The following is a 144,179-nucleotide window of genomic DNA, read 5'->3' on the forward strand; positions in this document are numbered from 1 at the left end:
GATAAATGTGAAACTACTTCTCCCTAGGGGCAGGGTGGCAGAACACTAATGTCATGGCAAAGGTGAGTTTTACAGGAATTGCGCCTACTTGCTTATGCATTCATCAACTGTATTTGCTGCTTGTTTTATTCCACTTTTCATCATACTTGCTTTGTTGGCATGTACTTCATAGGCAATCAAATTTAATTCATATTGTTAATCACTTTTTAGTCTCTAGGATCTCCTGTATATGTGACTTAATTTCTCAATAAATATGAGGGTACTTCAAAAAGTTTGTGAAAGTTTAATTTCATTTTTCCATGAACTTTCTGAAATACACTCATATGTTGCTTTGTTGTCTATGTATCAGCAATCAATACCAATATATTTACTTTTTAGCTATAGGATTTATATTTTGTTTTCAGGGTTGGTAGACTATTATTGCATATCCAGAATTTATGATTTTATACATCCATTTCATAGAATCAGTATACTTTGTTTGATGTGCAAAATCATCCTTTTCCCTAAAATCAACTCTGAATTAACTTTCAGTGCCTCTAAATAAAAAACTAACTAAAACTTTTTCCAATGAAATTGGGAGGCAGTTTAGACACCTGCAATATGGTAATAATAATAACAATACTAACTGCCATCATTGCGTACTAAACAATTTCCATCCTTATCTCATTTAATTTTCTCAATGACGTCAGGATTACCCAGCACAGGCTAATCATGTGTCACAGCAGATGGATGAAATCCTATAACAAGGAGTCCAGGAACAGTCAATATTTGGAAATCCAGCTCACCAGGCCGGCAATGGCGTTGGAACACTGAGGTTTGCTCTGTGAAGCAAGCCTGCAGAATAAAACCACTTACCCAGCAGTTTTGGCTTACTACTTCAATTTACTTGTGGCTCCACTAGCAAAAGTATTAGATTATTATAAACATCTTTCCAAAGCAATGTATTAGCTGAAGGCACAGAGAAAAGGAGAGAATGAGGCAATGTGGGCTCACTTGGGCGTAAGTCGTCGTGAGGCTTCCTGACTTGGGTGAGCGATGCGGTGTGTGGTACAGGGCCGAGCAAGTGACTTGGAGATGGCGGGGATGTTTCCAGGCAGAACAAACCTGAAGTGTCTGGAGGTGCCTGGTCCCCGCCGCCCCTGCCTTTTGTACTCAGTCTCTCCTGTGCCCCTGTCTCTTCGTTGCTTCTGGGTTCCTGGAGCCTCCTTGCTTTGGGTGTCACCCCGCCAAGACCTCCTCTGCCCCCTCTCTCTCATCTTCCCACCAGGAGGCCGGCTGTATAATTAAACGCTAACGTATGAAAACCCAAACTGCCGGCTATTGTGCTATTCATCTCAAGAAAATCAGATTTTCTGAAAGAGGTTCTTTCGGATTTCAGTAAGCAAAGGCTGCAGCAGCTCCCGCGGAGGTGGATGGCTTTCTGCTTGCCCGGCCCTCTCGCATCGCGCCCAGGAAACTGCTTCTCCCCGGGGTGTTCACTGGTCTGACCCTCAGGTACGTGGGAACGTTCAGCTGCCCCGGAGCAGAAACAGTCTCACGTTCTGTGCAAGACATGGCGTGTCTCGTGACGTTTATATTCTAGATGGTGTGGAGGTGAGGGAGGAAGAGACAGACAAAAAATGAGAGACATGTCAAGTAATAAATTACGTAGCATGTAATGTGCTGCAGAAAATGAAAAAGTGCTGCAGATAGGGTAGGCGGGGTGGGCAGGCCGGGCGTGCAGCGTGCAGTCCCTTGGAGGTGCAACGCCGCAGATCCTGCTCCAGCTCCCGCTTCTGACGGGGCGGAAGGGCTAGGAAAGGCCGCTCGCCTTTTGAGCTGGTCTTGGTCCATCTGATGCTGGTGGTCTGGGCTGAGATGCTGCTGCGGGCTTTTCTAGGGGGCAGTGTGCAGGGTCGTCCCGGCCCCCTCAGAGAAGGGCAGCACGTCCCCCCACCCCCTGCAGGTGGGGTCCCACCTCCCCCCCACGCCCCCACCCCCCACCTTCCTCTTACCCACATTCTCCTTCCTGCGGAGCTGCGGGAGCCACGGAGACCCTGCTGCCATTCACCAGGCCACGCCCCTTCCCACCTGCTGGCCACGCCTCTCCACCTTCAGAAATCTGTGAGAAACGAGCACCAGTCCCGACGTCCATGAGACCCCAGCGCCCGGCTGTCTCAAGACCCCCCGGCTCCTGCCAGACCCCCGCATGGTGCTCAGCTCTGATCAGTAACTGCACCCCAGAGGGCCGCAGGCTTGAACTCAACAGCGTTCAGCTGGGGAGGAGCTAAACGTGTCCCCTTCCGTCTTTTGGTGACCCCCTTGATCTTGTGAAGAGGAGGAATAAGATTCTAGATACAGCCCTTAACTCTGCCTGCCCCCCACAGTTTGCCTGTGACTAAGGACAAACATCTCCTCCACCCACCTAAATTCCTCTCCCCGTTCAGGCTGGTGATGGCGGGAGGCTGGGCAAGGTGTGCTGGGCTGATGGATGAGGGACCCGCAGGTCCTGCCCCCTCTTGGTTAACCCTAGGGGGAGGCATTGTCATCCCTCTGGAGGTGGCTTTCTCTAGAAGGCACAGAATTTAGTGCCTCTTCCCTGAAACTTTGATCCTTATCACCAGCTTGGGACATGAGAAATGCTACTCAGCATCCTCTTACACTATCTGGTATTAAATCAGAGTGAAGTTTTTAACCATGTGTTAAATGATCAATGTGAAGAACCTCCCTGGGGACAACAGAAAGCCTCCTTCTTTGGTTGTGTCTGGTTCACAGAACAGCATTCTCCACAACAGGGTGGAGATAAACTTCACATCTCCCACTGACCACAGTGACCAAAACAAACGAGAGAAGAAAGATGTAAGAACTGGAGGGTTCAGAATTAGCATAATGGTTGCCAAGGCGACTGTTTGTTCTGCCATCATTTGCATCATCTGGCCTGCTCGGGTTAGTGGTGACCAGACCAGGAACTGTCGCACCAGATTACTATGGTGAAGATGTGCACGAAGTCACCAAGCTGATGGCAGCACTTCTTTGGCAGCTCAGGCTGAATTCAAGTGATTGTTGACTCAAACCTTAAAGGGAAATATCTGATTGCTGTCAGATGTAGGGATGAGAAATGAAAAGGGAAACCTAAAGGAGAAAATTCATTCACATGATACTTCTAATAAGCTTGCATTTCTAAATTAATAGAACAAATTATAAGTAGATTCTTCAGCTTCTAATGATCATAATTGAAAATTTAAAAAAGGAAAAGAAAAATGTTCTTCACTTATAATTTTTTAAAAAATTATAAAACACTTGTTATGCTTACTTTGGATTATTAACTTGGTAAGTGCAGAAGATTTGCAACTTCAGTAATTGTCAGGAAAGTGAAGGAAAATGGTCAGGGCCCCTCAGATGTTCAGAATCTTGCTGAGCATTGGACGTAAATATGCATGTACACCCACGTGTTCCTTGGTTATTGTCTAATGTAATTGTGCATGTGTACCTAGATGTCCTGGGTTGTAGACTTAAGTATAAAGGATGAATGGCCCTGATCCGCAAGGCCCCTCACCCCCAGGATGCCCTCAGGAGGGCCTCAGGGAGGCAGCTACTGTGCTGCTGGAGGCTGTTGCTGCCAGTGCCCCTGAATGTCCCTAGAGGCCACCACTGCTGCTGCAAGCTGCTGCTACTACTGCTTCTGCTAAGGACTGAGCTCGTGTCATCTGCCAGTGGCTCCTGGGATCTTTCCCAATTACCTAGCGTGGACCTGTGTGTGAGGGTTCTGGTGACCCAGTCTGTACAATGGGTTTGAAGGGTCTGAGACCTAGCCCTGACAATACAAATGGAAAATTTAGTGTAACTAAAATAATGAAAACATTTTGGCTTTAGTTATGAATTGCCCTAGCCATACAATTGGTGTATCTGTTGCTGTAACCCAACAGTAATGTTTTTCATTTGTTTTGCTATGAGACATATTATTGTTCACTCTATTTCTCAAACAGCATTTTATTACCATTTTCAAAAGTGGTTTTGATCTTACATCTAAACAAGAGCATCATCAAAGGATGTAGATGGGGCTCTAAGAGTAGTAACTGAATACTTCCCATGTTAAAGCAAAGTAGCCTTTAGAAAATTTCCAATGCAGATAGATCCAGCTTTGGGGAAAGACACATGTCCATACACTCATGAGACAGAGACAAGGAGAGGACTATGTACACCTGCAACTTTCATAAAGGTAAATTCTACAACAATGATACAGTCATACAGATTTATCGCAATGATTCATTTTGACAGGCAGTAACTAAAACCCACCAGAGGCAGGGCCCTGGGCCAGGCAAGGAGTAAGTCACAGCACCTGGGCCTCGCCAGGGGTCACTGAGTAAGACACAAGCGGTACTTGCCATCATTTTTGGAGCCACAGGGGCCATGAGAGTTCAGCATGTGGCTCCTAACCTCTGCTCCTACCGAATCTCCCAGCTCACCCTGCTTTCTACTCCAGCAGAGCCAAACTGCTTACAGTTCACCATGTATGCGCTGCTCTTTCATATCTCTGTACCTCTGCACATTTCCTCTGACTGAGATGCTCAGCCAGTCCAGAGTGGGTATGTGTCAGGTTTTCTAGCTGCTTAGCATTATTTGAAAACCCTGCCTGTGTCCAGGGAATTTCCTAACATGTGAGTGAGCCCTGCCTCTCCAAGACAGAAACCAGAAATCTCACTCTGCCAGAGCAAGGTCCAGGCATGTGACCCAGGCTTCTTTTGTCAGCTGCATCTGCAGGAAGTATCAACTTGGAAATGAGCAATTTGAGGCAGTGGACATGGTGTGAATGTGATTTATCAGGCAAAGCTGGTAAGAAGGTGCCCAGCCTTGGTAGAGCATGTGACTGGAAAAAGGTCCTGAGGTGCTGATAAAATATCAGAGTTTATTTGAGCCAATACGTGTGACTTCAGCCTGAGAAAACACCACCAAGTGGCCTTGGGAAGTGCTTCTCTGAAGGGCCAGCTGGACTTTAGCATTTTTATAACCTCAGAAAAGTGAAGAACTGAGGGGAGAAAAGGGGACAGCCCCTTGATCAGCACATCAGTTTTTCTATTGGTTACAGAGCATTGCAGGTTAGCGATTGGTTCTCGGTTGCATCCTAGGTACAGATGCATGAGTCAGGGTCACAAGATACATTTCCAGCATTCCTAAGTTATACAACTTCTTTAGGTGCAGGTTAAAAGTCGTCTTGTGGTAACAGTTCCAGAATGTATGGACATGGTGTTGCCCCATTGCAGATTCCCCAGAGCTATTAGGAATTTGGCTGACCTCGGTCAGAGCACATATCTGGTTTATCAAGCAGAAGCTATGAGGCTGAGGCTCTGGCACAAAAGGAGGCAGCGGCACAAACCATCACATCCGTAGCCCTGGAGGGGCTGCGGTAATGGCTTCCATGAAGCCACTTCTGCAGTGGGCTTAGGGTTTTGTTTAGGGAAGCTGTTCAGGGTACCCCACCTCCACATCCAGCCATCATAAGAGTCACCCAGTGTCTTTGAAATCAACTGCTTTTGTGCTCCATTAGGAAGAGTTAGCTTCTGATTTTTGCAGCTCAGAACCCTGAGTGATACATCAACCAGTGTTCAACCTGCCAACGAAGAGCCACTTGTCTTGCAGAACCCACCGTGTCTAGAGGTCTCCTGCGGGCCTCCCTGGAGACCCTCTTTTTTCATCCTTTATTCACACCATTCTCGGATGCCGCCCTACCCACATCCCTCTTGCTGCATGCTCCCTGGAATTATAATTACTTGTTTCTTCCTCTTCTACTTAGACTGAGATTTCTTTGAGGCTGGCTGTTGCTTCTTTCACTTTTGTATTTCCAGCACTTTGTTTGGGTTGACACAGTGTCCAGCACTTGACTGGTGCTAAAGGGAAGTTTCCCATTGATAGCAAGGAGTGCTCTGATTTAGGAGAAACAGGGATCAGGAAAAGTTGTTATGAGGTGACTCTGTCTAACATAGATATCGGGGAATAGTGGGGATTTCAACGGGCAGCATTGGTTGGGATCATCCTTTTACTGACATGTAATCTGCTTTTTTAAATTAGTATATCCCTGAGCGTTTTCTCATATCCTTAATACATTATAGCAGACATTCTTGGTTGCCTAACAGACCCTCCTTTTATCTCCCCCTCCGAGTTTGGGTGGCGATGTCGCAGGGAAGGTGGGTGGGCCTCTCCCACAGTCCCATGGGGATGTCATCCCTGCTCTAAACTAGGAGTTGACAAAGTACAGCCTGCTAGCCCAATCCAGCCCACCGCCTGTTTTTGTGTGGCCTCAAGCCATACAAAATACATTTCTACAGTTTTAAATACTTGAAAAAATAAAAAAAGAATAATGTTTTGTGAGAGGTAAAAGGTCTATAAAATTCAAATTTCAGTGTCCATAGGTAGTAATATTGGAACACGGCCACATGAACTTACCCGTTTACAGTGTCTATGGCTGCTTTGGTTCTACAGCAGCAGAGCTACATGGATGCGAGAGAGACCACATACCCTACAAAGCCTAAAATATAAGAGCTGATCCTTTTCAGAAGTTTGCTGACCCTGTTCTAAACCAATCATGCTAACTCCATTCTCCTCCTAGTGTTTATTTTGGGGAGGAACATGAGACCCAGTTCTGCACCAAGGGAACACGGGGGCAGCCTGACAGATGGCTTCTGGGAGGGATTTTTCCTCTGATGCACAGGAGACATGTGAGACGCTTCCCTCTTGCCCGTGAGGGTGTGAGAGGCACAGCTGCGGCCGCCTCTTGTGATCGTGAAGCAAAAGCCAAGAGAATCGCAGAGAAGCTGACCCAGATGCTGCTGAGCTGTTACTCATCCGACCCAGGAAACTCCTGCTTCTAAATTTCTTTTTACATTCCAAATAGGTATACTGTTAGTTGGGCATTCTGTTTCTTGCAGCAATTTGTCCTAAAGCATGTGGATGTGAGAAAATGATTTTTTAAATTATGGCACAGTATTTCCGCTTATTGATGACCCATTACATTTTAACCATTTATGGGCATTTTCCCTAATTCACTATTATAAATTGTCTTTTTTAAACAAAAATTTACAAATTCAAATCTAAAGCTCATGAAATATGCACCTAAGCTGGCTGACTTCTTTCCTTTCTTTTTTCTTTTCTTTCTTTCTTTGCCTGTGCCATAAAAAGTTGCCAAGGAAAAGAAAAAAAAAATTGTCCCCCCTTAAAACACTATCCTATCCCACTTAGTGGATACAAATCACCTCCCTTATTCCACACAGATTGACAGAAATCCAAATCCATGTTTATTTATTTAAAATATAAATTCCTGATTCCAGAAAAGATTTGAGGGAGGTTTGTTTGTTTGGGGTTGCTGGCACCATGCTCTAACCAACTGAGCAAACTGGCCAGCCCTTCAGTTTTCAATAAAGGTTGCATCCCCAGCCAAGAATATTTCATGGGAGGTGAAACTGAGTTATCGAAAGCATTTTTTCCTTCTTTCTCATTAACTAAAAGTATATTTGAATCAGAGATGTTTTATGTTTTTGATTTATTTGCAACTCCAATAAACACACTTTGTTAAAAAGCATCACATGGTATCAGAACCAGGGATTTGTTGTGTGAAATTATTTCTCCTTTTAGAATCATTAATCAGTGCATTGTGAAATTGTGTTGAACTAGGAAAGGCTCACTTTTCCCTGCAGCCTATCAGGCTGTCCTCTCACCTCTGACCTGTGTCACTGTAAGACTGGCCCGAAAGCATGAATCTTACTTGTTGAGAAGGCTCATCTCGCAAAGACCAGGAGACAGAGATTGCTGCAATCAAGCAAGAGGTTTTTTTATTCCAGCATGCTGGGGTCGCTCCGTCTTCAGGGCACTTTTTATACAGTTTGGTAGGCAGACTTTGGCAACAGGATGAGTTGTATACAGCTTATTGGTCACCTGAGGTGACTTTTAAATTCATTGGTGGCTTTCAGTGGGGTGGTATACAGATGAGGAACTGGGGAATTGCCCAACAGCCCACCCCTTGTGGTTAGACCCTTCCCAGAACTGGGTGAACTTTGGGCGGTTTGGGAAGTCCTTCATCTGCCCTTACCAGAAAGTCCCACCCGCAGGGGCTTGTAAAACCTTGCGCAAGCTAATTACAGAAGCAGAAAAGCTAGTCAGTTAATATATAAGGGTGGGGTAAGGGGTTCAGGTCCACAGACCAAGGCCATTCTGCACAAAATATGAACAAAATAGCCACTAGCCTTGTCTTCCACTCCAGCACCAAGCCCCTCTCCCCTTCCCTTTAGGAGAGGCCTCCTGACTTAAACAGAAACCCTTTTGCTTCTGCAAAGGTGCAGTTCTCCACCCTGGTCGCATAGTTTCCACATTAGCATGATGCCCCTCCTTGATGGCATCAGCAAGCCCTTCGCACCCTATATAAGCTCTACCACCCTTACACCTGGTGCTGTCGTCCATCTTGAGGGCAGCCGGGGGCTGCCATCCACTTTGGGCATAACCTGGCTGATTCTTTTCCTTTAATAAAGCTTGATGGGTACCTGGCATCTCGGCTCACTTTCTTTCAGTTATTTGTAGTATTTAATGTGTTCAAGTTTGGTTTGCCTTGAATTCATATTGACAGATACAGTACAACCTGGTGTGAATTTGTTTCCTTCCAAGTTAAGACAGAAGTGTTCACACCAAAAGAAATGGATGCATTGAGGTTTATCTGAGGCTGCATTGGCTTTGCCCTGGGTGTCTGTCTCCCCAATTGCTTCTTCTTCTTTTTTTTTTTCTAAAATGCAGGTTTGGAATTAAGAATTGGTTTGTGAGCACAGACCTGAAGGACAAGACCGCCCATTCTTTGTTATTGGCTAGTGGTGTGACCTTGGAGAAGACCTTGTCTTCCTCTGGCCTCAGTTTTCCTTCTGGAGAAGGAGATTGGATTAGGATGCTGATATCCTCTTCCAAGAAAATACCAGATGACCACCACCTTATCAACTTAGTAAAGGGTACTGTCTCTCCAGGCCCGTCAGTAACAAAATCAATGTCTTGGACTTCTAAATTGCTTTAAGTACCGTGCTTTTGTTGTTGATGGTTTTAACATTTTTTGTAAAGAATGGAAGATTCTTGGAGTCTGGTCATTGGAAAAATGATTCAAGTGGTAAGAAAAACTTCTTAGTGACTGTAGGGAAAGTGAAGGAAAATGGTCAGGGCCCCTCAGATGTTCAGAATCTTGCCGAGCATTTGATGTAAATATGCATGTGTGCCCAGGTGTTCCTTGGCTCTTGACTAATGTAATTGCGCATGTGCACCCAGGTGTCCTGGGTTATGGACTTAAATATAAAGGATGAGTGGCTCTGATCCACAGCCTCACCCACTCCCCTGCTCCTGGGATGCCCCCCAGGGGCTATAGGGAGGTCGCTACTGCTGCTGGAGGCTGTTGCTCCCAGTGTCCCCAGGACCCTCCAGGAGGCCACCACCACTGCTGCTGGAGGCTGCTGTAAACTGCTGCTACTGCTGCTAGAGGACTGAGCTCGTGTTGTCTGCCAAGGGCTCCCAGGATCTTTCCCAATTTCTTAGCGTGGACCTAAGTGTGAAGGTCTGGTGACCCAGTCTGTATAATGGGTTTGAAGGGTTTGAGCCCTAACCCTGACAATACAAATGGAAACTTAATATAACTGAAATAATGAAACAGTTTGGCTTTAGTTATGAAATGCCTAGCCCTAGCTTTACAATTGGCATAGTTGTGGCAGAATTCCGGGCAGGTAAACGAGCTTGGCAGTGGCTAACGTTATTTTCTGCTGACATTTAGGATGACAGTGGTAGAAAGGACCTTGGCATTCATCTCCAAGCTAGCGTGTCAACCAGCTTCTCCAAAAGGTGGCCTGAGTAGGAAGACACAGCTTCCCACTGTGATGAGGAATGACGATTGTTTTGTTATTCACGAATAAGTTACTTACATAGTTTGCAAACCACACAGAATTGGTTGCTGAATTGGTCTCTCATTAAAAAAGACTAGAATAACCTGTTTTTCTAGTCAATATTTATTAAATTCTTGCCTCAGCGATAGTTAATTTTTGTCTAAAAAAGTAGAGGAATAGACTCTTAGTTTTCCCAAACTTCCTAGGCTCCAACCTCAACTTTCTGAAGCAGGATTTCCGGGAGAGAGGCCTGGTCATTTTGAATATTTAACAAGCCCCCAGATGATCCTTATCAAGCAAATCTGGGACACAGTGGCTCAGGTGATGCATTTCAAAGCTGTTCTGCAGGACAGGCATTATCAGCCCCCTCTTGGGAGCCTGTCAAGGTGGCAGATTCTCTGGTTCTACCTGAGGCCTATTGAATCAGAATCTGCATTTTTAACAAGCCCCCCAGATGATTCATGTGCACCTTTAGGGTTTGAAGTGCTAGGGTGGGCTGTGGTGCTCTGTACTAGGCCTTGTTCAAAGAAGGAGCGATACATGTTCACAGTTCATCATCACATTAGTCCAATGTGGTTATTTGTGATTGTCTTTGTATTAGAAGCCCAAGGGGCCACCTTGCCGGTGGAGCAGGCATTCACACCCAGGCATGTGACTTGGTGGATCTCCCGGCCTTTGCTGCCTATGTGCTCCTTGTAGACTTACTGTCTTGTAACCTCTTTTTAGGCACCCAGCACAGGCTGCTGTCTGAATTTAAAGCTGAGCCTAGTGGACTGATAGTTCAACTTCGGTATGAAACAGTAAGGCTAGGCCTGTGAACCAAGCTGACTCCTTTTTCCGTGCAGAGGACACCTTGTTACTTTTTCACTCCTCAGTCTTGAGACTCCCAGGGCACATGATTACCCCATGTGTCACCTGTGAGAAACACCCTCACCCGTCCAAGGCCAAAGTAGACATGAGGTACAGTGAAGTGAGACTTTAATTATGGCCTTGCAAGGTTCGAGTGTCTGACAGGCAGGCACATAGAAAAGGGCTGTAACAAGCAATTTATTTCCTAGTGTGCAAGTCCCTGCTCCTGCCTCCTCATTGGCTGAGAGAACTACGGGGTGCACAATTTTCCCAGATGTCTAAAAGTACCCCAATTTACTACCCCCTTGTAGGAAATTTCTTTCTCTGAGGGCTCAAGACAAGCCTGTGAAAAAGGCCCACTGAAACCCTGTGAAAGGAGAAACATTAGGAAATGAAGAGAACAATAAAGGTCTATTAACTCATTACCATCTCAAGGACAACTTTATCCATTTGAAGTAAACAATTAAGGGCTGGTAACTCATCATCTCAAGGAGAACTTTTATCTATTCAGTGACCCCTTTCTGAAAATGAATCACTTAGATAGTTTTCTTACCTCACCCTAATAAAATAGACTGAGATAAGAGAGGAAATAGCTGTTTACTGAGTTGCAAAGCCCTTCCCCAAGGCTTGTTTACCAGAACTGAAAGTTACAGATTAACCTTAAGATCTGTAGGGCTACTGGACTATGCCAGTTGTAGGGTTACAGCAATAGCTGCGCTAATTGTATAGGTAAAGCAATTCATGGCAGAAGCCAAAAACAGTTCATTATTTTAGTTATACTAAGTTTCCATTTGTATTGTCAGGGCTAGGGCTCAGACCCCTCAAACCCATTGTACAGACTGGATCACACAACCCTCACATGCAGGTACATGGTAGGTAATTGGGAAAGATCCTGGGAGCCATTGGCAGACAACATGAGCTCAGTCCTCAGCAGTAACAGCATCTTACGGCAGTAAAAGAAGCAATGGTGGGGGCATCCTGGGGGCAGCAACAGTTTGAAGCAACAGCCTCCAGAAGTAGTAGCAGCCTCCTGGGGGTGAGAGGTGCCGTGGATCAGAGCCATTCATCCTTTATACCTTAGTCCATAACCCAGGACACCTGGGTGCACATGGACAATTACATTAGTCAATAGCTAAGGAACACCTGGGCGCATGTGCATATTTACATCAAATGCTTGGCAAGACTGAACATCTGAGGGGCCCTGACCATTTTCCTATATTTTCCCTACAGACTCTTTTAGGAATTCCTGCCTGCACACAAAGCTTCAAGGTGACTGCTACAATGACCCTCCTAGGATGACAATGATGAATACCGCTGCCATCTTGGACCTACACTGAGCATGTGCCCATGATGCAACCAGGAAGAATAGAATGGGCCACCTGCACTGATGTTGGCCTGTAACCCTTAACTCCTTTACCTATAAAAGACCCTGAACCGTTCCACTCAGGGGCTAGCTTTACTGTCACTACCCCCATTATGCATAAGTCTATCTCCTTTTTTAATAAAGCATTGCTTGCTTTACTGCTGGGTACATTGTTCATTTCTATTACTTTGGAATCCAAGAGCCTAATTTAGTCAATGGCGACAATTGGAAAGCTTTGGGCACCAGAGAAGACTGTAGCTACAGGAGGCAAGTGGCCACTGGAACTATTTTGCTCCCTTGCTGTGCTGCTGGTAAGTTTCTCCTGGAGTCCCCAGGCTAAGTTCTGACAAGGCAATGCTTTATTCTCTTTTACTCTCATTTCCCCCCCTTTTTTTTCCTCTTTAAAGTGACTGCCGGACAATGACAGCTTAAACTCCTCTCAACCTGTGAGAAGCATGTTCTCTCTGGCCAGCAGTGGCTTGCCCTAATGGGTGACTAGCAGAGGTGAGAAGGCCAGTCCTGCACCATGAAGATCTTGTTTGAGCAGGTTGCCCCAACTTGGGATTCATGAGAGTGGTGGGATTCAGTCCCACGCTGCGCAGTGACTGGAAGTCTGCAAGCCACTAAAATTCTCTTTACCTTTCTCTGATTTTTCCAAGCCCTCTCCTGCTGTTTGGTTGGATTGTATCCACAACTATGTAGGTGCACCCTGGAGAGCTCTCAGCTGTGCTTTGTTTCTCTGAATTAAATCTACTTGGTACTTTCTTCTTTGTGCCGACAATAGTGGAGAGAACTGCTTTTATCAATTACTGTGTCACTGAAATAGGTTGGCCCCACTGATTGGGACTAGGACAAACTGGACCCCCTGCTCCTCTTGCCTCTCTGTTTGCTTGGTTAGACATTTGGTTGTGTACTAGTTTTCCAAATCTTCCAATCCTTGCATCAACTTTTGGGCTTTCAGGTCATTTGTTTAGTGCAAGAGGGCAGGGTGAGCCTGGTGTGCTGGTAAAATAAGGACATGTAATATCTAAATGTGAGGTGGGATTCTGGACTGGATCCAGATATCCAACAACAGAAAAAAAAGGCACTAGAGAGACAACTCAAAATTCATAGAAGGTCTACACTTTAATAGTACTGTATTAATGTGAGTCTTCTGTTTTTATAATTTTTAATATTTTTAAATTATTAAAAATATTATTTAAATATTTTTAATTTTTTGTGTAATTTTTAATATTAGGGAGAGCTGGGTGAAGGGTATTCATGAACTCCCTGTACTAATTTTTGCAATTTTTCTATATGTCTAACATTATTTAAAATTAAAAGTTTTATTTTTTAAGACCTTGGTTCAAGTCTCAGCTCTAGCATTTATTAGCTCTGTTGTTATGGCCAACATCTGAGGGGTAAAAGAAATTTGCCCACGAGAACCAGGTGATAGGAAAAGGAAAAGAGTTTATTTCTGGCAGCCAGGGCTACGCAGGCCAATCGAAGTGCACAACCCCGAGCTGAAACCTCGCACAGCTTTTATTTTTAGCTAGGCGGGCATTTTTCGCACCTGACACAATCTAGCCAATGCAAGCAAGCCAGCGATACATAAGCTAATTTTGTGGGTAGCCTGTAGCCCCTCCCCACCCTGGATTCCCCATAGGGACTGTTCAGGCTAAAATGGCAGAGCCGCCTAAAATGGTGTTGGCCATGCTACTCTGTTTATTCCCTCATTTATTTTAGCAAGTGACTTGTACAGAAGCAGAATGCATATGTTAAGGTCAGTAGGGGTTGGGGCATCCCTTAACATTCCCCCCTGTTGTTGTAGCTATAGCAGATCATTGCTATCTTAGGGGCTGAATTTTAAAAAGCACGTTAATGTCTCTTTAGTCTTATCTTAGTTGGGCGGTTGGTGGTCTGGACGCTCCAGCAGTCGGTGTTGGGGTTTGAGTTCAGTGCCGGTTTGACGTGAGTCCAGTGTATCCAAGCGTCCTTTCTGGCAACCTTTACAGCTGTGGGCGTGCTGAGGCTCACCGGGTATGGTCCAGTCCATCAGGGCTGGAGGGACGAGGTAGGTAACTTCTTTATGTACACCAAGTCCCCAGGTTGAGGGATGGGTCCAGGTGGCTCCTGTGTTAGCATTTAGTTTGTTTCTGATTTGTGAACAAATCTGTTGTAGAGTTTGAAGTTCCCCCAAAATAGGGGCAGGCAGCCTTTGGGGGTCAGCCTCCATTGGCACCTTGGATAATAGGGGTGGGGGGCGACCAAAAAGAATTTCATAAGGTGTATATCCCTGTTTATATGGGGAATTTCATACCCGTAATAGTGCAAAGGGAAGGAGGTCTATCCAGTTTTCACCAGTTTCTAAATGAAGCTTAGTCAAGGTTTCTTTTGAAGTTCTGTCCATGCACTCAACCTGTCCTGAACTTTGAGGGCGGTAGGCGCACTGTAACTTCCATTTTATTCCCAAACATTTGGCCAATTGTTGGGATATTTGTGCCATAAAGGCAGGTCCATTATCTGACCCGAGGGTTGTGGGTAGCCCAAACCAGGGTAAAATTTCATTGATTAATTTTTTACTACTGTAGAGTCTGTTTCAGACTTGGTAGGAACACCTCGACCCATCCAGAATATGTATCTACTAATACAAGCAGGTATTTGTATCCATACCTTCCAGGCGTAACTTCAGTGAAGTCAACTTCCCAATGTTCTCCTGGAGTATTACCTGTTTGTCGAACTCCAGCCCATCGATGAGTGACCTGTTTAGAGTTTACTTGAGTACATGCAAGGCATCAGTTAGTTAATGATTCAGCAATTTTTGATGCATTATTAAAATTAAATGATTGTCTAATTAATTCTAATAGCTTTTTTTCCCCTAAATGGATGGCTTGGTGAATTTCATGAGCCAAGCGTTGACCCATTTTTTCTGGTAGCCATATGGCTTTGTCCTTTGATTCATACCACCTTGTGGTTATGTTTTTTTGGTATCCCAATGTTTCAGCCTTTTTCTCATCTTCTGGAAAGTACTCAGGTTTTAGTGGCAAATGAGGTTGTGGTAGCAAAGGTGCTATGATTGATGTCCCGGTTGGTTGGAGTGCCACTGTTTTAGCAATCTTATCAGCGAAGTTATTTCCTTGAGTTTCTACAGTTGTTCCCTTTTGGTGTGCCTTGCAATGAATAACTGCAACCTTGGTTGGAAGCCAAATAGCTTCTAATAGTGCAAGAATTTCAGGAACATTTTTAATTGTCTTTCCTTCTGAAGTGAGTAACCCTCTTTCTTTGTAGAGGGCTCCATGTACATGTACAGTAGCAAAGGCATATCTACTGTCAGTGTAGATATTTACAGTCTTACCTTTGCTAAGCTGAAGGGCCTTTGTGAGAGCGTTCTGCCCGCTGGGACCCGAGGTCTGGGACCCGAGAGCTTCTGCCCATAGTACTCGTTCAGGAGTAACCACCGCGGCACCTGCACACCTGAGTCCGTCAACCATGTAGCTGCTGCCATCTGTGAAAAGAGTTAGCTCCGCCTCCTTGAAAGGAGTGTCTTGCAACCCTGGTCGGGTGCCCTGGAAGGTGGCTAAGATTTCAAGGCAATCGTGTGTGACTTCGCAGCGGTCAGGGTCACTGTCAGGGAGCAAGGTGGCTGGATTTAGGGCAACCGGGTTGGAGAATGTAATATGTTCGGGTCCAAGCAGTTGGGCCTGGTAATGAGTTAACCTTGCATCTGAAATCCATTTTCCTGGTGGGGTTTTTAGTATAGTCTCTACCCCATGAGAGGTAACAATATTTAGGGGCTGGCCCAAGGTTAACTTATTAGTTTCTTTTACTAGGAGTGCAGTTGCAGCTGTAGCTCGTAAGTATGTGGGCCAGCCGGTGGCCACTGGGGTCCAGCTTGCATAAGCCACTGGACAAGTGGCTTATGACAAGTAAGCCACTGGTCGTTTCCATGGCCCTAGATCTTGGGTTAGCACCCCCTTTGCGATGGCCTTGTTTTCGGCCACAAATAAGGTAAAAGGCTTTTCTAGATTGGGCAGTGCCAGGGCTGGGGCCTGTGTAAGAGCAGCCTTTATGTTTTTGAATACCAATTGGAGTCTCTCAGTCCAAGTAATTTGATTCCCTGGTCCCTTAGTAGCCTCACAGAGGGGCTGGGCCATTTCAGCAAAGTTGAGAATCCATAAGCGACAGTATCCTGCGGCTCCTGGGAATTCTCGAATTTGCCTTTTAGTCTTTGGCTCTGGTATATTTAGGATGGCTGTTATGCGGTCAGGGGACAATTTCCTTTCCCTGCACTTAAGATATATCCCAAATATGTCACCATCAGGGAGCAAAGTTGGGCCTTTTTAGCGGATACCCGGTATCCTAGGTATTGTAACGTCATTAATAAATCCCCTGTGGCTTGTTTACAAATCTCCAGGGTGGGTGCAGCCAATAGCAAGTCATCGACATATTGTAACAGTGTTATATTTGATCCCCACTTTACCTTGAAATCTTGGAGGTCTCGGCTCAGCGCTCCATCAAACAGCATAGGTGAGTTTTTAAACCCTTGGGGCAGTCTAGTCCATGTTAGTTGACCAGAGTAGCTTCCATCTGGGGCTTCCCATTCGAAGGTGAACAGAGGCTGGCTGATTTTGGCTAGGGGCAGACTGAAGAAGGCATCCTTTAAATCCAACACTGTATAACCCTGATGGAGGGGATTAACCAGGCTCAACAACGTATAGGAATTTGGTACAGTTGCATGGATAGTTTCCACCCTCTTATTGACTTCCCGGAGGTCCTGGACAGGCCTGTAGCCATTTGTCCCTGGCTTTTGGACCGGTAACAGGGGAGTATTCCAGCTAGACTTGCAAGGCACTAGTATCCCTTCTTGTTTTAATTTATTGATGTGAGTTTCTATCCCTTGTCGTGCCTTTAACGGAAGAGAGTATTGTTTTACTCTGATGGGGGTGGCAGTTGCCATGAGCTGGACCACTATTGGAGGTTGGTGCCTTGCTAGCCCAGGGGGATTAGACTCAGCCCAGACCTGGGGCACAAGTTTCATGTAATAAGCTAGCAGTTCTTGGTGGTTGGAGGTTTTATCCTCCTGCAATTGTTCTGGCAATAGCCTATATTCTTCGGACAAAGGCAGTGTCACCAAAAGGGTGGCAGGTTGCTCCAAGCTTAGTGGAGCAGCCTGTGACTTCAAAGTGATAGTTGCTCCCAGTTTGTGGAGTAAATCTCTGCCCAATAAAGGCACTGGGCAGTCAGGCATTAAAATGAACGAATGAGTGACTGTGTTCTTGCCTAAGTCAGTGAGCGCCCTTCTGTCCATGAACAAAATTTTAGTTTTTCTTGTGGCCCCTTGAATGGCAATGGGGGGCTTATTACTAGGCAATTCTGGTTTATTCAGTACAGAGTATGTAGCCCCCGTGTCCACCAGAAATGATACTGGTTTTCCTTATAGTAGGCACATTGGTCTTTATCCAACGGTGGGAGTTTTTTCGCCCCCGTGTTGACTGCTCCTTTAGGAGCCTGAGGTTTCTTGGGTTGGCCTTGTGTGGCCAGCAGAAACTTAGTTAGTCTTTTAAGCTGCTTATCTTCAGGTAGGTCGCGATTTGCGAAAACCTTTTGGGCTATTTCTACCAACTCTGAAAGAACCTTGCCCTCAAATCCCTCTAATATTTGCAACTTCCGTTTTATATCGGGTGCAGACTGAGCTACAAAGGCCAAATTAATTGCTCTTCGATTTTCAGGTGCTTCTGGGTCTATGGGTGTATAGATCCGGTATACCTCTAGGAGGCGCTCTAAGAATGCATCTGGAGATTGGGCGGGCTGTTGGGTTACTTCCTAACCTTAGATAGGTTTGAGTGATTTCGGGCTGCAGCTCGAACCCCTCGTAACAGGACCTGGCGAAACCGATCGAGAGCCTCCTTACCTCTATTACTATTTGGGTCCCAATCGGGGTGGCGGGTGGGAAAACAGCAGCCAATCGCTCAGGGTCATCTGTGGGGAGACCACTGGGGCCCAGGACAGCCCATTGGGCCTCTCGGTGGACTCATTCACGTTCCTCAGAAGTGAACAGAGTCTGTAACAATTGTTGGCATCATCCCAGGTGGGCTGGTGAGTATAAAAGACAGACTCAAGCAGAGAAATGAGACCGTGTGGATCGGCAGAAAAAGAAGGGTTCTGGTTTTTCCAGTTGTAAAGATCACTGGTGGTAAAGGGAGCATATACCATAAAAGGGCCATTTGCCCCTGTGGCCTTATGCAAGGGGAAGAGTCCATGAGGGGAAGCAGTTGAGGAAGGTGAAGAAGGAGAAGCAGAGGAAGGAGGGGACACTGGTGGGGCGGGACTCTGGAGACGATAAGAGGCCCCAGAGCGGGTGTGTGTGGGAGAGAGAAGTGGGTCAGACACTTGGGTGGGGTCCTCTGCGTAAGGTGGAAGGGGGCAGATCAGGTCCAGCTCCTGTGGAGAGATTGATAAAACTTGCTTAGGGGCAGAATCAGGGCGCGGCTTTGTCAGGAGAATGGCGGCGGTTTCTCGGCGGCGAGCATTTTTCTTTAACCCTGGAAAACATCTTTTTAACCAAGGAGGAGGGTAAGACGGAATTTCAATCCAAATGAGAATATAAGGTATCTGATCAGGGTGTCTGGGTTTTCCGAAGATGACCCGTCTGACAGCCTGAGCTAATGGGGGGCTAAGAGAGCCCTCTGATGGCCAGCGACATTTCACAAAGGACTCGCAAGACTTCGGGGTCCACGGAGGCCCCAAAGTCTGCAGCCTTCTCTTGGAAGGTGTTAAAGTTCATAAGAAAACATTGGAAGACAGTTGGTCTGGAGGATCCTTGTCCCATGATGGCCTATGGAGCGGAAATGGCCAAGCTACACTTATAACAGACAACACAAAACGACACTTATAACAGACAACACGAAATGACACTTATAACAGACAACACAAAACGACACTTATAACAGATAACACAAAACGGAACTAGACGAACAAAAGGACTTAAACACAGACCGAAACTAACAAGTGATACGCATATAATAAAAGATTTTAAAATCAAAATGAAAGTCCCAACGACCTAAAAAAGGTCCCAACGGATCAGAACAACGTCTCGTTTGATCCAGGGAAAGAAGCTTCTACATCTGCGTCCAGCTGAGCCTTTTTCCCAACCAAGGAGTCGATTCACCAAATTCAATGGCGCCTGCCGTGGGGTTTGTCTCTCTGGGGCTGAAGAACGTCTTTTCTGGAATTCCCCCCTAGAGATCCAAAAAGTCCCAGGGCCAAAAGAATGGTTCTCTAGAGGCTTAAGGGATCCCGGATGAGCCCCCAAATGTTATGGCCAACGTCCGATGGGTAAAAGAAATTTGCCCACGAGAACCAGGTGATAGGAAAAGGAAAAGAGTTTATTTCTGGCAGCCAGGGCTACGCAGGCCAATCGAAGTGCGCAGCCCCGAGTTGAACCCTCTCGCAGCTTTTATTTTTAGCTAGGCGGGCATTTTTCGCACCTGACACAATCTAGCCAATGCAAGCAAGCCAGCGATACATAAGCTAATTTTGTGGGTAGCCTGTAGCCCCTCCCCACCCTGGATTCCCCATAGGGACTTTCCAGGCTAAAATGGCAGAGCCGCCTAAAATGGCGTTGGCCATGCTACTCTGTTTATTCCCTCATTTATTTTAGCAAGTGACTTGTACAGAAGCAGAATGCATATGTTAAGGTCAGTAGGGGTTGGGGCATCCCTTAACACTGTGACCTTTCCAACCATTAGTTTCCTTACTAAACAGCAAGATAGTATGATTGATCCCTCAGCCTGTCCTGGAGAACTATGAAGTGGCTTTCTTACCCACAGTGTTTGCCTGCCTTTACTTCAGCAAGCCAATGACCACCGATCAGTGGTTGTTGAAAGGGGGATCTTAAAAATGGTCATGAGATTATTTGTGAGGTAATTCACCTCAAGGGTTCAACTTTTCACTTTAAGGCAGAATGGTACAGGACTGGAGAATGTTCCCAGATTGTTAGGGTCAGAAGCTGCTTTAACAGATAATATGCCAAGAGGAAACTTAACTCCCCAAAAGTATTGCTAAAGAAAGAGAAGTATTATACTAGAAGAAAACATAAAAATATAACATTACCTGTTAAAGAGTAGTGGAATTGTGAGGGGTCATTTTGTCTCAGTTTTCTTAATGTTATCATTGTCTTTTTAGAATTAAAAATACATCTACCAAAAAGAAAATGCTTGTACTTTTAATAGATGAATGTATTGTTGAAACTCACCACCTCTCTAATCCTAGCAACTAGGGAGACTATCCCAGGAATGCTTTGGCAGTTAAAAACAAATCAGCTTGGCAGTGATCATTTCCCTGGACACCCGCCCACACAGCCCACATGCATTTCTCTTGACCACTGCGGACATTCCAGACTCTCTCCTTCCCAGCGTCCACCTCTTCTTCTCATATTTCCATGGGCCCTTCATCCTGCACAACACGTGGTGTCTTATTCAGGCACCAATCTGAGTTCAAGGATAGGGTGCCTCACACTAGGAGGGTCCCCTTTTCTGTGCTCTCCAAGTTCAGCAGGGTTTTCTTTAGCCTGTGACAGTCAGAAAGTCTCGTTCTCTTTACCTTTCCACCTTTTTCAAAGTTCTGCTCATCAAGGATCTCCTTCAGTGCAACAACTAAGCATGTTTAATTCTTTGCCCCATCTGGTATAGTTCTTAAGTGTTATAGGAACTCAACTTGGTTTTTGCTTTTTTTCTGAGTTTGCTGGAAATTTCCTATAACCAAATCTCTGTAGAGTAGAAATTATCCAGAAAAATCTCTGGGAGCCCATTCAGAATGGTTTGCTTCCATAGCTAGCAAGGCCTTTTTATGGCCTAACTCTATGGAGCACTCACAACCACGTGCCCCAAGGAAAGCACATGCTTTTGCATTACTCAGCATCATGACAGCTGTAAGAAAATGACATATTGGTAGTAATGGTGCTAAGTCAGCACTTGTTGAGATTTCATGACCCCTTTTGGTTGCCTGTAGCAAGACTTAGTTGTTTAATGTCAGCCAATTACTAGAAGGTGGCTCTTTTACCACCAGTCCCAGGTTCTACCATGGAGTGGCTTTAATCCCCGTGTGGATTAATTTAGATAATTGAAGTTTTACCCCTAAGAGCACCAAAACAAAAATATTATTTAAACTGTTCTCTAAGGAATTTTTATGTATTTATCCTTCTTTGCATTTAAAATAGAGTAAACTGCATATAATTTAACATTTCTGAATGAACATTACTATAAGATGTGATGCCCATGGCTGGGGAAACATACAGCACTGTCCGGTTTTGTCTCAGTTATTCCAGGCCCACACTCTGGAATTCTTAGGCTATATTTTCAGTATTTGGTTTTCTTCACTGCCAGGGTGTCAGCCTACTCACTGTTACCAATGTGCCTGTCTGAGTAGTTTTCAGCTACTTCTATTCTGATGTAGGCTTGGGAATGAGATGTGTGAGATCATAAAACCACATGTAAAATAAGAGTCTACAGACCTAGAGGGAGGAATGCGTGGTAAGCTGGCACATTATTAATATACATGAGCTTTGAGTATCATCCAGAAGAAGTGAGGGAAGCCAGAGAGAAAATAAAATGACTCACTGGACTTGATTCTTGAGTCTCTTTTGTGCAGCCAAGTTACAAAAACATAAGATCGTGTTGTTCTTTAGTTGAGATATATTTTATATACAATAAAATGCATAGATCTTCAGTGTATGGTTTAATAAGTTTTGACAAATGTAGCTTTGTAACCATTACCCAAAGCAAGACACAGAGCATTTCCATCACTCCTGGAAGTTGCCTTGTGCTCTTTCAAGCCAAGGTTCCCCCCCACACACACCCAGAGGCAACAAGTTGTTCTGGTTTCTATTGCTATAAATTCATTTGCTTGCCCTTGAGCTTTACATAAATTGAATAATACAGTATGTACTCTCCTGTGTCTGGCTTCTTTTGTTCAACATAATGTTCTGCAGGTTCAGGTTGTGTGTATTAGTGGTTCGTTTTTTTTTTTTTATTGCTGAGTAGGGGTCCATCATACAAATATAGCACAATTTGTTTATCCATTCTTCTGCTGATGAAATTTGGGCTGTTTCTAGCCTGGAGCTATTATGAATAATGCCCTATGAATATTTAAGTACAAATCTTTTTGTGGAAATACGTTTTTATTTCTCTTGGGTAAATACCTAAGAGTGGAATTTTTTTTTCAATAGGTCAAATTGTACTACTTATTTTATAATACTCTTATGTACAAAATCATTTCTTAAATGCTACTTATATTGGCTTTTAATTTTTAGAATTAACCTGTAGACAAAGCAAGCGAAATGTAACCATAGTTACAGAAGAGAGTTAAGAAAGGAGAAAAGAGCATGGTAGTAAGAGGAACAGCACGTGCAAACGCCCTGAGGAGGAAAACTCTTGCTGTATTTGAGGACCTTGGAGAAGGCCCCGTGGCTGGCGCATGATGTTTGAAGAGAACAGTGGTCGGAGGTGAAGATGGATGGACTCAGATTATGAGGGGCCTCGCAGGCCACATGCAGCATGCTAGATTTATCCTACATGCATCCAGTGAACGGTCTAGGAAGCAGAGTGATACGGCCCAGTATTTTCTGAGGAGGGGATGAACGTGTGAAGGGAAAGCAAAGAAAGATCCTTCAGTAAAGCTTCGGAGAGACGGGCGTGCCTCAGGCTGGAGATGGAGAGACGGGCAGATTGAAACATATTTTGCAAGTAGAATTTGAGCTCATGGCATCTCCCAAAACAAATGAATTTCTTTTTTCTTTCCTGGTGACTGGCCAATACGGGATAGAACCCTGGACCTCGGTGTTATCAGCACCACGCTCTGACCAACTGAGCTAACCAGCCCCCACAAATGAATTTCTATCTAAAAGCAAACAAACAAAAAACAGTAAAAAATTCAAATTCAATGCCAAGTACTACTTTTGAAATCTTAATTTATAATTTTTTTTGGTGTGAGTCTGATGATTTTCTGTGAGTCATTAAGAGGGATTGCCAGGACAGCTGAAAGAAATGACGCTAAGGAGAAGAAGTAAATAAAAAACAAAGGATGAGACAGAAGAGATTTGATTTCAAGTGTCAGGAGGTCATCCTAAAACAGAGAAGGGAATATCGATGAACGACATCTAATGCAGCCACTGTCACAGCTTTATAGAAGGACGGGCTCGGAGACCTTCTTCTCTTGGCTTCATATTTGCCTCCTTGATGAAACACGGAAACACTCAAGCCCTTTACAGCACAGTGGTGCAGAGACGTTACTGCCCCCGAAATATACTGGATAACATAAACTCACGCTTATGACTTTAAACACATTTAATAACTTTAAAACACATTTATTTTACTGGACTCATCCAGTTTGAGATCTAGCTAGTGGCAGTGCCAAGGGATAGTTTAGGGAGGCTTAAGTCACCCCCAAAATCTCCATCAGTCCCACCATCAAAGCTCCCAAATAAATACACAATCTAAAAAATAAGGTTCGGAGAATTATATTAAGTGAAACAAGTCAGGAACAGAAAGAGAAATACCACATGTTCTCACTTATTGGAGGGAGCTAAAAATTAATATATAAATTCACACACACACACACAAACCGGGGGGGGGGGGGGAAGAAGATATAACAACCACAATTATTTGAAGTTGATACAACAAGCAAACAGAAAGGACATTGTTGGGGGGGAGGGGGAGAGGGAGAAGGGAGGGAGGTTTTGGTGATGGGGAGCAATAATCAGCTACAATGTATATCAACAAAATAAAATAAAATAAAATAAAATAAAATAAAATAAAATAAAATAAAATAAAATAAATAAATAAATAAAATAAAAAATAAGGTTCGCTGCAAATGAAGCTGCCAACCCCACTGAATTAGCTTGCTGGGCTTGTCATAACAAAGTACTGCAAGCTGGGTGGCTTAAAACAATAGAAATTTGTTCTCTCCGAAGGCTGAGGGAGCACCCGTTCCACACCTGCCCCAGCTGGTGGCCGTCGGCGGTGCTCGGCGTTTGTGGGCTCGTAGATGCGTCACTCCAGTCTCTGCCTCCTTCTTCACGGGGCCTACTCTTCTGCGTCTCTCAATTTTCTCTTTTTTTGTCCCTTACAAGCACATCTGCATTGGACTTAGGGTGCATGTTAAGTCCAGAACGATCTCATCTCAAGATCCTTAATTTTATCTGCAAAGACCCTCTTTCCAAAGAAGGTACTGGAGGTCAGGAATTAGACATACCTTTTTGGAGTCACCATTCAACCCACTATGCCCACTTTCCAATCAGATTGCTGCCCGCACGCCTCTCCTGTAGGAATTCTGGGGAAGCTCTGAATCTGTCCTCCCAATTCCCACTTACAGTTCACCACAAACAATAAAAATAACTACCAACTACTGATTATTTACCAAGTGACAGGCACCGTACATGGATATCCACATACAAAAATAGCATTTGTATTTTAAATTGATCATTGTTATTAAAGTCACACTTGTATATAACTTTTTTTTAGGTTTTTCTTTTTTTATTGGTTATGAATATTCATGAGATACAAAGCTGATTGTCACCCTTGTACATAACTTTTAAAAAGCTAATAGTACTACATGACCTCTAATAGGATAGCAGTCGCCTGCCTCACCCTTCCCAACTCCCATCCTGTTCTCCAGAGGAGACTTCTTCAATTCATTTAACTGTTTCTTCTAATATTTACATCCAAAATTATGAATAATATCCTTATGCTGCTATTCTCGATTTTTCTATCTTAGATAGTGTTTATTGTCTTCATATTATGAAAGATGAAAATTTAGCTTCATCCTCTTCATTTCTTTCCCCCATCCTCCCAATATAGGTATATGACAGTTTTGTTTACTGCTGAACCACGTAGAGTACTATGATTGTGATGTTTCTTGTTGTGCAAATTTTGTTTTTTCTGTAGTTAATAATTGCCATAACTATAGATCTGTTCTTTCCTTCTGTAAGTTCAACATATTATTATGATCTTTCTTTTTTTTCTTCCTTTCTTTCCTTTCTCTCTCCCTTCCTCTCTCTCTCTTTGCTCCCACTTATGAGTGAGAACATGTGGTATTTCTTTCTGTGCTTTGCTTATTTCACTCAACATAATTTTCTTCAAGCTCATCCATGTTGTTGCACATGGCAGAATTTCATTCATTTTTATGGCTGAGTAGTATTCCTTCATGTTTATATACCACATTTTCCTTATCCAGTAGTCCACCGATGGACATTTAGGTTGGTTCCATATCTTGCCTCTCACCCTTGCTAAAAACATTAATAGAAAAAAAAAATGCAAATAATATACTTCTAAGTAACTCACAGTTCAAAGAAGAAATCATAATAAATAAAACTTAAAAGTCTAGAAATAGCCTAAAAACAAAACTGACAAAACTGAATATAAGCAAATCCACAATCATAGTCAAAGTGTTTAAGGAATATCTCTTGGTAGCTAACACACCACATAGATTAAAAATCAGAAGGGCTATAGATGATTCAAACAAGATTAACAAAATTTATCCTCTTAATATTCGTAGAGCACTATACCTAATAACAACAGAAAACACATCATTTCCAAGTTCAAATAGGACAATATACTGAAGCAGGTCATATGCTGGACCATAAAGCAAGTACAAACAAATATAAAGGAACTGATATACAGAATATATTTTTTGATTACAGTGGAATTAAGCTTAAAATCAATGAGATAACTAAGAAATAGTCATATATTTGGATATACACTTCTAAATAATCTATGAGTCAAATAAGAAATCACAATGGAAATAAGAAAATACTTTGAACTGAAAGATAAGGAAAATAGGACACAAAAACTTATGGATATAGCTAAACTTGTGTTTAGATGGAATTATAGATGAACATATTAAATGAATATATTTATTTTTCTTTTTTATTTATCATTATACAATGTAGTTGATTTCCATGGCCCTTTACCAATTCCTCCCTTTCCTCTTCCCTCTCCCCCTTTCCTTCCCCCATCAATTTCATATCTGTTCTCTTCTCTTAACAAGTTCAAGAAATTATAAATGAATATATTACAACAGAAGAAAGTCTAAAAATCAATGATATAAGCTTTCTCTTCAAGAAGGTAGAAAAGAAAAAGAGCAAACAAAATACTAAAAAAGTAGAAGGAGGGAAGTAATAAAGATAGAGCAACAAAATGAAACAAAAACCACAATAAAGAAATCAAGTCAAAAATAGGTTATTTAAAAAGACTTGCAAAATTTATTATTCTTAGCAAGATTAACCAAGGAAAAAAGATATGAAACACAAATTACCACTACCATGTCCACAGACATTAAAAAGATACGTGAACAGTAAGGAGAACGTTATGACAATAAATTTAGGTAAAATAGACATATACCTTGAAAAATGAAATGAACATGTACCTTGAAAAATAAAAATAAAATGACATCAGGTGAAATAGAAATCTGAACAAAACTATATTTATTTTAAAAATTGAATTTGTAATTTAAAAGCTGTCCACGAAGACATCTCCAGGTCTAGTTCGCTTCAGTTGGGATTCTTCTAAACATTTAAGGAAGAAGTAACAACAACCTTAACACAAAATCTTCCAGAGAGAATATGTCCCAATTTTTTTTTATGAGGCCATTATTATCCTATTACCAAAATCTGACAAGAATATTAAAAGAAAGGAAAATTACAGGGCAATCTTTCTCATGAACAAAGACACAAAAATCCTAAATAAAATATTAGCAAATCAAATCAAGAGATCCATAAAAAGGATAGGACATATGACCACTGGGTTTATTCTAGGAAGGCAGGGGTGTTTTGACATTTGAAATTCTCCACATTAAGCAAATAAAGGTGTGGTGGTGGGTGTGGGGGACGGGGCATATGGTTATCTAAGAAAATACAGAAAAAACTATTTGGTAAAATTCAGTACTTATTTATGATTTAATCATAATGAACCAGGAACAGAAGAGAACTTTTTAAAATTTGATAAAGCTTATCTACAAAGTACGTACCTAATGAAAAATTGAAAGCTCTTCCTACTTCCCTACATTTTGGAAAAAGCAAGGGTGACCACTATCGCTACTTTTGTTCAGCTTTGAAACATTGTACCGGTTGCACGTTATAGTGCCATAAATCAGGAAAAGAATGAAAGGATAAAAGGAAAAAATGAGACTGTCACTAATCACAGACTATGTGCTTCTCAATTTAGAAATACAAAAGAATATATAGATAGTTTAGAATTAATAAGTAAATTTAACAAGGTCAATAGTCAATACACGAAAACATAGAAAACTAAATCCAGTGATTATAAAGAAAAAGAAAATAATATGATCAATTTAGGGTTATGTTGGAAATGCAAGAGTGGTTTATCATTAGAAAAATTATAAATTTCATTTACCACATTAACAAATATAAAGGAGAAAAGCCAGATGATCATTTTAATTGATTCTGAAAGTCATTTAATAAAATTCAATAGCCATTCATAATTAATAACTAGGAGCATATAAGAATAGAAAAGAACTTCCTCTATGATAAAGATTATCTACTGAAAACCTACAGCAAGCATAATTCTTGATGGTGAGATATTGGAAACATTACCTTTAAATTTTGAATTAAGAAAAGTCACCATTATTTGCTATTAGTTAACATTGTGCTGGGGTTTCCAGCCTGTATAAAACAAAAGAAGAAGAAATAAAGAATGTAGATATTGCAAAGAAAGAAACAAAACTGTTGTTTAGCCTCAAATAATATAAATGTACACATATACATAAAACACAAAGGAAAATCACTGGAAATAACAGGTGAATTAGAAAGGTGCCTAGATCTAATTACATAAAATCAACACACAAAAATTAATTCCACTTTTATACACAGCAACAAATAATTTGAAATGTAGTGAAAAAATAGATACCATTTACACTATTAACAAGAACTATAAGTTGCTTAGGAATAAACATACCAAAGTTTTCTTAAATCTACATGAAGAAAATTATAAAAAAATTTTGAAAGATGCTAAAGCTTCCTTAATTAAACAGGAAAAATATAATATGCTGTGATTTGGATTCTTTAATATCATAAAGCTATCAATTCTCCCCAAATTGATATATAGATTCAAAGTAATCTCAACCATATTCCCAATAGCTGTTTGAAAAGTAGAAGTTGCTATTTGTGGAATAGCAGAAAGCCAAGAATGGCTAAGCCATTCTAGATGAAAATAAAATGGAGCACTGCATAAAGCTTTAGTAATTAAGACATTTGTTATTGGTGCAGGAGTAAATAAACCTATTAAAAGAATGCAGTAAAAATCCATAAACTTATCCACATATGGAAATTTGATTTATGACAGAGATGATACTAGCCTCACCCCACGATTATCACACAGAAAAAAGAAAGCAATGCTAATTCTGCACCATTCCCCAGAGACCTGAGGTTACCAAGAGCAACACCATGGTTAATAATGATTTCCCACTTGCAAAGAGTCTTTTGGTAAATCGTGAGTGTGTTTGCACATTTTCTGGTTAGTGCAAAATCTATTATGATATATTATTATATGATTCATCACATTAACCTGTTAATACTCAGTGGATAAGTAATTTTCTTTTTGTAAGATTCAGAATAAAGGCAGGGTACTCTGACTTGGTTTGTTTATTTTCATTGTTTGTTTATTCTCTTTTCTAACAGCACTTTTTGGGCTTTCTAATGCTTGCCTTGCTTATATCTTTGTTTATAAAAAGGAACTAATACAGTTTTAAGCAAGAAAAATTCTTGGTCTGTATTAAACATGTATTGCAAGTATGTGGAATACTAATCAAATCTTTGGTTACCTTTTTGAAACTTGGCTTCTAAGGCAAATGCATTTTTCTACCTCAGTTCAATCCTCATTACTATTTTATATTCCATCTGAGGCATGGCTAGCAAACAGCAGCCAGCTCTTGCCTGAATTCTGCAAACTAGGCTCATGCAGATGATACCCCTAGAAAGACTCACAGCATCTCAACACAGCAGGCACAGCTTTTGATATCGGCTTGCACTCTTGATTCTTATCATTTTGCTTTTAGTAGTCAAAAACTAATGCTCGCTCCAGTGGAATTTCAGATCTTGACATTGATAGAAACAAAGAATATTTTAGTAAATTAATTTCCTCGTGGCAAAGCTATGAACTTTGCAAATCCTAGACAGGCTTAGACTTTCACCATTCTAAATACAGGATAACAAGACACGGTGCCAAAAAAGTGATATATCGCCTTAAAGCAAGCTAATATTTCATATGAATACTTTTGGCCCTATCAAAAATTTTCCCCAATCCAGCTCATTTTTATAATCGTGGTACCATTTGTTTTTATGTATTAAATTATTGGTACTAAGAAAGTTATTTTTAAAATGTTAGTTAGATTTAATAGACTAATATGCTGTTATTAATGTGATCATTATATTCATCTCTCAGCTAATTTATAGTAATTATATATTTTTTAACTATGTATACATTTTTATCATCTACATATGTACATTTTTATAAGTACACATGGAGATAATCACAGAGCAAGATATAGAAGTTTCCATGGCACACTGCTAAAAGTAGTTACTTCTGGGGAGGGGAGAGAATGAAGACCACGTGTGATTTTGAGTTATATATTTCCCAGTTTTTATATAAAAATGCATACATGTTTCCCTTGTATGTTTTAGAAAAAAATAAATGAAAAAAAAATGGTTTCCAAATAATCAGCACTTAAGATGTGCTGGCACAGTGCTGGGTACCAAGGAAGCAAAAGCTTTGTGGTGAGAATCTTTGGGCTGTACACCTTTCCTCATGGGCTGAGGGGCTAATAGTCCTGGGCTAAAACTGCCCATGGGCTTTTCGCATGCCAGTTTAGGTGATCAGATCGGGCAAATTACTGTCACAGTGGTAGGACCACTGTGCTTTTTCTTGTGCCTGCTGAGCTCGTCTGAGCGGGAGAATTTCCACATGCATCCCATCACGTTGCGTGCACAGGGCTTCACTCCAGTGTGCGTGCGTGCATGGATTCGGAGGTGGGAAGACTTTGCGATTTCCCACAGTTCTGGTGTATGCAGATATAGGGCTTCAAAATGTCAGGATTATTCTGGAACTGACAGCTCAGGGTCTTGGTGTTACATTTCTGCATTTCTGGGAGTTGTCCTTGGATCAAATGGGGATTTGGCAAGTATAGGAATCCTGAGTATGACAATGATAAGGATGTATGGGACATCCGATAGCTCCCGTAGAGGGCATGGTCATTCGTGAAGGCTGTCATACAGCCCCCCTTAAAGGCCATCATCTGGCCCCCATAGAGGTTAAATATTTTCTGGAGGACACAAAGAGTCAATCACAGATCCTAGATGTGATTGAACCCAAATGGTTTTGCTCTCATGGTCTGAGTCCTTAAACACACACAAGGCCTCGACATATAGACCCAAGCAGTTGCTCAGTTGTGCAGAGTGCACCTCTTTAAACCATTGTAAATTTTGTCAAAATTACAGTCGTCCCTCGGCATCCATGGGGATTGGTTCCAGGACCTCTGCAGATACCAAAATCCATGGATGCTCAAGTCCCTGATACAAAATGGCGTAGTATTTGTGTATAAACTAGGTATGCTTTAAATCTTCTCTAGGATACTTATAATACCTAATACAATGTAAATACTATGTAAACAGCTATCATTCTTTATTGTTGTATTGTTATTTTTTATTGGGTTTTTTTTTTTTACCCTCCAACTGCAGTTGGTTGAATCGGAAGGGGAACCCAGGGATACACAGGACCGACTGTAAAATCCTGGTCAGGTTATCCTAGAAATGATAATGCTATTTCTTGATGTCCATCTCCCCCGCCTTCAAATCCCAGACACTGTTTCACCCAACAGGACCTGACAGATACCCGGAGTCACGTGAGTGATCTCTGACATCCTTCTGATTCCTAAGTCTTGGTTGAGTCCCTGTTGGTCTGGTCCATCTATCACCAGCAGGGTCTGGGCTTTAGTAATTTTCACAGTGACCAGTCTGGCCCAAGTCCACCCGCCTGGCCCTTGGTCTCTAAAATTTTTCACAGAAGCCACCCACACCTTCCTCCTGGGTGGACTGGCGATCCACACATCCTTCCATTTCTTCCACAGAAGTTCGCAGGTGCCCAAGGCCAGACTGTGGCCCCAAGTGCAGCAATTTTATATTTGAACCTGTAAGAATACATAATTATATTATCTATCTTCAAAGCACATTCTCTTTTTGAGTAAATACGTATTTTTCAAGATGACAGTCATGCTTAAATATAATTATAGCCCTAAAGTAACTATATGTAAGTCTATTTATATGATCTCAACAGTATATTTAACTTAATAAGAAAAATCAGCTGACCTCCTATAAGTATTCAATATCATGTAACTCTGCATTTTACTAATATACTTATTTTAAAATCCACAGTATATAAAAGATGAAAGCTGATAATATTCCAATACTGGACAATTACATATCAGTGCCAGGTTCAAGGAAAATGTGCCTCACCTTCTGACTTTCAAAAGAAGTTGTGAGCTTGTATCCTCAAATTTCAAGTCATAGTAAGATCTCAAAAATCTGTCCAGAGAATTTAAGACATGCAAACTGGCCTGTTGTATTCCAATTATTATTATTATTATTTTGCGATTTACTTTTATTGATATAAAATTCATATATTATAAAATTATCATTCTAAAAAGAGTAAAATTCAGTGATTTTAGTATAAGCAATGTTGTGCAACCGTCATCACTATGTAATTCCAGGACATTTCTGTCACCCCAAAAAGTACCTTCGAGCAGTCACTCCTGATTCCCTCCTCTTCCTATCCCCTGAAAAGTGCTAATCTACTTTATTCTCTACAGATTGGTCTCTTCTGAGCATTTCACACAAATAGAGTCAAACTATATGTAGCCTTTAGCACCTGGATTCTTCGTTTTTCTTTTTTAAAGTAATAGATTTTATTTTTATAGTACTTTTAGGTTTACAGAGAAATCAAGCAGAAAGTATAGACATTTCCCTCCCCCCCACACACAGTTTCTCCTGTTATTAACATCTTACATTAGAGTGGTACATTTGTTACAATTATGAACCCAAATTGATACATTACTTTAAACCTTTATTTTCCTGATATCCATTGAATTTTTTCATCAATATTTTTGTGGCCTTTATGAAAGCAAGCCTCTCTTGTCTTTCCAATCTCGTTTTATCAAGTACAATATTAACATTGTACTTTGGCTGCCCAGTACAGGGATCAAACCGTGGACTTTGGCGTTATCAGCACCACGCTCTAACCAACTGACCTAACTTGCCAGCCTGGTACATTATTATTAACTAAATTTTACATCAGTTTTGAGTCCTTCCTTGTGTTGTACAGTTCATGGGTTTTGCCAAATGCTTAGTATCATGTATTCATCATCACAGTATCATACAGAATAGTTCCACTGCCCTAAAAATCCTCTGTGCTCCACCTGTCCATCCCTCTCCTGCCCCACCCGCGCAGTCCCTGGCAACTACTGATCTTTTCCATTACCTCAAACATCTGTTATCTCTTTGCTTTAGGAACATTCAAAATCCTCTTCTAGCTCATTGAAAGTATACAATAAATTCTTGTTAATTCTAGTCACCCTACAGTGCTATAGAACACTAGATCTTATTCCTCCTAACTAGCTGTAATTTTGTATTCCATTAATCAACGTCTCACTATCTTTTGATTAGTATAGTGTTTTCAAGATTCATTCATGTTGTGCATGTATCAGTACTTCATTCCTTTTTACAGATGAATCATATTTCATTGTATGGATATATCACATTTTGTTTATCCATTCATCAGTTGATGGACATTGGAGTTGTTTCTACTTTTTGCCTATTATAAATGTTGCTATGAATATTTCTATAAAAGTTTTGGGTAGAAATAGGTTTTCAGTTCTTTTTGGTATATGCCTAGGCATAGAACTGCTGGGTCATATATAAACTCTAAATATTGAAGAGCTGTCAAATTGTTCTCTATATCAGCTGCACAATTTTACATTCCCATCCACACTAACTTGTTATTGACCTTTTAAAATTAACATTATAGCCATCCTAGTGGATGTCAAGCAATATCTCATTGTGGTTTTCATTTGTGTTTCCCTAATGACTAATTATGTTGAGAATTTCTTCATGTGCTTATTAACCATTTGTTTATCTTCTTTGGAGAAGTATTTATCCAAATCCTTTGCACATTTTGAAATTCAGTTGTCTTCTTATTGTTGAGTTGTAAGAGCTCTGAACTGAATATATATATTCTGGATACTAGACTCTAGTCAGATATATGAGCTGAAAGTATTTTCTCCCATTGTGTGGGTTGTCTTTTCACTTTCTTGATCATGTCCTTTAATACACAAATTTTAAAATTGTAATGAAATTCAACTTACTTTTTCTTTAGATGCTTATGCTTTTGGTGTCATATTTAAGAAACGTTGCCTAATATAAGGCCACAAAGATTTACACCTACATTTCCTTCTGAGAGTTTTGTAGTTTTAACTCTTATATTTAGGTCTTCCATCCATTTTGAGTTCATTTTTATATATGGTGTGAGATAGGAGTGGATTTCCAATTGTCACAGCCCCATTTGCTAAAAAGACTATTCTTTTCCCACTGAATGGTCTTGGCAGCCTTGTAAAACAACTGAGCATAAATGTATGGGTTTATTTCTGAACTTTAAACTCTATATCTTTGAACTACAGGTCTTTCTTTATGCCAGTACCACACTGTTTTGATTACTATAGTATTGTAATAAGTTTTGAAACTGGTAAGTTTCAGGACTGTTTTGGCTATCCTGTCCCCTGTATATCCATATGAATTTTAGGATCAGCTTGTCCATTCCTGAAAGAAAAAAAAGACAAAATTTTAATTTGGATTGCATTAAATTGGAAAGTATTGCCATCTTAACATTAAGTCTTCCAATCCATGAACATGGAATGTCTTTCCATTTATTAAGGTCACCTTGAATTTCTTTCAACAGTGTTTTGCAGTTTTCAGTGAATAAGTATTTCACTTCCTTGTTTAAATTTATTCCAAAGTATTTTATTCTTTTTGGTGCTACTTTAAATGGAATTTTCTTAATTTAGTCTTCAGATTGTTCATTGTTAGTGTATAAAAATATAACAGATATTTGCATAGTTATCATGTATCCTACAATATTGCTAAACTAGTTTATTCTAATAGTTTTAAGGCTTCTAAAACCTTATTTAGGAATTTTTTATGTATAAATATATATATATATATATAAAACCATGTATGTTTGTATTTGAAAATAGAAATATATTTCCCTTTTTTCAATCTGAGTACCTTTTCTATTTCTTGCCTAACTGCTCTGGCTAGAATTTCCAGTACAATGTGGATTAGAAGTGGCTACAGTGGACATCCTTGTTTTGTTCATGATCTCAGGGGGATAACTTTCAGTTTTTCACCATTAAATATAATGTCAGGGATGGCTGGTCAGTTCAGTTGGTTAGAACATGGTGTTGATAACACCAAGGTCTGGGGTTTGATCCCTGTACTACCCAGCTAAAAGAAACAAACAAAAAATCCCGCAAGAATAACAGTTACATGGAGACTTGTGAAAGGGAAAAGAGGTTACCTGAGCTTTGATTTGGAACCCTGTACCAGCCAACCATCCCCCTACCCCCCATATATTTATAAATATAATGTTAGCTGTGGGTTTTTCATAGATTCCCTTTATCAGTTTGAGAAGTTCCTTTCTATTTCTAGTTTTTTTTTTTTAAATTATGAAAGGGTTTTGAATTTTATCAAATGCATTTTCTGCAGTCATTGAGGCAATCATGGGGTTTTTAAAATTCTAACATGGTGTAGTACATTGATTGACTTTCACATATAAAAGTGACAACACATTCCTGGGATAAATCCATGTGGTTGCAGCATATAAATCTTTAAAATGTTGCTGGATTCTGTTTGCTAGCATTTTGTTGAGGACTCTGCATTGATAGTCATAAGGGATATTGCTCTGTAGTTTTCTTGTGATGTCCTCTTTTCTGGCTTTTTTACATCAATAACAAATACTAGCCTCATAGAATAGATAAGTTACAATGTGTTCCCTCCTTTTCCTTTTTTTTTTTCTTTTTTTGAAGAATTTAGTAAGAATTAGTGTTAATTGCTCTTTGGTGTTGTTTTACATTGCTTTACCCCCACGGATTTGTCACCCCACATCCCCTGGGTGACGGAGATGCAAAAGATTACTCAAAGCCCATCTCTTCTGAGCAGTGAGAGGCCCTGAAGTGGTTAATCTCCTGCTGGAAACCTCATGCGAGAGGGATCCCTTCCTTGGGAGATTAACGCTGAATTGGGGTTCTCTTCCTGCATTTATTTTCCAGACCAGGAAGTTACAGGAAGAGAACAAAGGTGAGGTTATAGTTTAACACTATAGGCTGATAACTTTCAGTGAAACAAGCCAGATAACATTCCAGTAAGGCAATTAAGTGGTCTTATCAACACAAACTTGATCTTAGCAAACATTCCTTCTTAATAGCAATTTCTCAGTATCTTTACATAACAATCAGTAACTAGTCTGTCTATGAGCCAGCAACCTGCTGTGCCACAATTCTTCTCTTGCAACAGAGACCTATAGCCTGAGGAAAATTTCCTGTCCTTGCAAGGTCAATATTTGAAACTTCAAGGCTTTGGAAAACCAGGCCTTGTGAAGTACATATGCTTTTTAGTATATTCCACACTTGGATATCTGGTAGAATTCACCATTGTGCCATCTGGTCCTGGGCTTTTTGTTGTTGTTGGAATGACTCAATATCATTGCTATATGTCTCTTCAGATTTTCTATATCTTCTTGAGCCAGTTTGGATAATTTGTATTTTTCTAGATATTTGTCCATTTCATTTAGATTTATTGGTATACAATTATTCATAGTATTGTTATCCTTTTTATTTCTGTAAGATTAGTAGTAATGTCTCCTCTTTCATACCTGATTTTGCTAATTTTAGTCTCTTTTTTTTCTGGTCAGTCAGCTAAAGTTTAGTCTGTTTTCTGATCTTTTCAAAGAACTAACTTGGTTTTGTTAATTTTCTCTATCCCTTTCCTGTTCACTATTTTCACTCTGCTATATTCTCTATTATTTCCTTCCTTCTCACATTAAGTTTAGTTTGATTTTCTTTTTGTAGTTTTTAAAGGTGGAAAAATTAGGTTGGTAATTTATTTTTTCTTTAAGGTAGGTTATAAATTTCCCTCTGAGCACTGTTTTTGCTGCACACCATAAGGTTAGGTATATTGTTTTATACTAAACTTTCATTCATCTCAAAGTATTTTCTAATTTCCTTTGTGATTTCTTCTTTGACCCACTGGTTATTTAAGAGTATGTTGTTTAATTTCCACGAATTTGTGCATTTCTCCTTTTGTTATTATTTCATGTCATTGTGTTTGGAGAACATACTTTGTTTGATTTCAATATTTTTAAATTTACTGAGACTTGTATTGTGGCCTAATATATGGTCTATCTTAGAGAATGTTGCATGTACACTTGAGAAGAATGTATATTCTGCTTTGTTGAGTGGAGTGTTCCATAGATGTCTATTAGAGCTAGTTGGTTTATAATGTTTTCCAAGTCTTCTATTTCCTTGCTATTTTTTCTTTCATGGATTCCAGTTACTGTCTAGTGTTCTTTCATTTCAACCTCAAGGACCCCCTTTAATATTCATTTAGGGCAAGTCTGCTAGTAATGAACTCTCAGCTTGTTTACTTGGGAATGTCTTCATGTCTCATTTTCACAAACAATTTTGCTGGATATAGAATTCTATGCTAACAGTTTTTTGTTGTTGTTGTTTGTTTCCTTTCAGCACTTTGAATATGCTATCCAGTGCCTCTGGACTCTATGGTTTCTGTGGAGAAGTCAGATGTCAATCTTATTGAGGATCACTTGTACATAATGAGTGACATCTCTCTTGCTGTTTTTGATATTCTCTTAGTCTTTGGTTCTTGCCAGTTTGATTGTGATGTGTCTCAGTGTGGATCTCTTTGAGTTTATCCTACTTGGAGTTCAGTGAACTTCTTGAATATATAATGTTTTTCATTAAATTTGGAGTTTCCTGACAATATTTCTTCGAATTTCCTTTCTGCCCCTTTCTCCCTTTCTTTTCCTTCTGAGACTCCCATTGTATATATATTGTCAATGGTGTCTCACAGACTCTGATGTTCTGTTTATTTTCTTTTTGTCTTTTTTCTTTGTGCCTCAGACTGGATAACCTCAATTGGTGTATTTCATGTTTGCTCATTCTTTCTTCTGTTTGCTCAAAATTGCCTTGAGCCCCTATAGTGAATTTTTTGTTTCAGTTATTGTAATTCTCAGGTTCAGAAAAGTTTCATTATATAATTTTTATAAAGTATGACTTCAAGTTATTAAAGTTATAACCTTATAAAAACCTTCTTTTTATAATTTTTATTGATACTCTTCATTTGGTGAGACATCCTTCTCATGCTTTCCTTTAGTTCTTCAGACATGGTTTCCATAAGTTCTTTAACATATTTAAAGTAGCTAGTCTTTGTCCAGGGGGTTCAGCATTGGGGCATCCTCAGGGATGATTTCTATTGAGTGCTTTTTTTCCTTGTCAGCCAGACTTTCATTAAGTGTCTTACCATTTTTTTTTCTTGAAAAATGGACAGTTTAAATATTATAATGTGTCAATTCTGGAAATCAGATTCTCCCACCTCTTCACAGCACACCCCGCAGTTGTTGTTGCTTTTTGTAGCTGTTATATTTTAGTGACTTTCATGAAATATCTCTGTAAAATAGTGCTGATATCAGAATACTGCTTATATAGAATAGTGCTCATGTCAAAATAATGGTAATGTAAGAATAGTGCTGATGTCAGAATAGTGCTGATTTCAGAATAGTGCTGATTTCAGAATAGTGCTAATGTAAGTATAGTGCTGACGTCAGAATACTGCTTACCTCAGAATAGGCCTGATGTGAGAATAGTGCTAATATCAGAATAGTACTGATGTGAGAATAATGCACTTATTATTCTGTGTGACCACTTAAGTGTATGATCCATTAGCTCAGTTGTCAGCTAATGATTAGACAGAGATTTTCTTAAGTGCCTGGAACCAAAAAATTGCTCAGTGTTTGCTTAAGGGCTCTGTATAAATGTTGGGGCATGCCTTCGATATTTAGCCAGACAGCTTCTACCTTTTCTTCAGCTTTCACTTCATGCTTGCACAGAGCCTAAAATCAGGCAGAGGTGAGAGCAGTTTAGGGTGTCTCTGCTCTTCCCTGAGCATGCACACAGTCCTGAACATGTGCATAACCTTCTAGATTCCCAAGAATACATAAGTGCTTTTCAAAGTCCTTATGGACATCTCATTTCCAACCTTTTTTCCAAAGCCTTCTAGTTAGCTTATTATTTACCTCATCTGTTATCCATTGCTTCAGGCAGCAGTGACTAATGCCACCCAGATAGTGACATTAGCACTGAGTTCCAGTTAGGTAAGATAAAAACAAGCTTTTTGAATGTGTCTTTCAGGGAGATCAAACAAATCAAATAAGGACAATCTTTTCAGATCAGGTCTATGGTGCTCTGTTAAGTACCAGAAATGTGAGATGTTCTTTTCAAGGCTACTGCTGAGCTTGGGAGCAAGGTATACAACTAGAGTAGCATAAGTTAAAATACCACTGTGATAATGCTTGCTGTTCTTACCAAAATTTGGGTTTTTTTTTTTTTTTTTTTTTAAATAACCCAGGTTGCTGTGAGCTTTTAGTTTCCAGAGCTCTGAAAAAGTTGTTTTTACAGATTTTGAGGGCCACTTTTATTGTTTTGATGGAGAGGCACTATTTCAAATTCCTTAATCTGCTATTTTTGCTAATGTCACCACTCTGTAATATAATTTTACATCTTAACCAAATAGCTAGTTAATAACCTAATCATTATGATGACCTCAGAATAAAAACTGTACAGTTGCAGCTTGAAACTTTATCTGTGCTCTCAACCTCTTCAACTGAGTTATAAAGGATGATGTTAGTACATTTTTTCCTTCTTACCTACATCTGCAAGTACCTACCAAACTTTGTTATTTTTATTTATAATACATGTAGCTATCTCTGTGCAAGACTGGGAATTCCTAATGACAGACATATGATTTGGTGATATTTACAAACTCTGGTGCTTATCAGAGAACCTGGCCCCTAGTGGGTACTCAATAAATGTATTCAATAATAAGAGTAAAGAAAAAAACAATAGCTAACATATATTGAGTTCTACATGCTAAGAACCGTCTAAGCAAAATTTTAAACTACTTTTTTAAATTGGGAAATATGCAGACAAGAATTCATGTAATATACATGGAACATTTAAAAAATGTTTAAAAAAATAACACATAACAACTCTGTAAGAATAGAACATGATCATTAACTTCAATATATCCTGTATTTCCCTCTTCATAATCTTGAATTGTGTTCCTCATTTCCTGTTTTCCTTGTAGCTTACCACATGTGTATCTATGAATAATTTTGTTGTACCTTTTATACAAAGTTATATAAATGAAATCATACTATATTATTGTGATTTTCTTTTCTTGCTCAACATTATGTATTTGAAAACCATTCATTTTTCACTACTGTGGAGTATTCCATTATATGGATATATCTAAAAGATATGTGAACTAATTAGTCAAGACAGGATAGGCTATGCTGAGATAATAAACCTCCTAGGGGAGGATAAAAATAGAAAAAGTTTCCAGGATCAAGCCCCAGAGTATCCCAACTTTTAGAAGTCATGTAGAGGCAAAAGAGCCAGGGAAGAAGGTTGAAAAGGGGTTTAGACAGTAAAGTGGAAGGAAAACTAGGAAAAAGTAGTGATATAGAAGGCTTGCAAAGGATAATATTTTAAACAGAAGTGTGTGGAATGCTACTGAGAGTTCAAGAAAGTAAAAACAGAGAAGAATCCGTTGGATTTGGCAACATACAGTGCTGATGGAGATCTCATTAGGTTAGTTTGGGTGTAGTGGTGAGAGGCTGAAGCCATATTGGGATACTTTATAGAATGAGAAATAAAGAAGTACATGACAGCATGTGTGAACACCCATGAAAAGAAACAGAAATGAAGCTGTTAGGAGCCGAGAGGTGGAGAGTTTTAAAAAATATTATGAACAATCCATGTTGTGTATCCCATTGAGAATAATCCTACAGAGAGGCCAGAAGTAACTGGTGAAGTAAAACAAAGGGAAAACCCAGAGGGGCTCTGGATGAGAGACTGGGAGCCAGAGCACGAAGTAAGGGAACAGCCTGTCACGGGAAGAGGGATACTGTCCCCAGGGCAAAGAGAAGACGGAGAAGGCGGTGCGGTACTGGAGAGTAGGAAACTGAGAGAGATTAATATAACATCTTCTATTTTCTCAGTGAATTATGAAGAACATTAACTAAGAGTGGGGGTGAAAAAGTCATCTTGAAAAGTGGGAAGGTGAGTTTCCAAAGAGACAGAGTAAAATTGTGAAGCAATATGGAGTGCCTATCTTAGTCCGTTTGGGCTGCTACAACAAAATAACAAACTGGGTGGCTTATAAACAAGAGAAATTTATGTCTCACACTTTGTGGTTGGGTAGTCCAAGATCAACGCACTAGCAGATTTGGTGTCTGGTGAGGCCCACTTCCTCACTGATGGCTGTCTTCTCACGGTAACCTCGCATGATGGAAGGCAGGAGGGTCTCTCAGGCCTCTAAGAGCACTAATCCCTGACAACCTAATCGCCTCCCAAAGGCCCATCTCCTAATACCATCTTGGGGGTGAGAATTTAAGCATACGAATTTGGGGGGAACATAAACATTGAGACTATAACAGTGCCCATTTAAAGACTGTAATCATGAATTTAAAATCAAGTCTATCAATCTGCACGTGTGATTCTTCCCAGGTAGTATCCATCTGCTCAAGTACAAGCACAAGGAAAGAAATGGAAAAGTTCAATTAGAGAAGGGTTTTGCCAGGCAAATACTTTTTCTCTCTGAAAAAACGGCTGACATGCATTTTCTAAGTTATACTTTTGCCAAATCAAAATAGTTCAAATGCAAATTATGAAGTATACAGCAAATCTAAGTGTTATGCTGATGGATTACCACTCACAATCTTCTATTTTGATTTGGTTCTCACGATAATGATGCCACATTCTATCTGCTGGTATTTCGCTGGTTATCTCAGTTTTGCCCTATATTATATATACTTCCTTTTCTATTAGTACATTTTCTAAAAACACATCAATGAAATATATAAAAATACTGCAATGACTGCTGCTCTAGAAATGGCTTAATATTTTATTTGAGAAAATCAAGTAAAAAGAAAATTACATCTCTTCCTAGAAAACAAAGGAATTCACTAATGGCAAGGTATTAATCCTTTTTCACAGTAAAAATAAATTATGTAAAATTTAAGTTCTTAATTTATACTTTATTTTGCATATTTTGTACATCACACATACTGACAGAAAAAGATTAAAAATACAGACTTATACCCAAAATGGATGATATATAATCACTTTTGTTCCAAAAGAATATTAGTTATAAACGACTATAAACTTCAGACAGATGAATAGGCCATGTTCTATAAATACTAATTTATGTTATATATTATATAATCTACTATAAATATTAATTTTATGTTAGTACTTCTCACAATATTTTGAACTAGTCCATTTTTTTCTTGTGCCTTAGTTTTCTTATTTATAATTTAGGGACTTACCGCTTTTTATAGATTTACCAGAAATTAAGACTTTTTGCTAGTAAGTAGTTACATCAAACACATTGAAAAAAATTTTTTTTTAAATATAGTGATTTTTGAATCTTCTTCACAGGTAAAGTTCTAAAGTCAGAGTCCAAATCAGACTTTGTGAGGGGCTATCACAAAGAGAAGACACACTGCCCATTAGCAACTCTTTCTCTGGCAGTGTTTCTTAGTGTTCAAGTAGATCAATATTTCTTCGTTCTGAACACTACATGAAATTTGTAATTGGTTGGATTTAGGATCCACACTGTGTGACAAATACCTACCTCTAAACACTAAGCTTACATGCAGCTCAGGATGCCTACATACCTAAAACTCACTGGAAGCACTGAGCTCCACCTTGAGTTCCATTCAGAGCATCCACAGACTGGAATCCACCCTACTTAAATTACTTTTTGCTCTTTTTTTCCTTTGTTGAGTGTATATTTAAAAATCACATAAAAATATGTGTAGTCAATTATGTACTCTGTGCTAAATTAAAACAGAAAGGAGATTCACTGCCATGTACACCAGCAGCACAATCCACTGTTAGTTTTCTCTCTTCTAACAACCCTTTAAGGACAGTTATTTTGGGGGCAGACCACAGGCTAAGTTCAAAAAAGCTACTAAGTACACCTACTTACATTAATAAGAAAGCAAATGAATCTTTAGGTAAAAAGACATTTATTAGGTCATATCCTCATACTAATTCTTAAATTTAGACAAAATTTTTATAGCTATTAATTTAGAACTAGTCTGATTAAAAAAACCCATAAATCTCTCATACTACTTTTTGCCATACATTTATGATCCAGAAGAGGAGAAACTTCAGAGCTGGAGAGGTGGCTTGCAAAGAATGTTGCATCTCTCTGTATAGAGTAGATAAAGAGCAATAGTAACTCAGGTCAATGTGTTACTTACTTCCATGTTATTAAGACCAAAAGAAATTACTGGGATCTACAATCTTATGATACAGAGAAAACTCTAACTATCAAATTTCAAAGTAAAGATTAACAGACTAGAAGATAAGACAAACTTCAGTGTTTTAGGCATACAACATTTTGCTAACACAATCAAATACAATAATCATGAGAGAAGTGTCTGCACTTGGTGGGGTGATCGGTGTAGAATGCTCTCTGGATCTTTGTATTCATTCACTGGATTCATCACAGCTGCATACACTTCACTATAGGCTCTGCAGACTAATTCTGTAGACTGTTTCACGATCTGCTCTCTATTGATAAACAAACAAAATATTCACTAAGAATTGTAAGAAAGCTTCATATTTGAATCAATGCATTTCACTTTCGTAATTATCACATTTATATTATTCTAAATCAATATACAACTACACAAGTTACTTGATTTTGGGATAGAACATATTTTATATATTTATATTTTAAATTCTTCTTCATTACTTTGTAGGTTCCAGAAGGCAGGGTGTTTTGTTCACTGCTGTATCTTTAGGGCTAGAACAGTGCCTGGTATATAGTGGATTGCTAAAGAACAAACGGAAACTGTGACCCATCATCAATGCATTGATTTTGCAAAAGCAACTGATAACAGATTAATCTTTAAGAAAGAGGCTTACAACTATTCAAATTTATCAACATTTTTTCTTTCAGAAAAACTTACAATAAAGTGCCCTTTCACCTGCAGCTCCTACACTAACAACCACATCTCCCAGGTTTCTCTTCATCTCTCCTTATCACTGAGCTAAAATGTGATACTTGCTTACAACAAATCGCAGCATTCTCACCAACTATACATTTCTATAAAAGCATAGAAAACAACAGTAGATATAGTTTTGCGAATGCTTTGAAAATTACCTAGCTAGAAAAATATTATTAGGTTTATTAAATCTGCATCACTTCTCTCCACGTTTTCATGGCATTTACTTCCTCCTATCCCCTGCTCCTTGTACTATTTGTATATCATTATATCTAGTCATGAGAACACTGGTACTGATTTTATAAATTTTTATGGAAACTAAATAAAGAATGCGTCCTTCAACCTTTACACGAAGACCCACTTTCCTTGTAGTGTTTCCCATTTCTGTTAATGGTATAACCAGGTCCTATCAACTCAGTTCATGTTCTAACATCTCTTCCTTGGGGTACACAAAAACTCCTATCTGGTCTTCCCGCTTCCGGTCCCTTCCATATACAATCCATCATAAGCACTGCTGTTAGATTAACCTTTCTGAAGCATATTTCTTATACCTCTCCCTTAGCCTGGTGCTTTCAAGGAGTTTCAATGGCTTCCTTTGATTTCAAAGTTGACATTCCTTCCCCCACTGTTCAAAATCCTTCTACTTTGTGTATCACTACTGTAATTCTGCAGTCCAATGAACTCCCGACTGTTCCCTCTGCCCTGGTCTTGCTAACCTCAGTTCCCTTGCTCACACTTCTCCATTTGCCTAGAATGCCTCTCTTACTACTTTTAAATGCCCTTAATGTTCAGCAAAAATGTACTCTCTCTTCCATGAAGTCTTCCCTCATCTTCGGAACTAGAAATAATTACTTCCTTTCTGGAATGTTCACTGCACTTTTTCTGTTCCTCTCTTATGGCATTTACCACTCAACTTACATTAAAGCTTCTGTATCGTCTTGATTCTTTGATCCTGACAGCTTTGTGTTAGGAAAGGAGATAGTTCATCATCACATACATATAACAACTGCAATCTAACCCAATTCAAAATGTCAAAATACAATTTAAAAAATCTTTGGAATTACAGAAATATATGATGTTCACATCTTAGTTGTCCTGCAAAACTTCAAGTAACTTGATATTGTTCACGTTCCTATGTCCCTACTTTGAATATGATGTGTGGTCAATAAGTGCTCACTGAATGCTTGAAGAAGAAAAAAATATTTTTTTAAAACTTTCAGGAAATAGGACTGGGCACAGACTTCATGAATACGACCCCAAAAGCACGGGCAACCAAAGGAAAAATAAACAAATGGGATTATATCAAACTAAAAAGCTTCTGCACAGCAAAAGAAACAATTAAAAGAGTTAAAAGACAACCAACAGAGTGGGAGAAAAATATTTGCAAAATATACATCTGACAAAGGATTAATATCCAGAATATATAAGGAACTCAAACAACTTTACAAGAAGAAAACAAGCAACCTAATTAAAAAATGGGCAAAAGAGCTAAGTAGGCATTTCTCTAAGGAAGATAAACAAATGGCCAACAGACATATGAAAAAATGCTCAACATCACTCAGCATCCGGGAAATGCAAATCAAAACCACACTGAGATACCATCTAACCCCAGTTAGGATGGCTAAAATCCAAAAGACTCTGAACGATAAATGCTGGCGAGGTTGCGGAGAAAAAGGAACTCTCATACATTGTTGGTGGGACTGCAAAATGGTGCAGCCTCTATGGAAAATGGTATGGAGGGTCCTCAAACAATTGCAGATAGATCTACCATACAACCCGGCTATCCCACTGCTGGGAATATACCCAGAGGAATGGAAATCATCAAGTCGAAGGTATACCTGTTCCCCAATGTTCATCGCAGCACTCTTTACAATAGCCAAGAGTTGGAACCAGCCCAAATGTCCATCATCAGATGAGTGGATACGGAAAATGTGGTACATCTACACAATGGAATACTACTCAGCTATAAAAACGAATGAAATACTGCCATTTGCAACAACATGGATGGACCTCGAGAGAATTATATTAAGTGAAACAAGTCAGGCACAGAAAGAGAAATACCACATGTTCTCACTTATTGGTGGGAGCTAAAAATTAATATATAAATTCACACACACACACAGAAAACCGGGGGGGGGGAAGAAGATATAACAACCACAATTACTTGAAGTTGATACGACAAGCAAACAGAAAGGACATTGTTGGGGGGGAGGGGGAGAGGGAGAAGGGAGGGAGGTTTTGGTGATGGGGAGCAATAATCAGCCACAATGTATATCGACAAAATAAAATTAAAAAATAAATAAATTTAAAAAAAATAATAAAAAAATAAATAAATAAAATAAAAGGTTATAAATACAAAAATAAAAATAAAATAAAAATAAAATAAAAAAAAAATAAAACTTTAAGGAATCCTATTCTGGGCTCATAAGCCACCATTCTTTTCCACAAGTATGGAGTTAAGTGACTATCTCAGGCCAAGCTTTTTCTTCACATAGTCAAGAGTAAGCTTATGTGACTGGCCAGACTAACATAATAGTGAGGGTGGTAATAATAATATTGTGTTAGTTGCCACACAAATCAATGCCATGAAATCACCATCAACAGAATATATTCTTTAGGCTGTTTTTCTAGGTGTTCTTCTAGCTGTTCTTTTCTGATGACAATGGCCAAATTAATATATTTGTAAGACTATCAGGAGACATATGTGCATCTGTGGTGTATAAAAGTACAAAAATAGTTCGATGGCATAAGGAGAAAAGTCCACTTATGATCTTGGATCATCAGTACTTTTTTCTGATGGGATCCAAACTCTTGGAGAATTGAAGCAGCTTGACATTGTCCCAAAATTGCTAAAGATTCCAAACTGAGAGTGGGGAGAAGGAAGAAATGCTGGGTAAATTCTCTGATCAGACCTTTCTGCTAGAAGGAATGATAGTAGAAACTGGTTTAGAAACCTACTTAACCAAATGAGGCTTCAAGACATTTTTTGATCTACTGATTAGTGATCTTTCCTATAAATAATTGAGCTTAGCAATAAATGCACCAAAATGATGTAAAAATTATTTTTTCATAAATGAAATAGATGGTATTTAAAAATTTGTTAGGTGTAATATACATTTGATACCCATTTTGCAGCAAGTCAGATACTGAATTTTAGAAATAATATTTTTAGTTCTTTACTCAAAGCAATATGACAGATTTGGGGGGGGAAAGCATTGATTACACACATCTCACACTTTAAAATTATATTCAATCTGAACGCAGTGTATATTTGATAGTATATAAGGAGTACACAGAAACAAGGCTATTCCTTCTCACAAGAAGTTTAAGGTCAGAAAAAGGTACAATAATGAATATCATAAAATTTTTTAAAATCCAGAGTAACTGGTAAATGAGGAATTATGGAAAATTCTGAAGTAGTAAAATTTAAGATTTATTTCTAAGTCCTAATGATGAAAAATTTTAAATTTACTGAAATTTAGTTGTAACTCAGGGCACATTTTTGTTTCTAAGCTAAATTAGCTTACAAATGTCTGTAACTCACAGACAGCTGACAAATCATTGTAAGTCTGCAATAGAGAAAAACATAGCAATACTGCTAAAACACAGATAATTAAATAAAACCAAGCCAATAAAAGCAAGCAAGAGTTTATAATTTATTTTAAATTTTGGTGTTTTATGTTATAGAGCTTCTTCATTCTGCTCCTCGGTTGAAGAAGCTATTGAGATAAAGAAGGGATTAAATAATGAACATAGGTAAGCTGGAGAAAGAGATAGCAAAGCTGGTGGAGAAAAAGAAGACTTTATGGCAGTGGGGAAAAAAAAGGGAAGGAAAAGGAACTTTTCCTCTTGGCCCCTCAGCTAGCTGCTAAAGCCAACGGGACAGAAATAAAATAAAAAGGGAGATTCTCTAAAGTGAATCTGAATCAAACTTGAACTGTAAAGAGAGAGAACTCTGGCTGATAGTGTGATTCCTCATTACTAGACAAACATGAGTTCACTCGCCACTACCAAAACCAGGTATAGGTGCCTACACTCACCTCCATTAAATGTTTTCTAATGAATTCTACATGGAACAGCAGAGACAAAATGGTATTGTGCAGAAATTACTGTCAGAAGACTTGGACTATAGTTGAAGCTCTGCCACTGCCACTTAATATTGTTGCCTTGAACAAGTAATTTAACTTCTAGGACTACTTTCTCCACTGTAAAACAAAGTATTGAACTAGATAATCTTTTTAAGATACTTTCAGCTTTTAAATTATACTACTCCACTAAGAGTTAAGAGCATTTTAATGAACTGCTGTTGAAAAAAAGACCTCTCTCTTACTGTGTCTGTCTACCTACCTACACACACATGCATACACATATACATACATACACACACATTATTTTGGGGAACTGGGTTCCCTAAATAATGACTTATAATAAGCATATCAGTTATTTGCATATAAATGGATGTTTCTGTAGTGCTAAAACAGTTTTACTTTCTTGCCATTTTCTATCCTCTCCTTTTTATTTACAGTAATAATTACCATGTAAATTTATCCTTTATCTTAAAAAGTATATGTACCTGTCTATCTGTCTATCTACACTGTCTGCCTCACTGTTGTCTTGGTCCAAATTATTTACTAATCACTAGTATCATATATGAAATAGAGTCTCAAATAATGATGAATCATACAGCCATAAATAATCAATGTCCAAAATGGGAAAGTTTCAGATATTCTATAACTATATCCAAAACGACCAACAAATCAACTCAGTCATGTGCTTCTGAATGCTTGGAATTTCCTTATCCACTAATCACCCAGGTGCAAGTAGAGAAAAGCAATTTTTTTCGCAGTGTGTGCTGAGCACTGGTTCCAGCATGAGCATCCACCTCAGAGTTTACTTACATACTGTATTTTAATCAATCACAGCTAAGCCCATAGCTGATGAATGGAGAGTATTTACAGAATTCTGTAGTCCTGCTTTTCACAAGACCAAAGGATATGCAAAAAAGCTGGTTAAAAGGGTAAAAACAAACTCTTTTATCTGAATATAAGCTATGATCATCAACGAAGTCAGACCATTAACTTTCTTGGTCTCTTTGCCACCATGAATCTTCATAGATATTAATTTGTTAAGTGGTGCTCAATTGGCCTTTGGACAGCTTAATAATCCTCTCAATGCAGGCATAATTTCAAATCATCAGACATGATTCATATAAAGAATAAACACATGTCAAAAATTTAGTAACTTATTAATGAAGAAACTACTAAGATCGTAAATCTGGTTCACAGAACATTTTGAGGAACTGGTCATTTATGGGCATTTGAAAAGGATGGTTAGAATAACATAGGTTAAATACAAAATGGGTTAACATCCTATGGAACATGAAAAACCACAACCTTTGGGGCGATCTCTTCTACTGGACAGAATCTACAAATTAACATGTCCACAGAGTTTAGGGTCTTTAATAAATAGTGATAGAGAATCAAACAAAGGTACATTCCTCTAAATAAATAATTCTTGATGGGCCTGTCAGCACTGCTTCAGTATGACAATGGAAGGATAGCCTATTCTCTCAGATCTCACTTGCCTAATTCCAAGTTTTGGAAAGTCTTTTTAAAAATTTCTTACATTTAAAAGGTAGCTTTCTATATCACTGTATCATATAGCAAATATAATAATCATGGAGTCAATTTACTGTTAGAAAAAAAAGGAAAAAGAATTGAGGGAGAAGATCAGCTTGTCCTACAATTTTACAGAAGGCAACATTTTTCAGTTACTTATGCATCAGAATAACATACACTGAAAAATTCAATTTGTCCAGTTACAAATGTCATTGTGCCATTATAATCTAGTATTATAAATTTCAAAAATCTTAATAAAAATTAATATATAACTAAAAAGATAAAATATGTTCATATAAATTAACTGTATTTTAAATAATTATTTAAAACACTGAACTAAATGCTTACTTCCAAAATCAGTAGGCTTGTCACTAATCAGTATTTTAGGATTTTGTTTGCCATAACAACACAACACAACTTTCATCACTACCATGAACTTAGCATTTCTAAAAATAGCTTATTTTAACATCAGGTTCTGTGATCATTAAAATTTAGCTTTATTATAGCACCACAGTTAAGAGTGCAATCAAATGTGCCACAGGAGAAAAGGTGTTAAAAATTTAAGCCTGAAAAACTAAGAAGAAAAGATAATATCCTTATGAATTATAGATTGGTTAAAATTTTAATTTCTCAGGCCAACCCCGTGGCTCACTCGGGAGGGCGTGGCGCTGGGAGCGCAGCGGGGCTGGGAGCGTCGAGGCCGCGGGTTCAGATCCTATACAGGGCTGGCCGGTGCGCTCACTGGCTGAGCGCGGTGCGGGCGACACCAAGCCAAGGGTTACGATCCCCTTACTGGACACACAAAAAATAAATAAATAAATAAATAAATAAATAAATAAAAAAGTTTAATTTCTCTTTATCACAATACGGTCATCAAAAATGTCACAATGGGTCAAGTCCACTTTCCACCCCAGGTCAGCTCTCTGTTTCTAATGAGATTAAAGCATACTTTTTATAAGGCCAAAGCACATATAATCAGATAAGTGTTATCTATCACAAATACCACTCATCTTTGAGTATCCTTTAAAAATAATAAAATAATACAATCTCAATATAGAAAGGGTTAGTAAAAATACGGTATAGTCTATTATTGAAGAGAACAGGCTCTAGAGTCAGAAATACTGGATTCAGATCTTGGCTCTGCTAATTGTTTGATCTTTGTTCAATTACTTTATGTTTTTAAGCAATGTCCTCTTCTATAAAAGAGATCCTAACTTATACACTTATTGGGAGAAGCAGATCAAGCAATGCATTAGAGGATCCCTGTGACGGAGGTGCTCAGATCAGGTGCAGGGTTTGGGTGGATGATGGTGGAGAGGGCAAGAGTAAAGCAGAGCAGCATGGAGGTTAATGTGATGATCCAGGCACAGATGAGGCTACCTTGGGCCAAGTGGCAACTGTGGGGATATTCAAAAGTGATCAGAGTCCCCTTTCACAAATTTCTTTCTAAATAAGTATTTAATAAGATGGTTCCATGGGAGTTTTGTTTGGAGTTATGTTGAGTTTACAGATTAACCTGTCCCACTGGTGAATCATCCCGTCTGTGAACACAGTATTACTCAGATCTTCTTTTAGAATTTTCAGTAAAGTTTTATAGTTTCTTCGTATAATTTTCCTTACACATTACTGTGTTTATTCGTAGGAAACAATCTTGTGAATATTATGATAAGGTCTTTTATTTTTCACTACATGTTCTAGTTAGATATTGCAGGCATATAGGAAAGGTGATAATTTTTGAATCTTAATTTTGAATCCGGCCAAGTAACAACTCTATCTTAGTTCTTGGTTTATTAATTTTGTGACTTGTTTTGTTTTTGGTACAGATATCTAAAATTAATGAGCTTTATTTGTTCTTTTCAATATTTATGACTAAACTCATTATAATGGCTAGAAGTCCCAAGGAACACAGTAGATGTGATAGTGAGTATGGATTTCTTATTCTGAACTTCAATGAAAATGTTTCTAATGTTTTGTCATTAAGTGTGATGTCTGCTGTAGATTTTCAGTCACAACACTGTCTCATGATAATCTTCTCCAACTGGTTTATGTAGTAAGCTACAGTATGATTCTTCTTTGTATCCTTTGATGATGGTGAATTCCTCTTTTAATGCAATGGCATACTTGACCTGTTATTTTTTTTAATATGTTTTACACCTTAATGGCTTCATATCTAAGATCTTCTTAAGTGTAACTTTTATCAATATAAAATGTTCCCCCTTGACCTTTCAATGATTTCCACCTTAATTTCAATTTTGTGTACTAGCATTACTACTTCTGCTTTCTTTTTGTGCCATTTTGTTTTAAATGGTCTCTTGTAAAGAGAATAAAGGTGAGCCGTGCTTTTTAAAACCTAAACTGAGACTCTTTTACGAGAAGTAGAAATTGCAAAAAACATTAAACTCATTTATTCTAACCACTCCCCTAAAATGAGAATTTCCAGACTCTGTGTCTGAAAAAAATGGTTCATCCCCTTTCCAGCCAATTCTAATTGATATTAAGTTCTTCTACAGGGTGAGCTAAAACAAAAGCTGACTCTTTGCTCTATTTGTTGCTGTAGTTTAATCCTCCATAACAAAAGAAAGTGTAACGCCTCTATCTATACCCTTTTAGACATATGAAGTTCTTTTCATACTGTACTTTTAAATATAAATTTTTTTTTACATGTTTAACTGACCCATCGGACTATAAACTGCATGAAGACAGTGTGAATATCTTTTAAACCTTAACCCCTAGAGCCTGTTACATAGTAAGCACTTCCTACACTGGTGGTTGAATGGAAAGAAAAAAAAGTATAGATAATGTTGCCTAATTTCTTACTTGTAGACAATTTCATCAATATCTTTCTTAAAATCAAGGTTAGACTATAAAATCTCTCAGTTTCTTCTAATTGTAGTATTCTAATATTTTAATGTACAGTTCTTTGCCCTGAACATAAATATACAATACTGAACAATTTTATATGTACAGAAAACTGCTTAGGTCCAAAACAGTCTATAAAATAGTTCATCTGCACTGAACAATGAATATATTATTGATCTTCCATGATATATTCAATGTCATTCTGACACGTTTATTAACAGAAGGGGATTAATTTGGTATTATGGCTATATAGCTCATATTATATTTAGAGTAATTTAAAAAATCATTTACTAATTAGAAATTTTGGAATGTCATACAGGCAAGGGATAAGTAAGGGCAAGGTCAGGTCAGATCTCTTGGGGTACTGAGGCAGAAAAAAAGGTTGAAAACTATAAATTTTCAATGGTAAATTTTCTATTCATGAAAATAAATTTTGTCCAAGAAAAGTACTTGATATTTTAAAATATGTGAATCTTTACCAACTTCTTGGAACCAAAAATACTTACTTTACAGTTGCACTTAGAAGAAAGTTCAGCTGTGGCATTAACAGGTTGTCTGGGGCCGACAGATAACGATCAAATTGAACCTAAATGAAACAGGGAAATGCAAAACATAAAGTGTATATATTTGTAAACAAACATCTCAAATATAACCATCTCTTTTTAAGGATTAAATCTTAGAAAATATCCCATATTCCAAATAACTAAATCATTGTGTTCAAATTAATATTTCTTAAACATTCTAACTAAAACATCCTAAAACTATCTTCTTTTTAATACGAGGGTGCTTCAAAAAATTCATGTAAAAACAGAATGAAAAGGTAATACAAATCTTTCCATGAACTTTCGTATTTATATTTGTATTTTGTATTTTACATTTTGTATTTGTATTATCTTTTCATTCTGTTTTTACACGAACCTTTTGAAGCACCCTTGTATAGTCAATACTAGCAATACCTGCTTTTAAAATCCTAAATCCAAACCATTTATTTCACCTCTGTCAGCAAGCTTCTGAGAATTATTAGCAAGTCAAGTCATCAGGTTTGAAGTGTACCTTACTTCCTTGCATCTACTACGTTTGTTCATTTGTTCATTAATTAATTCATTAGTTCAATTAATATTTATCCAGTACCTACCAATAGAAAGGTACTATATTAGGTAATGGAAATATGATGATGAGCAAGAGGACAGTCTCTAGCTTCACAGAGTTTATGACCTGATGAGAGAGGTATGAGGATACTTCAAAAAGTTTATGTAGAAACTGAATTAAAAGATAACATGAATCCTTCCATCAACTTTTGAAGACTCCTCCTATTAAGCAGATAATAATGTGAATACATATACTATTACAAACTATGTTAAATGATATGAAGGAAAAAAGCAAGGTATCATAAAGCACATATTGGGACCAAGTCTATGAGTTTGGGAAAAGCATCTCTGAGGAAAGGATGTTTGAAAAGAAATCTTAAAGATGAATAGACATTAAGTTGGGGTCAGGGATGGGGTTCAGGGACAGGAGACAGCATAAATAAAGCTTGCAGAGAAAAGGACAAGGGCTAGATAAGTAGAGATCACATAGGACTCATATGCTTATTTTAAGGATTTTAATTCTCATCATAAAAGCATTAAGAAATTATTGAAGTTAAATAGGGGAGTAATCTGATTTAAAGTTTAAGAAGCTAAATCTGGCTATTGCAAGGACAATAGAATGAAAGATTGTAAATGGTAACAGTCGATGTAAGAACACCAATTAGGTAGCTATGGCAGCATTTTTAGACTACAGAGACAATCAAGGTGACAGAAGTAAAAATATTTGAGAAAGTCAGTGTAAAATCATCAGGACCTGATTAATGATAGGAATGAAGGGGCTTACTCCCAGATTTTGGATCTGTATAATTTAATTCCTTATATCAACATAATGCAAAACTGTATACTTCACACACTTATTTAGTCGTGTAATAGCTGCATTCCTTACTAGATAAGGTCTATTTTCATTTCCAGTTTTTAACAATATGCCTACAAAACAGCAGAAACTTGGTTAATAATTGTTGAAATGATATACGGATAGATGTTCTTACCCCTTGAAAGAGGACCCAGATTGTGGGCAGGGGCCAGTGTTAGTTTTGAACTAGAAGTGCCTTAGAAAAACCTCCAAATGGGGGCAACAAAAAGCTGTATATAAAACCATGGATCCATACAAAATTCAACCAAGACTTTGTTTCTTTAGAGACATAATACATTCAATTTAATTGTTTTTAAATTAAGACTATGCACATAAGAATTTTTAATGGCGTTTAAAAATATTTTGTAGGTTATATTATGGACTGAATATGTGTCAGGAGAGAAGGAGAAACAGAGGGAGGAAACACACATTTATTGAGTACTAACTAATGTTACTGACATTTGTGTGTACATGTATTCATTTTTTGGAGGGGTAAATACCTTGAAGTGGAATTACTGAATAGTATAGTGAGTGTATAAATAACTTCCTAGAAAACTTATGTTTTTCATAATAAATCTAAAATTACTTCATTTTCATTTATTTTTATTTGAGCTTTTTAACATCAGATTTTCTTTGAATTTCTATAGTTTTTACTGTTACAGTTTTTGTTCGATATACAGAAGTTTTTTTTTTATTGAAGCATAATTGATTATAAATATTTTGGGGGTACACTGTTGACTTGTTATTTGCATACAATGTGATGATCAAATCATTATTATTAGCATATTATTACAAATCAGAATTATTCATTGTGCTCCTTACCCAATTTCTTCCTAACTCCTCTCACCCTCCCCCCCCCCATCACCTCTAGTAACCACAGATTTGTATTCTCCTTCTAAAAGGTCAATGTATCACTGTGGGTGGGCCTTCCTTCCTTCCTCCCTCCCTCCCTCCCTCCCTCCCTCCCTCCCTCCCTCCCTCCTTCCTTCCTCCCTCCCTCCCTCCTTCCTTCCTTCCTCCCTCCCTCCCTCCCTTCCTTCCTCCCTTCCTCCCTCCCTCCCTTCCTCCCTTCTTTCCTTCTTGCCTTCTTCCCTTCTTCCCTTCCTCCCTCCCTTCCATCCCACCCACTTACAAGTGAGGACATGTGGTATTTCTCTTTCTGTGTCTGGCTTATTTAAGTGATATATAGAAGCTATGACTGTTACTTCTATATACAGTCTCTTTTATCATGACATAATATTCCTTATTTATCCTATTTAGTGTTTTTAAACTCTATTTTGTTTAATATTAACATAGTGAGGTTTGTCTTCTTTGCATTTGTTAGGTTCTTGTGGGTCTATCCCTTTATTTTCTGTTAAATTTTAGATCTGGGAGATGATATACTGGAAAGCCCAGGCATCAAAACAAAAACTATCCTAGAGAACTATTTACAAAAGTCAAACCACTGTGAGAATAAGTATATGTGAGTATTTTAAACACTTAGGCGGCTGTTGTTCATTACTGTTATTATTACTATTACTAGTAGTACTAAAAAAAGAAGCTTCCGAAGGGGATCATTCCTATGTGGGATAGGGCTGCATAACTTAAATGTCATGCAATGGGTGGGTATACATACATGCAAAGCATATACTTAAGACATGAAAACATACTACAGAAAGGTACAAAAAGAGATGCTTATGCATAAAGGAAGGTACAAGCTCTTCCTGAAAAGAAAAAAAGTGGAGGCTCAGGGAATTTCATACTCAAGAGTAAGATACTGTTTTAAGAATAGAATCCAATTTCAGTTATCATTCTAGGGAGAAGTCAAGAACTATAAACCAAGGATCATGGCACTAGCAAGTCTATAATGATAAATAGCCTAACTTCTTCATGTCTGTCATTCTTGTTTTGCCATTAGATTAGGAATAAAACTGTGAAAATGAAGAAATCCTAAACAGCAATGATGAGATTAGCAGCGATGGTGAAAATGAAGAAATCTGAAATAGCAATGATGAGATTATCAGGGTACAGTGGAATATTACTGTAAATGTAAGTGTTGGTCAGACCTGCTTAATCATTGTTACTGGACCCAATGTGAATACAGCATATCGAGAGAGAAAAATTATTACCCAGGACAAGGTTATCAAACAGCAAAAAATGAAGAATAGTTCTATAAGGAAACCTAAATTAAAATATTTATTATGCACTTACCATTGCAGCTTTCAATGCCACAGAATCTAAGTTGGGCAAATTAGCCAAAGAGCCCTATTTGAAAAAAACCAAAAAACGGAAACAAGACATAAACAAGGGAATACACATTTCAGTTCACTTATGGAATACAGTCCATTAGCAGACTGCCCAAATTTGGAAAATCATTTAGCTTATTTCTGAAGAACTCAAATGTCACCTCTTCAGCCTCAATAAGGATAGGGACTATGATTTATTGGAGGGAGTAAAAAGCACAACAACAGGAATATCACAATACTTCAGATTTACTCATCAGCAAGAAGAAGAAGGCAAAAGCACTTAGACAATACCTTCAGTGAGAACTGAAGGCTTGAAGAGTTTCATTCTGATAATTTTAGGAAGTACAGAAAGGCAACATAATTGGGTCCCTACTGGTAGAAATTTGCTTACTATATCAGCAAAAGAAAAAATTAAAAGTTGTGATTTATGAGAGCTTCATTTAAGAGTTCCTGGGCTATATAATATATTCTTCATGTTAATGTCATTTGAAAGAGTTCTTTACTTTTTAAAGATGGTTTATTCTATTTCTATAGGGTCTTATAATTTAACAAAATCATATGCTGCCCAGAAGTGATTACCTTTCCAAAGTAATAGAAGATGATTTGCTAAATTAAAAAGAAGATAACTGTTAGTTATAGAGTAATCTATGCATTCGATTAACTGATACTGTATAGGACTCTGAAAAATGTACCAGTATTAATATCCTTCATAGATTTTATAATACTAATTTTTGCATATTTTCATCATTTTTAGCCAAAACTATTTGCAGTAAAAAGACAGTTAATATCTTTTGGCATTCTACTATATCCCACGCAGTAATCTAAGAACTGTATATATATTATCTTTCTTAATCTTCAGAAGAACCCGATGACACAAGTAGTATTATTACCCCCAATCTACAAATGAGGAAACAGACACAGAGAGTGAAGTCACTTTCCCAGGAAAACATAGCTAATAAGTGGTACAGCCAAGATTCAAATCCAGAGTGCAGCTCTAGAAGCCATGTTCTTAACTGGCATTATTTCTTGTGCTTACCTGTTCAGGTTTATGTTGCTGTACAGTGTTATAGATACAGCTCAAGCCTACCCTACTTAAAACATAAGAGGCTTGCTCATTTATAAGTGTGTCCAAATGTGCTTCAATCTAAAATAAAACACAATAGGAAGAAAACATTTTAAAAGAGGAACAACACTGATGAGAGTAGAAGTAGACTACCCTGGAATCTTATAGCTCTCCATCATGGACTTCGTTTTTGGAGAGGCAGAGGGATGGCTTCTATAACAAGGCTTTTTCTTCCCCCAAAGAGGAAGTCTTCCTATGAAAAGGAAAAAAAATCTTACTTTAAAAATGATAACCAAAGAGGATTCCAGGAGTAGCCACTATCCCCAAAATTGGGGTTGCTTCTTAGCTCTTTTAAAAGCTGGTAGTAAGCAAAGCACACATGCACAAAACACTAGTAAACAACAACAATGTAAAATAAAATATAGACGGTCCCTGACTTATGATGTTTGACTTAACTTTTCAACTTTACAAAGGTGTGAAAGTGACTGCCTTCAGTAGAAACTGTAATTCAAGTATTTATACAAACATCATACAAGCATGATGCAAACACAGGCTCAATAAGCACTTCCACATTGGGGCTTGTCCTCTTGAAATGCCCACTCAAGGAAACTCCAAGTGGGGTCTGGAAGGGCATGAAAAAATTGCTAGTGGAGGCTGGAGAAAGGGGAACCTGAATATCTGCTGATAGAATAATTACTGAAAATGCCACCTAGAGTAATAAAGATCTGGCTGAGGAGACTTCTGGGGAAAATGTTAAAATATATGTGAAAAGTCCAGTTGACACATCTGACAGGGGGAAAAAATAAGCAAGGATATAGAGAACTTGAATAAATTAATAAACTCAATTTAACACATGAGGAACTTTGTACCATACAGAAAATGACTATGGAACATTTAAAAAAAGCAGATAATTGGTGATGAAGGAAATTGATGAACACCTGACATATCTGAACATTTTAAGAAAAGATTTAGACAAATGGCAGAGATTTGAGGATTGGATTAGTGTCAAATAGAGGGAAAAAAAGAGAAATCTGAAGAAAAATGTTATTAATTCCACAGAAAACATAGAAGTTATCCAAGAAAGGAAAATTAATCATTTTTTACATAGCTCAGCCATCAGTAGTGTTTACACAGTCATAACAACTTAACACGATATTGGTCTAACCAAAAATTATAATACAATTACATTGGGAGAACGGGAAAGCTCTAACTATGGCCACATTCCTGTGTGCATGTGTATGTATGTATGCGTCTGAGTGTAGGTAGAGAACTAAATTATCATCATCCAGAGTGCAAATGCAATACATTAGATCTCAAACTAAAACAATGTGTAAGTAGCAAAATACAAAAGCATTTAAAGTTACAAATAAAAATACAAAAAAGAAGCAGCTATAAGAATTGAGAGAGGTTGTTTTTTTAGAGAGAAACGAGAAGAAAATGTTAAGGTGTAGGGGATGGTACAATGTGGCTTTTCATAACAAACTGTACAATTATTTGACTTTAAACCATGAATATGGATAATTGTGATATATTTCTTTTAAAAGAAGTAATTAGAAATTAGAAAATATCATACATTTAGATGTATTAAAACTCATTCCTCAGAAAAGCCCGAAACGTAACAAATGAAATTTTACTAAACCCACTGCCAAATTGTTTATATACTTGTGATAACAGAACACTCAGAGTTTTTTTTTTTTAAACCATATCTACCAAAAACCACTGTTTAAAACTGAAACCCTAGTAAATTTTGCAAATGGTTTTGTTTAAGTCATCAACAGACTCTTAAAGTGATACCATTTGGTTATAGAACTAGAGCGAATGGTATAATGAACTGAAATGTTTCACCTAACACTGCTTTACACATAGATAAAAATATATCTGTCCTCTGTAACATTCTGCAGTAGCTTCACAGCTTGAAAAACATGACATACTATTCACAATTCAGAAACTGAAATATGCATACACAATAACTGTCCAAATTAATCGGAAAATTCATTCTACCATCACATACTATGGTCTGAACCAAATATCCTAACCATTACATACTCTGACTTCTCCAAAGCTGCAAACTGAAATACTGAGAGAGAGAGAGAGAGAGAGAGAGAGAGAGAGAGAGAGAGTGTGTGTGTGTGTGTGTGTGTGTGTGTCCTTTCCTCAGACTACATCAAGGGATTCACAGCAATTAGGTCACTGAAATTAGTCAAAACTAGTGACTTAAAGCTATCATATAGAGAAAAAAGATTCCATCACATTGAATAGTCATTTTATATAACATTTACCTGAAACTGTAGAATTTCCAGACGTTTGTCAGTAAATTCAAATAAAGCTAACGTTGTCTTCATCATATATAGTGAATTGACCATGAAAGTGGCCATGTCAGCTGTGCCTAAATTGCTGGCTGATATAGTACACATCTGGAGGAGAGGATCCAAGACACATGATAAAACCTACAAATTAAAGATAAAATTAATTATTTATTTCCCAATCAGTGATATCATTCTGAGTTAATGGCACTTCAGAATTAATGCCAAATTAGAATGGAGCCAACTTATAGAAACACACAAGAAAAATAAAAATAAAATAATAGTCATATAGTTTAAAAACTAGGCATCAGTGAATCAATACTTTTTAAATTAAAAACAATAACTGGTTTAGTATTTGAAGAAAGATTAACAGGTTTAGTATTTGAAGAAAGATTTACAATCAGAAAGGGATTATCAAAATATGTTGGTTACAAAATGTCAGAATTTAAAAAGAATATGCAATAAAGGAGCAAAAAGAATTCACTAAAAGTGACTTTACAATGTACCTGCACAAAATCAGCTTGGCGAGCATCTAATGGTACAACTGAAGAATCATGAGATGCCAAAACTTCACGTAGCAACATGAGTGTCTGATTTAGTGCAGAACTTGGTCCAAGATCAGGTGGTGGGAGTTCAACCTAAAATAAAGGATAGTATATCCTCTGCTTATATTTTTCCACTAAATTTTAATGTATCAATGCCAGTTCATAGTAAAACAATACATATAAAATGTATAAAGCATTGGCTCACATATTAAACATCTGTAATGTATCAACAGCTTATTTTGAATTATACTAATCACAACAGAACATGACAGAAAAGTCTTTGTCAGCTTATCTTAGAATGAATGTCATTTTGTACTCTAAAATTCAAAAATTAATGGCAAATGTTAGTGTTTGTTTGAACTGCAGAATTATATTTTGATATATATTTGAAATTGCCTACTGTTTTGTTGTGGTTTTTAGCCCAAATCATAAGAAAAAAGCAATCCATAGACCAGCACTATCCCAACAATAATATGATTGAGAAACATCACCCACCCTCAGGCCCAGATCTCAGAGAACTTGGTTCAATATGTATAGGTTAAGGGTACAGGAAATTATCTTTCAATAAGCACCCAGGAAAGTCTCAGGAGGCTAGCCCATGGGCCACTTTGAATATCACTTCATAGAAACAGTATATATAACATTACCATTAAAATCTTGGGCTCTGGAGTTAAATTAAGTTCAAATCCTGGATCTATCACTTAATAGTTGTATAACCTTGGGAAAGGTATTTACTTCTCAGAGCTTCAAAGGGATACTGTGACAATTAAATAGGATTGTTGCATCTAAACAGCTGAGTAGAGTGTCTAGCACTTACTAATTGGAAAATATGTCAAGGACATGATCCCTATTTGGTGGCACCATGATAACCCAAGAAGAGGTGCCTCTGAATTAAAAAAAAAAAAAACATATTTCAGAGTACTTATTATAATGTTAATATATACTCAGATTTTGTAAATGAAACAAAAATTGACACTTAGAAGTCCATGTTAGAGACTATATTGTGTCAGGCAGACAGAAAAGCATAAGAATTTTAAAATATCAGGATTTATTACAAGAACATTTCATGTATAAAAGTTAATGCATAAATGACATCAGCGGGATGTCCCCTAAAAACTTTATGAAATATGCCAAGTTGTTAATAACAGTTAATTCAGGGTGACAGGATATAAATATTTTCTTCTTTGTGTTTCCATGTGTTTTAAAATAAACATATACATATTTAATAAAAATCAATGTATTCATAATATTAAAAATTTAAACATATTACATATACATGCATGCATACACATAAGTCAAATTGAACAGAAAATATTCATATAAAAATTATTCAGTGGAATCTTTAGCTAAGTACAAATCTGTAAGATTTGCTAGCACTCTAGTAGCAATAGTTTAGAAAAAGGCAGACACATAAACCAGAGCGCGCGCACGCACGTGTGTGTGTTTGTCTCAACTCTCCAATACCATTCATACATAGAAAAAATAACCAGGAATCTAACAAACCCTCCAGGGAAGCTAGATGGAAAGTAGAACTCAAGGACAACTATACACACTATATGATTATGATCCTAAATGTTTAATATTTAATTTTCCCTTCTAAGTTATAAATTATATAGGATATTTTGGAAGGAAAAATAACTAAAAATATCTTTCAAAAATTAATGCAAGAGATTTTCAACTGCCAATCAAAACAGAAGTCTGATAATATAAATCTTAAGCACCAATGAGAGAAAGCTGAAAGGAAATTTCTTTTTTATCCCCTTGAATTAAGTAAGCTCTTTAAGAGTTGTGTAAACTTAAAGCAAATGTCCCACCTTGCCATAGTTAAGAGTCAATGGCAAATGTTACAACTGACTGCTACTTGAATTCATGTCATTCAACAAATGCCATTCCACAAAGTGCTTTTATACCCATCTTCAGATCAGCAATAGGTCAGAACCACTGACCATTAATTTCTAATACAAAGTAAAAATTATGGCAGCTGATCAGATAAACAAGATTTATGACTGTATAATTCTGTAGTAGAATAACAGAAAGAAAATCTAAAGAGGAGGAATATCTCATTAATATTCTTCATCACTTCAATTTAATTTCATCTGATTGAGTAAAATTTGTTTCTAATGGTTAAACCTTATAAGAAAAAAGTCTATCTCTATTTCTTTTGAAATCCTTCCAACGTATTCATGTTCTTACTTTATAGTGACCATAAACTCCTGTAGGGAAGACATCCTCTTTACCATAGTAAAAATAACTTTACTAGTTTAGAGCCCAAACACTAGAACTAAGTGGGCTTTGTGATTCAGAGAATTTCTAACAAGTAGTAGCCACCATTAAAAAGCAAACGAAACAAACTTTATGAACTTCAAGTAAAACATAATCACAATACAGAAACTACCAAAAGCTTTAAGCTGTGTAGCAAATTCCGATTTATTCACACCCTACTTCCCTGAAAACCAGTCAGCACCAGCAGGTAAGTGGCAGATGTATCCTCAGAGTGATATATGTGACTGGGAGGAGGAGGTATTAATAATATCACTGTTGCTTGGGCCAGGACTTGAGCTATTTATGGAAATCTTACATATTGATGAAAAAAAAAAATGAAGAAAATTTGAATGTTTTCCCTACAAATAAAGATTCCCTTCTTTCTTATTCTGTTCTATGTTTGACCTTTTCTTCCATTTTTGTCATGATCTCAAACTCTCAGAAATCTTAACTAGAGGTGTAACCTGAAGTTGGCCACAGATAACACAGTGCAGAATATCTAAAGCTAGTGCATACAAGTACCTGTTCAGGCAGGTAAACTTTGTTGTAAACATGGCCATACATTACTCCAAGAAATCTGTATTGCAGATGTGTGCCACTAGCTCAAGCATGTTAATATTAATGAACGGATACAAATCACTGGTTACATTCAAAGCATAATCCCTTAAGGACAATGAGCAAACATCTTTTTAATTTTTTTTTTAAATCTAAAGGACAAGACAGCTAAAACAAGTTGTGAAAGTGTTTACTTCAACTAGATTGTCAGACTCCTTACTTCAGGGATATATCTTATTTACCACTCTATCTTTCACAGTGTTTTTACATAATGGATATTTAATGAAAAAATGTTGACTCTGGTCACTTACATAAAATTTATGTCCCTGCAGCATAGTTAAGACATAAAATATACACACATACTACTATATATTATATTCTAATAAAATTGTATGCATAGCATGTGTACAGGTGTGTGTATATTCACATTAAAAAAAGATCAAAATATTAAAAATATTGAATATTACCTGTAAGTAGCCATTTTTTTTTTTTTTAAAGATGACCACTAAGGGGATCTTAACCCTTGACTTGGTGGTGTCAGCACCACGCTCTCCCAAGCAAGCTAACCGGCCATCCCTACATACGGATCCAAACCCTTGGCCTTGGTGTTATCAGCACCCCAATTGTTATCTCTCTCCCAAGTGAGCCATGGGCTGGCCCTTCTAAATAGTCATTTTAATTTTCCTTTATATTTCTATTTTCAAAACAAACAGATTTTATAATATGTAGGAAAAAAATCTAAAAGCTGTACCAAGCACTTTGTTACCTTCATTTAATCCTAATAAACTTAAGGTAAATATTACTCCCATTTTACAAAAGAGGAATAAGACTAATAAGGAGAAGGAAGGTAATAATAATACCAAATTTTATTTATGAGGAAACTGAAGCAGAGACACATTAAATAACTTTCCAAAGGTCCCACTGTTCTTAGAAGGGGCAAGTTTGGACTCTCACCCAAGCAGTCTGATTCCAAAGTTCATGCTTTTAATGGCTATACCAAACTGTGTTTACTGTTATTTTCATAGGTGATATTTTTACTTAAATCCTCTCAAGTAAAATTAATTTTAATTTAATTTTCTTCAAAGAGGATGTTGTATAGATCCTACAGAATCTATGATAAGGTGCTGTGAATAGCTAGTTCTTATGATCATGACTGCATTGAGCCCTATGAGAGTTAATGGCCCCAATATCTTACAACTAAGATGGAGCCTTCTCCAAGTTTATGTGAAGCATCCTTCCTTCCTAAATGTTTTGTTATGCTGAAATTTTGCTAGCTAATTTTATATCCTTGTAACTCACACATCTAAAAACCTGATAGAAGCTATCATTAGTTTTTCAAGAAAAAGATAAACGCATGGTAAATTACGCAAACAATTTTAGATTAACAGAAGTCCACTCATGGGCTCCAATATAATCCTAAGCACAGGTAAAATTAGATATATTGTTTTGTAAATTTATATTTTAAAAGGAAAGAAATTATTGTTATATGGTAAGTTAAACTTTTTATTTTGCCAAAAACAAAAGCTAACGTCAAAAAATAAAAAGAGCTGATGTCTTCACTACCCTGTTTCTAAAAAAAAAAACTTCTAAGGAGTTTTAAGTTTATATTAAATATAAAAGAAGGCAAAAACAACAGCTATTTATCACTTTTTGGTTTACGAATATTAAATGAATGGTAGTATTTGCTAAGCTTTACTTTAATGTACATTTTAAACATTAATGCTATCCAATAAATGAGACCATTGACCCAGAGATATACATTGATTTTTCTTTTTCTCACTTCTCTCACCTAATTTATCAACAAGCTCTATACCATTAAAATACATTCCAAATGCAATGACTCTAAACTATTCCAATGCTACCATTACCTTCATAACAAGACACTATCATCTTTTGTCTGATCTACTCCAAGTCTCCTAAGTGGTCTCCTTGCTTCCAAATTTATTTCCCCGTCTTCCCCTTTCCATTCTCCATACACCAGCCACAGTGATCTTTTAAAAGTGCTTTAAACTATGGACATTTTCACTAGTAGTGAAAATGTCCATACTACCCAAAGTGATATACAAATTCAATGCAATCCCCATCAAAATTCCAAAGACATTTTTCTCAGAAATGGAAAAAACTCTCCAGACATTTATATGGAACAATAAAAGACCACGCATAGCCAAAGCAATGCTGAGCAAAAAAAATAAAGCTGGAGGCATAACACTACCTGACTTTAAGCTATACTACAAAGCTATAATAACCAAAACAGTATGGTACTGGCATAAAAACAGACACACTGACCAATGGAATAGAATAGAGAATCCAGAAATCAACCCACACACTTACTGCCATCTGATCTTTGACAAAGGCACCAAGCCTATTCACTGGGGAAGGGACTGCCTCTTCAGCAAATGGTGCTGGGATAACTGGATATCCATATGCAGGAGAATGAAACTAGATCCATACCTCGCACCGTATACTAAAATCAACTCAAAATGGATTAAGGATTTAAATATACACCCTGAAACAATAAAACTTCTTAAAGAAAACATAGGAGAAACACTTCAGGAAATAGGACTGGGCACAGACTTCATGAATACAACCCCAAAAGCACAGGCAACCAAAGGAAAAATAAACAAATGGGATTATATCAAACTAAAAAGCTTCTGCACAGCAAAAGAAACAATTAACAGAGTTAAAAGACAACCAACAGAGTGGGAGAAAAATATTTGCAAAATATACATCTGACAAAGGATTAATATCCAGAATATATAAGGAACTCAAACAACTTTACAAGAAGAAAACAAGCAACCCAATTAAAAAAGGGGCAAAAGAGCTAAGTAGGCATTTCTCTAAGGAAGATATCCAAATGGCCAACAGACATATGAAAAAATGCTCAACATCACTCAGCATCCGGGAAATGCAAATCAAAACCACATTGAGATACCATCTAACCCCAGTTAGGATGGCTAAAATCCAAAAGACTCTGAACGATAAATGCTGGCGAGGTTGCGGAGAAAAAGGAACTCTCATACATTGTTGGTGGGACTGCAAAATGGTGCAGCCTCTATGGAAAATGGTATGGAGGGTCCTCAAACAATTGCAGATAGATCTACCATACGACCCAGCTACCCCACTGTTGGGAATATACCCAGAGGAATGGAAATCATCAAATCGAAGGTATACCTGTTCCCCAATGTTCATCGCAGCACTCTTTACAATAGCCAAGAGTTGGAACCAGCCCAAATGTCCATCATCAGATGAGTGGATACAGAAAATGTGGTACATCTACACAATGGAATACTACTCAGCTATAAAAACGAATGAAATACTGCCATTTGCAACAACATGGATGGACCTTGAGAGAATTATATTAAGTGAAACTAGTCAGGCACAGAAAGAGAAATACCACTTGTTCTCACTTATTGGTGGGAGCTAAAAATTAATATATAAATTCACACACACACACACACACACACACACACACACTCACTCACACACACACACACAAAAAAAAAACCAGGGGGGGGGAGAAGATATAACAACCACAACTACTTGAAGTTGATACGACAAGCAAACAGAAAGGACATTGTTGGGGGGGAGGGGGAGGGAGAAGGGAGGGAGGTTTTGGTGATGGGGAGCAATAATCAGCCACAATGTATATCGACAAAATAAAACTTAAAAAATAAATAAATAAATAAATAAATAAATAAAAATAAATAAATGTTAGTTGCTAAAAAATAAATAAATAATTAAAAAATAAAAAATAAAAAATAAATAAAATTAAAAATTTTTTTTAAAAAAGTGCTTTAAAAATAAATTTTAAAAGGTCAGACTCTGTCATTAAACCCTTTAATCTTCAGTGACTTACGCTTGCACTTAAAAACCAATTGCCTTAAAGGTGTGTGGACACAGAGTCAATATTCAAAATCAACATTCAAAATCAACTTTATTGTATATACTATATATATATATAAACTATATACTATATAAATATATATATAAACTATATACAATATAAATAAAGCATATACTTTATTGTATAATAGATACATTGAAAATAAAACTTAAAAAGTAGAATAAGCTACAAGAGTATCAAGAAACCATTCAGTGTCTGGGAATAAATCTAACAAAAGATGTATATGGCCTGAAAACTATAAAAGATTACTGAGAGAAACAAAAAAATGACTTAAATACATGGTGAGATGTACGATGTTCATATATTGGAAAACTCAGTATCATTAAAAATGTTAATTTCTCCCAAATATATCTATACATTCAACATAATCCCAATCAAAATCCCAGAAAGCTTTTTATTTTAAAAATTAACAAGCTGATTCTAAAATCTATATTGAATCACAAGTTAAAATGGCCATGATTAAGAATGAAACTGAAGGATTTATATTACTAAATATCAAAGCATAATATAGAGCTTTAGAGTGATTAAAAGAGTGTATTATAAGTACAAGGAAAGACAAATAAACCAACAGAATAAACAGAAAACAAATCGACACACACGGTTATGTGACTTATGATGATGTTTCTACTACAATTCAGTGGTAAAGAATGGCCTTCACAATAAATGGTGCTGGATCAAGTATACATGTATATGGAAATAAAAAAATTAACCTTGACTCATACCTCATGCCATGCTCAAAAATTATTTTGGGATGAATTAAAGACCTACAAGTGAAGCTAAAATAAATCAAGCTTCTTAGAAGAAAATATGGGTGAATATCCTCATGGCCTTGGGATAGACAAAGATTTCTTAAACAGGACTCAAAATGAACTAACCACGAAATAAAAGATTATTAAAATTAAGAATTTCTGTTCATCAAAGTACACTGCTAAGAGAGTGAAAAGACAATTCAAAAACTGGTAGCAAACATTTGTAATGCTTATTACCCCATAAAGGACTTGTATCCAAGCACAATTTTGAAAACTCTTACAAATCAGTAACACAAAGACAGACAGTCCAATAGAAAACTGGGGAAAAGACTTCAAAAAAATACCTAACAAAAGAATATATCCAGCAGCCAAAAAAACATATAAAAAAACTGTTCAACACCACTAGTCTTCAGAAAAATGCAAATTAGAGACAAATGATATACCACCACACATCTTCCACAATGGCTAAAATTAAAAAGACTAACAACATCATGTGCTGGAGAGGATGTGAAGCAACTGAAACTCCTACCCATCTCTGGTGGAGTAAACTGGAACAACCACGTTGAGAAAACACTCAGCAGTACCTACCTACTACAGCTAATCAATCCTTTCACCCAGATATTCCATTTCTGGATATACACACAACAGTAATAACAATTTATGTCCACCAAAAGACATGCGCAAGAATATTCACAGCAGCTTTATCTGCAATGTCTAAGAACCAGAAACAACCCAAATGCCCATCAATAATAGAATGGGTAAATAAATTGTGGTGTATTTATATAATGGAATTACTATACAACAATTAAAAAATAAGCTACTGAACATGCAACATGAATGAATCTTATAAATATGTTAAATGAAAAAAGTCAGACCAAAAGAGTACACACTGTATCAGTCTATTTACTTGAAGCTAAATAGCAGAAAAAGCAGGAGATAGAAGTCAGATAGTGGTTTACCTTGGGAGTATTCAGATTGCATTTTAATTCTATTTTTCCACGAACTTTTTGAAATAATGTAAAACTCAAACTAGTCATCTACAACAGCACTTCTCAAACTTTAATGAGCACATTAATGTCCTGAGAATCCTGTTAAAATGCATATTTTGATTCAGTAGGTCTAGCAGGGCCTTAGATTTGTGCATGTCTAATAAGTTCTTGGGTAATGCCCAAGCTGCCGGTCCACATACTACACTTTGGGTAGAAAAAAGAGATTCTAATCAGTAACTACCTCCTAAAAACTATAATGTATTTAAAAGATCATTTAGGGTTTTCTTCAGAGGACTGGGCAAATCAATCCTGACTACTATTCATTTGATATGGGTTTCACTTATGACAGACTATATCCTTTTAAATTAGAATTGTACTATTACTATAGTAAGAAGAATTTTAGAAAATCTTTTTCTAGCTTAAATTGATATAGCATTGTGTTTTTTGCAACACAGATGCATATTCTCTTTAAACTTTGTTAGATTTGCAGTTATGAATGTTTTGGGAGAACTGGATAAGGCAGTATGCATACTTGAATACTCAAATGCTTCAAACTGCTTTGTTAGGAAAAAAGGTACATCTTTTAATAAAATTATGTCCTCGAATTTTCTTTTTTTCATACAAGATAAAGAATTAGCTCCCAAATATGTGTTTTTGAAAGTACAAAAGAAGTCATATGAAAAAATTTCTCTCTGGCTGTATCTTTATTTTAAAAGTTATTATTCCTAACAATTTTAATATCCACTTAAAATTCTATTAACAAAAATTTCCACTTGAGTGTTTTGCTAATGAAGAACATTCTGCAATAAGTATTGTTTTCTTCATAAGGCTAGAATCTTTTTAGAAGAAATGAAATGGTTTACAAGAAGCAGAATAAGGGAAAGTTATAATTAATATAAAATATGGAACATTAAAATTTGACGAAAGGAAGATATTCTTTAAAGAAACCTGAAATGGCTGTCGATAAATGCAACATGTAAGTTATATAGAATATCATAATCCAATCTCAATTTAATGTTAAAACATACTGAAATATGGCCCAGCACATATCTGAGAAAAATATTTCAAGGTACAACTATTAATAATAATGATAACAACAAAAAAACAACAATAATGATCAGAACCCACTCACTGCTATAAACTCTCATAAGCTGCAGTATTGAGTGGTTATTTAATACATTCAAATTACAATTACTTTCTGCTCCTGCTTTTCCCTATTCCATTCAGGGTTTTAATTGGAAGATGCCATCCTTAAAAGTTGCCTTTTATTATTTATTATATTTTCCTATTTTTTACAATTTTCATTTTAACTTTTTTGTGAATAATAAAATATATAGGAACTTAGTATTCTCCCAAGGAAAAATAAAACAAAATAAATGGATAACCATTTGGGAAAGAATGAGATCCTGACTTTTCTGCATGGACAAAAGTAAACTTCAGGTAGATTAAAAAATCTGATGTAAGAGTGAATGCACAGAAAAACTTAAGAACATACATCTAAGTGAATTTTTAAAATAATTTATAATTTTCCCACTAATAGATGCTAACTTTATCATATGTTAAATTCTAAATGTATTTGCTTGTGGGGACGTTTTCAAGCATGGTATGTTCCTGAGGAAGAAACTATAAAGAAAAACAATGCTTAGATTTCACTATGTAAAAATTAAAAATTTATGCGTCTGAAAATAGTATAGGCAAATTTAAAAGGCAAATGCTAACTTGGAGAATATATTTATAATATGTATATGACAGTTAATATTCTTAGTGTATAAAGAATATCAGAAATTAACAAGAATGAGATACAACTCAGTAGGAAATGGCAAGGACTGAACAAGCAATTCACAAAGAGCCAATAAACATTTCTTAAAAAGTTCATACTCACTAGAATCACAAAAATCCAAATGAGAAAAGGTGAGATAACACTTTTTGCTCATCATAACGGCAAAGACTTTTTTAAAATGCCCATTATCCAGTTTTAGCACTTTCGGAAGGAGGTAATATGGCAGATTTGAGGAAACAGGTGAAAGTAAGGTAAATATGAGTGCCTGCCTAAGGACACGTAGCATCTGCTGGACATCATGGAGGACTGTGCGGATGTTGGAGAGGAGTTTTAGTGACTCCAGTCTGTGTGGTTATACAATTTTCTTTAGCAGTGCTCAGCAGTCATAGCGTACAAAGGAGAAATTGGAAAAACTGAATTAACCCAGGGTGGTTTGCAAAGTGAGTGTGGTAAAATGACAAGGGTGCAAGAGATTTAAAGGTAATGGCAGGATTATGATGGAATATAGGCTAGCTAGCAGAAAACGAACTGAACCAGTCATTCACATAACTAGTATTTACTGAGCTCCTCGTGAGCTGGCACATAGGAAAATTATTTTCGTATATTGATCTTTTCACCAACTACCTTACTAAAATTCATTTTTTGGTTCTACAGCTTTTCAGTTGATTTTCTTGGGTTTTCATAGTAGAGAATCAGAGCATCCATAAATCACCTAATGTCTCCTCCTGTGAAATATTTAAATCTCATTTCTCTATATGGTCTTTCCACCATAGCTTTATTTAAAAGTATTGGCAAGAATTGTCATTCTTCACTTAAATAGGAGTACATATATCTCTAGTAATTTTATGTTAATTCTGATGTTGGCTATTAGTTTTGTATATCTTTACATGGTTAAGGAAGTATTCTTCAATTACTCGTTTACTAAGATTTTTTCCACCAACAATTTGATTAAGTATCATTAGGATATAGAATTTAATATATTTTTACATACTCATTTAATATATTTCCTAACACGGAAACATTTAATATCTTTCCTAACACTGAAACGTTGTTGTATTCATGGAATAAGCCATATTTGGTTTTAATATAAATGCTGTATTTGACCTGATGGTACATTTTAGAAAGCATTTATAAATGAATGATTCGTGGTTTTCATTACTTTACTATTATTAGAAGGCTTTCATATAAGTGTTATACCACCTAAAAAAAAAAAAAAAAAAAAAAACTGGGAAGCTTTCCATGTTTTTTCTGAGTTTTGGAGAATTATCTGTTTCTCACAGGTATGAATGAAGCTCTCTATATAACTTTAACTAGACCTAGCAACATGTTCTTTAATAACTTTTCTTCCGTCCCTAGGTACATTTAAGTTTTCCACTTTTTGACTCATTTTTATCAATTTATATCACCTTAAAAATCATTCTTATAATTCAGATTTCCAAATTATTTTAGCATAAAATTGCATATGAGACTAAGAAGTTTTAATCCTCATCTGTGGATTGTCTCTTTTTCTTGTTATAATTTTAAATATTTTTTCCTTGATTAGACTTGCTGTAAGTTTGTCAATTCTGTTGATCTATTCAAGAAATAACTGTTTTCTAATTTATCACAAAAATTTCATTCCATTCTTCCTACTTATCATAGTTTTATTGTTCTCTCTCAGATACCTTTATATGAGGACCCAGTACTTTTTATTTTCAGTCTTGAGTCCTGTATGGTTTCCAACTGGTGCAGCTTTGGGTAATATGCTTATCCATGTGCTTTTCCACACACTGCTGTCTGGCTCCTATCCCCATCACAGGACTAAAATTATTCAGTAAAGCCATCGATCATCTATATACTGCCAAAGATAAACCCACTGTCTTTCTTTTAGTATAACTTTTCATGTAGCATCTGCCATTATTAACCATGCCCTCCATCTTGAAACTCTATTCTCTTGGCTCTTCTGATAAAACCCTCTCCTCATTTTCTCCTGCCTCTTTCGCAATCTTCTCTCAGAATAATACTGTTGACTTTTTTTCTTCTCTTAAATGTCAGTGTTTCCCAAGACTGGGTCCTGATGGTTCTACTCTTTTAAAAAATGATTCCTAGTGACCTCATCCAAATCCATGGATTCAACTACCTCATACACAAAGCTCTCTAAACCCAAATGCATAGCTCCCTTCTAGATTACACAGATTCCAGACGGATATCCCATAGGTACCTCAGACTCAACTTAGCTTAGACAATATCATTATCTTTATCTCCCAAACTTTATCCTCTTTCTGTATTCTAAATATTTTTAATTAGCCTACAAATTATTCTAGACTCTTCCTTATCACTTATGCACATTCAATCAGTCACCAAGTTTTGAAGATTTTACCTTTACCCCTTAAGAATCTATCCCTTTGTGGCTATTTCCACAGTCTCTCCCTTAGATCGTGTATTTTTACAAAACTGACTCAATACTCCCATAATTTCCCTGTCTCCAACCTGGTCTCCCTCCTATCTATATATAACATACCACTTTCCAAGTGCTTTTTTTCAATAGAAAATGAAAAATCTGTTTATTGGTGATTCATAGCTTGTGTTCTGGCATATTCTATTTGTTTCTTCTACTTAGGATAACCTTTTTCACCCCCTTCTTTACCTACCTAAATTCTACATGTCCTTCCAAGTTCAACTCTATTATCTCCCTCTCTTATAAAGCTTCTTCTCTGTAAAGGAGTATATGTAGAAATCTACATAAACTCCTCCTTTTGTTCTAGCATAGCATCCTAGGTACATGTCTTTCATAAAACTTGATTCTATAGTAATGATTGATTCATTTTACCATTTTCCACTAAAGGAGAAGCAATCTGAGGTCAACAGACCTTGAGTGTTTCGCCTGTACTCTCATCAGCTAGCACATATTTGTTCATGTTCAATGTCTGTTATCATTTGTGAATGATTTTAGAAGAATTCTGTTTAGATTAAAACTCATATAAACAAATATAACCAGAATTAATTGTTAGTAAACTCTGGATTGAATTGCTACTGACTATTCCATATTATATGACAAAACCTGTGCCTAACATAGCCAGCTTATTAGACAGAGCAGTACGATAAAAAAAAAAAAAAGCATAGTGATTGTGATGCATCCTCAAAAAAATCGAGCGCTTACTAATGAAACAAAAATAGAACACAGTATGGAAGTTTCTTAAACAACTACAGATAGAACTACCATACAATACAGCAATCCCACACTGGTATATACCCAAAGGAATGGAAATCACGTTGAAAAGATGCTTGCATTCTCATGGTTATCACAGCTTTATTAATAATAGCCAAGATATGAAATCAACTTAAATGTCCATCAGTGGATGACAGGATAAAGAAAATGTATTATATGTACACAGTGGAACACGACTCAGCCATAAAAAAGAATGAAATTTTGCCATTCACAGAAGCATGGACGAACTTGGAGAAATTATGTTAAGTGAAATAAGCCAGGCACAGAAAGAGAAATACGCATGTACTCACTCATAAGTGGGAGCTAAACATAAATAAATAAATAAACAAAGATTAAGAAGAAGAATTTTAACTTTCAGAATGAGAGAACAGAACTATGCTTTCTGGAGGAAGGAAAAGGGAAGGGGTTGGGGACACACTGAGAGGTTGGTTAATGGATACAAAACAGCTAAATGGAAAAAATAAGTTCTACTGGTATACAGTTGAGCTAGGAATCTATAATTAAAATAATTACCTGCAAGTTATCAAATGGCTAAAAAAGAGGAGATGTCCTCATCACAAAGAAATTTTTAAGTTTTACAGTGATGAATATGGCTAATTACTCTGATTTGATCATCACACATTGTATACATGTTAAAATATAACTCCGTACTTCACAAATATGTATAATCAACATGTTTCAATAAAAAAATCTTTTAAATAATGAAACGAAAATAAAGAAGGATTTGCTAATTGTAAAGCCATTCCTAAAGGTCCTGCCACAATTCCCTTCTCAATTTAAAATATTAGATCTCATAGGACTCTGAGGTTTTTGTTGTTTGTTTTCTGTGGGGTGTTTTTCCTTGTTAGTTTTCAAAAATAATTACAGTATATGTATAACTCAGAGGAGCATAAATTTTATAAGGACAAATCTGTAACATCAGAGAGTAAAAATATAAGCTGTTTAGAAAAAAAGTTTTGTAAAAGTTCCAGTTTTCAAATCTGTATGTCATCTTAGCCCCCCCCAAATTTGCTTTATTTTTGGTCACAGAAAAATGGTATAAAACTAGGGTTTGAGATTCTATCTACAAATACGACTCAATGTTATACTGTTCCAGGAACACAGACTATAAACGCAGGTCCAGTAAGCCATCTCAAAATGAACTTTGTTGTTCATAAAAAGAACTCAAAAGAACATTGTATGGAATGAGAAAAAATTCAACAGCCAAGGTAAAAACATTAAGAGAGTATGTGAAAGATTCACATTCACATAGTTTAAGAATTACATTTTTCAAACATACCTTGTCCATTAATTTACTTGCATGAAGACTCAAGCTATTGAAGAATATTTTTTTGCTTAGCAAATGCATTTCTTCAATGGTAGTCAATAATGTAGTTGCACTATTTCCAACAATGCCACTAAAAACAAAGAATATTTCAGGTTGCAAAGCAGAAGCTGAAACGATTCAGTTCTTTAACTGAGTATACTGCTTTTAAAAAATCTGGATTTAAATAATAGTTTTTATGCAGAATACAACCTGTGAATTTAAAACAATTACTCCAGTTTCATATAAAAATGTCAGGGTTTTTTTTCTTTTGAGTTAGATGATGAAAAAATAAAAATTACTATGTTTTCAGTATTTCTCTTTTTAGCAAATCTGGGGTTTAGAACAAACATTTGTAATACATAAACCTGTATCTCTATTTTCCCTCTATTACAGTAAACATATATATCTTGATTATCCAAGAAGACCTAATTTTAATTTTAAGAAAGGTATTCCACCAATAGTCTATTGATAAAATATTTAAGTTTTAAAAATACTGAGTCATTTTTAAAAATTAAAACTGTTATATAATATTAATAACACACCTATAGGGACTAGCCAGTTAGCTCAGTTGGTTAGTGTGGTGTCAAGGGTTTTCAGATCCCCATACTGGCAAGCCACCAAAAAAAATAAAATGACATACTTATAAATTATATAGTTTCCCTTTTTTTTATACAGTTGCCTAAATAGCAATATATTTAGACTAATTATAAAAATTCTGATAATGTTTTGAAATAATTACATTAGTACATTCCATAATCTTCAATTTGATATTACAAGGATATTTCTTAGATCCATCCAAGAGGGTTTCCCATTTTTACCAGGATCTAAGGCAAGTATGTATATAAAACAATTCTCTATTTTATTCTCCTAATTCATGTACTGAAAATGACTTAAAAATTTCTTAGAGGAAAACTTTTTTTTGATGTAAAAATATGCTGTAATCCAGTAGGAAATCATAATTTCTAAAGGCACAAGAACATCTTACTATGCCTAAAAAAATTTAGATTGCTAAAGATAAACATAATGGCATTAATAATTAATGGTAAACAGTAAGCTAAAAACACAGCAAATTTACTGATAAATAATATACCACATGTGATATATTATAAAAGCAAATACTGATACTAAATATTTCAATATTTTCTGAAACTAAAATAAATTGACGAATTCTTAAACAGTTCATGAAAACAAAGCAAATTATCAGTAAAAAAGAAATGCATAAAGCAAACAGCAAAATACAAGCAAATTATTAAACAGGTAGCCATAACACCTGTATCTAAATATTTAACAAAATTCAAAAAATATTTCAGTTAAAAATATCATAAGCCAAACACCAAATTGAAAGAAATTCCCATATATGGCTATGCATGCCATAAAAGCAATCATTCCTCTGAATAAAAGTATACATCAAGCAACAGGGGAAGTAAATATGCAAATAGAAACTGATATTTCAATAAAAAATTCAGAAAGATATCAAGATATATTTGCATTCATTTAAAAAATTTGGAGATATCAGCTTTATTTTGCAGTTACTCAGGTCTAGAATTTAATATTTATTGAGTACTCACTAGGTACCAGTAACCGGTCCAGATACTTATAAATGCTTCCTTCTGATATTTCACTCCATATTTCTCCCCAACATGCTTACACTATTACTTGATTTGGCTTCAATTACTATTTGTATACTGAAAACTACCCATTTCCTAGTTTCAACCCTGATTTCTCTCTGTATTAGCTGCTCACTCAAAATCTCCTACCATATGTTCAAAGGTCCACCAAATCTGACATGGCCAAAGCTGAACTGAACTCTTCACCCACCCACCCCCATTGACCTGTTCCTCTCCAGCATCCCCCATCTCAGCAAATAATATCATTCACCCAGTTGTTCAAACCAAAAGACAAGAATTCATCCTTGACTCCTCTCATTTCACTCCCTCTAGTTCTCAGGTCTAAACTCTCACGTTAGAATATAAAGTATCTCTGGAGTGAATTACTTTTCACCACTTTCAAGACTATTCATCTTCTAACTCATTTTCTCTGCTCAGAACCACAAACTGCTTTCTAAATACCTTTCTTGTTTCCCCTTTAGCCTCACTACACTACATTATCCACATAGTACCCAGAGTAACCGTATATCATAAATCAGCTCAAGCCACTCAAAACCCTCTCATATCTTCCCCTACCCACTCAGTATAAAATCTAAATCCTCATCATGGCCTACAAAGTCGTCTATGACCTGGCCTCCATCTAACTTCCTGATTTCATCTTCCCATACTTCTTCCAGTTCACTACACTCCAACCAATAGTATTCCTCTGATTCTCTAGAATGCAAGCTTTTCCTAGCTTCAGGACCAGAGTGTACCTCTGCCTAGGACACTCTTCTCCAGTATCTTTCCATGCCCAATTCCTACATGTTATTCAGGTCTGTTGACATATCACCTCTACCAAAAGGCTTTCAAAAATATTGACATATACATAAACCTACTCATACATGGTCACTACCTAAACTTTCTATTCTTTTCTCTCACAACTGATACTAATTTACTGCTTTTGAGTCTCAGGCAATGATGATAAATTTATATCTAAAATGTTAAAGGACTAACCAAATTATATCTCTGATCAGTTTGTAGTCTGTGGCTTGTTACTTTTGTTTGGAAATCTACCAATAGATGAGAAATGCATTTCTTGGCTGTGAAGTTCTGGTTAGCTACTCTCAGTCACTAAGGGGTAGGTAATATCCTTACCATAATATTTTGGTGCTCTGTGAACTAGTGATCCCTGAATCTCTCGCAGATGTTAGTTATAACCCTGTTAGATTTTAACAGCTGGTATACTATTCCTGATACTGGCATACTAGAGAAGTAATTTTTAAATATTTTTTAAGGGAAAAATATGAAAACTATCAAAAACATAGCTTGAAAAGGCATGGTTTAACATAACTACACATATAACTTTTTCTTATAGTGAGTTATAATAAAGCTTAAGTGTATACCAACAACAGATATATGCAAAGAAAAATGAATACAAATTTTGGAGTCAAAGATCACATTTTAGATAAGACAAGTGGCTCCTAATCAGATAAAGCTGCTTTTGGAGAAAATAAAGCTATGGTTCTGTTTTATCACTGACAGTAAATTAAAATGCTAAATAAGACTTTAAGTTATTTACATCCAGAATAGGACATTTCACTCATTATGGCCTATTTGAGTATAATAAATAGTTGCTTCAGTTGCCATGGCTCTCTTCTACTAATGCAGGAAGACTCAATAAATATGTTACAGACTTTTATTGTTACATAAGTTGTATGTGTACATATGTATATGTGCATTTATCAGTGTACCGTTACGTTTAGAGAAGAAAGGGAAAAGGAAAACCTCGAGGTATAGCATGTATAATATGCATGTAATGATTCACATGGTGTGGAGGTTCTACTAGCTATACTTACACACAGTGAACACAAAAAAATCTTACATTGTGCTCTGAGAAAAAATATGACATGGGATTTAACAAGCACATTACATCACTCTACTTACCTTATTGTATGGTGGTAAAATTTGAGGAGATTAGAAATTTTGTATAATAAAACTGCCCCAGGTTCAGCAACTATTACTTGTTCAATTCGAACCTATTAAAACATTCGAGAAGTTAACAGTCTATAAAAGCATGATTTTCTTCATTAATGATGGGGTATAAATAGCATGAAAATTGAAGATAAAATGTTATTATTGAAAAGATCTCAAATTGCCTTCCAAATAAAGAATTTCTAAGTATTAAGTCAGAAGTGATGGTAAAATAACAAAAACTTTAACACAGATATCCTCTACAAAAAAATGATCCATTACCTGCAGAATCTGGTTCAAAACAGTTGTTACCAGAAATATCAATTCAATGAGATCATTTTGAGGTTAATCACCAGTATATACTGGAATTTAGTTCAACACTAAATCACAAAGGGAGCAGCTGTTACATCCCTAAAAACAGATTTCGATGAAAAGATACTGCTCTAATATCAAATATTCAGGAAAAAAAAGAATTATTGTCTTTAAACTATTATGCCAAGTTTCTTTTTCTATTAATCAGAGAATTAAAAAGCAGACAAATCTTAAATTAGCAATAACATATTTGCCTAATTATACGACTACCAGGGCAAAATGAGATCTAGTTCAAAATTAACGTGATCTTCCTCAAGATTAGCCAACACGAATCTTTTCTAACTAAATTCCATCCCTCACTGATCTTTCTCTTACTTTTGCTCCTTCATTAATGAATACAATCTAAACCACCCTGATATATGCCTACTTACATATTGTATTGTACTTGTCCTTAAGCTACTGCCCACATTGTATCTTCTTGCTTTCTTAACTAGCTTCTGAACACAAAAATAGACACAGTACTTTCTGCGTCTTCACATCTCTGCAGTATCTTGTAGAACAGTATACACATAACAGATGTTTAGTAAATGCTTTTGAAAGTTGAACTTTCTCTGTTCTTAGATTTTGGCATATGTCACAATGCCAACAAATGTGATTTGCCAAAATGAGATTTTATAAATGCACGTATATCAGCATATAAAAACCTCTTGGATTATAGAAATTAATTTACCTTTACATTAATATCTTTATAAAACTGATTCATCTTTTGGCATAAAGCACTAGACTAGCTAACTACCACAGTACTACAGATTATGAATGGCATGTGAATTTAAAAACCATAATTTCAATATTACAATTTCTCTTTAGGCTAAGACCTCAACAGTGATTTAAATTACATATTATATCAATAAAAGTGATATTTTCTGAATTTTAATATAATTAGAGCAACATATGAAGGATGTTAATTGTAGACAGACAGCTCTTTCCTAGCAGATTTTTAACATCATCTCAGCTATCTGGCAACCTGCCTTCTAAAATTTTGCGGCATCAAAAAAATACTCTTCATTCCAACTCCCTTAAGAAAGAAAGAAAGGAGAGAAGGGAGAGAAAGAAGAAAAGGAAAAGAAAAGAAGGAAGAGAGGAAGAAAGGAAGAAGAAAGGAAAACTCCCATTTCTCTCCACACACACAAGGTTTTGAGGGAAATTGGCATCACTGTAGCTACAAAAGAATATAACAAAGAAAAGCTGAAAAACTGGGAGATGTACAAATGATACACCAAAACTGGCTTGTTTGCCACACAGAAGAAACACTTTGTCTTATAAGGGCTATAATGGAGGCCAACCATTTTTAGCAAAAGCCAACAGTCACAGAAAAAAACAACAGGAGACAAGAGAAACAAACAAACAAAAAAGTATCAATGGTTAAAAATAGAAAAGACTAAGGAAGTGGTAGCAGCAACTGAATTATGATGGTGATAACAGTGGAGGAAAAAAATCATTAACAGTGCATGAAAGTAGTGATGGGAATAATAGCTCAGACAAAAGTGTGTGGAACAGTCCCCAGCACATAATATGCCCTCAATAAATTGTAACTGTATTATTAGAAGTGGCATAGATGATATACACAGATATTAAAAGTAGTAAAATGGGCTGCAATCTGACAGCAGAGAAGCTAAAGAAGAGATAAGAGAACACTGGCTCTCCTCTCCAAGGCCAGAGAGAGAGCGAGAGCAAAAGCAAGAGCAAGAGAGGGAGTTTGTGCTTATGGAGAAGAAGAGAAGAGAAGAGAGGACTGAAAGGGATTACGACAAACTTCCTTTAGCTATTTAATATCGCAGCAGTTGCTTAAGGGAGACATTTGCTCCCAAGCACACATCAGCAATCTGAGGGTGCAGCAACTGTATCATGTAATACAGTATTCAGCTCTATTTTCCATGCCATTTATCTTTGTATATATACCTATCTTCACAGAACCCACCAAAATTTAAGAAGTTTAGGAGCATATATTACAAGAAAGTTTTTATTAAAAGAGAAAATTCAAATGACAGCTAGTAATCTCTCAGCAATCCAGAACATTCACATAAAAAAGGATCATTTTACCCATGGACTTGAAAAACAGATTTAATATACCAATTCTGATGTTTCCAGCTACAACTTTGAAGAAACTTGCAAAGTAATAAGCTTGATGCTGATGAGCCATAGCACCCTTTTTACATGGTATATGTAATTTTAAGTTAGAGCACAGATTTTTTAAAACTGGCAATAAGTTTAGAAATCTTTGCTTTATGCACACATTTACAAATATTTAGTCTACTACCTACGAAGTCACACTTTATTAAGACAAAGAAAGGTTAAGCAGGGTAGAGTAAATCAAATACATAGTTTCTCAAGGCTATCTCCCATTACTGCTACAACCTTTCCTTTATACTTCTATAAATCAGTCTCCCCCTGCCCTAAAAATAATTCATTCCTACAAAGAAAAAAGATTGAGCAACAGAAAAATAGCCAAAATATCCAATATCATATGTCATTAGGAAAAGTTAAGCTCCTCATCAATTAGAAAAAAGAAATTTTATGTTAATGGAATGTAAAAGCAGAGAGGTCACTAAGAAAAACATTCAGAAAATATCAAAGTAGGATTTTTTTCTCTCCACTAAGTATATTACCAAAAATATCAGATTCACAAATGAGGTATAAGTAAGAAAATTGTTAAAATAGTATATAAAATAAGTATACAGAGGAATGGAAGGTACAGTAGTTGTTGAATCATATAATAAATCACTAACAAGCTAATTTGATGTGTAACTACTGTGAACACCTGCTAAATATTCTCTGGAATAAATATTACTATCACATAGAAAGAGTTAAGGTTTCTGTCACTTCATAAACTAAAGGGATTTTTCTTCATTTTACAATAAAAAGATGCTTGCTTACTAGTTTTCTTCTTCACCTTTGGCATCTTACATTAAAATTTGCAAGGGGATCACAATAATGTCCTACCACTGTTATAAACACCTTTCTGGGCATATACATTTAAGGAAAATGAAATGAGAATTTCTGAGCACACTTTAAAACAGGGAGTCTTCAGTATGTGATTTCTTTATGTAAGTGACAGGTGTTAGTTTAAACATTTAAGAAATATTAACATTTCTTATTCAGAGCAGAACAGGAAACTTTAAGGTCAATTCCAAACGTAAGATTCTAAAATTTTACTTTATACAATTACTTTTTTTAAAAAAGGAAAAAAAAGCTGTGGTAAGAAACATAATACAATCAGTATGGAGAAGGGGAAAAAATGTAATGTGGATGAAGTAAAATTTACTTATCAAAGTGACTGGGGGTTTCAGTTAACTATATGGAGTTATAAAAAGATATAAAAAGTGAGCAAAATAAATCTTATTTTTATTCTCCCTTTTTTTCCTTTATCTTTCCAATAATTGCTTGGATTCAAAATAAGAAACATTTATATGAGCTATAAATATCTGAAAATCAAACTATGGCAAGTAAATATTTTATTTGGGAGAAATAAGCAAAATAACTTCAAAATACTTTGCTATTTATTTACTGAATGCACAAGTGGGCTCTAAGATGATCACGTTATAGTACTAATTAAATTTGTAATTACAATCAATTGTCACAAGGTGTATCATCTGAGATTTCCTTTCCTGAGACAAAATACCAAAGAAAATCTTAGAAATACAAGAAATTTAGTTTCAAAATTTAGTTCTTGATAAGAATAAATCACAAAACTTCTGGATTTCAATTTCTATAAACTAAACTGAAGTCAATAAATAAGGAAAAGTAAATCAACAATTGTCAAATATTTCCCAAATATTAATTAAGGAAATGAACATTTGTTGTAGCCTACTAAGTGCAGGAACTATGTTCTTCATTGACACAGTTATCTCATTTAATCTTCATAACAAGCCTGACGGTATATTTTTATATACAGGTTCAATGTAAGCAAATTAAAGTGCAGAAAAGTTAAGCAAATGGAACAAGTGAACAGAATTAAGTGGCAAAATGGAAATTTTAACCCAAGCTTGACTCTAAATTCTATTCCTTGTACTATAAATAGTATGGATAACAACACTGATACATAACATTACTTTACCCTTGGATTAATCATTATTCATTACTATGCTTAAAAAAAATTTAGTATGCTTGAAGTAATAAAGTAAGTGAAACACGTTCTCCGTAAATCTTTGTTAAGAGTTCATAAATTAGTTGTTTAGATTTAATAGGCTCTTTTTCAACTGATCAACATAAATTACCATGGGAAACATAATCTGTTAAAAAATACATCAACTTATGCAAACTAAGAATATTTCCAATTTTCTTTCTTACAGAGAAAACTGGCAATGATTATCATAAAATGTATTTTATTAGCCTACCTTAATGAGTTAACTTGATAAAATTACAGCTTGAGTCCAAGCTGATATTGGTTTCTTTAAACTCATAAAAATAAGGCAATATTCTAACTAGATGCCATACAACATATATAAAAACAAACTATTTTACCTTTAGAGGCCTGCACACACCCTCGGTGATATGCCCAACAACTTCTTGAATATTTTCTTCAACGCCTGAAATTAATTATTAAACAATTAAAATTTTTTTCCATATTATACCTTGCTTCACATAGGTTCAAAAAACTAACAAACAATTAATACTTATGAAAAATGACACTAATAACAGTTGAAATAACCATAATAATATTTTAGTAAGTTTGATATCTTTTGGGATATTACTAATTGTGTTAACAGATTACTAGTTGTTAATAACTAATGTGGGTCTAGAAAGCCTTGCTAATTCACTTGATGAATTAATAAAATGAACATTAGTTCTTTGTGAAAGAGAATAAATGTATGAGACAGAGAAAAAAGGGACTACTAACTGAAGAAAGTGATATGAAGATATATTAGCATTTTTTCTACAAACACCTTATTCCAGGCAGTTGTGCTCAGCACGTAAGATGAAAAACACACCTTGCAGTCAGATGGAAAAACTGACATTTTCTAAATACCGATTATTTTTCAAGCACTGTACTGGGTACTTGACATTTACCTCTTGTAACCACCTTCATTTTTACAGATGGAGAAACTGAGTTTCAGAAGATTTAAGTCATTCCCACAGAAAATTTCATCTAACTCTAATCTATTTTCTTCCTACCTCTTAACACACGGATACTTCAAAAAGTTCATGGAATAATGGAAGACCCATTGTACTGCCTCTCATACATACTTTTCTAAAACATCTTTAAAGAAATACATTCTTTTAAACTGGATAATTAGGATAACAACAAAAAAAAAACTTTTAAAAATGTGCGAATCTAACAAACATGCTGAGTCTTAATACTAAATAGTTGAAAAGAGTAAGGTTAACTATTACCACCTTTTTGTACACTGGCCTCTCCTGGAGATCATGTGCTGAACCACAGTGATGTGTGACTGAGCTATGCAAAATAGTCAAGTGATAACAGGTCACCATATTTCTCTTACCTTGCTATCAAAAATAGAACATCTTTTATACACTAAACCCTAAAACTCTAAAGTGGGCATCTTAATGAAATCACAACTAAGAAGATTTGAAATTCTATAAACAAGATATCAGCACCTCTCAAATACAGTCATTTTTCTTCCTTGAAATCAAGACAAAAATTCTAAGTTAGTACATATGGTAATTATATTAAAAATTTTAAAAGAGTCCCATGAGAATATAAAAAAGAGGTTGGGTGGTAGAAAATGAAAGGATCAGAAGCTTAATGACCTTAATTAAGCAAGTCACTGAACTTATTTACTCACAGATAAGATGAAGATAATACCATCTTTTACCTTAAAGTGTTGTCACACTGAGGAATTGAGATAATGTATGTAAGATATTAATGTATGCTAGATATTAATGTATGCTAGATACTCCAGAAATTTCTTAAAAGCGAAGCAGAGGAGTCTACATTTAATATGGAAGGTAGTAAAGGTTCACTATAAAACTGAATAGTTGAGTGACAGGATGTAAGTGATGGAGGAAAAAGTCTATAAGGGGAAATCTAGAGAAAGGGAGATAAATTAAGACACTTACTGTATAATCTAGGTGAGAAGCGCTTATCTCAGTGAAGAAGATGGTAACAAGAATAGAAACAGAGAAGCCCTGTGTTATGTTCTATACTTAGGCATTAGTAAGAATAATCGGTAGACCCACCTTGTGCAGTTACATGCTTTAAGAGAGCTTCAAGATGTTCCTTTTCAGAAGCAGTAGCTTGATGAAGCCAAGCCAACATGTCTCCTACATACCTAATGAAAACTAAATGTTAGTAGATTTCCTCTGAAAAAAGATCAAATCCATTAGTGTTTTCTGATTACTATACCTCAAAGGGTCATGGGAGTGCATTTCAATGGGTCTAGGTGTACCTCCTGGGCCCCCTCTTGTAAGAGCATCAATAAACCCACGAACAACTGTACTTCTTCTGGCTGTTCCAAATTCATCCAATGTATACCTGGAAGACACAAGTTATATGAAAAACAGTTGGTTTTTTTCCTAATGATTACATCAGACTATTCGTGTGATTTCTAAGATAAGCAAGACATCTAAAGTTTATTTAAGTACTCTCTCAAGAAATTTTGCTTCTAAACAACAAAAAATATTTATGAGATAACTTTAGCAGATTGAAAATTCCATCTAAAGGTTCAAATTTTTGCTCCTCCTAAGAAAGAATGCTGGGAATTTGGACTACGACAGGGGCAGGAGCAATAAGTGACAGAACAGTGAATTTAGTAAAAGCAAGAAAATCAAGTCAAGGTGGGAATCTTGAACTTTTCAGGTTTCAGTATCTTCGCAGTCCAAAACATGATACTCTATTGTTTTACATGAAGCCATAATATCTAGTTCTCAGAAGCTAGTTATAATTATAATACTGCAATTCAAAAATTAATACTTTTTTTCTAAATTAAAAAATTCTCCTTTATACATACTATCACAATTTACCACCAAAATTTGCTCCCCAAATTGCTATTTTTAAAAGCTTATTGGACTCTAATAATTAGACATATTAGATGTTCCTTAAAATTACTGAACAACCATGCATCCCAGCAAATATTTTTTTTTAAGACATATATTTAGAAGTCACCCGTTGTAATTAAGAAGGGGGAAAGGGCTTTCTAAGGTGAGGGAATTGGTAGGGAAGAAAAGCTTTGAACTGGGGGACAGGAAAATCTGGGGTGAAATTTATGAAGGAGGCCTGGGTTGCCAGACTTTGACTGGACTCAGCCCCTGTTTCCCATCACCACCACCATTCCTTACACCCTCCCCCAAGTGAAAGTTCTATTTTTAAAGGACACAGGAAAACAAAATACATTTTAGCAGTCCAATGTCAAAATATTCTAGACCCATTAACTTTTAAATCCCTAGACAGTATTTTACCAGACCAAATATTACTTCATTAACCTACATATAAACAAAAGTTACCAAAATTTTCCAAGGATTTTCACAAAAATTCATTTCTTGGGCTATACTGCTTTCTATAATATGTTAACGATTTAATTTTAAAAATCCATATTTTGCTAATCGTGAGAAAGCTGGAAGAGTAATTATTTCCAAACAAGAGTTTTAACTATAGAAAAGCTGTAAATAGCTTTAAGTTGTTAGGAATCTAAAGTTTATTTGAGGACTCCTCACTATTAACCAGACTGTGGTTCTGTGTGTGTGTGTGTTTTCAGTTAAAAAGAAATGGTTTTGAAATTCCCTGCAATGACATTCTAATATAGGAAAGGGGGGTGGGGGGAAGCACAGTATCAAGCTGTTTTGCTAAAGTGCATAATTGCCTTGCATTTACTTTCTTTTTTAAAAAACAAATTAGAACCAAAATGTTCACTTCTATTGTTTCCCTCATGCTCTTAAATTATAAATATGTTTAGTGTGGAAAAAGGCCTTATTTTAAATGATCACTTGATTCTATGAAATAGTGAACTTATGACCACAGACTACTTATCATAGAACAAAATTCACAAACTTTTAACTTTTTAAATATACAAAAGTAATCCTCAATCCCAATATCTTACAACCACAGTAAACATAAACAACATAATTTCTGTTTCTAGGACTGTTCACTGGGGCCACAATTCTATCAGAAACAAGTGAATCCACTGGTATTTTAAGTGAGATGAAAATTATCAGGCCTGGCAAAAAGCGAAATTTAATCTGCACAATAATATGATATATCAATAAACATTATTATTAATGTTAATCCTCCTGCAGAATAAATATAATTTGAAGCAATAACAGCATGAACCACAATGAACCTTCAATGATATCCGAGACATGAAACATCTTTCCCAGAGACAGAAGAAAACTTCTCTGACAAAAGTCAGACTGTCTTCAAACAAAGGTCAAAAATTCCAAATGTAGTTTGATAAAGGTAAATGTTCAAATTATGAAAGTATACTAAAATGTGTCTAGTTAAAATTAAAGCCCCATTTTTAAATTATGTTTAGCTACAGTAAATTTAAAAAAAAATTCTGGTCAAAAAGCAAATTAAAAGAAAAATTTTGATCAAAAAGCAAAATTTAAAAAATAAAAGAATAGTATAGAAGCTCCTCTTTGCAATGCAACAAATACATAAAGAATGAAGAAAAATAAGCATTGTACATTTTACTACATTCTTAAATAGCTTATGTTCTGTTGGTTACCAAAGGAAAAAAGAAATCAATTTTTTTTCATTTTCATTTGCAATAAATTTCTTTCTAAAGAGATCTCTGTACTTGATATATTAAAAGTTAATAATGCATTAACATTCCAATTATGTACTTCCTAACAAACACTGTTGCTGAGTATAGCAACTTTCCCTAGGACTTCAATAACTGACACTGTTCTTGCATTTGATGCCTACACTTTTGAAACACAATAATGAACTGTGACACTTTTAAACATTTCTCAAATAAAGTTCATATATTGCCATCTGGTGGTTAACAAGATACATCAAGTTTTTCCTAAATTTAAAGAAACCATAAATTAGAAAGTAGATGATTATGTAAGAAAGGCCAATTTTCCCCACAAGAAATCTTCAAAGGAGTCCTACATTTGGAATCCAAAGAATGATAATCACCATCATGAATACATAAGAAAGAATAAAGCCCACTGGTAGAGCAGATACACAAACATGAATTAGAACAAAACTATATTATACTACAAAAAAACAACAAACAGCAAACACAAGTAATAAAAGGGAAAAAAAGGAACAGAAGATACATAAAACAACCATAAAAAAAAAAAATCAATAAAATTCCAGGAATAAGACAATACCTGTCAATAACAACCCTGAATGTAAATGGACTGAATTCCCCACTTAAAAGATACATACAGGCTGAACAGATTAAAAAAGTAGATCCAACTATATGCTGCCTACAAGAAACTCATGTCACCTGTAAAGACATACATAGACTAATAGTTAAGAGATGGAAAAAGATATACCCCACAAATGGAAACCAAAAATGAGCAGGAGTAGCTATACTTATTTCAGATATAGTAGACTTTAAACCACAAACTATAAAAAGAGACAGAGAAGGTCATTATATAATATTAAAGGGGTCAATTCAGCAAAAGGATATAATAACTATAAATATATATGCACCCAACACCAGAGCACCAGATACATATAGCAACTATTACTGGGTCTAAAGGGAGAGATAGACCCCAATATAATAATGGTTGGGGGCTTCAGCCTCTCTTTCTTAGCACTGGACAGATCATCTAAGACAAAAACTCAGCAGAGAAACATTGGATTTAAACTATAATTTAGACCAATTGGACTTGACAGATATTTACAGAAATTTTATGCAACAATTACAGAATACACTCATTCTCATCAGCATATGGAACATTCTCCAAGACAGACCACATGTTAGGCCACAAATCAAGTCTTAACAAATTTTTAAAAACTGAAATCATATCAAGTATCCTCTCAAACCACAACAAAATAAAACTAGAAATCAATAAGAAGCAAAACTTTGGAAACTATACAATACATGGAAATTAAACAACCAGTGGGTCAGAGAAAAAATTAAGCAGGAAATCAAAAAACTTAAAACAAATGAAAATAAAAGCACATCCTACCAAAATCTATGCAATACTGCAAAGGCAGTACTAAGAGGGAAATTTATTGCAATAAGTACTTACATCAAAAGAAGAGAAAGACTGCAAATAAACAACCTAACATTACACCTCAAAGAATCAGAAAAGCAAGAACAACCCAATCCCAAAATTAGTAGACAGAAAGAAATAATAGAGATTAGAGCAGAACTAAATGAAATAAGAGACCAAAAAAAGATACAAAAGACTGGTGAAACAAAAAGTTGGTTTTGGAGAAGATAAATAAAACTGACAAACCATTAGCTAGACTAAGAAAAGAAGGCCCACATGACAAAAATCAGAAATGAAAAAGGAGACATAACAACTGATACCACAGAAACACAAAGAATCACTAGAGGCTATTATGAACAACTATAAAACAACAAATTTGAAAATCTGGAGGAAATGAACAAATTTCTGACACATACGACCTACCAAGACTAAGCCAATAAAAACAGAAAACCTGAATAGGCCAATAACAAGCAAAGAGATGGAAATGGTAATCAGCAGTCTTTCAACAAAGAAAAGCCCAAACTTTTAAAGAAGAATTAATACTTCTTTTCAAACTATCCCAAAAAACAAAAACAGAGGTCACTCTCCCAAATTCATTATATGAGGCCTGTAACACCCTGATACCAGAATCAAAGACACAGCAAAAAGGGAAAACTACAGACCAAATCCTTGATGAACATAGATGCAAAAATTCTCCACAAAATACTAGCAAACAGAATTAGAAAAAGATTATACACCATGATCAAGCAGGATTCATCCCAGGGATGCAAGGATGGTTCAACACATGCAAATATATAAATGTGATACATCACATTTACAAAAAAATCAACAAAATCAAGAACAAAACCATATCATCATCTCAACTGATGTAGAAATGCATTTGACAAAGTTCAAAATCCCTTGTTTATTATGACTCTCAACAAGTTAGGTATAGAAGAAAAGTATCACAATATAATAAAAGGCATATGTGACAAACCCACAGCTAACATAATCCTGAATGGGAAAAAGTTAAAAGCTTCCCCTCTAAGAACAGGAACAAGACAAGGATGCTCGCCACTCCTATTTAACATAGTACTAGAAGTTCTAGACAGAGCTATTAGGCAAGAGAAGGGGATAAAAGGCATCTAAGTTGGAAAAGAAGCCAAATTGTCCCTTTTTGCAGATGACATGATTGTATATACAGAAAAACCTAAAGAATCCACCAAAAAACTCTTAGAGTTAATAAATGAATTTAGTAAAGTTGCAGGATACAAAATCAATATACGAAAATCAGTAGTGTTTTTATATACCAACAATGAACTAGGAGAAAAAGAAATCAAGAAAGCAATCCCATTTACAAGAGCTACCAAAAAATAAAATACCTACGAATAAATTTAAACAAGGAGGTGAAAGATCGCTACAATGAAAACTACAAAACATAGACTGAAGAAATTAAAGAGAAAACACACACACATGCACACACAAATGGAAGGACATTCCATATTCATGGATTAGAAGAATTAATGTTGTGAAAATGTCCATACTACTTAAAGCAATCTACAGATTCAATTCAATCCCCATCAAAATACCAGTGCCACTCTTCACAGAAATGGAAAAAAAAAACCCTAACATTCATATGGAACAACAGATCCTAAACAGCCAAAGCAATCCTAAGCAAAAAGAATAAAGCTGGAGGCATTACACTACTTGATTTCAAAATATGCAAAAAAAACCTATAGTAACCACAACAGCATGGTACTGGCATAAAAACAGACACAGGAACCAACTGAACAGAATACAGAACCTAGAAATTAATGCACATATTTATAGCTAACTGGTCTTTGACAAAGGCACCGAAAACATACATTGGGGAAAGGACTGCCTCTTCAATAAATGATGCCGGGAAAACTGAATATCCATGTGTAGAAGAACGAAACTAGACCTCTATCTCTCACCATATACTAAAACCAACTCAAAATGGATTAAAGACTTGAATCTAAAACCTGAAACTACAAAACTCCTAGATGAAAACACAGAGGAAATGTATCAGGATGGAGGACTGGGCAAAGATCTTATGACTAAGACCTTAAAAGCACAAGCAATAAAAGAAAACAAAATAAGCAAATGAGATCATATCAAACTAAAAATCTTCTGCACAGCAAGGGAAACAATCAACAGAACAAAAAGACAACCTGCAAAATGGGAGAAAATATTTGCAAACTATGCATCCCACAAGGGATTAATATCCAGAACATACAAGGAATTCAAGTAACTCAATAATAAAATAAAAATCCAGTTAAAAAATAGCCAAAGGGACCTGAACACACCTTTCAGCACTGGACAGATCATCTAGACAACAAATCAACAGAATAACCATTACTCTTTCAGAGGGAGAGAAGAAATCTAGGGTTATCAGTGGTGGGAGTGGGGAGGGAAGGAGGATAGGGAGGATTGGACAAGGGGCATAAATAATAAGTACAATTTGTAACAATACATACTAGTAATACTAGTAATATACATACTAGTAATATGGATTTGATCAACATGTCAACATTGAATCCCCAAAATATATATAATCAATTAAGATTCAATAAAAAAAAAAAAAAAAAAGGCAAAGGACCTGAATCCTGAATAGAAATTTCTCAAAAGACACACAAATAGCCGACAGATATACGAAAAAATGCTCAAATTCACTAGTCATCAGAGAAATGCAAATCATCTCACCCTAGTTAGACTGGCTATTATCAAGAAATAGAAAATAATAAATGCTGACAAGGATATGGAGAAAGGGGAACCCTTATACCCTGTTGGTGAGATAGTAAAGTAGCATGGCCATTATGGAAAACAGTATGGAGATTTCTCAAAAACTACAGATAGAATAACTACCATATCATCCAGCAATCCCACTACTGGCTAAACAACCAAAGGAATGGAAATCATCATGTTGAAGGGATACCTGCACTCCGATGGTAATCACAGCTCTATTCACAACAGCCAAGATATGGAACCAACCTAATGTCCATCAATGAATGACTGGTTAAAGAAAATGTGTTACATATACACAATGGAATACCACTCAACATAAAAAAGAATGAAATTCTGCCATTCACAGCAGCAAGCATGAGCTTGGAGAAATTATATTAAGTAAAATAAGCCAGGCACAGAAAGAGAAATATCACATTCTCACTCATAAGTGGGAGCTATATATATATAAATAAATAAATAAATAAATAAATAAATAAGAAAAAAGAAAGAAAAAATAATCACAATAATATGTTGAACTTTCAGAAGGAGAGAACAGAATTGTGGTTACTACAGGCAGGAAAAGGGAAGAGAGAGGGGGGATAGTGAGAGGTTGGTTAATGGACACAAAACAGGTAGGAAAAATAACTTCTATTGGTATACAGTCAAGCCAGGCGTCTATAATTGACAATAATTACTGCATGTTGTCAAATGGCTAGAAGAGAGATCGAATGTCCTCACCACAAAGAAATTATTATGTTTTGTAATGATGAATATGCTAATTACTCTGATTTGATCATCACACAGTGTATATGTGCATTATAATTCTGTATGTACCTAACAAATATGTATAATCAATGTTTCAATTAAAAGGTGAACTTTCTTTTTTTAGCATTCATCTCATCCTAATCAACTTATCTTAAAAACCTACTTCCCCCTCAACTTCTAAATGTTTTACAATCTTCCAAACTGCCATTACTGCCTTGTTTCTCACATGTGCCCTTCAGAGATAAACTTTCTTTCCCTATTTACTTCTCCTTTCTTTGTCTTTCAAGTTTTTCCCCTGATTGTCATGTAGGGCTTAAATACGCCCCCCTCCTTAGTTCACAGCTTTTTAGTCACCTTCTCTCAAAATAAAAATAATATCTAAAATTTAGTGTTGTGCCAAGCATTATAATAAGCACCTTAAGGGAACAATCTAAATCTTCACAACAACCCTGTAAGATGAGCACTATGATTCCCCTCATTTTTATACCTAAGGAAACTGAAGCTTACAAAGGTTCAGAGCTTGTCAAAGAAATCTGACTCAAGAGCCCACCTTATAAACCATTATTCAATATTGCTCCTTTCCACATGTTGATCAAGAATCACAATTTAGTAAAAATTTATTTGCATGGTAGAAGATAGCTAGCTGTCCCTTTTATGTGCCCAAAATACACAAAGGCATTTTTTAAAAAACGATTAACCGAATTTTAATCTGCAGACAATGTAACACAATTAAAATCAAACACCAGATGTTTCAAGTAAAGCACTAAAAGATTCTCATAATCAACTTCAATATTTTAAAGTGAAAAAGTTGGGAAGGAGATTTCAAAGTAGAAAAAAACTGCTAAGCTGCTGATCAATAGTGAACATTAGCTTATTATATGTACATGCACAACACTCAGGGATATTACAATCTGGCCCTTGCTACTAACTCAACAGCCAGTGCAAGCGTCTGCAATTAATTTCTGAAAGGTGCATGTTCTATCTCGATCCATGTCTTTGCACAGGCTGTTCCCTCAACCTGAAATGTTCTATCCTCCCTTTTCTTCCAAGAAAATGCCTATTAAATCTTCAGAATTTACTTTCTACCCATTTGGCTCAGGAAACTTTCCCTGATGTTTATCTCATTCCCCTGCCTCAGAATACCTGAGGCACACAGCACCTGGGACATGACCTTTAGACTAGCAATTAATATATTCTACTAAAATGCATTTGTTTATGTCTGGTTCCATAAAATAAAGCATTTGAGAGCAGTGTTTTATTGATGTTGTGTCTCTAGCACTTAGAATGGTGCTTAACACATATTAAGTACTCAGAAAGTAGCACTAGAGTGTGATTATTTCACACAGCTGTCCCAGCATTTGTGTTTTCTAACTTTATTACAGGATAAGAAATGTTCTAAACAGAAAGTAATGAGGAAATCCTCTAAAAATAGTATAAGAAGCATCTGAAAGGGATGATTCAGAGAAGGATTCAATGCCTCTGTAAGAGTCCCCCTGACTTTCTGTTTCCCAAATTAGCAACAAACCTTTGGTCTCCCTAAAGGTTATTCTCATACTATTCGAGGCATTTAAGAATAAAAAGGTACTTACTTTTTATTTTTAAAGAAATTAAAAAATGTATAGACTAATAAACATACACATAAAACAAGTTTGAAATGCACAGGGGTATTCTCCAAAGCATTCCCATATAGCTGTTTGGCATAACTTACAAGATCAAAGACCTAGACCCTCTCTTTTCTTAAATCTTATTAATGAAAGTCTGATATTAAACACTCTTTTTTTTCATCTCTGGTAATAATATCTCTCACTCACTATATGACCCCCTTCTCTCCAGGGTAGGGTTGATACAAGAGTTTTAGTTATTTACAGTTCCAAGGAAGTTAATGAGACACTTTATATACATAAATGAGAGGTAGTCCAGATGCAGAAACACCTTGGTTTTCCCTCCATGTTGTATTCTATAGCATGCAATATTCAAATAAGCTTATACAACATGAGGTGGAAATATCACTATAAATTATTATAAATATTACTCAAACTATTGTATATGAATTTGATAATACTGAAATTAATGTGAATTATCAAAAAAAAGTAGGGTTTCTTTTTTAATTAGGAAAAAGTCACCAACTTATATAAGACAGGTCTATCCTGCAGGGCTTCCATTGCTTTAGTTAATACTGGAGATATGTCACATGATTCTTGTGTCAATGTTCTGCATTCACCTGAAAAACAATTAACATTACAATTTTTGTTAAATTAAAATTAGATCTTTATTATGTCCATCATATACCAGGAGTCTAAATTCTATAGAAAACACTACCTGAAAAATGCTTAGAAAAACTCAGAAAATATGCAGACCAAAAACTAATTTATGCTATCAACCAAACTAAAAATAAGTAGTTATATAACTTTAAATGAGCACATATGCTATCAGTTATACTCCAAACCCATATTTTATTATTATAAAAAACTACAATTCTGAAGAAACCAATCAATGAACAAATATTTGCTGAATAACTGCCTTATACGTGGCAGTACAAGGGTGGAGGGAGGACTACTGAAAACATATCACCAGTTCCTTCCTTCAGGAGCAATCATTAAGCAGTCTGCTAAAAATGTTTATATGAATAACTGATATATGGTAATAAAAATATAATTTCAAAGTAGTTTGAATTTTAAACTCTTAAAAATCTCTATGCCAATATTTTCTTTATTTTACTATTCTAATTTTATCCATAAAATCCTTACAAGTACCAAGAATTTAGAATTTGTTCAGAAATTCCCAACCTTTTGGTACATGTGGACCGCCTCCTGGCATGCACTGACTAAAAAAATATACGCATGTATGGGATTAGAAATATCCTAAAATTATTCCATAGACCCTAGCAATACAGAAGCCCACAATTTGGAACCACTATGTTAGATGCTGTGAGAGCAGGAAAAAAAGTGAGGCAATGTCCTTGCCTTTAAGAAAGTAGAAAAATCTAACTAGAGAGATAAGACAGACATATGTGAAAAGTTTAGTAAAGAGTAGACTATTGAATGCTAAATAAATATTTCCAGTGGTTAATGTTCAGAGATGGGAAGTCACTGTAATTTACTGTATCATGGAGAGTTCTAGGAATATGTAGAACCTAAGCATTGCCTTGAAGCCTGAGGCAGGATTTGGATACAAAGAGAGAAAGCCAGACAGCACTTCCGATGGGAGTAAACAGTGAAAACAAGAGAGGTAGAAAACACAAATGGGTTTTAGAGTAAAGAGTAAATCACCAAGACCAGAGAATTAGGTTTTCACAGTATAGCACAGTTCTAAGTGGTTAACTGGATTTAATTGCAACTCCTTCCAACAGTCAGTAACACCTATTAAAATATCATATATTCCTATTCCACTCTTGACTCTTAACTGTCTTCTCTGATTTTAACAAGCTATTTTGCAAACAGTCTATTGAAACATTCTAAAACAAAACTACAGCAAATAAAGCATTTGTGGGAGGAAAATAATGGCCCTCCAAATATGGCCACATCCTAATCTTTGGAACCTGTGAATATGTTACCTTATATGGCAAAAGGGACTTTGCAGTTGGAATTAAGATGATAGACCATAAAATATGGGGATTTTCTCAGATTACCCAAGTGGGTTCAAGGTAATCACATAGTCTTTAAAATTGAAAAGGCTTGCAAAATAGTTAGTCAGGGATATGAAATAGAAGAAAAGGCAAAAGAGATATGACCTGAGAGAATGACTGAATATGCCATTGCTGGCTTTGAAGATGAAGGAAGGGGTCACAAGCCAAAGAATACAGGCAGCCTCTAGAAACTAGGAAAATCCCTCAGTGATAGCCAGCAAGGAAACACAGACCTCAGTCTTACAAATGCAAACAACTGAATTCTGCCAACCAACTGAATGAGCAAGGAAACAATGATTCCTTAGAGCCTACACAAGCTGATACAGCACTGTGAACACTGATTTTAGTGGTGAGTACCATGTCTGATTTCTGACCTACAGAACTAAGACAATAAATGTGTGTTGTTTTAAGCCATTAAGTTTGCAGTAATTTATTACAGCAGTAATAGAAAATAATTATAATATTTATTATTCATTAATAATTCACCATTTATAACTTTTTCTAATCAACTTCAGGATACCTACGGCAGAAATACTGTCTTCATTTTTTTATTCCCATCCTTAATCAAGCATACTACTTGGCTGGTAGTAGATGCTCATGATACAAACACAAAGACAATATATTCAAATGTAAAGTTTTTCTTTTTAAAAATACTTTTGATTACTAAAATCAAAATATATCAAATAAAGATCAAGTGAAATTTTTTAAAAAATCAAATATTAATATTCATTAATCTAGACAATACAAAAGAAATTACTTACTTTGAACCCATCGGTAAAGTCTTTCATAAGCTGTTTCTTGAAGCAAGGCCATCTGTTCCATAATTTCTAAACTAAAAAAAATTAAAGATATATTAAAATTTAAATTTTTAGTTCATTACATCTAAGCACCTAATTATTTTGCTTAATTACAGAATGATTTGGCTACAGCATATCAACTTTTTCATCATTTCATGGAATGATTTTTCAATAATTTTTTTACAATTAAATAAATGTTACATTTTAATACCATCACTTACTTATCAACTGCTGTTTTAGTCTAAACATGTCAGGGTATAACTTCCCCCTTTTCCAAAGGTAAATAAAGATTAAACTCCTATTTTACAAAATATCATATAGTTTCAAAAAGAATCTAGATGTCTTTAAAATTTCGGAAATGTAAGCAGCAATGCAATTAGACAAATGAACAGTTACTTACCCTGCTGTTTGCTGGTTTGTACGCAAGAGAACTTTGACATCATTATGAATCTGCTTTACTCTTCCCAGTGCCTTGAAAAAATCCTTTAAAATTAAGAATATGACTTTAAAATGCCCATGTTTTCAGGTAAAATTACATTACTCTAAACTGAAAAATCACAACAAAGAGAAAAATTCTTTCACGTATTCTAATAAAGCCTTCCTATACTGAGCTCAACCTTCTCTAAATTTTCATACAAGGTGTAAAAGGTATTTATTCATATTTTAAAACATATATTAACTCAATGCCAACTATGTACCAAATAGTATGCTAGTTGCCTAAGATATAAAATTTATAAAGACCAAAATCCTGTCCTCAAGAAATGTACAGCTTAATGAGAGAGAAATGCAAACCTAAATATTACTATGCAAGAAAAACATACTATGTTTTACACATCTTATGACTTAAGCTGGCAATCTTATTGCTGAGGATGATGGTTTATATATCTGTTATATACCATTCTTCCCCCTCTTCCAAGAGCAGAATGCAAGGCTGGATGCATAAATGATGCTGATTAAATATATAAGAGTTAAATAATGACAAACTGATGACTGATTTTTTGGTTTTAGAAAAATACATTGGGGCCTTAGTTTCCAGAATGCCACAAATAGTGTTCCAACCATGATAGGAAATCAACTGAAAATAGGCCTCAGACATGGTGATGCAGATTTCCTTCATAAGCTTTGTTGTACTCTTTGACTTCTAAAAAAATACTCGTATTACTTTGAAAAAAACAAAAAGTAAAAAGCAATTAAAATATGCATCCTAATTTCCAAATTTAAAAATATCTTCAGATCAAACTTTTTTCTCTGTGGGAAAATAGTGCTTCAAGAAAGCAATGTATAACAACTGTTAACTGCTACACTTTAAATGATTTTAACAGAAAGCAAAGATACCTCAGTAATAGGTCCATCCCTTGTACCTCGGAGAAGACTCATTTCATCAGGAGTCAGTTGGAACTTGGATAAGAATGCATCTGCAACTTGTGCTCTTATTTCTAATCTTTGACTACAATTAAAAAAATAAAAAGAAAAATCCAGCATGCTATGCATTAAAATAAATTATATCTCTGATACAACTTTTTAAAACAAAGGTGTGAGAGATTCTCAATATCTCTGAAAGCCTTGTTTCTCCCTCAAAGCTAGAAGCTCTTATCAGGCATGTGAGTGATAAAATTAGCTGATATTGTTCTACCTCAGATACTTGCACACAGTAAAAGGAGTTGATAATGACAGAAAAGAAAAAATAAGTTCACAAATGGTTCTTGTATTACAAATTTTCAGCCACTTACAAGTACTTGAATAGCTCAACTTAACAATTTACAAGGTTACTTTCTGGGAGGAAAATATGCTCATTTTTTCAACCAATTTCTTCTCAGTCACTAAAAATTCCTAAGCTTCTGAAGTTTTCACATGAAGTACATAACAACCAAAAATCAGGTCTATCAGTGTTTTATTTTAGGTTAAAAAGAGAAGAGTTAAGAACTCTTTTACTAATTCTTCATAAATCGATAAACTGACTTCTCCATTTTGGTCTTCCCCACTTTTTCTACATAATTTAGTAATAAAAACAGTCTTTTAAATTATATTATCTGAATGCAACCCATCTAGACTAGCTGACATTTAGAAAAAAGTACACTATATACTAGAATACAACATGCAAGGACCTAAGGGACTAGGCAGGATCACCATCTAAAAGCAAGTCAGGAACACGAACCACCTGAACAAAAACTCAACATTCCTGGTTTCTGTATCTTATATCTGAAGGTATATAAACAAAATTATAAAAGCATTTCACTAGTAGTATACACAGGGTAGTAATATTCCACATCAAAAACCAGTTAGATGAGAATGAATAAAAATAAACATTTACATTTTTTGTATAGACAGTACAATGCATCTATCTTTGTTTTATCTGTATGTTTGAAGTTGGGAGATTTTAAAATGCTTCTGAGTGATACGGAAATTTACAAAGAAAAAGTCCTCTAGGTGGCAGTAACGTTCCGTTTATCTCAAATGATAAAGTAAATCACCTAATTAAGTCTACCCAGTAAATTTAAATGGCTTACGTTCTTAATTGCTTTATTAGTTGTACCTTCAAGTACATTAACAGATTTTGTTCTATACTCTTAGATAAAGCTCCAATCACTACTGTAAAGGATTTAAAGTAATTATAAAGCTTCATAAAATTCCTTAAGACTATATACAGTAATCATTTCAACTAAAACCTTTTTGGAGCTTTATTGGATCTATCTTTAGAATTTATTTTTATGGGCCGGCCCGTGGCTCACTCGGGAGAGTGCGGTGCTGATAACACCAAGGCCATGGGTTCGGATCCTATATAGGGATGGCTGGTTTGCTCACTGGCTGAGAGCGGTGTTGACAACACCAAGCCAAGGGTTGAGATCCCTTTACCGGTCATCTTTAAAAAAAAAAAAAAAAGAATTTATTTTTATTAGGCACAAAGGAAAAACTACTTTCTTTAGTTCATAGTTTCATTTTGTTTTAACCAAAATTAGTGTTATTTATCTTGATCATGCCCCTTAATCATTAAAATTCATTCCAAATAATATGGTTGACTGAATCTAGATATCAATCCATGAGAAAAAGACTGACTCATAGGTACTATATCTACAAAAGAGAGGGTCCAAAAATATTTTTAACAATGGCCATACTGCTAAAACAGGGGTTTGGTATTTCAAGATGGCAACTTTTGAAGTAGTGACAATAAATTATAATACATTTTTAAATCACTTACTCTTTAGTTTTACTATATTCTATATACTGAATATTAGTATAAATTGGTATAACCTTCTTAGAGTGAAATGTAGGCAATATACATCAGGACACCTTAAAAAGTTAATAACCATTTAATTTGTTAATTACAATTCTAGGAATTTACCCTAGGGAAATAATCTGAAATGTATATAATGATTTAAAAACATTTACTGAACCATTATCTTTAGCATGGGAACCAAGATAAATATTCAATAATTTAAGAATGGTTATGTGGGTTGATTCACAGACAAAATATAATGCCACCATTAAAAAACATGGTCTCTCAAAATAAAAATCATAGAAAAATGCACTTAAAATACTAAGTGGAAAAAAGTAAAATATAACTACACACACCAACGTGCTCATTCTAGAAGAAAATATACCAAAATGTTAGTAGCAGTTACTCTGGGTAGTGGAGTTATATCTGATTTTAATTTTCCTTAAGTTTTATGCAATAGATACATGTTAACATTATGTCAAAAATATTTTTTAAAGAACAAAAAAGTACTTTTCAACACATAAGAGATTCCTTTTACATAATTTAAACAAAAGAAAGATAAGTGAAATAGACTGTTTTCACTTCTGGTTGCTTCACATCTGATTGTCAATTACAATTCCTTAAGAAAAAGTATTTCCACAAGATTTCTCTTGGTCCTAAAATAGAAAAAAAGAAGAAGAAAAAGAAACTTTCCACTTTAAGTTTCTATAACATATCAAACTAAAAGTTAAAATAAACATTAAAAAAAGACTGGTTAAAAAAACTCATTATAGAGTAAATCCTATGACTAGGCTGTTGAGTTGTCAGCATTTGCAGTCTCATGCCATGATTTTAAAATCTGAGAATAAAATAAATTTCTAAATCTTGTGTTTTAGCATTTTAGAAACTAGGCAGTAAAATAGTAATTTCAACACAAAAACTTTTTTTTTTAAATACAACAAGTACAAGTGACAAAAAAGAAACTAAACTACATTAAAATTTTAAATGTTTGTGCTATAAATGATATAAAGAAAGTGAAAAGACAACCCACAGAATGGGAGAAAATAGTTGCATATCACAAGGAACTTGTATCCAGAATAAATAGAGCACTCTTACAATCAATAAATAAAAGGCAACCCAATTAAAAAATGAGCAAAGGATGTTATTAGACACTTCTTCAAAGAAGATATGCAAATGGCCAACAAGCACATGAAAAGACACTCAACATCACTAGGCATGAGGGAAATGCAAGTCAAAACCACCATGATACCTCTTCATACCCAGTAGCAAGGTTATAATCAAAAAGACAGATAATAGCAAGAATCTGCAGAAATTGGAATCCTCACACATTGCTGGTGGGAAAACTGTGTATCTTTGGAAAACAGTCTGGTAGTTCCTCCAACAGTTAAACATGGAGTTATCATAAAAAAGCCAACAATTCTACCCCTAGGTATATACTTAAGAGAAATAAAAAATTTATGTATTTCTATGCACATAATTATTCATAGCAGCATTATTCATTAACAGTCAAATAGTGGAAATAACCCAAATGTCTATCAACTGATGAATGGGAAAACAAAATATGGTGTAGCCACACAATAGGAATACTATTCAGCCATAAAAAGGTTGACGCAACATAGATAAGCCTTGAAAATATTTATGCTAAGTGAAAGAAGCTAGACACAAAAGGCCACATATTGCACGATTCCATTTATATGAAAGGTCAAGAACAGGCAAATCTACAAATGCCGAAAGTAGATTCATGGTTGACTAAGGCTGGGGGACTGACTGCTACTGGTCACCAGGTTTCTTTCTGGGGTAGCAAAAATTTTCAAAACTTATGATGATGGTTGTACAACTCTGTAAATATACTAAAAACTAATGACAGATGTACTTCAAATGAGTGAATTTTATAGTATGTAAATTATCTCAACAAAAATATTTTTAAAATAAACAAAAAAACTACTTTTTGATATACAATTACTTTGACATCCTAATACAATATTGGTGTTATAACTGTACAAAATACAGCTTACAAAAGTGTCTAATACAGTCATCTAGTTTGATACTTTCATTCCTTAACTTTTATTTTAGTATAAGCACAGTCAGTATTATTCGTATAAAAAAGAATTTTCAAATCATAAGAAATATCATAGTCAACGTCAGCAATAACTACTTAAAATGTTAAAGTAACCATGTGAACATATTCAATTCAATAAGTTTGTCATGTAGAAAGCACTGGGTACAAAGGGCATTAATGCACTGACCTTGCTATGCAGTTAAAATAGTCATAGGCCACAGAGTGCAGCAAGTGTTTAGGAATTATAGAGCAGAAGACAAGCGCTACAACAGCAACACGTTGGAGTACAAAGAAGGAACTGATTAATTTTTTTTCTGGTGACTGAGTAAAAGTTCCTGGATGAACATGGAAAATAGATAATAGAACCGTAAACTACAAAGGTGGCTTAAATTCCTTGTGAACTGAACTATTTTTCAAAGTAATAAAGACTTTCTTTGAAACATATATATGTACATATATAAATATATAAATTCTCAAGGAACATATAAATGCATGTACACACACACACACCCCACACAGAGTTGCCTAAAATCCAGAAATTTTGTAAAATATTTTGAAATGTATGATGAGCATAAACAATAGTGGGACCTTAAAGGATAAATTAGTTTTCAACAAATGAATTTTGGGAAATGGAATTCCAGATTGAATGAACAAGAATGTAGAAAAAGTCTACCTGCTGAATAAATGTAGTTAAATCAGGAAATAAACAGCATATGATGTGTGCCCACAAAAAGAAAGCTCTTGTGTATTGGGGGAAAGAAAACATAGCTAGATCAGACAGAATTTTTACTTTAAAAACAATCCATACAACCTCCAAACCCGATTTTAAAAATGTTTGAACCAAAAGTCATTTTCAAATTTTTCCTTACACTGTTTCCTTTACAGCATGATCATCATAATTGCAAAAAAAGGATAAGCCATACCATGCTTTACCCCCAAATTTTCATTCTGGTGCAATATACCTGAGTGAAATAAAGTTTTTATAATCTATCTAAGGTAGATCCCAGCATTAACAATAACTTCTTTTGGAAAGTTCAGATATTACTACTATGTACAAATGAGAGAGGAAGAAAGAAAGGAGATGTGATGCTCCCTGCATTCCCCTAACTTTTTATTAGGCAACAAGAGAATATATATCACATATGCCACTGTAATATATTTTTACATGTATATTGTGCAAAATAAATAGCTTTATATTTTCATGTTATCAACTTCGAAACCTGAATTAAAGCAGTTTGCAGCAACACATTAAAATAAATTAAAACTATTAAAAACTGAAATAGTAAATAAAAGGAAACAGTGAGAAAGTAAGTAATATAGCTAAGGAAAGCTATTGCAATAAGCACAAATAGATATAAGCTTCCTACTCTTCAAAGCAAGTGTAGAAATAAGATGTGCTTACTCAGATTTCACTGTCTAATAAAAGAAGAAGGGTATAGAGGGCTAATTCATTAATGTTTGCCAGTGTGTTCAGCATCTTATGTAAATCATTTTATAATCATAACAAGCCTATCACGTAGATATTACTCCCTTTTTTCAGATGTGGAAGCTTAAGCTAAGAGAGGTTAAGAAAGAACCTGTACACAATTAAAAATCTAATGAGCTCTTACTCAAGATTTAGATTAGAATTCAGGTTTTTGTCTTCAAATCCTATTCTTTCCATTTCAATAGTCTGAACTTAAAGAAAAAAATAAAAACATAAATATTCTCCAGAGTCTATTTTTCTGAGTTCAGAGAGAAATTTGGCTGGCGGGCCTTTACAAAAAACAATAAAAATATAAAGAATAGTGATTTCAGTAGCACTAAAAAGTACAGAGGTGTATTCACGTAGATATAGCCTTTCCTGGTCATCAGTGAAACCCACCTTCTGACTACCGATTAAAAATTGGGGGGAAAATATCCTGTGAAGACAACTATACATCAAGCTTTACCTATTAGAGCATCAGCTGTTACACGACTGTCTTCCTCCTAACCCAGCTGGAAAAATATTCATGTCATTTATACATCTGTCTGAATAAAAATAATCATGTCATACAAATAAGCCCACAGAATTTCTATTTCTAAAGCTAACTACTTATTTAACAGAGTTTGTTAAAAAGAAAAGGTAATATTAAAAAATGGAAAAACAACTCTCTGCCAGCCCCCCAGGAAACTACTATCATAATTTTTGCTATGCAACTTTCCTAAAATACATTCACACTTGTGTTTACTTAGCACATCCTATCGATAGCCCTTCGGACAGTAAAATGTCACAAATTTTCATTTCTTAAAAGCACAACAGGCCAAAACATTTTCAAAGGCTTACTAAAATAACATAAACAACCTTGCTTAGTTTTGAGAATTATGTGAACTGAATCACAATTTCTAATACTATCTCCTGTAGACATAAATCAGGGTCCCATATATGTTACAAGCTCCACTACAATGCTAATTTTTCAGTTTTCATTTTAGGTTACTGTCCTGATACTAGAATACTTACTTTCCATATTCATTCACTCAAGTTATTTACTGAATCTGAAATGCCCCAAGCACTGGAGATACAAAAAGAGAAGCAAACTGGCACTGTTCTCAGGAGCTCACAGTTTAAAAGCAAAGACAATCAAACTAACAATTAATTGCAAACAACTATAATAAACACCTCAATAAAGATGGCAACAGAAAGATTTAACTGAGAACAGGAAAAGTTTAAATAAGCTTGGATTACAGGCTTACTGATCTGTTATCCTCTAGGTTTTAGTCACAATTTTCAATTAAATCGATGCTTGTTTTTATAGTCAGCCAACATTAAGAAAAAAATTCATGTTCTGGGACTCTAACTGGGAACTTATTTTTCTAGGAAACTTTTCTTTCAAAAGAGCTGCTGTAATATGAAGAACATTCTAATTTTATGCTGAAAGCACAGGCTCATTTCTGAATACAAAAATTCAGCAACCGCCTTTCCTTCTAAAGCTACTGCTCTGTAGAGTCAACCACCTTTTCACTTAGGCCAAGTCTGCAACTTTTCTCACCACTGTCCACCCGCCAACGAGAGAAATATTTGTGGTGATGAAACTGCTCTCTATCTTGACTGTGGCAGTATATACACGTGTGATTGGAAATAAATACACACACATAAATGAGTACGAGTAAAACTGGGAAATATGAGTAAGATTGGTTGATTACACCAATGTCATTACCCTAGTTGTGATATCATACTATAGTTTTGCGAGATATAATCATTGGAGCAAACTGGGTAAAGGCTACATGGGATCTCTGTAATATTTTTTACAACCACATATGAATCTACAATTATCTTGAAATAAAAAGTTTAATTTTAAAAAGAATGTTTTTTCAAAGTTTAACAGTTAGGAGATAAGAGAATAAAGGTAGGAGGTGGGGGAGGCATCCCAAGAAAAAGATATGAATAATATTTTGGCTAAGGCAAGGATTTTCAAATTACAGTCTCTGGGCCATTTGCACAGAAATACCTGAGATGTGGTTAAATGGATAGAGTCCTGAGCCCAACTGAAGATCTACTGAATCAGAAAATAGTTGTCTACTCTGATGCAATCAGAATCTCTGAGGATGGATGTCAGAATTTGCCATTCTATCCAGCTCCCAGGTGGTTCTTATGTTCACTGTGATAAGGTAGAGTACATGAACAGTAGCACTGTGAGTAAAGAATAGGAAGGAAAATTGGGATAAAAATCACAGATGGCTCCAAACGACATCTAGTATCAGACTAAATACGTCCTGTGATAAACACTTTGAAGAAGTAATTGTTTAAGTATAATGGATACAAAATTCTTGCTTATACTGAATAAAAATTTGCAGCCTGTAAATTTGTCCTTTGAGAATTCCAATCCCAGCAGCAATACAGAATAAATCTAGCTCTTCGGCAAATAGAATAGATCATCAAATACGTGAAGACAACCATTATTAGTCCCTCTTAGTTCTATACTTCTAAATAAATAACTCTGTTTTTGTCGAACTCTATGCCATTTTCTGGGACCCTTTATCATCCTATTCACCCTCTTGTAAATACCGTATTTTTAATAATTTGTATTTATTATTAGCTTATTCATCCTTACAAATCGTGATATTTCTTTATGCCCTTTGCCCAACCTATCATTTCCCAAACCTCCTCCCTCCCCCCCATCTCTAGCATTTTTAGGTCTGTTCTCTCCTTCTGAAAGTTCAGCTTATTGTTGTGGTCTTTTCTTTCTTTCCTTCATTCCTTCCTTCTTCCCTCTTTCCCTCCCCGCCCCCTGCCCCACCTTTCTTCCTTCCTAGCAGTCAGTTATGAGTGAGAACATGTGGAATTTGTTTCTTTGTCTGGCTTATTTCACCTAACATAATTTTCTCCAGAGTCATCCATGTTGCTGCAAATGGCAAAATTTCACTCTTTTTTATGGTTGAGTATTATTACACTGTGTATGTTTACCACATTTTCTTTTTTTTTTTGTCTTTTTCGTGACCGGCACTCAGCCAGTGAGTGCACCGGCCATTCCTATATAGGATCCGAACCGCGGCAGGAGCGCCCCGTGCTCCCAGCACCACACTCTCCCGAGTGCGCCATGGGCTCGGCCCTTACCACACTTTCTTTATCCAGTCATCCATCAATGGACATTTAGGTTGGTTCCATATTTTGGCTATTGTAAATAGAGCTGCGATGAACATGGGTGTGCAGGTATTCCTTCGACATGATGATTTCCATTCCTCTGAGTATATACCCAGTAGTGGGATTGCTGGATCATATGGTAGTTCTATCTGTAGTTGTTTGAGAAACCTCCATACTGTTTTCCATAATGGCTGTGATAGTTTACAGTCCCACCAACAAAGTAGAAGAATTCCCCTTTTCCTGTATCCTTGTTAGTATTTGTAATTCTTGGTCTTTTTTAATAATGGCCAGTCTAACTGGGGCGAGAAGCTTGATTCTGCTATGTCTTACACTTAGCTTTCCTTTCCATACTTTGTCTTATTCACAATTTTTCAAGTAAGTTATCTTTGTATTCTCCCAAGTCTTTGATTAGATGTTGAAGATAAAAGGACTGAAGATAAGCCTGGAAAAAGTATTAGAAACCTATCTGTAGATCAAAATCAACTAATTAAACACCAATTTGGGGGTAGGACTCCTCAGCTATAAATACAGCTTAACTACAATGTCAACATGACAAAAGAAAATTTTGGGTCAAACCACCTAATTTCAATTTCTATCTTGGCAGTTTCTAACTGTATAACTCTGAGGAAGAAGCTAAACTACCCTAATTTTGGCTTGTAGAAATCATAATACAGGTAAAAGTGAATTTAACTGAAAGAGAAGATAGCTGGTAAAGAAAAAAGAGGATCTAAAAGAATGAAATTAAACTTAAATAAAACTTTGATACTTAATTTTTAAGGTTTTTCTCTGGCATGAAGTATAAAATCAAGGAACATTATTTTATTTGCTATCCTACCTTTAACTAGTCTTAAAATGGGGCAATATTTTTATGTTTTCCACCGTCAAGCCCTTTTTTCAAACAAAATCTCACATGAAATTCTCATATATTAAATAAGTAAAAGTGAAATTGCTCTAACTAAAGTTAGAGTGCGAGGCTCTGACCTCCAAAACTCCACATCCTCCTAATTCTTGCAAAGGAACTCTAAGGCTCAATGGCCTGTAGTATGGAAACGACAGGTCTAAGATAAGGTAGATGTTACAATATCCAATAGAATATTCCCTCTATGTGTAAAGAAAATATGGTTGCTTTGTTCTGTGCTATTTGCTAAAGAGAATATTTTAAAAATAAGGTTGGTACATAACATATTCCATTTTATTCCACTGCATATTACTCTGTTTCTGTAAGATAGAAAAGTAAGTTATATTGGTTACCATCTTAATGGCAAGAGTTCATTCTAATTAATCTGAGTCCATTCTAGCCCTGAGATCCATGATACCCTCTTACACAAGTAACTTTGCACCTCTGAACTCTCTATAATTTCCCATTCATCTTATCTTAGTCTAAAGTTAAGAGAATTGTGTTAAGAAGGATTTAGGGCTCAATATTAAAGAAAGTCAAGACTAATAGATGTGAAACTAAGGAGTAGAGGCCATGTACTTGCCATCATTGGTGTACAGCAGTGATTTGCAAACTCCTGTAACCATAACCTACAATTAGAAGTACATCTTAAACCATTACCAGAGACTGAAACAAAAGCTTTAGAAAATAATATTTAACCAAACTATTCTCCATTTCATCTTACTCTAATTCATTTCTTAAGGCTAGTTATGATCCACTTAAATAATTTTACAACACATTGCTCTTGACTTGCAGTTTGAAAAACACTAGCTCGATCAGGGTTAACAGACTTTTTCTGTATAAATCTAGACAGTAAATATTTTAGGCTTTGTAGGCCACATATGATCTCTGTTGTAATCACTCAATTCTGCCACTATAGGGTAAAAGCAGCCATAGACAACACACTAAAACATAAGCATAGCTGTGTTCCAATAAAACTTTACTTGCAAAAATAGGTGGTGAGCTGAGTTTGGCCTGTGGGCCATAGTTTGATGACCTCTGTTCTATACTACAGTATACTGAGCTACTCTATAATAAACAGCTATGGTAGTAATATCTCCACATTACTGATCAAACACCTAGAATACTCAAAAGTTTAAATGCTGTACCTAGCTATTAAGTGGTAGAAAGGTAAACTGGCATAGCACAATACTTTTCCCTCTGTATACTATTCCAGACATAGAGATGCACTATTTATAAGTGTTAGCTTAATACATAACCCAACATTCTACATTAATCCATATTGCACTTACCTTCATTTGCTCATTTATCCAATCAACAAATATAAGGGTACCTGTTTGTTTAAAATACTTCAAGAAGAATTTATACAGTTAACTCAATTATATCAGAGGGATTTATATCAGAGTTATCTATAATTTTCTCTCCACTTAATCTCCAAATTAATAAAGACGTAAATGTATGAAGAAAAACTTACCTTTCAGCTTGAAGCTTAGTGGTTTTTACTATCAAATCTTGAGTCTGTTCCTTTGCTGCCTAAAATTATAAACATATCTAATATCAGTACATTCCAATTGTATTGTATTTCAGAAGACGAATACTACCACTTACTGGAGCTCAGACTTAGAGCAAATGAAAACACTGTACAGAAATCAAAAGTCTGCAAAAGGCCCAAGAAACTGAAATAGATGTTTCGGGCTCATACACTGCTTTTATAAGAGGAATTCACTCAGCATTCTCAATACACACATAATGCTAAGACTTACAAGAAGAAAATCAGTATCCAGATGCTGACTAAGGAACTTAATAGTTCATGATGCTTTTTGTAAAACAGAAGCACTGGAAGAGCAAATTAAAGATGAAGATCATGACTTCAGTTATGGATGTGTTAAGCTGAAATACCATGAGACCTCTCAAATTAGGTCACTAAAATGTAGTGTGGAGCTCAATAGACATGATGGAGATAGAGATAAAAATTTGAGAAGCTGGAATATACAAACTATCTGCACACAGGATTTTGGTGAGGATTGGAAATAGCCCTATCTAAAGGACACAGAGCTGTTCCTGACCAAGTTTCATACTAAGCAATGCTCCCTCCCCCAAGCCAGAGCTGAAATGATCAGGAATGAAAGATTATCCAAACATTTACAAAATGGACTCAAATAGACCAGAGTAGCCAATGAGATTCTCTCTCAAAGACCCAAACTGGAAAATACTACAAAAATAACGCAGTAAGCAATAAGTGAAACAAGTAGTCACAGGGCAGGTAGACACAGGGTTCATGCCTTAAAGGGACATGGAATTCTTTATGCAGAATTATGCATAAATTAAGTCACTAGTAAGCAGAAACTACAAAGTAGACAAAAACACATACAGTAGAGGGTAAGTCAGTCTTTTAAAGAGAGAATACCAGAGTAAACACCTGAAGATACTGTGTCATTTTTCATGCTGGAACACTACTATAAAGAGCCAAGTTTCTGCTGCTAAGTTTTCTAGTGCTGCCTTAGATCTAGACACCCTAGTTCTGGGGTTTTAGAAGCCTCATCCTTTATAAACTCTGTTCTCAGATTGTCAGTGAAATTCACTAATTGCTTCCTATGCATCAATAACAGAGCCCCATCTCAACCTCCAGTGAAGCTATTTTGAGTCTGTATTCCTTGCAATCAAATTACACACCTAGCAAAAATAGTAGATATTTTTAAGAAAATAGATTTGAACCTAGATAATTCAGCATATCACTGACTTTTAATAAATGGTCTGAACAAATGGGTCCCAAGGTACTCTTCAAGAATTATTAGTCTTCAAATCCAATAACTTCTTCAAATGTTTATATTTCCTAATATCATTTTGCTTTAAAGTTCCACTTCCACCCTTGGACATTCTTGCTTTGTATAATTTTTTCAAATATAGTATTTTCTCAATTCTAAGAAACATTTACATATCAGTATTTCTGGAAAAAAAAAGAAAGCTGCACAAAATCAGTATCAAAAAACATTTAATAGCCTCTTTTTAGTCCCAGGCATTATTAAATTGACATTGTATCTTACAATCAATACTGTCTATTAAACAATGAAATATGATATGTTAGTATAATGTTCTGCAATATGAATTTGCTAATATTTTTTGTGTATTTCCTGACTCTTCACTTATAAACTATGATAATTCCAAAAGAATATTTAATAATACTAATGAAGATTATTATCCTAAAATAATTTCTAGTTAATTTATCTTAAATGTTAAGGATGATTATTTTTCATTAAATAATAAGCATATACCTCAAAATGTAATTTATGCAAGCAAAACCACAGTCAAAGGGATAAACAACAATATATAATTACTGATTAAATTTTTAAATGTTATCTCATAGTAATAATTCCTAAAATGTCCCATATTTAAAGTGTTTTAGAAAATATTAATTAATTGTTTTAACACTCAATAATGAACAGGGGAAAGGAGAACACTCTTAGAAATACTTTTCTTCATTATGAATACATTAAAAACATTACTCTAGAGCTGACAGTATGAGTGGGCACTATTAGGATTCCAATAACACTATATTGAAATAAATTAGTTTTAGCAAAATTGGAAGGGATAAACAAAACTTTCAAAATAATGGATCTACTCTCTATTGATCTAAGCAATGATACATGCAGAAAAAATAAATATAAACAATAAGTAGTACCAAATATTTTTAAATGTTGCATTAAAAAGCTATGAGGGAATCTTTTACAGGTGATGAAAATGTTCTACATCTTGATTATGGTGGTTGTTCCATCGGTGTACAAAACTTTCAAATGCAACAATTTATGCACTTCAAATGGATATAGTTGATTACTTTGCATAAATTATTCCTCAATAAAGTTGAAATGAAATAAATGAAATGAAAAGAAAGAAATAAAATAGGCCTATACCATTGTAAAGAAAAAAATAGAATGGGCTGTTGCTGTAAAGAAAACACAAAAGACAAAAGAGAAGGAGACACTTTGGTTGTGACTTAAAATACAATGCTTTGAAAACAGCACAAAGAATAAAAATATTTTGTTCTTTTCCCACTTAAAAGTAGCTATGATGGAAAGAACAAAAATATAATTAAGAGCAAAAATATATGAGGTACTACCACTAAAATCAGAGGATACTGAGTAATCCAATGTCACAGAACATAGTATTAATATTAGAAAAAAACACAAGAGTATAATATAGAAACCTTATGAAGTATGATTTGTGAAAAGGCATTAAGTCATGGAAGCTAGAAGATGAGAAAAAGAAAAAGAAAAAGAAAAAGTTAAAGAAAAGGAATGGTCAAACAAAATCAGTCACTAAACAAAATAAATATGTGTAAAAAATGTGAAACAGCATTAGCAAAGATTAGATGATTAGTTAAATATAAAAATTAACAAAGATATAAAAATTGCACTGAGACAATAAATATGCCAATAATATCTGCTGTATTAGTAAGAATATAAAAATTTGGACAAGACTAGGGAGAAAAAAATTCAGAGAAACAGAAAATTAATTAATCTTACAGACATTATGCAAGTAGCCTAAGATTAATTTGTGGAATACCCACAGATTAATAATTCTTTCTAGAATCATTGTTGCTGTCAATAGTTGCAACAGAATCTTAGCAGCATAGTTATTAAAATATGAATGTAGTAGACATAATTCTGACTGACCCTTAGGAGGAAACTGTTCTATGCACTATTCCAAAATTACACAAATTAGGATAATTAGGTAGAATGCTGATTCTGCCAAACTAAAGGTTTAGGATTGCTTTAAGAAAAAGACCTAAATTATACATACTTTCCTATGATTTTATTTTTTTAGGCTAAACATGAATCAGAAGTAAGCTGGGTCTTTATGAGACACAGCTATAGTGTGAACCTATGCCTAAGGCTTTCTACTAAGGAATTAATTCCAGCTGGACTTCTGGGATATTATGAAATTGAAGGCTTATCAAAATTCTACATAGTTAGCTCTGTACTGTCTAGACCAAAATATAAAGGCTCTGTACAAAACTGAACAATATTATATTAATAAACCATCAGAAACAAAAAGAAACACAAAGACACAATTTAAAACAGAAAAATAAACACAATATTTATATTCAAACTTCCTATAGAGCACGATGGCAAAATATAGGGCAAATATCCATATATTTTGTAGACCTAATAATTTTTTAAAGCTTACTTTGCAGCAAAAACTATGCTAAAATCTAGCCATTATACAGCACCTGTAGGCGACTTGTCATATCTTGACAACAGTTGCTCATTGCTTGAACATCTTCATTTATGCTTTCGAGTTCCTGAAAAGGAGAAAAATAACATCAAACATTATATACACTGCTAAAGAAATCTCTCCTCTCTTAGCCAAATCCTTATTTTAATCCCATGAGGTTTTTTTTTGTCAAGGCATGACAAGAAATCCTACATTTAAAATTGGAAATGATAAAAAAGAATAAAACTAGTATCAGAAAAGATGTAAAAAAAAAAAATTCATTCCTTTTAGAGGGTATGACAATAGGAAAATGGCTAATGCTTAAAAACTATGAATACCTCTTTATTCAGGAATTCAAATAAGAAGAATTTATCCTACAGAATTAATTAGATAAGTGTACAACAATATACATAGGAGGATGATATAAACTCTGAGTTGCCTAAAACAAAAGGAAATGCGAAACATTTCCATCCACACGATAGAAATCTGTGCACACATTAACAATGATAATGTATACATACATTTATGGAAAGATGTCTACATAATGTAAAAAAAAAAGTCACAAAATAATACATATACTATCTCCCCATTTTTTAGAAAAAAATATATGTTTATGTACAAAAGAACATAGGGAAGGCCATATAATAAAATACTGACAATAGTTATTTCTGGGTGATAAGATCGTTAAGTAATTGTTCTTTCTATTTCTGATCTTATTATCTAACTATCCTATAAAGAATTATTCGTAAATTTTAATTAATAAAAACAAGCAAATATGAAAACCAAATAAACTAATAGTGCCTCCTCCTAACTTGTTAAAAATCATCTCATATTAGATCATGCCAAAAATCTGATTGTTTTCTTAATAACACTCTCTATGTTCACCTCCATCTCCCTCCACAGAAGCCCGAATTTAATTGGTCTCTAAATTCTATCATTTATACTCTCTTAATAAATACATCTTACCCAATTATTTTTTACTACTCATTTACTCACCATCACTTTAGTTCAGGTCAATTGTTATCTCCTGCATGAACTGATAAAAAAGGTCTTCCCATAGGTCTCCCAGGTTCTATGCTCAGCCTCTCTAAACCATCCCCAACTTTTTATTCCTAGACCAATGCCTTAATATGACAATATAATTATATCACAAAATCAAATGTATTTTCACAGTGCACTATTATCTTCTTTTACCCAATTCAATTCAGTGTCACATAATAAAAAAATATGCAAGGAAGGAAAGTTTCAGTGGTATACAGGGTCACACTGCAATCCCTGTCAAAGCAAAGCCCAGAACTTCAAATAGAAACATGGCAGTTTTATTAAGGGATGGGCCAACTGAGGCGAGATATGAAAGTAGTCAAGCAGGGTTATAGCAAAATGTGAGGACAAACTACAGTTGGGAAATTAATCTGCAATGGAGAACTGGTTATCCAAGGGAGATTTACTCAATGAGAGGATATTTACATCGGAAAACCATTCAGAGAAATATTAATTTTTAGTTAAAAAGCTAAATTTCTTAGGACAATCTTCTAGAAATAATGTCATAACTTTCTAAGAACCAGCACTAATGGAGGTCACAGATTCAGAAATCAAACTGGTCCAAATGAGACCCAGATGCAGCAGGAGTAAGTGGTTAAGTTTTCTATTTGAACCTGATACATTAATAGCAAACTATCAACCTAATTCAAAAAAATACTTAGCATGGAGCCAGGGGTATAGAAAGTTCTCAATAAATGCTAAATGAAAAGAGTTAACATACCTCCTTCACTTCCTTGAAAATGCTTACGAATTCTTCATTGATGGCTAAACTTCTGCGTTCAATGTCTCCACGTAAATTTCTTCGAGTACGCAAACTATTTTCAACGAAAAAGGTTGAAAGTGCCTTGAGAGCTTCCAACATCTCCTATACAATCAGGAACAGAAGAAAATTATTGGGACTGATTTTTAAATGTTTTTTAAATCTCAAGCCAAAATGTAATAAAATTATTTTCAAATAATTTGTTTCCACTAAACAATCCAAAAAATACTAGATAACCTTCAAATTACTAAACAGTAAATTTATTTTGGGCACACAATAAGGGTACTTGTATATAATGGCATACATATACAAAGTTATTCACTGTAGAATTGTTTGGAATTGCAAAAACTGGAAATAACCTAAATGTCCATCTAAAAAAAGACTGATTAAATAAATTATGATGTATTCATTTTTAAAAAGGCAGAAATTATTTATGTACTTACATCATTTGAACTTTGAGATATACGTGAAATAGCAAAATACAGAAAGTTATAATATCAACTGTTAAAAAATAAAAAGGTATATATATATGTGGAGGAACTCCAAAAAGTTCATTGAAAAATACAATTGAAAGATAGCATGAATCTTTCCATGAACTTTTTGAAGTACCCTCATATGTGCATATTTACTTGTGTATGCATAAACTATCTGTGGAAAGATCTATATAAGAAGTAAGTACCACTGGTGGCCTCCAGGCTAGGAACGGAGTAACTGCAAGCAGAACTCAGACGAACTTAGGAGAGGAAGACCTTTCTGAGGTGACTCCTGAACTGAGGCCTGAGTGGTAGGAATGAGCTAGACACCGGGGCAGAGCCTTCCTCAGGCAGAGGAAACAGCGATTATGAAGACCCTAAAGCAGCAGAAAGAAGCCCAGTGTGACTGAAGCTATGGGAAACTATGAAAGGTTTTAAGTAGGTAAGAAATGTAATATGCTTTATATGTTTAAAGGTTTATTCCAACTTTTTGTGAGGAGAATGGATGGTAGAGGAGAGCAAGAAAGGAAGCAGGTAGGGAAAATGAAATAATCCAAGCAAGATTTGATAGTGGCTTAGACCAAGACAGCAGCAGTGCAGACGAAAGGAGATATCCCAAAATATTTTTTTTTCAAGGTAGAGCCTATAGGATTTGTTAATGGGTTGGATGTGGGATGAGAAAAAAAATGACAGGAACCAAAAATTACTTATACATTTCTTGCTTGAGTGGGTAAATGATGATGTTCTTTACTAATGGTGAGGGTGGAACCAGTTTGGAGAAAATCAAGAGTTCTGCCTCTCTTAAGTTTCTATAATGTTGATCATGCATCCGACTGGAGGTATAATATAGACGACTGATTCTACAAATCTGGAGCTTGGTAGAGATGTCAGCAACAGGGCTGTAAATTTGAGAGTCATCATGCTTTTTGCTATTTAAAAACATGAAAGAGTTCTCCTACAGAGAGAACATGGATAGAAGAGAAAGCGGAGGACCAAGCCCAGGATAGCCCAATAGCACCCTAAATTCCAGATACAAACTCCTACACCTGAACTAATGTATACTAACTGGCTTACACTTCCATGTTTCTGTTATAATGTTATTTTGAAATATTGCTGGATTAACAAAAAGAGTATAGCTATTTAAATTCAAATTAATAGTTAAGAGGAAGCAAAAAAAGGTTTACAACTACATATATTTATCACACACACACAAAAAAACCCAAACACACAAAATGAATTCTTGAAATTTCCTAACTTGAAATTTCCTGAGGCCTGTTTCAAAGAAGTAAATGCTGAATGAACAAAATCACACAGACTCGGCTGCAAATTACAGCTCCACCAATTACTAGTTATATGACTTAACCTAGCTGCACTTTCTCTCTATGCCTTATTTTTCTCAAGAATAAAAAGTAGATAATGTTATCTACATCAGAGCAGCACTATTAAACGAGATAATAAATATTAATATTAGACACATTAAACACTTCATAATAAATGTTAATTTTATCATAAAATTTAAGAAACAGTAAGTGCTGGGAATCGTGGCTAAGGACTTCACCTGTATTCTCTCACCGAATCCTCACAACCCTGAGAAAGTACAGAAGCTTAGAGATGTTAAGGGATTTACTCAAATCATAATGCACAAATTTAGTGGTTACCTCTAATAAGTAGTGGCCCCAGAGTCCTTCCTTCTTACTCATTACATTGTAATGTTATTTTTTATACAAAGGAGTCAAATTCCTATTGACAGCTTATTTCCAGCTACCTACATATTTACCTGTAAAGCTCTCACTTTTACATATTTTTTTCTTTATGCTACACTAGCATGACCAATCTACCTAGTGACTCAGTGATATAGAAGAGATAGCTGGGCATGACAGGAGCTGCAACGTCCAACCTGTTTCAGGAGGTATTTGAGAAACAGTGTGGACAGTTCACCTAAAGAAATACAACATGAACCCACAGATAACAGACAGTGCTGCGCTGACAACAAAAACTACTAGATAGGGAATTCATTTGCGCCATAGGCAAATAGTTCTCACGCGCTGCAAATCATTGCAGTTGTCTGCACCTGTTCATAGACATGCTCTCCTGTTCCTCCTAACCCCGATAGCCTTGCTTTCTCGTGGAATCTGCCCTTCTGCATCGGTTTCTTATCTGCCCTGGCTCTCCCCCGTCTCTCCCTCCTCAGACCCCCGAACACTTCTGGAGATGGGTGGGGGGCACTTTTCGAAGCATCGCCATTCACATCCCCGATCCAGAGTCTTCAAGGCACCCAGGAAACCCCTTCGCTTTTCCGGGGGATCCTCAGGCTCCTCTTCTCTCTCGCCTAGCGCCTGCAGAGCAGCAGGTCCCGCGGGTCTGGGGGTACCCGTGGCTCCTTCCGCCCCCCCAGGCCCGGCTCTGCCCCGTGGAGGCCCCGCGACCCCAGGCCCTGCCAGCTCCGGTTACCTTATCGTTGTCCAGCCGCGTCTCCAGGATCTTATGCAGCTTGCGTGACAGCGGGTGGTGGTTCTGCGCCGAGTTCCCGCCTGAGCCATTGCTGAGGCCGTCGACAGGAGCAGACGTGGGCACTGCGACCACTTCCCCGCTGACCTCGGCCATAGCCCCACCCCAGAGGCGGTGCTGCCACCTCAGCCCTAGATAAAGACTGCTCCGGCAGCCCCAGTACTGCGCATGTGCAGATCGCGCCGCGCATGCGCCCCGGCCCCGGAAGGCTCTGCCGGGGCAACCCTGCTCAGGCTCCTAAAGCGCGAGGAGTCGGGGTCGGGCGAGCGGGCAAGACCCTTAGGTAGGAGGGGCAGGTTTATGGGAAGTGAAAGGGACTTTGGAATACTGAGTTTATGAAAATGAGCTAATCAGATAGCATATGTGAAATCCACCAAAACCTTTACGTGGAATATGCGCTCAATAAAAGTTGATTCTAATTCACTTTATCTAAATTCTTTTTTTTTTTTTTTTTAAGTATTTATCGTAGGCGTAGTATGTTCCAGGTACTGGAAAATTATGTCTGAGACAAAGAAGTTGATAAATGTTAATAGGTTGGAATCAGTGCTTAGAAGGAAATAAAGTACAGCTGAGAATAACGGAGGGCAAGGCCCAGTTTACCCAGGAAAGTCTGGAAAGAAATTGACGATTAAACTGAGATTTGAAGGAGAATCAGAAACGTAATAAGTATTCCCAGGTAGGACCAAGTGTAACTGCAAAGGCCCCCAGACAAGAAGGGAATTGGCTCTTCCACAAAGTGACTAAAGCCAGAGTAGCTATTAAGTAATGGACAAGGAAGTAACAAGGTGAGAAGTAAATTCCCGGGAGACTCTGGAAGACAAACATTAATATTTTCTTTCTTTTCTCAGTTTTAAAATTTGGATCAGAATATAATCTCTGAACCTCCTGTGAAGAATGAGTATTTTTATCTGAAAAACTAACCATTTAGTTCTTGTCCTTAATTGGCCTTGTTTTATATGTATTGATACAGATAGAGATCAGACTTCAACGAAAATTATCTATTACATAGGTCATATAAAGAAAGTACTGACAAAGTTACTCGCCTCTAAGTGAAGAAGAGAGGGCTTAACTAGCAAGAAGAAAAAAAAAAAAGTCCAAAAAGACAACATCTAGGTATGAATTCAATAGGGAATGTATAGGACCTAGGGGAAGAAAACTTTATTGTGCTGTTGAGGGAACACAGAACTTAATTAAATGAAAAGATATATTGTTTTCTTCATTGGGAAAACTCAATACTGTAAATGTATCATCTCTTTTCCATATATAAATTTAAATTCAATGTAATCAAAATTAAAATTTTAAAGGTGTACATAAGTGTGTACATCCAAATGAATATACAAAACAATAATATAATACTTTGTAGAGTTTACAAATACATACAATTAAAATAAATGACAATAGCATACAAAATGGGGGGGTCACAAAAGATCACATATTGTATGAATGGGGATCTCAAACAGATTTGTTTTGGGGTAGATGAAAATTATGAAAAGCTAGGTTGTGGTGATGGTTGCACAACTCAGTAAATATACTAAAAACCACTGAACTGTACAGTTTAAGTGAGTGAATTGTATGGTATGTGAATATCTCAAAGCTGTTTTTAAAACAAGTGGAGGGAAAGTAGACAAAATGTTTAAGTAATAAAAATACTAATTTATGTTAAATTTTTACAAGTTAGATATGATTTACAGGCCATAAACTTCACCTATTTAAAGTGTAAAACACAACATCTTTTAGTTTATTTACAGAGTTATCAAACATCACTATAATCTAATTTTAGGACATTTTCATCACTTCATTCAAAAAGAAAACTTGTATCCACTAGCAGTCACTCCCCATTTTCCCCTCTCTACCTCCCTAGGAAATCACAAATCTACTTTCTGTCTGTATAGATTTGCCTCTTTGGAACATTTCATATAAACGTAATTATACAATATGTGGCCTTTGTGTCTGGCTTCTTTCACTTAGCATAGTGTTTTTATGGTTCATCCATTTTGTAGCTTGTGTCAGTACTCCATTCCCTATTATTGCCGAATAATAATCCATGATATGGATCTACCACATTTTGTTTATCCATTCATCAGCAGATGGATATTTGGGTGGTTTCCAATTTTTGGCTATTATGAACAATGCCTCTATGAATATTTGTGTGAGAGCTATTGTGTGGACATATGTTTTTATTTTTCTTAGTAAGATACCTAGAAGTACATTGCTGAGTCATATGGTAACTCCATATTTAACTTTTGAGGAACTGCCAAACAGTTTTCCAAATGGCTGCCCCATTTTACATTCCCACTGGCAGTGTACAAGGCAATTTTTCCACATCCTGGCCAACACTTGTTATGGTCTGTCATTTTTATTTTAGCCATCCTTTTCTGCGTGAAGTGGTATCTCGTTGTGATTATGATTTGCATTTCCTGTTGACTAATAATATTGAGTTGTAAGAATTTTTTATACATTTTGGATACTAGTCCCTTATAATATAATTTATCAAAAAATATTTTGTCCTAACCTAGTGGTTGTCTTTTCACTTTCTTGATGGGATTCTTTGAAGCACAAATGATCTTAATTTGATGACGTTCAACTTATCAATCTTCTCTCTTGTTATTTGTGCTTTTGGTGCCATATTCAAGAAATTATTGCCGAACCCAAAATCACAAAGATTTATTCCCATGTTTTCTTCTAGGAGTTTTAAGTTTCAGCACTTAAACCTGTCATCCACCTTTGGTTAACTTTTGTGTATGATGTTAGATATAGATCCAACTTTGTTGTTTTGAATGTGGATATCCAGTTGTCCCCAGCACCATTTGTTGAAAAGATTATTCTTTCTCCTATATGAGCTTTTCTATAGATGCAGAAAAAGCAGATGATAAAACTCAACACCCATTCATAACAGAAAAAGAAAAAGGAACTCTTAGCAATTAGAATAGAAGGAAACTTCCTTAATTAGATTAAGAGAATACACAAAAAACCCTACGGGATACATTACACTTGATGAAGTACTTAAAACCTTCCCCCTGAGATCAGGAATAAGACAAGGCTATCCACTATCACTACTTTCATTTGATATTGCACTAGAGGTTATAACAAAAATAATAAAGAAAAAAAATTAAAGAAAAAAATAAAATTGTGAAGACTAGAGAGAACAAAGAAAAACTCACACAGTATTTATAGAAAATTCAAAATGATCTATAGAAAAATTATTAGAATTAATAATTAATAACCTTTTTCACATATTTTATCCAAACCCCAAAAGGAGCTTGGAATTAAGCTTGCTTATAGAATAGGTTTATGACTCCTTAATGCCTCATTGCACATATATGATTTTACATCGGTCAGGACTTTCTTCATCAGTTACCACTGAAGAGACTAAAAGTATTAGACATTTAATATTGAAAACGATATATGAAGAGGTGACTTTACAGCTGAGTTTTATTTAACTTTTAAAAGAATATTTGATTCCAATATTATATAAGTTATTCTAGGATTCGGGATTTCTTAACTTAGGCACCACTGACATTAAGGGCTGGATAATTTTTTTTAGTGGCCTATCCACTAATTGCCAATAGCACCCTTCCCAGTCGAAGCAACCAAAAATGTCTCCAGACATTGCCAAATGTCCCTAAGGGACAAAATTGTCCCGGCATGAAAAACATGGTTCTAAGCCATAGGTATTAGTTACCCAGTGCTGCTTAGCAAATTATCCCAATATTAGTATCTAAAAAGAACAATCATCCTAATTTCTGTGGATCAGGAATTCAAGAGTGGCTTGGCTGGGTGGTTTAGGCTCAGGGTTTCTAAAGAAGTTGTAGTCAGATGTCAGCTAGGAGTGCAGTTGTCTGAAAGCTTAATTGGTGCTGGAGGATCCACTTCAAGGTGGCTCACTCACATGGCTGGTAAGTTGGTGCTGCTTGTTGGCAGGAGGCCCAATTTCTCCCCTAATGGGCCTCTCCACGGGGTTGTTTGAGTGTCCTTATAACATAGCACTCTTATTGCTAGGCATTTACTATGGATGTAGCGCAAAAATTTGCCAAAGTATATAGGCAGAGATAATCATATCATGGTTTGTAATAAACAAAAGGAAAGAAGGAAGGAAGAGAGCGAGGGAGGGAACAACCAAAGTGTCCATTGATAGATTATGGAGCATTCATTCATTCAGTAGAATATTATGCAACTCTTATCTGCTATGAAAGAGATTTAAATGAACAAAAAAAATGAAAAGAAAGAAAAAGAAAGAAAGATCACAATAATGCATTGAACTTTCAGAAGGAGAGAACAGAACTGTGGTTACTGGAGGTGCAAAGGGGGAGGGGGAGATGCTAGTGAGAAATTGGTTAATGGACACAGGAATGATTATATTCTGTAATGATGAACATGTTAATTATCCTGATTTGATCATCACACATTGTACACAGGTATTGATATTCAACTCTGTACCCCACAAATATGTTTAATCAATTATTTTTCAATTAAAAAAAATAAATGCTAATATGGAAAGAATTCCAAAATATAGTATATGAAAAAAGCAAGGGGCATTATAATGTGTATAATGAGATCACTTACACATACGAATTGGAGAGATGCATAAAAATTTAGGTATTTTGTCCAGGATGGCATTCTAGTGGAAGGAAGTCTTCCTCTTTTTCTTGTACCTTTCTAAACTAATTAAAATTTTCTAGTCTTATCCATGTGTTGCTAAAAATGTTAACAGGCTATTAAGGTAGGGTAATTATGACTCTCTTTTCTTTGTTTATCTGTACTTCTCTGAATTTGTGATTGTAAAACAGAAAAAAGTAATTTATGAATTAGAATAGTATGTGGTAGCATAAAACAACGAAATTATTGCAAAATTTAAACATTCAATTCCATTTGTATGTTTTTAATACTTAAGTATCATATGTTTTTATGAGGCTAGTTATAAGTGCTTAAAAATCAATATTTATCAACAGTTAAAATAAATGTTCAGGTGTGCCTCATTAGAGACATATAAATGTATACATATGTTAAAGGTTTTCTTTTAGTGAAAATATAAAAGATAATTTTGTATATTGAGCTTCTTATTGTACTCATACTAGAACATTAAAAGAATTAAAATGCAGGCTCCGATGTAAATTTGTACTAGTAATTAATATTAATATTTTAATATTTAATATTAGTTAATATTAACATTTTAAGTTAATTCAATTAATTTTATTATTTTAATTTAATGGGAGAACAAATACATTCATGTAAAAGAGCAAAGAATTGTTACAAAACTACAGAACTATGCTGTAGAGTAAAATATGGAGATTCTTACCTTCTAAGTAATGGTTGAAAGGAGGACCTCTCTGATTTCCTACTCTTCTCCTCTGATGGTTATTTAAGCTTTCTTGCCCTTTGACTTCTGAAAGAAGTAGAAGTCACATTGTATCTGCCACTGTGGCTTCATCAAAATATAATATGGCATTATTAAAGCCATGTCTAGTGAGCGATAGAATTTTCAGCCTCCTACATTTCTCATTGATTTAGTAGCTCTCTTTAGCATCTGTGTTTATGGAGAATCAGGCTCTGTGGTAGACTCTTTTTCTACACCTAGCTTCACAGCTACCCTGCAAAGTAAGGATTATTACCATTTTATCATATAGTTAGTACTCTGTTATTTATGAGTAACCCAAAGTGAAGGAACTATTTCCAAGGATAGATTGCTAACCTCAGATCACGTAGCTAGTTACCAGCTCAGATGGCTGTTATAGGATTCTGTTACTGCTTCCTTGGTTTCGGTTTTGAGTTGTGTACACCTCTCTCTTGGAATTTAGGCAAAAACTTTTGTAGCTAAACTTTCAGATGTGTTTGATGTTGGTGTTGCCTTGACAAAATTTTTAATGCCTTTACACTGACATCACCATTATTTTTCTAAAATGCAAATTTGGTCTTATTACTTTTTTGCTTTAAAAACCGTGATGTAATTATCAAATAAAGGAACATCTCAGTAGTGGTATACACAGGCCTTCATAATCAGACTTTCGTAATCAGACCTCACATTATCACTCTAGCCTTGTTTCTAGGCACTTGCTCCATGATTGCAACACTCTAGCCATTCTGTGTTTGCTGGGCTGCAAATGCACCACAAACTTTTAAGTCTCCATACATTGGCTCGTACAACCCACTTATCTTAGTTCATTCGGACTGCTATAACAAACCATTATAAACTGGGTAGCTTTTAACAACAGTAATTTACTTCTCACAATTCTGGAGTCTGGGAAGTCCAACATCAAGGGACCAGGAGATTCTATATCTGGTGAGAGCCTGCTTCTTGGTTCATAGACAACCATATTTTTGCTGTAACCACATGTGGTGGAAGACAGGGGCTAGCTAGCTCTCTGGGGTCTCTTTTATAAGGGCACTAATCCCAATCATGAGAACTCTACCCTTATGACATAATCACCTCCTAAAGGCCTTGCCTCCTAATCCTAACCTTTGGGGTTAGGATTCCAACATATGAATTTGTGGTGGGAAGAGGGGCAGGGAACACATTCAGACCACAGCACCACTTCCAGAAATGCCTGCTTTTGTGAAACTGGTGAAATCCTATTTGTCTTTCAGACCTAACACAAATATCCATTCTTTTCTATACCTTCACAAGCTCCCCATCTCCCCTTGAGCAGAATTAATTGTGCTTTTGGTGTCACTTTCTCTTGATTCAAAGTCTAGGACAGATGCTTCTCGTTGGCAGAGGTTAGATGACAAATCTGTGCCCACTGCCAGGGGAGATGAAAAAGTGGAAGATTACCCCAATACAGAGTTCATATAATGTTCAATCCTTACTCCCATTAGGAAATAAATAAATAAATGAATACATACATGGATGAATGGCAAATATCTACCACAGCTTATCCTCCAGCTAGGCAATGTCAACGTATACTTTCCTCATACTTATGCCTAAAAAATGTTTTGACTAATATGATGCAATTTAATCAGCATGTAACCCAAACCTCACTCACTGAATCCACTAAGGAACAAGCCAAAGTCCAGTCTGTTTTTTTGTTTAGCTCAAAGTCAAATCTTTCTCTAGGTTGTTTCAGTTTTTCCTCAATATCATGTAACTATGGATTAAACCGTAAAGTAACCACCAACCACCAATCCTGTATAAAGTGTTATTCAAGAAAGAAAAGACAGTTGGTTAGAGCACAGCCTTGTAACACCAAGGTCAAGGGTTCAGATCCCCTTACTGGCCAGCCACCAAAAAAAAAGAAAGAAAGAAAAGACAGACTGGAAAAGAGGGATAAACATCATAGTTTTCATTGCTGCGACTGTCACAAGGCTGTTTTTGGAATGTATGAGTTCAATCTTTTCCATGATCCCTTCACCTTCAGGCTATACATCGGCTGATTGAAGTTTTTTATCTGGTGAGGTGACCCAAACTGTCATGCCAAAAGAAACTGGGCTTTTGATGATTCTAGTTTAAGTTACTGTAGTTTCCTTTTAATTTTGCCCCAGGACATGGCAGTCCTAGGAAGTATTTGGATGATTCTCTAGGTTACATTTTTATTCCTTTCTGCCTATAGTGTATAGTAAACACCCAAATTCTCCTCGCTGGTCAGGATCAGTCACTCCAGTCAACCACATAACCCCCTTTTTGTCTGTCCACCCAGTGTTATAAGGAGGTCTCAGCTTTCAGTTGCACTGGACCATTGTAGCTACTTTTGGTAAATTCCTATTGCTCTAACACCTCTAATCAAATGACCTAGGCTCTGCCAATTACAGGAATCTGTACCTATACTTTCAGGAGGCAACAGAAGTTTCAGCAACACAGAACTCCAGGAACAGCATTAGCAGTGGTGCCAAACTTATGGAGAGAAACAGCAAAACTTTTGCAAGTGAGAAATATAGTGAGAGGTGCCATTCCCCCTGACCTCCCAACTTCGTTCCTAGCTCATCTATTTTGGCTATGTTTGGAGAAGAGCATGTACCCTAAACTTATGAGGTGTTATCTCCTAGCTATTGCTGTAATGAATCAACAATAGTGTCTACACTATTGCAGTACTCTTCAAAATGGAGTACATAATAAGACTAATGAACTCCATAGGTATTACATTACTTCTCTCACTGTAAAGCAATTTCCTAGATAATAAGCAATGTTGTATGTGAAATTGTGGAGGTATATAAAGTATTCCATAAGTTAATGGATTGTGGAAAAAGAAAACAAATTCAAGTATGATTCTAGTTGAATAAAAAAAATTTTCTCTCTTCATGAGGGAAGGAGTCTAATTATTCATGGCAGTTAGTCCTCCAAGGTATGTTAATATAATCAGCTTTGATGCAGCTGGCAAATTGCGCACTCAGCAGTGGCCAGGTGAAAGGAAATTTGCATGGTTCAGTCTATGTCCTCATCACAATTTTACTTTGTTCATGGGCCTAAATGAGCAAACTTGAGAGTGGTTTGGAAGAAGGATGACTGACATCCATGGGGTTGGTCATTTGGTTTATCTCATTGTTAAGAGTGTCCATTGCAGTGGGGGCCTTTGGTACACCCACATTCATATGACTCAAACAATTTTATAGGCTGGACCCAAGTGATATATCCACATATTTCTTCTCCAAGGCTTCTTGTCACTGATTCTTCAATTTTGTTTCAAACAGGGCCTTGACCAGTCAGCCAATCTATTATCCACTGCCAATGAGCCAGTGTAGGTTCTTACCTTAGTCCTATAGTCCCAGGAATACTTTCCTTTCTATTGCCACAGGGAACTTCCCATGAGGGCATTGTGTGGGTACGTTAGGGTTGGTAGTGAAATTAAAAATGACTTTGGTGGACTGACTGTTTATTTTGATTCTATGCACTACTGAATATTTTCATAGATTGAACTACATTCAGATGACAGCATCAGCCATGCTGCCCACTGTGGTAATTACAAGCACTTGCTTCCAGAAGTTAAGTGCTGCTCCTTGGCTTCCACCCACCATGATTTTGCCACCACACTTGAAATTTAGGGAGATCATTTCAGCTGTAGTATCTTCCATTAGTGTCCACAGCCTACGTGAAGCAACCACTAACATGCTTTTTGCGGATGCTCTTCACACCAAAGTATATCTCAAGTTCTTAGAGAAAAAAGTCCTTGGGACTACTTCAGAAGAAAAAATGAGGGAGAAGTGAGGAGTGAAAAAAACACTTCAATCCCTCTATTTTCTTAAAATTTTTGAGTCCTTCCTCTACACTAAACCAAGGATTTTCTGGTTTCTCAACTGCAGGTATCATGGGCCAGCACTGAATTTAGCCTTAAGTCAATGAACCAGACAAACAATCAGAACCTCTTCGAGCCACCTGAGCCAGCACATTGACTGCAGAAACAAGAATTTCTAACAAGTGTATCCACCTCAACAAGTTCTGTCCAAACTAAAATTCTGTTCTTGCTTGAAGTGCATTCCTGTACATTTTATCTAGATTGTTGCTGATATTAAGTAGCAAAGGCTAGATCTTGCTTAAATCTGACTCTACTATAGGACTGGAGTATGGGGAACAGAATGGGGCATGGGAAGACTTGGCTTCTCTTTATGTGATAGCCCCTACAGCAGAAGTCATTATGAGGCCTTCGAGTGCCCTCATCAGATACAGGAGCATGTGCCACTTTGACTGTCAAGGGAGGATCAGTGGGGGGTTGAGGATTTGAGTGTTTTGAGTCTCCCAAGTCTGATCACATACTTACATTCCAGTTTTGAGGTCCACCTTTTTCCCAATCAGTGCTCTAACTCTTACATAAGTCACTTCATGAGGCTGTGAATTGATTGACATTAGGAAATCCATGTGACAAATTATCTTGATTTCCTTTCTTTCTTTTTGGCTTTCTGTCCTGTAACTACAAGGGACAGAAGTTATTTTAGCATAGAAAGTCCTCGAGTTTCAGGTTTTACCTTTAGCCAAAGATTTAGGAATTTGAGCTTGTCATTTTCAGTACTGTGCAGTACCAAATGACATAGTCATCCACTCCAGTCTTTGAGTTCAAATCTTTGAATGTGTTATGTTCTTCATACAGCAGTAGCTGCATGGTCCTCTCAAAGTATTTCCACTAATAGGCCAACAGACTGCCCAAGTCCCATCCCATAGTAGTTGGTTCTACCATCTTCAGCACCAATCAGACCAGATGACAAATATGAGATTTCTCCATTTTTTCCTTGAGGACTAGTTGCTAATGGACAAATCAAGGAATGCATCTATGAAAACTGGAGAATCAAACTCAGAAAATAGGCAGAAACAAAGGGAAGCCATGTTGGCAGAATACAGCAGAAATAACCCCCTAGAATGAGTTTGAGGACATGCCTGGCCTTGAAGCTGAACCCCAGATTCTACAGCTGACTCACTACATTGTGCCTGTGGTCGGCCACACCAGCACTGCTCTCCCTGGACACTGATGTTGAACCCCACTCACCACCTCTAGGAACAAGTACCTACAGTGCCAATTTCTTTGTGTCCCTGGGCCACGTGTCTCTGTTTGTGTGTCTAGCCCATGCTCTAATTTCTAGAAAAGCTGAGAAATCGAGTATGAAATTTTTAGCTTTCAGTTTTAGCTAATCAATTCCTCTAAAAAAGTCCCTGTAACTTTTATGCCTGAGCCCATGTCCTTGAGGCATATTTCCCTCAGGGACATTGACATAAGGACCATACGTCTCCCACCTATCTCTAATGAAGGCTCCCTTTGCCCCTTCTTTGTATCTGCTATTATTTGCCTTCACTGCTTAGTCCTCAATTTTTAGGCTTTGAGGCTTCTCACATGGAAACATATCCTGATTCCTTCTTCTCTGTGACACCTCATCAATTGTGGAAGCTGCCTCAAGTTTCTTTTTCTTTTTTATTCATACATTTTTTGTGGTTGTTCTCACCCATTAGTTTGTCCTTAAAATTCTCCAAATTAAGGTTTCATGGCTGAAACCTTAGCAGTCAGGAATGTAATGATTTCAAAACTCTTAGCAATAGACCTCCTTCTTCAAATGAAATCTGCACAATGTGTAAGTGTGTGGCTGATCTGACTGAAGCGTGGGAATGGGCTCCAGCTCTTTCTCCACTAACTACACCCACTCGTCACCTGTGCAGCCTCCCTTGGGCTGCCTGCATTAGCTGGGGGTTTGGGGCTGCAAAACAATGGACAGGATAATTTTTGGAAGGACATAAAGGCCCCTCAAAGAACTGAAGGGAAGACTGAAGACAGCTGGGAATTGGGCAGCAACAGGAGATCTCAGTAGCAGGAACCCCTTGACAGTTTTTAGACATTTTGTGCCTTTGCTCAATATTCAAAGTCCTGAAGTGAGTCCACTTTGGCCACATGCCCATCCATTGGTCAGGACACTATGATTTACGGTCCCAACCCGATGGCACACAGCACTGGCGAGGTAATTCCAGTCAAAGTAATAACTATAAATTTGTAGTCTGTGAGACAAATAAAGAAGTAATCTATGTAAGAAAGGTGCGACAGCCAACTAAGTAGTAAAGATGTTAGTTACAACCCCAGAATGGGCAAATGGAACGGGCTGTTGGGCATATTTCAATTAACTTTAGCAGACAGCAGAGGTTAATTGCAATGGGGTGGGGTGTAGGGGTGGGAGGTGGGGTGTATATCAGATGTCATGTACCAAATTAGGCAATTAAATTTATGGAAGGAGTTATAGTAAAAGTTGTATCAGGATTTATTGTAAAAGTAAAATGGCTAAGAAGTAGCCAGATGAAACTGTTTGCAAGAAAAGGCTAGGACTTGAAAAGCCCCCTTTTAATGTAAATGGGCTCAGGGTATTAACATGCAGCTCAGGCGTAATTATTCTGGAAATTGACACTAGGTTCCAGGTCCCTGTCCAGAATCTCTAACCGTAGCCTGAAATTTTTTGAGTAAAAAGATAATAAATGACCTAGCCACTCCAGGAAGGTGTGAAAATAAGCACAGAGAAAAGATGATGAAATCGAATTCTTAAGATCTATAATTTTGTACCTGATTTAGAATGTTAAGGGCAAATCAAGGTGACTACAAATGCAGAAAATAAATGAAAAAGAAAACGAAGAATTTGAACAGTGTATAATCATCTGAATAATGTGTATTGTTCTGTTTTTAAATCTGACATATTAAACTTGTAATTTCAATATGAAAAGACTCAATTGGGATTTTAATTTTAAAAGATGCAGTATTACTTGATAAGTTTTTAACAGTATAAGTTTAAATAATCTAAATCACTAAATCTTTATTATTAGGTTTATAAGCACCATTTAAGTCTTAAGAAAATTTTGTGTTAAATTTGTAATTCCAGCTCCTTATCTGTTTGAAATATTCTAGAAAACCAGACATATTAAACATTTATTTGAAATTGAAAATTTTCGGTTAAATCAATCACATTTATAAAGACTTTCAAATATTTATGAGAACGTATAACTTGAGTGAATTTAATATGAAATGTTCAAAATAATTGATAAACTAAAGTTGTATGTAAATGCTTGTGGAGATTTCATATCTTAAAGTTAGAAACTAATTGAGTATTAATTAGCAGTCAGTAGATGTGTAAGTGGATTTGCTTGATATATAAATTTTATCTACAACTTATATGAAAAATTTTAATATATTAACTATTAATGAAAATGAATGCAGATATAAGGATTCCTTTCTGAACACTAAAAACCTCAACTGATAATTCTCCAAGAGGATATTTATGAGTTGTCACCAGGGGAAAGGAGAATGATGCTTGCCAGTCAAAAAGTTACAAATATCCACAACACTGTCCCTGAAGCAGAATTGCAAAACTTGTAGGCCTCATGAAGCCCATTTGAAAACCACCGATAAAGAGCCCTAGTACTGGAGTCAGAAAATTGGGTTCGAATCTCAGCTCTGCCACTGTATAACTTTGGGAAACTCACCATAGGCCTCCAGTTCTTAGTCTCCTCTTCTGCAAAATGCTATAACAATACCTTGGTTATAGAGTGATAAGGATTTAATGAAAAAAGATGTATACAAAGCAGTATTATCTAATCTGTAAGGTAACACACAGTTGTCGCATCTGTCTGAGCTATTTCACACCACCATCAGTGGAACTATACAACAATCCCTCATTCTCGCCCAAGTCTCATACAATAATTCCACATTTTCAGAAAAAAAACATATTTTCACCCATTTCCTATTCCCTTTCAGTTTCAACTTTCATCTTGTATGCACATGTCCATGAACATACATAAACACGTAGTTTAATATTAAGGTGTAAATATTCATGTACTTTCTTGAGCTCTGGCTGTGTCCTCTTTTCCTTATATGGATTCATTTATTCTCTAAAAGCAAGCTTCTCATTGTGTTCACTTCTCTGTTCTTGTAGGCCTGATCTGCAGGGTTGCCCCTCTTATTTAACACATACCACATTTGTATTAGTTAGGGTTCTCCAGAGAGACAGAATCAATAGGTTATGTTATAATTATATGAGAGGGATTTATTAGGGGAATTAGCTCACGTGGCTATGAAGAAAAGTCCCACGATAGGCCATCTATAAACCGGATGCCGGTAGCGTGGCTCAGTCCAAGTCCAAAGGCCTCAAAACCAGGGAAGCTGATGGTGTCCTTGGTGTAAGTTCTGGAACCCAAAAGCTGAAGAGTCTCAAGCTCTGATGTCCGAGAGAGAGAGAGAGAGAGAGAGCTCTTCACCTCTTCCCTCTGTCTTTTGCTCTCTCTACCCCCAGTGGATTGGATGGCTCCCATCCACACTGAGGGTGAGTCTTTCACACCCAGGCCACTCAGACTCTCATACTAATCTCTGCTGGAAACACCCTCATGGACACACCTGAAAAGATTGCTTTACCAGGTTTCTCAGCATTCCTTTATCTAACCAAATTGACATCTAGAATTAACCTTCACAAATTTAATCCCTGGGTAGGGATTAAATGTTGCCAATTTAAACATCCAGTTAGTATTTTCGTTGTTCAACTTCTCTGCTGCAGCTTTAACACATAAACTATCTATTTCCTCTTCTTTCTAGTTGTCCTCGCTGGTCATCATTCCACACAGGCCTGACAGCTTTCTGCTTTTAATTAATTGCTATTGATTTTCTTTTCAGATTATATGAGCCCATGGCCTCTTAGCAGAATTAAGCAATCAGGAGAAATCTGATTTCTGTTGATCTCTTTTTCTGCTTGAGTTTCCCAAATACTCCGTGCTGTGCCTTGGCCATCCTAGGCCTCTGCCTGGAACACACTACCTTTCCTCTTCCCTTGATTAGCACTTACTCTTTCTTTTAGATGGCTTGTGAGCTTCATCTCCCAAACGTTTTCCCAGTTGGACCAGATGTTCCTTCCATGTGCTTTCAAATCATCCCACAGGTGGTTCTTTCACTGCACGTTTCACCATATAAATCACTATCCACATGTTTTTATTATTTTCACTAGTCTGTGAACTCTTGAGGTTAGAAACCATCTCATCTTTCAATACATGCTACTTGATGTAGTTTCCGAAATTCAGTAGGTGCTATGGTCTGAATGTTTGTGTCTCGCCCCCCTCCCTCCCAAATTCCCAAATTTGTAAGTTGAAATCCTAACCCCCAAGGTAACAGTATTAAAAGTCAGGGCTTTGAGGAGATGATTGGATTATGAAGGCTCTGCCCTTATAAAAGATTACAGAGAGCTAGCTAGTCCCTTCACCATATGAGGACACAGAGAGAAGGCACCATCTATGGAGAATGGGCTGGGCTCACCAGACACCAAATCCACTGACACCTTGATCTTGGACTCTGCAGATTTCAGAACACTGAGAAATAAATAGTTGTTGTTTATATGCCACTATTGTATGGTATTTTGTTATATCAGTGTATTAGTCTGTTTTGTGTTGCTATAATGGAATACCTGAGATGGGGTAATTTATACAGAGCAGAGGTTTATTTGGCTTACAATTCTGGGACAGCTGCATCTGGCATGAGCCTTAGGCTGCTTCTGCTTATGGTGGAAAGCAGCTGGCAGCTGGTGGGTACTAGCAGATCACATGGTGAGAGAGGAAGCAAGAGAGAGAGAAGAGGTGCCAGGGTCTTTTAAACAACCAGCTCTCATGGGAACTAATAGAGGGAGAACTCACTCATTATGCCTCCTCCCCAGGGAGAGCATTAATCCATTCATGAGGGATCCGCCCCCATGACTCAATCAGTTTCCAACACTGCCACATTGGGGATCAGATTTCCACATGAATTTTGGAGGGGACAACACATCCAAACTCCCTCAAGCAGCCAGGCCGAACTAAGACAGTAGGAGTTTAATAAGCATTTGTTGAATAAATTAAAATTTGTTGAATAAATGGGACTGATTTTATTTGAATAAATCATGACCCAAACTGAAGAAAATATATCTTATTCTAAACCAGACTGAAAATGTAGCATTTCTATTCTATTAATGGTTTTATCCTTTATTCAGTTACCCAGAGGAAAAATTCATACTCACCTCAGGTTTGTCTCCATTATTCCCCTCACTTTCCTTAGTAATGAATCATTTATTGAGATCCTGTAGATCCTGCCTCTGGTAATGAACGAGCCCCAGATGATTCTCCTTTACCACCAGCCAACATGTGGAGGCCGCTTTAGTGGGGAGAATCCCTGACCAGTGTGGGTCCGAGTGCTTGCCGCTGTGGGATGGCCGATCACACCCGCCAGGTAGAACTTAAAGGAAAGGCTTTTTATTTCAGAAGACATAGGCCAGGAGACAGAGGGTAAAGTCCCAACTGCCTCTCTAATCAACTGAGGGGTGGGGTTTATGTAAGTAGATATTTTGGGCAGGCAGGATGTAGAGTCTTCGAGCTTGAGGGACAGCTCTTTTCTGACATGTCTATGGGGCCAAGGTCTCCTCTGGTTTCCATACAGTGATGCTCTCTTGGAGACATGTATCAAGAAAGACAGGATGTGATGGTCAGCTGCTTGCCTTACAGTCTTGGTTAATCATTAAGGGCTAACTACAGAGGGAAAACAAAGTTAGTTCTATAGTGTACACATGTGTGTGGGGGTTTTCTACGTTTACACCTCCACAATATCTACTGCATCTAGCTTTTCCTTCCTGTTTCCATTGTGATCTACCTATTCATGTCCTGAATTATCTTCACAACTCATTAACCACCTCTCTGCTTTCTCATTTATAGTTCGTTTTCTATATTAGTGCCATATGTTTTTTCTTAAATACAGTCATTGCTGTATCTTGATGTATATTGATGTATCACTTCTTGGATCAAAACTTTCAGTGAATCCCTACTCCAAAATGCAGCAGTACATTTGTAGCAGAACTCCAAAATGTAGCAGCAGTCCCCACATTGTCAAAAATGACCACCACCTCAGGTAAAACATTTTGAGAATTCAGTCTATAGACACACACACTTATTTGTAAATATGTATAAGTTACAACTGTACTAATATGTCAGGTTCATTCTTAAACAGGCATAAAAATTCTAAAGACTGAGATAAAGAGAAAAAATATTTTCAATAATTTTAATTTTATTTATTAATGTTTCAGAAAATTTTTGGCTCTCTAAATTTGTACCATTAATATTATATCACACGTTTATTTACGTATATATAATATACATTATATATGCTTATTTATATTTATATATTTTATATTTATTCATGTTTATATTATATTTGTGTGGTGGGTAAATGTGTCCCCCAAAGTTCATGATTGGAACTTAATCCCCACTGTGATACTATTAAGAGGGTGGGAAATCCTACTATGGTAAGTGAAAGGTGGGGTCTTTAAGAAGTGATTAGATTGTGAGGACTGTGCCCTAGTGAGTGGATTAATCCATTGATGGTTTAATGGTGATCATGCACCTGGTTCTGATGGCTTTATAAGGAGAGCAAGTGAGAAGCTCTCCCTCTGCTCCTGCCTTTCTCACCATGTGGTACCCTGCATTGCTGTAGTCACCACCACCAAGGCCCTCACCAGATGTGTTCCCTGGACTTTGGACTTCCCATCCTCCAAAACTGTAAGAAATAAATTATTTTTCTTTATAAATTACCCAGTTTCAAGCATTCAATTATAATCAACAGAAGTGAACTGAAGCAATGTACATGCAATATTATTGAAAACCTTGGTTTAATACTTTGTGATACAGCAACTAGAGTAGATTTTCTAGTTCCATGTTTAGTTTATTTCAATACCTAGTTCAAGGACTATTATGGCAAAAAACCCTTCTCAGTATTTCACAAAGGCACAATAAATTACAACATTTATGAGAAGATTCATCATAAATAAAACTGTATCTATATCCATATTTCAAATGTTAATTTGTGGAATAGGATTTCTTGTCACACCTCATTAGATTAGCCCTGTTTTTGCCTTATAATATGGCTATGGGACATCTTATACTTGGGGCAGAAGGATTGTCAGCTCTGCCATTTTTATCTATCTGTGATTGTATTATGAGCATTATTTTCAATCTGTATGTTCTCTGAATGAACCTTTTCAAGCTATTTGCCATTTTTTGAAGATAAGCTAGTTAAAGTCAGGTGACTTAATCTACCAACCCACCTAACTGAGCTCTAGTACCTGCAAACTCACTAAGAGCAGCAAAACGTGAAGGTCTCCCTTCAACCTCTCAGCATTATGGAGCTCCCATGCTTGCCTCCTGATGCCTCCTGTACTGCACACGAAATACAGGTGTGACCTTGAAATGTGGATAGTGAAGGAATCAGAGTCAATCAGTAGAGTAGATTTTAATAATGCTTAATTTCTTTCATTTTTAAAATAAAAAATTAAAGCTAAGTAGAAGTTTTGACATCTTCTCACAACCCAATACATTCCTTACATGTATCTTGGAGTCATGGCCCACTTTGGAGAATACTTGTGTAAAAAGTCAACACCATACTGCTATCTGTGGCTTCCAGGTGCTCCATAACTCGATCCTACCCCATCTGAGAAGTATGAGAAGAATGGCTCTGCATTTCACTCTCACTGCTGTCCTATATTTACTGCCTGCTGTGTTCTGAGAGTTTTAATTCCTTGTTTCTAAAAATGCCCAGTGCTTGTCCTCCCTGCCATGCACATGCCCTCCCTTCTGCCTGGAATGTTCTTCCCCTTTTCCCCTGTATTGCCACCTACCACATTTCTCCTTCATGAAACCTTTTCACCTCATCTGAACAAAGGTTCATAGAACAGAAAAGTTCTTTTTGGCACTTGAATTAGAAATAATTACATACCTCTATTATCTCATCTATAAGTAAATTATAAACACCTTAAGAAGAGGCACTGGCTCTCATTAATTTTTCTGTTTCCAACAATTACCCTGCAAACTTCTTGGAATATAGTAGGTATTCATTCAGAAGCAGTGTGATACAATAAACCAATACAGGTATTCAAATCAGACCAACCTGACTCAAGGAAGAAAGATTAGCATTATTGTGAAAACTTTGGGGAAAAAAAGAGCTTTCTATCATTTAGAAATGCCTAACAAGGGAATTTTCATAAATTCACTCTCAGTAGGAGTGAAACAGAAGCCAGCTGAAAATCTCTCAGGGATGTTGCAGAGGGGACTTCTCCATTTGGTAGAACACCAAACTAAAGTTCCTTTCAACAGCCTAATCTATGATTTGAGCAGAAAGAAACACCAAATCTCTAAAGGCCATTTCTAAGTAGAATGCTAAAGTCATCTGCCATATCTCAATTATATTTACCATTTCAGATCTTATTTGTTTACTAACACATATACAAGATATCATTTTAAAAATGAAAAGTAATATTAGGTTTTGATCGTTTTAGTCATCCTTTTATGTATTAACTTCTCAAGAATTAATTACATTCAAATTTATTTTAGAAGAGGCTGTTCTGCTGATAGGAAGAAATATTAAACCTATTAATTCAGTATGATATCATCCAGACATGTTCTCTAGGTGATAGAGTTTGGATGTGTTGTTCCTCCCAAAACTCATGTGGAAATTTGATCCCCAATGTGGCAGTGTTGGAAGCTCTTTGAGTCACGGGGGCAGATCCCTCATGAATGGATTAATATTCTTCCTTTAGGGGTAGGGGTAGTGAGTGAGTTCTCCCTTTATTAGCTCCTGTGAGAGCTGGTTGTCTATAGGACCCTGGCACCTCCTCTCTCTCTCTCTCTCTCTTGCTTCCTCTCGCCATGTGATCTGCTTGTACTCACCAGCTGCCTGCCACTTTCTGCTGTAAGTAGAAGCAGCCTGAGGCCCACGCCAGATGCGGCTCTCCCAGAATCGTGGGCCAAATAAACCTCTGTTCTTTATAAATAACCCAATCGCAGGTGTTCTGTTATAGCAACACAAAAGGGACTAATACACTAGGTAAAGACAATTGGAGTAATTTGGGCAATGGAAATTACATAATTTTTTTCAGGACTAGTTTTGCCATCTTCCACTCGAAGTTTTTCCCATTTAGCAATCAGAAGAAATAGGTGCAAACACTATTTGTGACTACAACTGTTAATATCCTACCAGCACAAAAGTGTAAAACACTTGTGTGATGTGCGTGTGTGTGCGCGCGCGCGCGCGCGCACACACACACACTTCCATCTGCTTAAGTGGCCAGCATTAGAGGCTCTTCTGAGAGATGATGTGGCAATGCACTTTTTAATTAAAACTGATGTTTCTGGAAGGTGCCTCATACTTATTTGGGGTGGTCTCTTATTCCAGTTTGGAAAAAAGGTGTGTTACTGGGTTAGGGATGGTGAGAATGAAACAATGATATAGGACCTTGAAGTTGCCTACAAGAATAAGAGAAGATTCAAGATGTGGAAGAGGTGGGACACAGGTTGCCATCATTCAGAGTCATGCCTCATGCCAGCCCCTGTCCATTGCCACACTTGGCTCTGACGTGCCTCAACCCTGGGAGTTTTAGCCCATTAGCAATTGAACTGGCCTCGAAGAAGTTGATCAACTCTGTTCCTGCTGAACACCTGCAGAAGCTCACCTGGGTGTTTACATGGAGGGGAGTTTTAGTGCCTATCAGCAAATCAAGTGGAAGAGTATAAGCTAATTTCCCACTTTATCTAATCAATACTTTATATTATGCTTACCCACCATGTTTGCCCACTCCTCCCCACTGATTTAATTTTCCTCAGTACAGTGGGAAGGAAAATTAACTAACCCAAAATTCAGCAAATTACAGCATAAGCTTTTTAAAAGTGTTGATTTTTAATCCCTGGGACAGAGCCACTGAGTCTCTTAAGAGTGAGAAGGAGGAAATTCTATGTTAAAAAGGAAAAGAAGAAGGATGGGGGGGAGAGGAAGGAAGGAAAAAGTTAAAAAAAAGAAAAAGAAAAAAAAAGGAAATGCTCCCTATGTAATTTTTTACTACTAAACAGTTTTAGGAGTCTCTAATCCAGCAGTTTTCAAAGTGTGGTCCCTGGACCAGGAACTTCCATATCACCTGAAACCTTGTTAGAAATGCAAATTGTCAGGCCGCACCCTTGACCCAGTGTACCAGAAATTCTGAGGATGAGTGGAGCCCAGCAACCTGTGTTTCAACAAGTCCTCCAAGTGATCCTGGAGCACACTAAAGTTTGTGTTCTCCTGCTCTGGAGTAAAATGTGTGTTTTTCAGTGAAGGAGTATCTGGGTTGGCCCTCTGTATCTGTGGGGGATTTGTTCCAGGACCCACCCACTCCACCCCCGCTGATACCCAAATCCACAGACGCTCAAGTCCCTTATATAAAATAGTGTAGTATTTGCATATAACCTACAAAATCTTCCCATATACTTTGAATCATCTCTAGATTACTTATAATATCTAATATAATGTACATGCTATGTAAATAGTTATTATATTACACAGTTTTTTATTTCTATTATTTTTTATTGTTTATTTCCCCAAATATTTTTGATTCACAGATTCAAGAAAGAGAAGCTTCATCTCTACCATAATTTTGTTTACTCTTTCAATCTCTCTCTGGTTCTCACAAACCTACAGAGATTGCATATTTACATATATATAAAAATAAAAAGATAAATTTGTATTCTGGCTATTGCATCCATGCCTCATCTATTTTCCTAGCTAATAGTAAGGCAACTTGAAGTTTAAGAACATGTGTTATTCATGTATATGTCCCACAGCACCTATCTTTTAGTATAATGCTTTATACACTTAATAAATATTTGTTAACAACAACAAAAAAATGAATTGTTTTCTTATAAGATGCAAGTTTTGTGTTTGGAATGTGCAAAATTAACCATTTAGAGGTATTTTAATTACTGTTATATGGGCTTTGTTGTTACACATTCATCTAGTATTAGAAACATGACATATGTCAGTATCATAAACATAGTGGAAGTTAATTACCAATTCAAATTAAGTATCCTACTAATTTGGGATGAATAGCATAATTCCCAGGTTCTTAAAACAAATTCAGTAAATTGTTGTTGATGATGATAATATTGATTTCGAGGTTCTAATACCTTAATAGGTAAAGAATTCATCGAAAAATTTTATGCCATTACTGGCAACCTAAAACAAATTTATACTGACCAGAAAACTAGCAAATATTTGCTAATAACAAACCTACTAGAAAAAGTACATGTTATTGCTGAAATATGATGAATTTTGTAAATGCTAAGAAGGACCATAAAATCAAACACAGATGGCTAAAAGCAATTTCTTTCATGAGCACTGATTTATGACTCAGTTAATCAATATTTGAATTAGATGTATGTAACTCAGTTGTTAAGCCATTTCTCTACAAACTGCAAATTAATATTAATGAGAAGTTCAGTGGCACTCAGCAGCAGCATTCTGTCACTGTGCTAGAGTAATCCTTGGTTTTAATTTTAAATATTAATGCAATGCATTTTTTTCAGCCTACGGCAATAATTGCATGGAAACGGCAAGACCTAAGTCAGGTGAGAATCCATCACAGGACATTTGAGAGCAAAGCTGTCAACAGTGACTGGTTAGCAAAATTTGAATCACTCTCCAGCAATTGGCAGATGATTATGAGTGATTACATCCCTCATAAGGAATTGCTGACCCTGAGGTTATTTGGTTTGCAGTTTGTGGCCAGTCTGTTTAAAGAGCTGCCTGGTGTCAGAAATGAAGTGGTTCATTCTGAAGAAGTAATTCAATCATAAGGCCGAGGAGCAGAGCCACCAAAACCAGCTGGAGCTTTGTACCAGGGGAGAGTAGAGCAAAGAAAAGACTGGAAAAAAAAGAGATAGTAGGCAAACCCAACCAGCAACCTTTTTGGTGTCCCAGGATCCTGGTGTGAGAGGCCTGATAAAATATGGACAGCATATTACTGAGCCTAGTCCTATTCTTTACATCTGATAGAATATCCTGGAAACAGGATATTCTAATAATCCTGGAGTAGAGAAGGCTTTCAATTTTCTCAAGGAAGCGATGGGGAAAATGGGGGATAGGAGAGGGAGACAGGGGGGACTCCAGTCAAGATGAGAGGATTCCAAAACCTAATTTATGCATCTCAGAAACTTTGAGAACAAAAAGTGGCCAGATTCGGTCAGCCCTGGCTGGGTCCTCAAACCCAGCCCAATCTCTCTTTGGAACTTTTGACCTAGGAAGCACATCAAATGAGTAGTAATACAGAAGGAAAAATGCTCTCCTTTTCTCTTGCATAGCTGCAGGCTTGCTCATCAGAGTCCGGTGTCTAAAACCCATTTCCTATTTTTTTAGGGTAAAGAATTAGCATCATTATTACTGTTGTTATTAATAATAAAAGACTTATAAATCGCCTGCTTCTGACAGGAGACTGACATAAAAATAAAAATTACTTATGAAGTATGTATCTACATATTTTGCCATACTTGATACAAATCTACCATGATGAATTTTTAAACTGAAAATTTCTTTCAAAGTCATTGAATTGATGTACATTATTTCTATTCAAATGTAGGAAGCATTATCACATATTTATAATCTCTAACGATGCTAATATCACTTTTTTCTTAAAAAATGCAAATGCCATATATTTAGTTTATTTTAATTTCACATATTAAGTAGTTATTATTTCTAAAAAAATGTCAATTTATAGGATAATTTTCTTAAAAATAAAAAGCAAACTTAATTATTTGTTGAAATTATGATATCTTTCAAAAGGAAAGAAATAATTTAAATTAAATAATGAAAGAGCACCTAGTTAACAGTCTACAACTTTTTATTAGTAATAACATTAATGACTTAATAATGAGGTTATTCCTATCAGAAAGAGGAGCATAAAATACAGACATTGAACAGAAAAATTAATACATATTATTGAGCCTAATATTATCATCTTCTCCCAGTAGATTGCAAACTATATACTGTGACAATTAAAACCTTATGTTTAATTCAAAGAATACCATAATGCCTCTGATAATATTCAATTTATTAAAAATAAAACTATCTGCACTATTTCTGCTTTTAATATGCTGTATTTACAAAATAATAAGTTTATATAATTTTTTGCATATATGTACACTATATGGAGCTTTGGTTATTAAATATGTAACATGACAGAGTAGAAATATTAAATAAAATTAGTAAGTATAGGAATGTTAATATAGGATGTTAATATGTAATAAAACCATATTTTATACATTTGTATATTAATGTTTATTTTATATACATAAATGTTGCATATATAAAGAAACTTCAAAATTTTTGTGTGAAAATGAAATTGAAAGATAATATGAATCTTTCCATGAACTTTTTGAAGACCTTTCATATATTAACTAATGATTAATTAAGCATGGAGAAATATAACAGGTTGTTCAAGGAATGAGAGAAATCATGTGGGGGAAGGGGCTCACAGAAAAAAAGGTTTCACTAAAAACAATCAATAGCATATGTTCTTTTTTAAAATTATAAATGTGTGGGTAAACTGTCCTGGAGAAATAAGATGGCAGACCTATTAGACAATAACTTCAAAACAACTGTCTTAAAGATACTCAGAAAACTAAAGGATGACCATGGAGAAAGTCAAGAAAATGATGTATGAACAAAATAGAAATATCAATAAAGAGACAGAAAGCTTAAAAAGAAACCAAAAAGATATTCTAGAGCTGAAAAGTGCAATGTCTGAAATGAAAATACCTCCTCACCAGAGGTATTCAAAGGCAAATTTGAGCAGGCAGAATAAAGAATAAGATGGGACTTGAAGATAGGATAACTGAAATGATCAAATTCTAGGAATGGAAAGAAAAAAATAAAGAAAAAGAATAGAGTCTGAGGAATCTCTGGGCACCATTAACTGGACCAATACATTAATTGTGGGAGTCCCAGAAAAGAAGAGAGAGAGATAATGACAGAGATTATTTAAAGAAATAATGGATGAAAATTTCCCAAATTTGATGAAAGACATGAATATAGACGTTTAAGAAGCTTGATGAACTCCAAGTAGGATAAACTCAAAGAGACCCACACCAAGACACATTGTAATCAAACTATTGAAAGACAAATACAAAGAAAGAATCTTGTAAACAAGAAAAAAGTGATTCATCACATAAAAGAGATCCTCAATAAGATTATCAGCAGATTTCTCATCAGAAACTTTGGGGGCCAGAAGGCAGTGGGCTGATATATTCAAAGAGCTAAAAGAAGACAAAAAACAAAAAACAACTGTCAATGAAGAATCCTATATCTAGCAAACTGTCCTTCAAAAGTGAGAAAGAAATTAAAACACTTCTAGATAAACAAAGCTGAGGGAGTTTACTACCACTAAATGAGCCCTGCAAGAAATGCTAAAGAGAATCCTCCAGGTTGAAGTTAAATAAATAAAGATCTCAGTAAAGGTAAATATATGGGCAATTATAAAAGCTAGTATTATTGTAAAAGCAGTTTACACCTATACTTTTTGTTTTCTACATGGTTTAAGAGACTAATACAGTAAATAAGACTACTAGTTTAAAAATTAGTGTTATTATAACTTTAGTTTGTAACCCCATATTTTGTTTGTTACATAATTTAAGAGACTAATTCATTAAAAAAATGATCAGTTTTCCAAGTCACTGCCAAAAAATTAATTTATATTTATATAAACTTAATTATTAGTTTATATTATATAGATATACAATGTACAAAGATGTAATTCTTAGTACTGAATGGGATAGGGATGGTACTGTAAATGAGCAGATTTTTTTGTATGTTTTTGAAGTTGGTTTGGTATAAATTCTAATTAGAGTGCTATATTTTTAAAATATTAAATGTAATCATCATGGGAACCACAAATGAAATAGAATATACAAAAAAGGAAATGAGAAGGGAATTAAAATGTTTCACTACAAAAAAATCAACTAAATACAACAGGGACAATGATGCATGAAACAAAAAGAGAGAGCAGTGGAGGACAAAAAAGCTATAAGACAAATAGAAAACAAATAGAAAAATGGCAGAGGTAAGAACCTCTTTATTGGTAATTACTTTAAATGTCAAAGGATTAAACTCTCCAATCAAAATACAAAGATTGGCAGAATGGATAAACAAACATACATTATTCGACTACATGCTGTCTACAAGAGACTTACTTTGATGCAAAGATGTAAATAAGTTGAAAGTAAGAAAATGAAAAAAGATATTCCATGCAAATAGCAACCAAAATAGAGCAGGGGTGGCTATACTAATATCAGAAAAGAAAGATTTAACAACGGAGTACTACTCTGCCATAAAAAAATGAAATCTGCCACTTTCAGCAACATGGAAAAGCTTGGAGAAAATTGTTAAGTGAAATAAGCCAAGCACAGAGGGGAAAATACCACATGATTTCACTCATAGGTGAGAGCTAAGAGGAAAAGAAGGAAGGAAAGAAAGATCACAGTGGTACATTGGACTTGCAGAGGGAAAAAAACAGACCTAGGGTTGCCGGGGGTGGAGGAAGTTAGGGGGAGGGAGATTGGGTAGGGAACATGGGGAATAATTGCAACTTGTGGTAATGGGCATGCTGATGGTATTGATTGATCATCACATCTTGAGCACAGTGGTGATGGTCAGTTTTGTGCCCCATGAATATACATAATCAATAAAATAAATAAATAAAAAATAAACAAAAAAGAGAAAAGATAGGTGTTGAATCAAAAAAGCTTACAGGAGACAAGGAAGGACATTATATATTAATAAAAATTCAATAAAGTGAGAAGATATAACAATTATAAACATATGTAACTAATACCAGATTATCAATATATATGAAGCAAAAATTGATTGAATTGAAGGGAGAAATGTGATATTTCTACAGTAATAATTGGAGACTTCAATACCCCACTTTCATAAATGGAAAGAACAATCAGACAGAAGATAAGTAAGGAAATAGAGGACTTGACATGATAAACAAACTAGATCTAACAGACATATACAGGACAATCTACTCAACAACAGAACACACATTCTTCTCAACTGCATATGAAACATTTTCCAGGATAGACCATAGATATAATACAAATTATCTTTTCTGACCACAACAGAATAAAGTTAGAAATCAATATGAGAAGAAATACAAGAAACTTCAAAAACTTGTAGAAATTGAACAACGTACTCTTAGGGAACCAGTACACCAAAGCAGAAATCATAAGGGAAATAGAAAATTCTTTGAGATGAATGAAAATGAAAGCACAACATACTAAAATTTATGGGAAGTAGCAAAAGCACTGCAAAGGGGGAAATGTATAGCTTTAAATGCTTACATTAAAAAAGATCTAAAATCAACCTAACTCAACTTAAGAACTAGAAAAAGAACAAACTAAATCCAGAACTAACAGAAGGAAGGAAATAATGAATATTACAGCAGAAATAAGTGAATTAGAGAATAGCAA

General features: G+C 35.9%; 1 protein-coding gene across 1 annotated transcript; it reads right to left on the bottom strand.

The window, feature by feature from the left end:
* Positions 1–41,699: 41,699 nt before the first annotated feature.
* On the bottom strand, positions 41,700–117,599 carry COG6 (component of oligomeric golgi complex 6). Its single transcript, XM_063102511.1, has 19 exons — positions 117,419–117,599; positions 114,456–114,599; positions 112,710–112,781; positions 108,957–109,015; positions 98,047–98,158; positions 97,112–97,194; positions 96,676–96,746; positions 94,417–94,510; positions 85,034–85,162; positions 84,868–84,959; positions 83,191–83,255; positions 78,331–78,422; positions 74,771–74,888; positions 60,006–60,137; positions 59,476–59,643; positions 57,170–57,277; positions 56,099–56,152; positions 52,474–52,553; positions 41,700–43,053 (listed from the first exon to the last, which is right to left on the bottom strand). Exons 1-19 carry the CDS (start codon positions 117,569–117,571, stop codon positions 42,906–42,908), a joined length of 1,974 nt encoding a protein of 657 aa, XP_062958581.1. The 5' UTR covers positions 117,572–117,599; the 3' UTR covers positions 41,700–42,905.
* Positions 117,600–144,179: the final 26,580 nt, after the last annotated feature.

The sequence above is a fragment of the Cynocephalus volans genome, chromosome 7, assembly GCF_027409185.1.
Source record: "Cynocephalus volans isolate mCynVol1 chromosome 7, mCynVol1.pri, whole genome shotgun sequence".
Classification (NCBI taxonomy): Eukaryota; Metazoa; Chordata; class Mammalia; order Dermoptera; family Cynocephalidae; genus Cynocephalus; species Cynocephalus volans.

Bases quoted from the DNA above. Each gene is read 5' to 3' on its own strand.
- COG6 (XM_063102511.1), bottom strand. From the start codon at position 117,571: ATGGCCGAGGTCAGCGGGGAAGTGGTCGCAGTGCCCACGTCTGCTCCT. The intron at 78,423-83,190 runs GTAAAATAGTTT...ATGTTTTAATAG, and splicing joins GTGTGTGCAGGCCTCTAAAG to GTTCGAATTGAACAAGTAAT. The intron at 60,138-74,770 runs GTATGTTTGAAA...CCTTTATTTTAG, and splicing joins CAAGTAAATTAATGGACAAG to GTTGAACTCCCACCACCTGA.